At 43.7% G+C, this 144,179-nt stretch overlaps 1 protein-coding gene and 1 long non-coding RNA gene across 2 annotated transcripts; both read right to left on the reverse strand.

Annotated features, from left to right (window-relative positions):
• Nucleotides 1–12,549: 12,549 nt before the first annotated feature.
• On the reverse strand, nt 12,550–21,828 carry LOC131279041 (uncharacterized). Its single transcript, XR_009186386.1, has 2 exons — nt 21,790–21,828; nt 12,550–12,870 (listed from the first exon to the last, which is right to left on the reverse strand). It is a non-coding gene; the product is annotated as an uncharacterized lncRNA (long non-coding RNA).
• Nucleotides 21,829–22,075: 247 nt separating this feature from the next.
• LOC131278959 (anthrax toxin receptor 2-like) lies at nt 22,076–85,183 on the reverse strand. The gene is made up of 17 exons (XM_058299590.1): nt 84,891–85,183; nt 67,150–67,221; nt 66,401–66,472; nt 64,438–64,522; nt 64,300–64,333; nt 63,204–63,283; nt 63,058–63,126; nt 62,646–62,723; nt 62,467–62,527; nt 54,441–54,536; nt 32,200–32,269; nt 31,212–31,290; nt 30,301–30,771; nt 24,549–24,575; nt 23,171–23,254; nt 22,246–22,338; nt 22,076–22,129 (listed from the first exon to the last, which is right to left on the reverse strand). Exons 1-17 carry the CDS (start codon nt 85,079–85,081, stop codon nt 22,076–22,078), a joined length of 1,716 nt encoding a protein of 571 aa, XP_058155573.1. The 5' UTR covers nt 85,082–85,183.
• Between the last annotated feature and the right edge of the window lie 58,996 nt (nt 85,184–144,179).

The following is a 144,179-nucleotide window of genomic DNA, read 5'->3' on the forward strand; positions in this document are numbered from 1 at the left end:
TCAACTTCCTTAAAACAAGTTGCTAAGTCCTTTGAGTAAGTATCTACATTGCAAAGGGCCACCTTTATGTGTATGTGTGCATGTGTGTATGTTAGATCTGCACTTGAGTCTTTAACATTTCCAAAGCAAAAATAAAAACCAAAATATATATATATTTCCAAAGGAATTCCAAGTGTTAATGATGAGGACAAGGAACCCGACACCAATGGTTGGCCTCAGGCAATGGGAGGAGAAAATAGAGACCCTACTGCTTTGACTTTGGGTCCCACACCAGAGTCAGAGGGAAAAAGGCAGAATTGGTATGTTTGAGGAGCAGATATTTCTTTGCATCCAGGGTAAAAGTTTTGCCATTTTCAATCTCCATTCCAGCCCTGAAGTAGGAAGGCTTGGTGGCCTCAGATTTTCACAAGATCCATGATGTTAGCCTGGTCAGTGGCTTGCACTCCTCTCCCCTTCACCCAGAGTTTTGCAGTTACCAGGAGGGGGAGCCCTCCCAGCTGGCTTCTCTAGCCCCATCTGTGTGTCTTTTGGCCCTGCTGCCCTGCCAGAATAGCAGGAATAGCTCCTAAGGCTGGAGGAAAGGACCTTTCCCCTGGGGAGTGGGTGGCTGGCTCTGAGTAAATAACTCTTTATTTATATCTTGAAATAGACACATGAACCTAAAACAGTGATATTGGGTACCTAGAGTGCTGCTGTCCCCATATGATTATTATCTTTAGGAGGTACTGGGGATTGAATGGAGGACCTTCTATGTGGGAAGCAGGCTCTCACCTATGAGCTACACCCACTCCCTGCAAACTCTTTTAGGAGATCCTATGTATATGATCTTTCACATATTGAATGCTTCCAAGATAAGACTGAGTAGACACTGTAGCACTTATCACAATTTTTTAAAGTGCCAAACTGACTGTAATTGTGGTGAAGAAATGCATTAACATCAGATTTTTTGTTGAGTCTCAAGGAAGAATTCAAAATCACTTCCAGGCTTGATTATCGATGTAGAGATGCCCAGAAGGGAATAGTAAGCCCTTTTTTAGTTTTATTTTCACTTTTTAAAGATCTGATTATATAATTTTCTCAAATTACTTCAGTTTAGCAAAGTCATTTAATTCAAATAACTTCTCCTTAGAAATTATTTTTGGTTCTTTACACCTATTTTGAGCTTATATTAACTTTTACACTGTGGTTCTTAATTTGGATATAGGAATCATGCTTGGTGATCTGATTGGATGGGTTTCTTAATATCACTTTCATAGGAGTCTGTGACCCAAAACCATTGTTTTTTGATGGAGCCCTAAATTGTATGTTACAGTCATAGGAGAGAGTAAATTGTGCTTATATTGACACTCCTCAGTCATCAAAGTCAGGTCTTAGCAAATATAATCTAAAAATCAAAGTATTAAATTAACACCCTAAGGAGGTTTATTGTTTTTAAATGTTTTGTTGCACTTCTAGGGGACAGCATCTAAACTAAGCTAAAGCACAATTTCTCTTATGTGCAAATTTTCTGCATGTAATACCTATCTCCTCTGAACTGGGGTGATTCAATACCAAAGTAATATTAACAGTTATTTGGCAACAAAATACAGAGTTTAATTTTTAAAAATCAGGACTGGATAATATGGACATCAAGAAATAATTGAAAATGATGATTCAGAAATTGCTTTGTCTTCTTTTGAGGAAGCAACTCTTAGAGGGAAGCTGCAGGCAATACAACATAGAGCTAAACACACAAGTTTCAGATAAAGTGTTGGAAATAGTTTATATAAATGAATTTTTAAATGATTATATATATATGTATAATGGAACAGAACATAAGCGAACTGATAAATGTTGAATAGAAAGTTGACTTTGTAATTGAATATCTAGCAATGATAAAGATGGTAGAAGTGAGATAGAAAGAAGATAGAAGGGTTAAAGGGCAGGTTAGACACAAAAGAACAGAAATAAGTAACTGCAAAATCCATTCAAAGAAATTCACAGAATTCAGTGCACAGTCATGGAGAGATGGAAGGTATGAATACAGATTATCGAAGTGTAAAACTAAACTAGCAGATTTGCTATAGGTTGAGTAGAAGTTCAAAAAGGTGGAGATAGCAGGAAGGGGGTCAATACTTAAAGAGAGAATTGTTGAAAACCTGACTTCTTAGATTCAGGAATAATAGAACCTAAGCAAGAACAATTAAAATAAATCAATACCTAGACACATAGTGAAACATCAAAATATCCGAGACAAGAGATTTTAAAATCAGAAGAGGAAATTATTTTATTGCTAAACAATAAAAATTCCATTCAACAATAGAAAGCATAAGACATTGAAATAATATCCTCATTATGCTAACAAGTAACTCTCACCCTAAAATTTGATACCCAGTTAAACTATCATTCAAAGGTGAGAGTGAAATAAAACAAGATTTAGATAATTATACATATTGTATATGTGCATCAGACCTTCACTGAAATATAACTATCTTAAAGTATATATTTAGGGAAAAGGAGAGTGAACAAATAAAGAAGGAATGAGATTCAAGAAGCAATGCTATCAAACATATTTGGGAGTTTAAAACACTGACCTTATAAATGTCAAATTTTGGGAGTATGTAAGAACTAGGTAGATATAAAATATTGGACATAAATACCATTTGCATGGGAAAATAGGGATCAGGGCTAAAGAATCTAGAGATCCTCAGTTGCTAGGTAGAATGGTTAAATTAAAGTTTAAATGATTAACTTTAGACTTGCTAAGTTGACTATGTAAATTAAAATATATGGGAAACCATGAAGTGAAATAAAACTTGACTTCCATCTCAATAGAGTGGGAGGAGGGATAAATGAAATAGAAAGAAAGGCAGAAATATTGATCAATCTAGTAGAAGACAGGAAAGGATTAAGCAAAACACAGAAAAAACATAAATGTAAAGAACAAAATAATATGGCCCACATAAAATAAACCTGATAATTTAAACATTAACCTTGCCCCTTAAGTCAGATTGCAGTTTGGAGAAAAATCATTAAGTTATTTGTTCTTTGGAAGAAACACTCCTAGTAAATCTTAAAAGTATGATAAAATTTGGGGAAAAAAGGGGATGGAAAAACACACCAGAATATTAACTCAAAATGCTGGCCTTGGATATATTGATCAAAAGAAATAAACAAAACTAACAGTTCACCAGAATTTTAACTCAAAATGCTGGCCTTGGATATATTGATCAAAAGAAGTAAACAAAACTAACAGTTCACCAGAAAGAGACCAATTCTGAATTCGCAGCTGCTCAACCTAAGCTCCAATCTGGCTATATACTTTAGAGAACGACTTGCATTTTGGGCCTAAGAAAGCACCCGTTAGACTCTTCCTCATGTCTTTAGACTGGAAAAAAAAATTAGGAGGAAACTAACAACAAGAGAATGGATAATGAATTTTGAAGCCTGTATATGATGGGGAATTACTCAACAGGCAACTGAATGGACTAGGAACATTTTATTATGTAATTCTGGATAATAAGTTCTATCCAACAATATGGGTAAATCTTTAAACTAGAGTAAATAAAAGTTCTTTTGACATATACAACCTACAACATATATATACACACACACACACAATATAAATATATATACATTTTTGAAATGTATGTTGTTTAGAGATAATATGTAGGTAATAGCAAATGTGCTAATTTTATTTTTCTCTCTAGACATCCGTGTGTACCTTATTTGTCTAAAGCACCTGACAGTACCATCCCAATGATTTAAATGTCCTTTATGGAGTTGTGTCATTATATCATTGTTTACCTGTTCGACAGACTGCTTCATTTAAGAAAACACTTTCTGCTTGGGGAACGCATTTCTGTTGAGTAACAGACTAAATGTTTTCAGAGCCTCCACTCACTACGTGCTTTTCTTCTGCAATGAGCTGATTCTCATGTGTCCTATAATTCCAGGTATGGTTTCTTCATTGTGAGTCAGCCTGTGAAACACGGGACTATTACTCCCACACATTATGTCATCTACGACACCGTTTGCTTGACCCCAGACACAGTGCGGCATTTGACTTACAAGCTGTGCCGCATGTATTATAACTTGCCAGTAAGGATCTTCTGATCCCAGTTTTCCTCCAGATCTGTAAAATGAATGGATCAAACTTGCATGCCTATGTTTTGAATCTGTGATGTGACATATGTGAAAATGTAAATCTAAAGAAAATAGATGTAAATTAAATTCAGAAACAGAAACTTCCTCTTAGTTTTTTTCCTCCTACAGGATGTGATTTGCATTCCTGCACCTCTCCACTTCGCTCACAAACTGGCTTACCTCGTGGGTCAGAGCATTGACCAACAACGACACAATTCACTGTCAGAATGTCTCTATTACGTTGATCTGCCGAAGATTGAGCTTTGTACGTATCAATTTGTAAATTGAAGCTGGACGTTTGTATTATTCTTCTAGATTCATGTTTCAAATTTGACTCATTCTTGAGTGGACATGGGAGAGGCTCACAGGGATGTATTCTATTTTCAGTAGTATCACTCACTTAAACAAGACTTTGTGCACCATTTTCCAGGAAGGAAAACCGACAGTGAGAGTTTTGTCTTACAGGTTAGCTTTCCAATATGTTGCAAAGAGCATATAATTTAAACAGAGATGAATGCTGCCCTCCAAGCAAAGGGTCAAATAGAAAATGGTTGACCATTATTCACATGCAAATGGCAATAATGCACATCTATAAACAAATATATGGGAACACTAGCATACACACAGTTTCCCAAGTACAATGTATATGTGCATTGCATGAAACACTCATTGCTTTGTGAAATATTTATTTTGCTTTGGAAGGACAGGAAATATGAGATGGTGATGGATTTGTGTTAATTAATATGTTCTATTTTTAAATAAGTGAACGATTACTGATATATTATACATGAAATGTTCATGATATTCTCTGCACTGGGGTGGGAGTTGAATATATTTTTGGTATAAAAAGATACCAGTGATTTGAAAGTTGGCAGCTTAGGAACATGGATGCATTTCATCATATTTTTTTTGCAGAGAAGGAAAACTAAGACCTTGACTGGTATCTCTGACTTCATTCTATTGCACATGTGCCAAGTGTGATGATGTTTATTTTGATAGCTGCACCATCATCAGGAGGAAATTTTGGATAATTTGTTTGAATGAAGCCATTTTTCCTCCTGAAAGCAGACATGTTTTTTCCCTCACAGTATAAACCAATCTTAAATAGACTCAGAATTTAATATGCCTGGTATTTGAGAGTGCCCTATTTTCTTATATTCATAGAGTGGTATATTTTGGGGAATGATTTGTTTCAAACATGCCAGAAAGTGTTATGTCTGAAATTGATAGAAATGCTTCAATCATAAGTTAAGTAAATTTGATTTGATATTTGAGTGAGTCTTAGAAGAAATACAATTAAGCAAGAGTTACTTAAACTTTGCCATCCAGTTAAAATTCTAATGATCAGTACTGCCAATGGTGATAAATCTATTAGAGGAGATTGGCTCATAATGCAAGACAAGCAAAGGCAAAATGCTCTTTTCTGAAGCCATGAATTAGACTTAAGGTAACACATTTCTAGGTATCTACAGAAAAAGAAACAAACTTAAGGTAGTATTTCTGTATGTTTCCTATTATGCAGTATGTGCAAATATAATTTATCCATAACAGTATTCAAATTTGTAAATTTAAGAGATATGGTTGAATAAAATGTTTAAGTTGGATCTCCTTATTTAAAAATTCATGTTGGCCTTCGTATTCTAAATCTACTGTTTGGAGAAAAAAAATGTTGCTTTTTCAAACTAAATGGATATATTTTCTGGACTAGTGGGGCATCCAAACCTTTAACCTATATGCTTTAAAAAAATTATATGAAGGGAGACAGATATTCAATATTTCTAAGAGAAAATCTATGGTCCCAAAGGCCTAGGTAAAGCTTCTATAATGTATCACCATATATAAGTATCCAATTGCTGGGAGGTATCTAATTAAAGGACTATCAGGAATGCATTTGGCCTAAGTGGAAATATTATATATAATTGAATACATCTCCTGATTCTGCCAAGATTTTATAAATTATCCATTGAAGTGATAGCAAGGCTAAGAAGAAAACAGCTTTTTTTTTTTAATTTTTTAAAAATATTTATTTATTATTATTATTTTTTTAATTACATTTAAAAAATATATGAGGTTCCATTCAACCCCACCGCCCCCGCCCCCCACTCCTCCCACAGCAACACTCTCTCCCATCATCGTGATACATCCATTGCACCTGGTAAGTTCATCTCTGAGCATCACTGCACCCCATAGTCAATGGTCCACATCATAGCCCAGACTCTCTCACGTTCCATCCAGTGAAACAGCTTTAATATCTGGCAGGTAGCCCTGATATTTGAGACGAATTTTATATTTCCTTTGAGATGTCTTCTTTGACACATGGGTTTTTTTAGAAATGTGTTGTTTAATCCTCAAATATTTTGGGATTTTCTAGTGGTCTTTCTGTTACTGATTTTTACTTTAATTGCACTGTGATCTGAGAGCATACTTTGTCTTACTTCTATTCTTTTAAATTTGTTCATGTGTTTTATGGATCAGGGTTTGGGCTATCTTTGTGAGTGTTCACTGGGTGCTTGAGAAGAATGTGTATCCTGTTGTTTTTGGAGGAAGAATTCCATCAGTGTCAACTAAATCTAGTTGATTGTTGCTGTTCATGTCAAATGTATTCTTCTGGATTTTCTGCCTACTGGATCTGTCTGTAACTGATACAGGGGCACTGAAGTCTCCAGAGAGATTTGTCTTTTCTCCTTGCAGTTCTACCCTTTTTGCTTCACGTATTTGTTGCTTTATTGTTAGGCACAAATACATTCAGGATTGTTGTGTCTTGAAAAATCTGCCCACCTTTTCATTATGTAATGCCACTCTTTATCCCTGATATTTTCCTTACTGTGAAATCTGCTTTGTCTGAAGTTAACAGAATTATTAAAGCTTTCTATTTGATTAGTGTTTGTGTGGTGCATCTTTTCCCATCCTTTTTACTTTTAATTCATGTTTGTCTTTATATTTAAAATGGGTTTCTTCAGACAACAAAGAGTTGGGTCATCTTTTTATTTTTTTAATCCACGCTGATAGTCTGTTTTTAAATTGCTGTATTTACACCATTCACATTTAAAGCAATTGACATGCTTGGATTAATAGATATCATTTTGTAACTATTTTCTATCTGTTGTCCTTGTTCTTTCTTTTACTTCTTTTTTTAAAATTTCTTTTAAAGAAGCTCTAGACTACATTGAAAATATAGATTCCCATATACCCTACCTCCTCCCCCACCACTTTTCCCCATTAACATCTTTTTCTTTCTTTTTATGCCTTCTGTGGTTTTGAGTAAGCATTTTATGATTCCATTTTCTCTCCTCTCCTAGCATAAGAAATATATTTCTTTTAAAATTATTTTACTAGTTTCTTTAAAGCTTGAAATAGGAATTTTCAAATCCACCTTCAAATAACACTATGTCCTCACAGGTAGTTAAGGTACCTTATAATGTAGTATTAGCAATCCCTCCCACCTGTCACTTAAAATATTGGCTGGAATATGTGTTCTCCCCCACATGGAAGGCTGGGAGGAGCCCAGCCCAGGAGAGGCTCCTGCCAGGCCCTGCTGGAACCGCCAGCTCCCTAATGTGCCCCCAAGACTGTGATGCAGCAAGTTCTCAGCTCAGGGATCCCTGCTCTGTTCTCTGTCCCCTCTTGGAGAGCATGGCCTTCCTGACCACGCAGGGCTCCTGCCCGAGGCCAGGGCTGTTATGACTGCTCCTCCCACAGGGAGCTGAGACTCAAACCTCCCCCTGGCCCTGCCTGGCCCTCATCTGCCCGAGAAGGGCATTAGCCCAGGGACCACGGCTCAGAGCCCAGCCTTGTAGTGGGTGAGTGACCTCATCCCATCCTGGTTTGATGCTCCCAGGACTGGCTGGGTCACGTCCCTGTAATCATTAAGCCGAGGCGTTGGTGCAGGGCTGGCTCCTTTCCACGCCCTCAGAGCCGGTGCTCAGGCACCGAGTGCCCTGCGAGAAGTGGCAGAGGGAGGCTGATGCCAGCCCTGCCCAGGTCAGGGGACAGGAACTCGCGGGGACCACACGAGGGCGGGGCAAGACCTCGGCCTGCAGGCTGTGCATCCTTTAGGCACCTCGGGGGTGGCCCCCAGGGCCTCTAGATCCCAGCAGAGCGACCCATGCGGAAACAGGGCGCGGGGATACACGCGCTTGCTGGTACGCGTTCACCCACACACGTAAAATGTGCATAAAATGGACCCAGTTTCCACACAGAACCTGCAACAGAGCCTGGCAAAGACGCACACAGAATTAAGAGGGTGCATAAACCCTATGAGAAGACCTTGATAACACCCAATTTGGAAATCACACCTGCACATAGCGACTTCGGAATTGTCCCGGCACGCCCAAGACTGCTGTGAGGATCCGGTGGGAGGTGCCGGTCAAGGCCCCTTCGGCCCCCCGCTGGCTCTGTGAGGAGGGGCGCACGCCGCCAGCCTCCCCGCTCCTGTCGCCTTCCCTTCCCGGTCGGCCTCTGGGAGGCCCTCGGTCTGCTCCCCTGACTCCCCTGTCACCGGGGCTCACCCGGTGAGGGACAGGCTCCTCTCTCCTTGTTTCTGGGGTCCGAACGTCTCCACATCCAGAAGGTTCTGAAGGCTTTTCCCACACAAGAGGGCCTTTCTCAGGGCTCGCTTCTCTCACCCAGAACCCTCCCCACTTGCTCACAGCCCCCTCAGCTGTCCACCTGGAAGCCAGGGCATGCCATTGGGCAAGGAGATGAATGTAAGCTACGAGCGCCATTTGGGAGCCGTCTGCACCTCACACGGGCCTCCCGACCCCCAGCCCCACCTGGGCGCCTGGTGCTGAGGCAGGAAGGCCCTGCACCCCTGGCTCAGCCGCATCTGAGACAGCCTCCAGCACGGCCCACCCGGGGCAGGGCCCTGCACCCCAGCCTCTCCAGCCTCGTCCCTTCTCGGTTTCCTGATGCCAAGGCCTCCCGTGAGGACAGAGGCAGAGGCTCCCCAACATGTGGAGACAACTCTGGGTGTGCTGACAGCCCCGGGGCTGCCTCCTAACTGCCCCTCCCCCTGCCTGGGCCCTGACAGCAGCTCTGTTGGAGTCACGTGACAAGTGGGTGGCCAGGAGGGACCCTGACCAGTAAGGGCACTGGGCAGCTCCCTGGGAGCCCCTCAGTCCTCCATGCAGGGGCTGTGGGGGGTGCGGGCAGCACCCAGAGGGCAGGAGCCTGCAGGAGGAAACTCTGCTGGTTCCCAAGGCTTTCCAGCTGCTGGAGCCCTGGGCCTGGCTGCCCACCATGGCCCCCCCCTGCGGCTCCACCCCCCGTGGCTCCAACCCAGCCCCAGGCCCCACCCCCTCAGCCCTGTCCTCTGCTCTGGGGTCTCTGCCTCTGCACAGCCTGAGGCGGGTCAGGCCTGTGCTGTCCGCAGCGCAGCTTTGATGTTTCCATGAAAACAGCCCCTTGGGCAGAGGCACTGAGGGACACCGCAGGCTGGGGGCTTCTGGAAGTGGCCTGTGGAGAGTTGTGCAGGTTTCTTGGGTCCCTGGAAGCTTCCATGTTAGGCAATAGTGATGCGGGCCATTTTCGGGACTTGGAGTTGTCCTGAACAACATTGCAGGGGTGGATGCCAGACATTATATATCCTGCCGTAACCCACTGAATGGGTGGGGGAGAGTGTGACTACAACGTAAACCATTACCCATGCGGGGCAGCAGTGCTCCAAAATGTATTCACAAAGTGCGATGAATGTGCCACGATGATTAAAGAGGTTGTTGATGTGGGAGGAGTGGGGTGGGGGAGCATATGGGAAACTCTTACATTTTTTAATGTAACATTTAAAAAAAATAATAAAAAACTATATTAATTTTGAAAAAAAAGATTGCAGCCTTGCGAGCTCCTGAAGCCCCCCTCTCACCATGGGGACTCCCCCTCCCCAGGCTGGTGTCAAAGTCCAGAGGGTCCTGCCACGCCCTCCCCTGCAGTGGTCAGGGCTGCCTGGATCACCTGGCACGTGGCCTGCTGGGGCCTCCAGCCAGCGGGTCACCACACTCAGGGGTGTAGCTCCCTCCTACCCATATGACGTCAGGACCCTGTGGCCCCTCCTGCCCCTGGGGTGGAGGACGTGCTAGCCAGGTCCTCGGAATGAGTGTCCCCAACAGCCGGCAGTGCAATGTCCTGTTCCTCCTCATTAGCATTCTCTTATTTATACAACCAGAAGCTCTTAGTCTTTGTGAAACAAATAAAAAGAAAACAGAAAAAAGAGTTGACTGAGTCAGGCTTCACGTCCTGCAGAGAAAGCCAGGAAGCGCGGTGTGGGGAAGCCGCTTGCACAGTTGATCTGGGATCGAGTCTCCAAATGGGGCCTAAACTGACTGCTGAGCCCCTCCCCAGGGCTTTAAGCCCCTCTCCCTCGCTCCTGGCTCTGAGTTGGCCCATTGCTCGGTCTCGCCTTATGCGGCATTTTGTCACAGGAACAACCTTCTTACCACCAGCCTGGGAGAGGATTTGCTGGCACAGAGACGGCCTGGGAGGTGAGTGGGAAATGCTCTCCCCAAGCCCGTCCTGGGAGCTGGCTGGACAGACGGGGGACTCGGCTGCACAGGAGGGCGAGGGGCAGGAGGGGGAGAGGGGGCTCCCTCAAGCAGCAGCAACGCCAGACAGGAAGGCTTTGAAGGTCAGTGGTTATTTGTCCCAGGGTAAGCCTGCACACGCAACCCGCATACACAGAAACGGGCCCCTCCAGGAATTTTTTTTAAACATGGGTGATATTATGGTTATTACTTTCAATCAGTATTGATTAAACACCAGAACCTGTTCTTGCCTTACTCTCAATTGAAAGTTTCAAGAAGACAGGACTGAGGTGGAGAGTTTAGTTTCCTAACTAGTAAGATCAATAAAGATTGGCTGGGAAACGGACTTGGCCCAGTGGTTAGGGCAACTGTCTACCACATGGGAGGTCTGCGGTTCAAACCCCAGGCCTCCTTGACCCATGTGGAGCTGGCCCATGCACAGTGCTGATACACGCAAGGAGTGCCCTGCCACGCAGGGGTGTCCCCCGCATAGGGAAGCCCCATGCACAAGGAGTGCACCCCGTAAGGAGAGCCACCCAGGGTTAAAGAAAGTGCAGTCTGCTCAGGAATGGTGCCACAAACACGGAGAGCAGACACAGCAAGATGAAGCAATGAAAAGAAACAGGTTCTTGTGCTGCTGACAACAGAAGCAGACAAAGAAGACACAGCAAATAGAGAACAGACAACCAGGGTGGGGGGGGGGCGCCAGGGGAACAAATAAATAAATAAATCTTAAAAAAAAAAAATAAAGAATGGCTAACTAGGACATGTCACCAAAGAAGAAAGTGTAGTTAGGGAATGGAAAGCTGGGTTTAATCTGAGCAGAAATGGCAAAAAGTAGTTTGTAAATGTTTGGAAATGAATAGAAATGGTGAGAGCACATAAGAGAATTTGTCATCAGAATTGCTAATATATAGGTATGACAGTGGTTTGCTTTTTTTTTAAATAATGAAAATGCTCTAAAATTGATAGAAATGATGAATACCCAATTCTTGATTATACCAATGGATTTTACACTTTAGATAAATTGTAAGGTTTATGAATAAAAAACATAATAGGGTGGGTTGGGGAAAAATACACCAAATGTAAGATATGGACTGTAGTTAGGAGTAATACTTTGATGATGCTCTGTTATAGTTTGCTATGCTTCACAACAATGCAAGGATTAGTGGTGGGGTGATGTGTGGGAGCCCAGTATGATGTGTTGTAAGTGCACAACTTTTACTACATACCTATTATTTATGTATGTTCATGTATGAATGATATATTTCAATAAAATTTTTAAATGAAAAAATAATATAATAGAGGATGCCTGGGCACCCTCAGTCACAGCTGCCCTTGCAGACCCTCCTGAGGGGCTCAGGGACGCCACGCTGGGTTCTGGGGGCCCGGGGGCCTGGCAATTTCACAGACACGGAGAGACCGTGGGCTGCGCCTGGTGGGAGGACGCTGCTCACTAAAACTCATCCTTCTTGGGTGTGGATTCTCCAACAGGGGCAGATGGACCCAGATGGGGACTCAATTTTCTTCTCTAGTGGAGAGGACACAGTTCAGTGGAATCCTTCTGGGCTTGGGCACAGTTCGGGGCACCTGGACGGAGAAGTCGTGCTTCCAGCTAGTGACCCTGGGGGCTCCTCCCCACCTTCTATGACACGTTCAGAATGCGGGACTCCAAAGTGGGAGACCAGGGACATGGAGAAAGGAGAGGAGAAATTCAAAGGCTTCTCTTTGCATGAAGTTAGGACTGGATTCACATGAAAGAGGCTCTTTGGGCTTTTTCATGGAGCAGAGTTTGGCGGATGGATGAAGACGAGGTGCTGTGAGAGGCACAATCAATGTCATCCCCCACGGGGCCCCAGGATGCGTTATTCTAGCAGGTGGAGCAAAAATGCGTTTCGGAGAGGACAGAAACTCACCATCTAATAAACTCTTTTAATCATCAGCAACAAATGCCAACATCTTTTAATTGTAAAACCAAAACTATATGTCCACCTCATCAAGTCAACAATCCTGGCCCTTTGATGCTTTAGTGATGAGGCTTTGCAGGCAGGGCTCGTGGAGGGCAGGCGGCCAGAGCCCGGGAGCAGGGATGGGGGTATGCAGTGGGGGGATGGCAGTACTGCGGGCACACCGCAACAGGGGCCCCCTCGCGGCAGGGTGGGGCGCACAGGGCTGGGTTGCAGACCACCGGCATGCATGGGGCTCTCACTGGGGCAAAGGTGAGGCACCTCCCCTGTAGGTCAGAGAAGAGAGAGAAGGTCACAGGAAGGTCATCCGACCTGGGAGCGGAGGCTGCAGTTTCCTTGGCGCGGTGGGCTGGGCTCAGGACACCTGCACCCATCGGTGGACCTTTCCCTGAGTGCTGGCCTCCAGCCTCCACTCCACTTGGCGACAAGGTTCGGCTGTCACCTCCTCTGTAGGGGTCCCCCCACCCTCCCCAGGCCTGACCTCTGACCTTGGCCTCTCCCTGTGGCCCGACTCCCTTGGGCCACAGCATTGACTCCCCCTGGGGCCACAGCGTTGCCTGGTTTGGGCCCTGGCGAGTGTCTGCTGAAGGAGGACCCCTCCCCAGGGCCCTGGGCCACTGCGGGACTTGAGGCTGGGGGCTGCAGGGGCCCCTGAAGGCAGAGGGTCTGCCCCACCCCCTGTGCGAGGAAGCCCGTGCAGACCCTGCGTCTGTCTGCGGCACTCGCCGCCCCGGCGCTGCTGTCCTCCCTGCCCCTCCCTCCCGGGCTTGCCGAGGACCCCCACCCTCCACTCAAGGTCCCCGCAAGTGACCAGAGCACATTGGCCCCTCCCTCATTCCAGTGAGGAAGGGTCTCCCCGCACCTTCGGGCAGCCCCCTGGGAGAAGGGAGACCCCCGGCCTTCTGGGACCCCTGCTCGCCTCCAGCGGGCAGCACCCCAAGACCCTGGTGTCTGCCTTTAGAGCCCAGCACCCCCAGTGCCCCAGAGGCCAGCCTCAGCAGGACAGGCCCAGCAGGGCCCCGGCGGGTGCTCGCCCACCCCCCTCGGCTCAGGCCCGGGGCCGCAGTCCTCCAGCTCGCTGGCACACCCGTGTCTGCCTGGCCTTCCACGAGGGCCTGCCCGTGCCCCACTCCGAGCCAGGCGCCTGATGTCAAGACAGCCTGCTCTTGGCCATGTGGCCCCCCCCGGCTGCTGGAAAGCGAGCCCAGGGCGCCCAGGTCCTCGAGGGGCCTGCAGAGCTGTGCACATCACCAGGTGAGGCCAAGGGGCCTGGAGAGCCCCTCCAGCCTGTGGATGGAGGATGGGCCAGTGTGCGTGCCCGAAGCCATGGAGCTCAGGAAACTTCCACGACAGCTGGAGGAAGCTAAGACACCACCCAGGACAGCCAAGCAGTGGCCCCAGGAAACGGTCATGTCACAGCCTCCAAGCCACCCAGGAAAGGCCACTGGAACCACGTGAGGTCCCCAGGCCCTGCTGACTTCATGCGTCCCTCCCCACACCCCGAGCACACACCAGGGCCTGTCCTGTGTGGTGGGGTCACCTCAGAACCTCACGCACGAGGGACGGTGGAGGACACAGAAGGCAGGTGGAAGCCAGCCCCGTGCATCTGGGGTCGAGGAGGGGCCTGGCACCTCAGGAAGCTCAAAGCTTTCCTCCGCAAGACACGGGGCCTGACCCCCAACCTGGGACACAGTGGGTATTGGATTCAGGGGCCACGATCTGCCCAGGAGCACTCGGAGAACCTTCCAGCACGCGGACATGCTGCTGCTGGGTGGACGCCTCCTGGGTCAGAGACCTGCTGTCCCCTGGCTGGGGTCACTCATTGGCCCCGTGGTGCCTGTGCTGACCTGCAGCAACCCCGCTGTGGCAGGGACCGGGGCAGCCTGCTCAGGGGACTCAGGATGTGGCCAAATCTTACATTCACTAAGCTCTCCCCATCTCTAAGCTTTTATATACACTCTTCTTCTCTTTGGAAAGCCCTTTTTTTTCTCATCTACTCATCTTTTAAAAGATAACCCAAACTTTACCTCCTCCACAAAGTCTCATTTCCATCAAAAATGACTGCGCCAGGTAAACCAGCAAGATGACAGCAGAGTAAGGAGCTCCTAGAGTCGGCTCCTGCTACAGGACAGTTAGCAAACACCCAGAGCTCTCTGGAGCTAGCTGAAGATCCTGTTTGGGGGCTCCAGGAGACCAGAAGGGTATCCTGCCACATCCTTGAAGGAGTGGAAGGAGGAGACTGCCCGTCTGCAGAGAAGACTCATAAGTACAGGCTCCATGCCCCGGAGGCCAGTGCCCATCCTCCACTGGAGGCACAAGCCACCTCGGGAGCTGTTCCGCGGCTGGAATTGAAAGCTCCACTTCCCCAAAAAGGGGAGGAAGAGATGGGTGGGCACCAACTTCAGCTACTGATGGGTAAACTCAGTGGGCTACAGTATAATGCTGAGAACAGCTAAGGTTTGAGCCTGTCCAGGTCAGAAAGAGGCCAGTAGCTGCCATCTTAACTCCACGCCTGGCACGAGGGGAAGTGGGGCAGACTGAGGATCCCAGTGCTGGTGGGGACCGGCTTCTTTCACTCCAGGTAAGATGGCAGCTCCAGCCTTGGCCCCAGAGCCACCTCCAGCAGGGAGGAAGCTGCAGGGACCTGTGCCAGCCTCTCTGGGAAATTACCGGCCAAACCACGGACACTGGTGATGATCCTACTCTGGTGGTGCAAGCCACCCCAGGAGCTGTTCTGTGACGGGAATTGGAGGCTTCATTTCTGAGACAGGGGAGGAGGAGACAGTTGGCTGCTGATTTCAGCTACTGATTGGGAGACTTGGCTGGCTAAGAGATAACCCTGGGAACAGCTGGGGTGAGAACCAGCCCAAGTCAGAAAGAGGCCAGCAGCCACCATTCTGACTCCACCCCCAGCCTGAGGGGAAGCTGGGCTGACAGTTTCTTTCACATAGATCAGCCTGCAGCCTGCCTAGGCTTCAGCCCCACCTCTGGCAGGGAGGAGGCTGAGGAGCCCTGCACCAGCCTAGACAGGCAACAGCAGGGAACTCTGGCTGGCATAGACTGAAAATCAGACTACCAGGGCAACTGCAGTCATCTTAGACCTGCACTGCAGAGATTGCTGACCACACCTGCAGCTCCATCCCTGCCCCAGGTAGGGGAGAAAGGGATGTGAAGCTCCATCAGTCTCTCTGGGCAACTACTGTCTAGACCTGCATGTGGATTACTCCACACAGCTGTGACTCTGTCCCTGTCCCTGGCAAAGGAGAAAGTTGGAAGAAGCTTCATTGGTCCCTGGTGCAATGAGGCAGCTTGAGCCTCCACAGCTTACAGGACCAACTACATGTTTGGCTCCTACTGCATAACCAGCAAGGGAGAAAGGGCAGGAAGCCCTAAACTAGAGAGAAAAACTGCACCCAGAAAAAATACCCTAGTAAGCTAGATGCAAAGACACCGACAAAAAAATTACAATCCACACCAAGAAACAGGAAGCTATGTCCCAGGTAAAGGAACAAGATAAGCCTCCAGATGACATAAAGGAGTTGAGACAACTAATCGTAGATGTTCAAACAAATCTTAATAAATTCAATGAGATGGCTAAAGAGATTAAGGATATTAAGATGAGTACAAAGAAGAATTTGAAAGCATACATAGAAAATTAGCAGACCTTATGGGAATGAAAGGCGCCATCAATAAAATTTAAAAAAGATTGGAATCATATAATAGCAGATTTGAGGAGGCAAAAGAAAGGATTGGTGAGCTTGAAGAAATGGCCTCTGAAAGTGAACATGCAAAAGAGGAGATGAAGAAAAGAATGGAAAAAATTGAACAAGGTCTCAGGGAACTAAATGACAGCAAAAGGCATGCAAACATACGTGTCCTGGATGTCCCAGCAGGAGAAGAGAAGGGAAAAGGGGCAGAAGGAATTTTTTTTAACTTTTTTTGGTCTTTATTTGTTTTTTTAATGTTACAGTAAAAAAATATGAGGCCCCCATATACCCCTCACCCCCCTCACCCCACTCCTCCCCCCCATAACCACAACCCCCTCCATCATTTATTGCATTTGGTGAATACATCTCTGAGCACCACTGCACCTCATGGTCAATGGTCCACACCATAGCCCACACTCTCCCACAGTCCACCCAGTGGGCCATGGGAGGACATACAATGTCTGGTAACTGTCCCTGCAGCACCACCCAGGACAACTCCAAGTCACAAAAACACCCCCACATCACATCTCTTCCTTCCACTCCCTACCCCTAGCAGCCACCATGGCCAATTTCTCCACACCAATGCCACATTTTCTTCGATTACTACTAATCACAATAGTTCATGAATAGAATATCAGTAAGTCCACTCTAATTCATACTCTATTCCTCCATCCTCTGGACCTTAGAATGGTTGTGTCCACTCCACATCTATATCAAGAGGGGGCTTAGATTCCACATGGATGTGGATGCAATCCTTACTTTCAGTTATAGGCACTCTTGGCTCCCTGGTGTGGTGGCTGACCTTTTTCACCTCCATGTTCGCTGAGTGGGGTAAGTCCAATAAACCAGACTATAGGACTTGCAAGTCTGTTGGGCCTGGCTATCACATGGTCAGTCCAGAGATTCAGAAGGAATATTTAAAGAAATAATGGTAGAAAATTTCCCAACCCTATTGAAGGACATAGATATCCCTGTCCAAGAAGCACAACAAACTACCATCTGAAAAAATCCAAATAGACCAACTCCAAGACACATACTCAAAATGGATCAAAAAACTAAAACTAAAAGCAAGAACCATGAAACTTCTGGAAGAAATTATTGGAAAATATCTTCAAGACTGTTGTGGAAAACTGGCTTACCTGTTTGTTACTGTAAATGTTACACCTGTTAAATGTAGCTGTTGTTAGATGTTGCAGTTGTTTCCTGTTTTTGTAAATGTTGTTGTAGTTCAGATAGCAAACAACTGCTTGGTAGTTTCCCAGTAAATGCAATGGGAAAACCAGGGTTGAGGCTCTCAGTTCTAGAAGCTGTGAGTCCCCTGGTCTCAGGTTTCTCTCCCCTCTTGTGTCTCTACCTTTATTTCTGTGTTGCCTTCCCTTCAAGCCAACCTATTGTGAGCTGAATGTAGTACAAGACCTGGTGGTAGGTGGTGGATTCTTAAAGAAGATAAGAGAAGAACTGAGTGGACTACTGATGTTTAATGTATGTAGAAGTTTTAATTAGCTTTACTGTAAAATCGTGGAAATGTATAGAGTGGATGGTAACACACAGTGAGTAACAGCTAGTTTATAAATGGGGATGTGACTGAAAATGGTAGTCTAGTTATGTAAATGCCACTGACAGAATGCTTGAGAATAATCTAGGAACTGGGTAGCACAGTAAACCAAGAGGTGGATGAGAACTGCTGTTGATGGTACAGATTCAAGAGTGTCCTTTGTTAGCTAGAACAAATGTCTATCAGTACTGCAGGGCGATGGGAATGTGGAGAAGCATGGGAAAGGTATGGCTGTAGTGACCTATGGACTGTGGTTAGTAGTAACAACACGATATTCTTGCATCTATGCAAAAGACGTACTGTGTTGGTTCTGAGGCAGTGTGGGAAATGTGAGCCAAATGAACAGTATGGACATGGCAGTAATCAGATGATATTATTTTATCTGTTGCAAATGACACACCACATTGTGGTGTATTGATGGAGGGGTGCTTTGTTTGGGAATTCTGCACATGTGCATGATTGTGTTATAGGTTTACAACTTCTGTCACAAAAAAATACATTTAAAAAAATAATAATAGGGTGGGTTGGGAGAAAAACACACCAAGTGTAAGATAGTAACTATAATTGGTAGTGAGATTTTGACAGTGTTCTTTCATAGTTTGTAACAAACATCTCATAAAATGCAAGGTGTTGGTGGAGGGTTGATGTATGGGACCCCTGTATGATGTCATGCACGTTTGCTTTGTAAGTTCACAACTTTTACTATACACTTAATTGTTTATGTATGTTCATATATAAATAATATAAAGATAATAATCAGATTGGTTAGGGGAAAAATACTTCGCTTAATAGTAATATTTTGACAATGCTCTTTAATCATTAGTTGAAAAGGTTTAAAAACAATGCAAGTTATTGGTGGTAGGGCGAGATGTTATATATGTTTGTTTGATGTCATATATGCTTGTTTTGTAAGTTCACAACTATTATACATTTATTGTTTATGTATGTTTATGTATGAGTGATGTATTTCAATCAATGAAAAAATAAAATAAAATGCCTGTGCCTCCTGGGACTTCCCAATCCTACCTGCAATCACAGCACTTCTCCCCCAGCACTGACCCTGAGCCACGAGACCCTCTACTCATCTGGCCTGGGGACTGCGACTCTTGGGCTGGGGAGGGGCTCCCGCCCGGGCCTGGTTGGTGTGTGGCCTTTGTATTTTGCAGCAGAAGGGAGTTTTATTATTTTTCCCTGTTTTTCAGATGAGAAAAGTGAGGCTTTGAGAGGTTAAGAAACTAGGCCAAGTTTACACAAGTAGTAACTGGTTAAACAAAGTTCTTCCTATGGTCACCCCTGGAAATGTTACAGGGACCCCTTCCATCCTTCCACAATTGTCCCCCAAAGAGGCTTTCTGTGCCTTCATACATGCTGGATCCAAACATGCCTCTTGGTGTCAGAGAAATGACCAAAAGTATCATTGCAGGCCCTTGTCCAACCATAAATGCTCATTCATCCATCCATCACACCTCCATCTACCCACCCATCCATCCATTATCCATTCTCCCATCCATCCATCCACCCACTCTTCCACCTTCCCATCCACCCATCAACCCATCCATCCATCCTCCCATTCATCCATCTATCCCTCCATCCACAGAGAGTGCTGCATCTACAGGCCCAGGCATAGGATGATAAGTGCTTCAGAAAGCCGATCCTGTCCACACTGACGCCTGCAGGGCAGGCAGGTGTCCGTCCCCCACCCTCTCTCTGCGCCAACACTAAGTATCATCACGAGCACCTTGACCACTGGGCTGATGAAGATCATGTTGATTTCCCACTCTCTCTAGACTCGCTGCCTCTCCCTTCACCCAGAGCATGCCACCCTGGGATAACATCCATCGAGTTCTACTTAATTACAGGAACTTTGGGTTTTGTCGCTGTTGGGCATAGAATGGAATATTTATCTTTGTTTCTCGCTCCTTTATTTCTGCTCATTTATTCTAGAACATGAGCAACTGATTCTGGGGCTGGTGCTCCCCAAGGGCTGCAGGTCCCTCTGCTTTCCTTCAGGGCATGGTCTACGGGACACTTGCAGTCTCTTGCCCCAATCATGCCCATCCTGGGGCTGCAGGGGCACCCTGGAATGATCTGAACAGGTGCTGATAGAGGGGCAGATGTAAGCGACTGGACACCTCCACCCAGGAGAGGAGCCCTCTGGGGGCTGCACGGATCCTGAGTCCGTGGCATGGGCATGAGGGGGTGAAGGGATGTGAGGTTGGGAGGGGCAGCTCTCCTTCCTCTCTAGCCATCAGCGATTGCCACGTGAAGCCAACTACCATTACGTCTCCTCAGCTCACTACTGCGCAGCTCAGGACCTTTCCTGAAGGGACCGGTAGAGCTGATAGGGAGCCTCAGCGTCCAGGGCTCTGGGGCTTGGACCCTGTTTCTGGATCTCCTGGGAAAGTGGGAGGGAGGGGAGCCAGGTGCCATCACAGTCCAGAGGCACGAGCAGAGACGTTTCTAAAGATTGCTGGTGGGAGGACACTGTCACGTTAGGATTTCCCCAGCCCTACGTCTGTGCCCCCTTTGCTCCAGCTCCATCACGGGCATGATGAGAAGAACAAGACTCAGCTGCCCCTTGGGCACCCGTGCAGTCTGAGACCCACCCCAACATGCTCCAACCAAGGCCCACAAACACAGGCAGATTCCCGTGGAGAAGGAGTCTGCTGGGACATGGTGTGGAAATCAAGACACCAGTGCCCACGAGAGCCTTGCACGTACAGCCCAGTCCACTACAGAAACATGCTTTCCAGGTGTTCCCAGGGTCCACCTGATGGCCAGATGCAGGCCCGCCAGGGGCTCTGCGGGGAGAGGAACTGCCCCCTGCAGCACCCCGCCCTTCGCTGAGGCGGAGCCTCTGTCTCCACACCTGGGAGGTGCAGAGGAGGCAGCCAGGCCAGGGGTGAGGGCCAGCCAGGGGTGGGCAGCTGCCTCCCTGTGCCCAGGTGAGGACGCCAGGTGAGTGACCTTCAGGGCCTTGGCCTGTGCCCAGAGTGAGCCTGTGCCCCAGCCCAGAGCAGTCCTGGAGCACCACCGGAGCCACAGACATGGCGATCAAGGGCTGGGCACCTCCAGGGCCCCTGCCCCACCTGCACAAAGCATGACGGGGGAGGCCGCACAGGGTGGACAGCAGGCTGGGTTAGGGGGCCCGCAGCCACGTGGGCACAGCTGCCAGGTGATGTAGGATGACCACACGAGATCCCAAGTGCTGACCTGAGCACAGGCAGTGCAGGGCAAGGAGGGCACTGGGCTCCAGAGCCAGGCTGCTGGGTCCCTGTCCATCCCCACCCCGCAGTGGCTGTGTGAGGTGGGGCAAGGCACGAGCCTGTCTGTGCTCGTGCTTCCCGGTCTTTACAACTGCACATAACCACAGCGCCAAGGCTTGAGCTGGAGGAGGGGCTGGAGGGGAGGACTGTAGGGCCCCCTGAGGGCAGCTGCCCAGGAGGTCCACCACGGGCACAGCACCGCCCTGGTTCCAGGTGCACACGCAGTGCTACCGTTTACCCCCTGTGCCGGGGAGCCCACTCCAGGGGACCGTGGCTACCTGGAAGAGCCCGTGGGGGCTGCACCCAGAGGCCCCCACATGGGAAGCCACTTCCTGGGAGGCATAAAGCCAGCCAGCTGACCCCCAGGGCTGCAGGCCCAGGTGGCTCATGGGCCAGGAGTGCTGGAGCTGGCGGTCGGCCCTGCTCTGCAGCCCCTTGCCCTTGACTCTGGCCGTGGCCCTTCAGCCTCCAGCCTGGACAGTCCCCCGCCCATCCAAGACCACAGGGAAGGAGCATGTGGGTAGCCACGGCCGGCCCCTGGGGCCTGCGTGCTCCTGAGGCCGTTTCCCAGGGCTGGGCCCCTGTCTGTGGGCAGGCGTTATGAGGAAAAGCACTGGGGCGTGGGCCCGCCGCGGGTGCAGCACCGTGCCTGCTCACCATGCACTGGAACGGGGGCCGCACCAGGCGCACTGGGGTGCAGCGCTGACTCAACAGGGCACACAGGAGGTTCAGCTTGCCCTGCAAAGGAGACATGGCATGAGGATGCGGCACAGCTGAGCGACGCGTCCAGAGAGGGTCAGGCACCCCCGCTGAGCCCCAAGAATCAGCATGAGCTCGGGAGTGGAGCCTGGTGGCCTGCGTGCCTGCTGGGGTGGTGGTCACTGTGCTAAGTGTCAGAATCTGGAACAAGACACCCTTTTGGCATGGGGGGTCAGTGGCTCGTTTAGGGGACAAGTTCCCAGGTCGGGTAGGCTACACCAGGAGCCAGGAGAGGTCCCTGAGGGGGCAGTTGGGGGGTGCGGGGAGCTGGGCAGGAGCCCACAGTCTGCAGGGAGGCCTGAGCTGGGGTGGAGGAGGAGGGGGCAAGCAGGGGCCAGGTGGGAGGTCCCGTACCCAGCTCGGGGGCAGGTTCTGATATGGGGGTGGGAAGGGCAGAGAACAGTCCAGAAGGAGCCCTGGGCCAGTGGAGGGCAGCACCTGGCTGGCCTGAGCCACAGGGCGGGGCGGGTCTGGGCCAAGCAGGCCGAACAAGTCACTGTGTCAGGACAAGGGCAGGGCTGGCTGTTCCAGTGCTTTCCAGGGCTGCAGAGGAGCATGGAGCAGACGCAAGTGCAGGACGGAGGGGCCCAGCCAGCAGGAGGTTGGGGCTCTTGTCCTCCAGGTGGCCCTTTCACCCCAGGACCCTCGGCCTGGCAGGGCTCTCCCGACCAGGTGGGCAGCAGCGTGTCCAGGGAGGGGTGAAGGGCTGAGACTTGGGCTCCCAGGACTCAAGGCCCAGCCCTGGTCACTCAAGGATGGGGTCTTGGGGCTCCTCCTCCCTGCAGCCCTGCACCCTGTGTCACCAGCCACGCAGCCTGCAGCTCTTGTCCTCATTCTGTCAAAAAGGCTGCTGCTGGGCTGGGCACAGCTGCGGTGTCTCCAGAGAATTGAGAAGGTGCTAACAGCGGCTGCTCAGCACGTCTCTATTTCTCTGACTCATTCACCCCTCTTTGTGGCTCAGGCTGTTTTTCACCCTCCACTGCTGGCTGGGGTTTGAAACTTGAGCCACACCTGAGCTGAGGAAACCTGGGTGGCAACCGGTTACCTGCCTGATGTGGGCTGCCTGCCAGCACCCAGCAACCAGGTGGGGCAGGGGCAGCTGGGCTCGGTCGACTTGGAGTGCCTGGGACACTGACCCCCAGCTTCGTGCCCTCCCCTGGCCCCTGGCACCCAGGGAGGAAGCAAAGTGCCCTGGACCCTGGACTCCCCCAGGTGGAGCCTTCCAGCAGGGCCTCTGCACCTGAACCATCACCCTCTCCCCTGCCCCAGCCCTCCTCACCTCCATTTGCCTCGCATGCCCAGTGTCCGGGCAGTCACAGCAGCGGGTAATCATCATGGGGCACGGCGGGCTGCAGCACACTGTCTGTAGGAAGAGAAAGCGCCTGCTCCAGGGTGGCACAACAGGGGTGGGGGGGGCTGGTGCTGCCACTCAGCCGATGTTTGTGGGGTGAATAAGGAACAATCGAGTGAGGGACCCCGGATTCCATCCACAGCCCGCGCCTCCAGGGAGCATCCTCTGGGGCAAACAAGACGGCATCTGGCTCGTCCCCAAAGTGCTGCAAAGCTCCCCTGTCCCCTCGCTCGTCTGATGCCCCCATTGGCAGAGCCTCGCCTTGAGGCTGTGCCCTGTGTGAGGCTTGGATTGAGGGCCCCAGAAGAGAGGGGTTCACGCCTGCAGCCGTGCTCTCTGGGGGGAGCCGTCTGTAACAGGACTTGCCCAGGACGTCACTATTGGAGGGGTGGTCAAAGAGAAGCGGGGGCTCTGTACACTCCAGGAGCCTCATGAAGGAGGAAACGTGACTCGGGAGGAGCCTGAAAGCAGAGGATGGAGGGGACCAAGGATGGCGCCATGTGGCCGAGGCACGAGGCCAGCCAAGGACCCCAAGCCCTGCAGTGGCTGGCACTGGAACCCTGCGGATCCGGGAGAAAGCTGGACTTCTGGCCTCCAGACCAGAGACAGTGACCTCCGGGTTCAAGCCACCTGGTGCATGGCATTTGTCAGAGCTGCCCTGGCAAATGAAGACACCACGTGCTGGGCCAGCCAGGGGTCCGCGCATGGGCAGGGGATGCCCCTCAGCCACCGGGCTCCAGCTTTGAAAGCACGACCACCCCAGGCCCACCTGGCCCCACGGCTGCTGCCCTGAACCCGGCCCTGGGCTCCCCCGGGTGGGTGCCCCTTGCAGCTCCATGCCAGGTAAGCTCCCTCACCCACCCTCAGCCCTGCAGGCCCCAAGGGCTGACCTGGCCAGGCCCCTCTGCCCACCAGGAGACCGTGATTAAGAAAAGGGCATGGCAGATCCCAGAGCTGGGTCCTTGCAACATGAGGCTCCTTTTCCAGAAGCTTCCCTGAGTCCTGGGCAAGTACCATCCTGCCAGCCAGCAGGGGCTCAAGTGCCCCACCTGTCTCAGGAGGGTCCATGGCAGACCCCCCACAGGCTGCCCACACTGCCCCTTTGGTGGGAGCCTGGAAGGGGGACACCTGGCTTCCCTAGCAGCCTCCAACCCCCCCCACCCCTGCGCCCCCCTCCTCCTGCTCTGCAGGCTCTTGGCACAGGCAGTGGAGCTCCTGGGGTGGGAGCGGACCCCTCCATGGGCCTCAGGAGGCTCGGTGCATGGCAGATGAGCTCACAGGAAGTCAGGACGCACTTAGGACTTACCCTACATGGGTCCGGCTCCCTTTTACACTAGAAAGTTAAAAAGACATAGCCAAATAAGATTAATAAGAAAATGAAATAATACTAGTATTTAAAATAACAAGTGGTTTTTAATTGTTGCCACTATGAGTATATCCAAACATTACCTTGCACCCTGGACATATGTTCTGTACAGCTCCCTGTCAGTCATATATCATCTGTCATTGGTATCCCATACCAGTATCCCTCCATTGCCATTGTTGAAACACTCTGTGATCCAGAACTCCCCGAAATTTGAAGCCCAATATAATGTCATGGTCCCTTACTAGGGAATGGCATATAGCGATGAGTTTAAAGGATAGATAAAGAACTTGGATAAAGTTAGATAAAGAACTTAGATAAAGAATGTTGACTTGAAAAAATTTCCACATCCTATTTTTTTCTTTTTTTCCCCCCCCCCCCCTAATTATTCAGCTTTTCTTCACAGGAGTCCTAGACCACAGCAATGTATATATATAATATACAGCACTCCCACACATCCACCAGAAAACCTTTTCCCTTCCACAGTGATACTCTTACGCCCTATTCATATCATATTTACTTAAAGTGATGTACAGAGTCTGAGACATTAGCTTTCTAACAAGGTGACATCTGTGTTTACATTATGGTGCATACTTTAGGATACACAGTTCTTTACATTTTTAGTTATCCTATGTTTTACATTATGGTTTACATTATCAGTCTGTCATCTCCTATATGTTATGGTGTAATATTACATGTTTTATATTTATCCTTGTGTACTCTCAAGAAAACCACAGTAGGGGGGGTACTGGGTTCCAGGCCAGTGGTGCTCTGTCGTGGTCCCTAGGGGAGCAGCGACAGTCTCCCAGGTACAGTGGTGGGGACCGGGAGGGAGTGAGGGTTCAACAGTGAGCCTCTGATACTAATGACTATGCTTGTGAGCTGATAAACCCAAAATAATAACAAGGCCTAGAGCAACTTTGTGCCTGGGAATTTCCTTCTGTCAGCCTTCATGTTACTCAAATGTGGCCAGTCTCGAAGCCAAACTCAGCATGTAAATGCAATGCCTTCCCCCCAGCGTGGGACATGACACCCGGGGATGAGCCTCCCTGGCAACGAGGGACCACTATCAACTACCAACTGATGATGCAACTGGAAAATGACCTTATACGGAAGGTTCAATGCGGATCAGCAGAATATCCATGTCTACATAAAATACCATGACTTTAAAATGCTGTTTGACCTAAAGTAAGGGGGAAATGGAAAGGAGAAATGAGTTTATATGGCTACGAGTTTCTAAAAAAGAGTCTGGAGGCTGGCAGAAGGTTTGCCCTCATGCACAACTGAGCAGAGTCAGAGAGACAGATAAAGCAGATACAACCCCCAGATATTGGTTCCTTTGAGGGCTAAAGAGACCCATGGGAGTTATGGTCATGGCCGATGGGGTTAACTACCAGGGCAGATGGCCCCTCTTTGGAAATGGTGTTTATGTGTGATGAATCTGGACTCAGATGGGATCTCCCTTCATAAGACTTTCATGCTAATGTGCTGGAGGTGCAGTTAATGTTGGGGTTTAAGATATATTTAGGGGATTTGAATCTCTGGACTGACAATGTGATAGCCAGATCCTGAGCCTCAACAGACTCCAGCACCTACAATCGGATTTATTGGACTTACCACACTCAGCTAAGATGGAGGTGAAGAAGGACAACCACCACACCATGGAGCCTAGAGTGATTACAACTGAAAATGGGAGGATTGCATCCAGCATCCAGGTGGAATCTGAGCCTCCTCTTGACATAAAGGTGCAATGGACACAACCAATCCAGTGTCCACATAGAAGAGGTGGCATTGGATTGGGAAAAGTGGACATAATGGACAAAGGGTATGGGGAAAGGCAGGAAGAGATGAGAGGTGGAGGCGTCTTCGGGACATGGAGCTGCCCTGGATGGTACTTCAGAGGTAATCACCGGACATTGTAAATCCTCACAGGGCCTACATGATGGAATAGAGGAGAGTATAGGCCATGATGTGAACCAATGTATATGAGGTGCAGAGGTGCCCAAAGATGTACTTACCAAATCCAATGGATGTGTCATGATGATGGGAACGAGTGTTGTTGGGGGGGGGGAGAGGGGGGGTGGGGGGGTGGGGTTGAATGGGACCTCACATATATATTTTTAATGTAATATTATTACAAAGTCAATAAAAAATAAAAAAATTAAAAAAAAAAAAAAAAAAAAAAAAAAAAAAATAAAATAACAAGTAACATACAAAAAAAAACTTTAAAAATTGACATAATATAAAAAGTTTTTAGACAGTGTCTTTCATCGCTGTAAGGTCTGTTGTCTTGTATGTACAGTAATAATTTCTCCTGTATATTCCCCCAGGACCTTATTTTTTCCACTTTATTTTCAAAGAAGCTGTAGGTTACAGAAATGTGGGAGGGGTCCACCTGGGGCATGCCTTGAAGGCATATGAATATGTTCAAGCGTTCACTGTCTGGATGGTTGAAGACCCACACAGTAACCACAAGAATATTGAATTCCCATCCTGGGGAGTGCTGCTGCATTCTCTAAAAGCATGGCAAGAATCTCCCAAGTACAAGGGCAGTGCCTAGTGAAGGAGGAGAGACTGTGATGCCAGGCCCTCGATATTGACGACCGTACTTACAGACCTGTCCTTGTGAATTTGAAACTTAGCCTAACATTATATATTGCCTAAGAGTTACCTCCTGAATGCTTCCATGTTGCCGAAATGTGGCCTCTCTGAAAGCCAAACTCAGCATATAAACACACTATCCTTTTCCCAGCATGGGACATGATGTCTGTGGATGAGCCCCCCTGGCACCAAGGGATTATTACCAACACCAACCAACAATGCCTGCAGACAAAGACCTTGACCAAAAGGGGGAAATATTCAATACAAATGAGTTTTTATGGCTTAGAGATTTCAAGGTGAATCAGAAGATCATTCCAGAGGTTACACTTCTGCGCATCTCAGCAGGCTCAGCAGGATCCCATTGACTGCCACGGTAAACAATGCCTCAAACAGCAGGGCTCCTAAGAGCTAGAGACACCCAAACACCAAAAGCAGCACAGAGCAGCTCAGGAGTTAGGCACCCTATCAGCTGGCCTTACTCTGGAATCTATGCTCCTCAGTTTAACAGACTTAGACTCTTGAATAGTTTCCCTAAACAAGGCTCCTCTGTCCCTTTTATTTGAAATATCATTAGCACTCTACTTATTAATTGTATGTTCCAGAGACTTAAAATCTTTGGTCCATCCATGTGCCAGTTGGGTCCTGAATCTCAGCAGAGTTGCAGCACCTACTCTCCAGCTCATTGGACTCATCCAGCACAACTGACAAGGAGATGATGATGGACAACGCCCATCCCAAGGAGCAGAGAGTGTCTGCAACTGCAAGCAAGAGAGTAACATCCACCTACCACCTGGGAAACAGGGCCCCTCTCAATCAGAAACTGCATCACCATCGTCAAATCCTCAAGACTGGGGAATGAACACTGGACTAAAGTAGACTTATTACTATTCTATTATAGACATTATTCTAGCAATGGAATGGAATGGAAGAACTTCTATCATTGCTATAAAGGCAGTGGCCACCAGAGGGTCTGAGGGGAGGGGGAGGGAAGAAGAGGTGTCACATGAGGGGAATTTCAGGACATTGGAGTTGTCCTCCAGGACAGGGCAATGATGGGTACAGGGCATTATGGATTTTGCCATAACCTACGAAACTGTGCAGGACAGAGTGTCAACTGTAATGTAAACTAGAGTTCATGGTTAATAGCAATGCCTCAATATGTGTTCATCAATTTTAGCAAATGTGCCACACTAAGGAAGGTTGTCATTGATGTGGGAAAGTGTGGGAGGGGGAGATGGTGAGGTTTATGGGAATCCCTTAGTTATATATTTTTTATGTAGCATTTATGTAATATAAAGCTTCTTTAAAATTAAATATTTTTAAAAAAGACATAACCTGTGCTAGAAGGTGCGGTTTGGGCTCAGCCTGAGCCCCTGGGAGAAGTGGGGACCCTGCTCAGAGCCGCGTGGCACAGACCGATGCCTGCGGGGCTGTGGCCAGCACAGCTGCCTCTGAGCCTCAGTTTCCTCCTTTGTCACAGGGACACCACCCCTCCCTGGAGGGCTGGGGCAGGCCAGGCAGGCTGAGGCCACCCCAAGCCGAGAGCCCTTTGTGGGATGGTCCCCACAGGCTTTCCCTCGAGTGCTCCATGGGCAGGGACCCACCTGCTCCTTCTCTGCCCCCCCCTTTCTCCTCCTCCTTCCTGCAGCCCTCGGGATGGGCCTCCAGCCCCTCGAAGTCCCCTCCTTCCTAGCCCAGGAGCACTCCTCTCTGTCCTCCTGCTGCCCTGCTGCACACTTGATTCTGGTCACCTCTAGAAAGGCCATGGGCACTGGAGCAGCCTGGCCCAGCATGCACAGCCTCCCCGTGAGCACCCCATGGCAGGTGGGGCAGGAGGCCAGGGCACCTCTAGGCTCCAGGGGGTGATGGAGCCTGAGCCTTGGTCAGTCTTGGGAGATGCAACCATAGCAGGGGCGCTCACCTGCCTGTTCACGTAGCAGGGCACTCACCTGCCTGCTCAGGCAGCAGGGGCACTCAGGTGCTTGCTCAGGCAGCAGGGGCACTCACCTGCCTGCTCAGGCAGCAGGGCACTCACCTGCCTGCTCACGTAGCAGGGCACTCACCTGCCTGCTCAGGCAGCAGCGGCACTCAGGTGCTTGCTCAGGCAGCAGGGGCACTCACCTGCCTGCTCAGGCAGCAGGGCACTCACCTGCCTGCTCACATAGCAGGGCACTCACCTGCCTGCTCACATAGCAGGGCACTCACCTGCCTGCTCAGGCAGCAGGGGCACTCACCTGCCTGCTCACATAGCAGGGGCACTCACCTGCCTGCTCAGGCAGCAGGGGCACTCACCTGCCTGCTCACATAGCAGGGCACTCACCTGCCTGCTCACATAGCAGGGCACTCACCTGCCTGCTCAGGTAGCAGGGCACTCTCCTCCCTGCTCACATAGCAGGGCACTCACCTGCCTGCTCAGGTAGCAGGGCACTCACCTGCCTGCTCATGAAGCAGGGGCACTCACCTGCCTGCTCAGGCAGCAGGGGCACTCACCTGCCTGCTCACATAGCAGGGGCACTCACCTGCCTGCTCATGAAGCAGGGGCACTCACCTGCCTGCTCAGGTAGCAGGGGCACTCACCTGCCTGCTCACGTAGCAGGGGCACTCACCTGCCTGCTCACATATCAGGGGCACTCACCTGCCTGCTCACGTAGCAGGGGCACTCACCTGCCTGCTCACATAGCAGGGGCACTCACCTGCCTGCTCATGAAGCAGGGGCACTCACCTGCCTGCTCACATAGCAGGGGCACTCACCTGCCTGCTCACGTAGCAGGGGCACTCACCTGCCTGCTCACGTAGCAGGGGCACTCACCTGCCTGCTCAGGCAGCAGGGACACTCACCTGCCTGCTCACATATCAGGGGCACTCACCTGCCTGCTCAGGTAGCAGGGCACTCACCTACCTGCTCACATAGCAGGGCACTCACCTGCCTGCTCACAAAGCAGGGGCACTCACCTGCCTGCTCAGGTAGCAGGGCACTCACCTGCCTGCTCACATAGCAGGGCACTCACCTGCCTGCTCACATAGCAGGGGCACTCACCTGCCTGCTCACATAGCAGGGCACTCACCTGCCTGCTCACATAGCAGGGGCACTCACCCGACAGCACAGGTAGAAGAAGCAGCACAGCAACAGGAGGAAGAGCAGGGCAGCTGCGCCAGCCACCACGGGGATCCAGGGGAAGTCGCTGCTGCCGGTGCTGATGAAGCTTTCAACAAGTGGTGGTAAGGGTATCTCCAAGCCACGGGGCTCTGCCTCCTCACCACTGCCCTCGCCCTTGGGGGTCCCCTCCTGGTCAGTGCGCTCATCGCTGCTGTCCGCATCACCACTGCGGTACTTCGAAAGCCACTCGAGGGCTCTGGCTGCAAGATGCCTGAAGAGCTTTGTGGGGGGCTTCTCAGGAGGCTTTCCAGGGGCCTGCTCGGGGATCTTTCCAAGGAGGTTTTTTGGGGAGGCCTCCTGGGGCATCTCAGGGGCTTTCTCAGGGGTTTGCTCAATGAGGTGCTGGCTGTTGACCTTGCTTGGGTTCCCAGCCTTGCCCTCGGTGGGTTTGGCAGCAGGATTCTCCCCCTGTGGAAGGGCCACCATCACCATCCAGCCTTGGCTGCCAGAGAACAGGTGTGGCCGAGGGCTGGGCTGGGGCTGGGTGGCCCCCTCCCGGCTCCCGTCCCCTGGCATTCCACTCCCAGCTCCTCCTTTCCTCAGGTGCTCCACCTCGGGGGACTCCAGGGGGGCCAGGAGTCCATGGCCAGATGCCCAGACCACATCGGCAGCACCCAGGGCCACGGACGCCACGTGTGGCGGAGGCTGCCCCATCCCCCTACCTGAACCCCGACCTGGAGGGGTGGGCCCTGGGGCCCACACAGCCAGGGGTGCTGCAGGCCTGGACTCTGGTCTTGGTGGACCCCTGCCCTACCCACTCGCCCTGACTAGCAGCTGCCCCCCAGTGTGTCTGCATCAGAGCTGGGCCAATGGGCCCCATGACAGGGATGTCCCCACCCAGTACTCACGCAGTCCTTTCCTCTGAATTTGAGGTTGTTGGCGATGAAGGTTATGCCTTTGTTGAGGCTGATTTCAACGAAGATGGGCCTAAAGCACAGAGGGGGTGGGCCGGTGACAACCAGGTCTCCCCTGTGGCTGAACTTTGGCCCCCAGCTCTCCTGGGTGCAGTGACTTTGCCAGCAAGGCACTGGGGTAGTGGAGAGAATGGGGTGAGCTCTCCTTCCCCAGAGCACGAGGTCAGCCTGGTGCAGAGGCCCCGAGGGACACGGCCGGCCCCAGGAGCCCAGCATCATCTGTGCACCATGTGGCCATGTGCCACGTGAGTGGCAGCAATGGGGGGGTTCCCTGGGCTCCTCCGTGTGGGCAGGGCACATGGGCTCAGCTCCGGCGAGTGGCAGGAGCCCTTTGGAACCGGATGGGCTGAAGCACGTGCCCCAGAAGAAACCATGTTCACCACCTGCACCCAGTCCTGGGGTGTAACCCAGCGTCAGTGGAACTTCTGAGGACATCGTTATGCTGCGGTCAGGGGAATGAGACTGCCCTTAGTGCTGTGACTGAGGGCTTTCAAGGGAAAGCCACTTGGAGGAGAAGACGCTGGAAGTCCTTGGGAACCGGCAGAGAGAGGAGAGCACGTGGCCATGTGGTGGGGGAGCCACGGGACCCCAGGATTGCCGGCTGCCAGCACCAGAGCGCTGCCCATCCTGGAGGGAGCCAGCTTCCAGCCCCAACACTGGCAGCCAAGAAATCCCTCTTGTCAAGACAACCCATGGCTGCTAGATGTCCCAGCAGTGGGGAAACTAAGGCAGGCACCCTCCACCTCCTGCCATCCTCAGCAGAGCTGGGCCACACGGATCCCTGCTCACCCCCAGGACCACCCATCAGGGTAGGTACAGAAGGCTCCCCGGGTGCCCCGGCCGAGGGTGTCCTCACCCAGGACCCCTAAACCACTGCCCATCTGGTCTCCTGCCACAAGGGTCCCCAGGTTGGGGCACTTACTTTCCAAGTATCTGAGGTTCTACTCCAGGACAAGTTATGACATTGTCTCCAGAAGAGCTTGCTGCTTTATCTAAAAGAGAAAACCCATAGCAGAAGGTCAGTGCATGTCCATCCATCCACCACCTCCTGCTGCCCTCGGCCAGACAAGTGGACCCTGGCAGGGGGCCAGCCTCTCCTTTGGCCATCGTCTACTCTGAGAAATTGTGGGATCCCTGGCACTGGGCCGCCGATGGTATTTAACAGAAACAAGGCAGGCAGAGAGACGTTCTCAAGGCAGGAATGTTCTTGGGACTGGATGGGGAGGCAATCCCATAAAACAGAACCATGAACAAAATAAATGTCAGGGAGTGTGAAGTGCATGACAACAAAAACGGGGAAGGCACAGAGCACGGAAGTGAAGGGGCATCCTCTCAGAACGGGTGGCCTGGATCATCTTTTACAGGTACAATTTCTCATTTGGAGACATTACGATATTTGCAGATGAACTGACATGATGTCCGGGATTTGCTTCAAATAAGCAGCAGCGGGGATACTGACGTCACCAGCTTGGCATGGGTGGGCCATTACTGACAGCAGGTGATGAGTATTTCAAGTTCATTCTACGATTCTCACAACGATTGTATGCTGTTGAACCTTCACTAAAAATCAGGCCTCTCCAAGGAGGCAGTGCTTGCTTTGAGCCCCAACAGGTGAGGAAGCCATCAGGGAGAGGTCTGAGGGAGGAATCTTCCAGGCTGTGGAGGGGCCTGTGCCAAGGTCCTGAGGTCAGAACTACTCGTGCTTGTGCAGGGAGGAAGGGAGTGAGCAGGACGGGCAGCATGGGCTTTATCCAAGGACAGCGAGTGTGCCAGGGCCTGACAGATCCCAGGGTGGTGTGGACTTGAAGGCAGCAGGACTTTTGGTGGCTGGATGCGGGGAAAGCAAAGAGGCACGAGGGGGCCGTGAGCTTTGGAGGAGAGGACTGAGTGGCTATGGGTGCCATTTCCTGTAATGGGGAAGCCTGACATGGGAGGGGATTTTGGATGCTTTGGCTTTCCTTTAGCCTTTAGCCTTCGGTTACTGTGGGGTTTGGGACTGGGGCACAGGAGGCTGAGTGCAGGTCCACAGCTGTAGGGGCACCTCTCAGTCTGCAGCCTGCATGCTCACTGGCCCCTGGACTGGGGTGAAGAGCACTGCAAAGCCGCCCTCTGAGTGGGGCTTGGCCTCACAGTCATCCCCTAGGCTGGAGGAGCAGGACCTTTGCTTTCCAAGGCCCGGGCCCAGCTGCGCCCGGGGAGGAGGGTGAGCAGCAGCATCCACTGTCTCTCTGCAGGATGGAGGCTGGCTTTGCCACCACCTGCAGCCCATGAGGGCTGTGCTCAGAGCTGCTGGGAGTGCTGCCCTCTCCAGCAGAAGGACCCTGGAGGTGGCAGGCCAGCCCCCTCACAGGGGTGGCTCTTGTGGAATGTTTTCATTTCAACTAGGCTAGTTGAGTTCCAGGGAGATGGCATTGGAGTAGGCAGGCAGGGCTCAACTCTCTCACAAAAACAATGGAGAAAGGGCCAAAAGCTGTCCTAGGGACCTGCTTTGGGAGTCAACAGACCAGGACAGTGCTATGCAACTCCCAGGAGGGCAGGGGACAGAGAGATGAAGAACCCAAAACAACAAACCTGAGCTATCAAATGCCCACCATGGCTGGGAAGAGCTCCCCTCCCCCATCCCAAGATATTAAGCTGGGGTAAAAGCCTGGCTCACTGCAGCCCAGTGCGGGGGGAACAGATGTCCTCCTCCCTGCCAGCTGTTTCAAGGGAAAAGGGAAGGGGAGTCAGAAGGCTTCTCTTCCATGAATTCAGCCAGCAAAGCCTGCTGTGAATTTCAGCTCTGACTGCACCACACAGGAAAGTAGAGATTGAAAGAAACACTTCCACAGAAAGGTTTTCCAAGAAACACCATGTGCTGGATGGTCTGGAAATTGCATGGACAAAAACTGCTTTAAGGACTCTCTTAACCCCAATTCCTGGGAGAAAATCTGCACACCATTAGTGAATCCCTGGCCCGGTTTTGATAACTTAAGCTGGGTAATTTTAAAGACTCAGAATAAGGTGAACCAAGTATCAAAGAAGAGCTGGGGTGGGGCGGGGGGGGGAGGCAGCAAATAGGCAACAGAAGAAATTGGCTATCAGAGCAAATTGATTGACATATTCAGATGCCTAGACATGAGCAAAAAATTACAAGCCATATTAGGAAGCAGGAAGAGATGGCCCAGCCAAAGGAACCGACCAAATATCCTGAAGATATACAGGATTTAAGAAAATTAATGAATGATAATCATGCAACACTCCCAAATCACTTCAAAGAATTGAAAGAAAATATGACTAAAGGGATAAAGAGTATTAAGAAGACACTGAGTAAGCATAAAGACCAATTTGAGACTGCAAAGAAAAGTAACAGAGCTTATGGGAATTAAAGACACAATGGATGAAATTAAAAATAGAAAGATGAAGAGGAAGACCCCACATTTGAGGAAGAAAATGAAGAAATTGGAGGAGGTGCAGAAGGTGGACAGGGTAATAGAGACTTTTTTCTAAGGAACTACAGTGTATGATGTATGGATTTGGGGATGACAAGAATCCTTATACTGAGTCAGTGGATATTCTTGAAGACCTTGTCATAGAGGTCATCACTGAGATGACTCACAAGGCAATGTCAGTTGGAAGACAAGGTCAAGTACAAGTTGAAGATATCATCTTCTTGATTCGAAAGGACCCAAGGAAGTTTGCTAGGGCTAAAGACTTACTATGAATGAAGAATTGAAACAAGCTAGAAAAGCATTTGATCACACAAACTATGGATCTTGATCCTTTTTGTACTTCTTAAAGCTTCCTTATCTTCTGGGTCAAATATATATAGTAACTGCATATTTCCTATAGTAAGGTCCGGATATCTAACCATGAAAATGAAAGCTGGAGAAACATACAGGTTTCAGCCTTTATTTTCCTGTCTTCAATTTGAGTCTTTAATTGCCTGTCTTTATATTGTCATTGGGTTTTAATGATCATATATAAGTCAAAGTACCTTGCAATTCATGTAATTCCTTCTGACTTTTGACTAGATGATGAAGTAGTACTTATGTGTTAGGTGTCCTTTTTTGTCATTGTAGGCTATATTGTAGCTGTTTTATATGTGACAAGTAAATGGCACCTTTGATCCTGTGATAGCTGAGAAATGTTTTTTATATTTTCTTAAGTTTCTAGACAAAACTCTGATATTACTAATGAAGTGAACTGGTTTGTGTTTCTCTTAAGTAGATGATGATATAGGAAAATACGGTATTTTTAGAGAATGCTTAAGTGTCTTAAGTGGTCATTTGTTTTAATTTTCTTCACATAGCAAGAGTGTTTTGTTTTTTGAGAAACTAAGTTTCATGTAAATGCCTCAGTGTTGGTAGGCTTTTTTTAATTTAAAATCTTTGGGGTTTATACATTCTGTTTGTCAAGCTTTACAACTGAGTTTCCCAAGTCAGTTTAAATCTTCTAAAAAGAAATGCTTTCAGTAGCATGAATGGCATTGCTTAAAAAGCTGATGGCAGGATAAGCATTTGGGGTAGTGTTTTATTAATATATTTGTTAGTACTTGTTCATTGTGGAAATGTGTACTTGCCTAAAAGCATATGTGGCCACAGAAACCACTTGTAGTTCAGGATATACAGGTTGTGTGTGTATTTAACTATCTTGTATTAAATTATTATTGCACTTAGCTTAAAATGAGAGTTGAAATTGCATTTAAAGTGATCATTGAATGTAACTATCTGTGAAACTGACTGTTTTGTTTTGTGTGCTGCTTTTTCACATAATCTATAAATCAGTGCTTGGGGAAATTCTACTTTCTTAACCTATTCATACAAGGAATAAAGTATGAAAAATTAGAAAAAAATACATTAGAGGGAGGAGGTGCAAGATGGCAGCAGAGTAGGGTGCTCTGAGAGTTAGCTCATCCTACAAGGCAGTTGGTGATCTCCCAGAACTATGTAAAGCACCTGCTTGGGGGCCCTAGGAGACCAGATGAGCATCCTGCAACATCCTTGAAAGAATGGAAGGAGGAGACCTACCATCTGCAGAGAAGATTCATGAGAAGAGCACTCTACACTATGGAGGCCAGTGTCCATTCTCCACTGGTGGAGAAGCTGCCTCAAGGGCTATTCCATGGCTGAAGTTGGAAGCTCCATTTCCCAAAAATGGGGGAGGAAGAGATAGTTGGTCCCTGAATTCACGTAGTGATTAGTAAACACGGCTGGCTAAAATATAACCCTAAAAACAGTTAAAGTTTGAACCTGTTCAAGTTGGAAAGCACCCAGTAGCTGCCATTTTAACTCTGCAAAAGCAGATCTCAATACATTCAACAAGATAGAAATTATACCATGCACCTTCTCTGATCTTAATGGAATAAAGCTGAAAATCAGCAAGAGGTGGAAAAAGGGTACATTCACAAATATATGGAAATTAAACAACACACTCTTATATAATCAGTGGGCCAAAGAAGAAATTTCAATAGAAATCAATAAATATCTCAAAACAAAAGAAAACAAGAGCACAATATATCAGAACATATGAGAAGCAGTGAAGGCAGTGTTGAAAGGGAAATTGATGGCACTCAATGCTTATACTAAAAAAGGAGGAAGAGCTAAAATCAAGAAGAATAAAACAACAGCAAACTAATCCCAAAGGAAGTAGAAGTAATGAAATAACAAATATCAGAAGAGAAATAAATGAAATGGAGAACAAAAAGCAATACAGAAAATTAACAAAACTCATAATTGGTTCTTTGAGAAGATTAACAAAATCAACAAACCCTTAGCTAGACTGACAAGGAAAAAAAGAGTGAAGATGCAAATAAATGAAATAAAAAATGAAAATGGGGACATTACTACTGATCCCACAGAAATAAAAGATATCGTAAGAGGATACTATGAACAACTGTACACCAAAAAACTAGACAATGTAGATGAAATGGAAAAATTCCCAGGAATGTATGAACAACCTACACTGACCCTAGAAGATATAGAAGATCTTGACAAACCAATCACAGGTGAAGAGATTGAAACAGTCATCAAACAACTCCCAAAATGACAAGCCCAGGACCAGATGGTTTCACAGGTGAGTTCTACCAAGCACTCAAAGATGATTAATACAAATCTTACTCAAGCTCTTTCCAAAAAATGGAATAAGAAGGAACGCTACCAAACTCATTCTATGAAGCCAATATCACCCTAATACCAAAGCCAGATGTAGATATTACAAAATTTTTTAAATTGCAGACCCATTTCCCTAATGAATACAGGTACAGAAATCCTCAACAAAATACTTGCTAATTGATTCCAACAACATATTTAAAAACTTATTCATCATGATAAAGTGGGTTTTATACCAGGGATGCAAGGGTAGTTCAGCACAAGAAAATCAATCAGCATGCTATACCAATAAGCAACCCGCAATGCACAAAAACATCAGTGATGTTTCTATACGCTAATAATGTGCAGTCTGAGGAGGAAGTCAGGAAAAAAATTTCATTTACATTAGTGATTAAAAGAATCAGATATATAAAAATAATTTTAACCAAGGATGTAGAGCTCTTGCATTCAAAATCTACAATGCATTGTCAAAAGATATTTTTAAAAAGACCTAAATAAATGGTAGAATATTCCAAGCTCATATACTGGAAGACTAAATATCATTAAGACATCAATTCTACACAATTTAATATACAGTCAATGCAATCCCAATACAAATTTCACCAGCATTTTTTAAACATATGGAAAACACAATTATTGAATTTATTTGGTAGGGTAATGGGGTTCTGATTAGGCAGAAACATCTTGAAAAGGAAAAGCAAAGCTGGAGGACCCTCTCTTCCAGATTTTAAATCACATTACATAGCTACAATTGTAAAAAATATATATATATAGCATGGTACTGGCATAAGGACAGACACATATACCAGTGAATCCAAACTGATGGTTTGGAAGTAGACCCTCATATCTATGGTCAAGTAATTTTTGGCAAGCCTATCCAACCCACCCAGCTGTGGCAGAGCAGTCTATTTAACAAATGGTGCTGGGAGAATTAGATATCCATAGTCAAAAGAAAGAAAAGGAACCCTTATCTCATGCCTTATACAAAAATTAACTCAAAATGGATTAAAGACCTAAATATAAATGCAAGAACCATATGGCTCCTAAAAGAATATGTAGGAAAACATCTTCAAGACCTGGTGGTAGGTGGTAGATTCTTAAACCTTATACCAAAAGCATGAGCCACAAAAGAAAACATGGATATATGGGACCTCCTCAAACTCAAACATGTCTGTGATGCAAATGACTTCATCCCACTAAATGGGAGAAAATATTTGGAAACCACATATCTGATAAGGGCTTGATTTCCATTCTAAATAAAAGAGAGCATACAACAACAATAAAAAAAACATGCAATCCAACTTAACAATGGGCAAAAGATTTAGATGGACTTTTCTCCAAAGAGGAAATACAAATGGCCAAAAAGCACATGAAAAAGTGTTCCATATCACTAGCTACTAGAGAGATGTAAATCAAAACGACAATGAGATCTCATCTTACACCACATAAAATCGCCATAATTTAAAAAACAAAACAAAACAAGTGCTGCAGAAGATGTGGAGAAATAGGAACACTCCTTCACTGTTGGTGGGGTTGTAAATGGTGCAGCCTCTGTGGAAGACAGTTTGGCTCTTCCTCAGGAAGTTACATATAGAACCTCCATATGATCCAGTAATTCCTTTACTAGGAATATATCCAGAAGAACTGAAGTCTGTGGCACAAACAGAAGAACACGTGGCACACCGATGTTCATAGCAGCATTATTCACAATTGCCAAAAGATGGAAATAACCCAAGTTTCCAACAGCCAATGAATGGCAAACAAAATGTGGTATATACATATGATGGAATACTACACTGCATTAAGAAGAAATGAAATTGGGACACCAATGATAATATGGATGAATCTTGAAGACATTATGCTAAGTGAAGTAAGCCAGACACAAATGGACAAATCTTGCATGGTCTCACTAATATGAATGAAATATGAAGAATAAATTCATGGAGTTAAACCCTAGAGGACAGGTTATCAGGAGTTATGAGGAGGTCTGAGAAGGAGTACTGATGCTTAACGTATGTAGAATTTTTAATTAACTTGACCGTTAAAGCATGGAAATGGACAGAGTTGATGGTAACATATTATAGTGAATAACAGCTGGTTTATAAATGGGAATGTGGCTGGAAAGGGTGATCCAGGGATGTAAATGCCAACTGAAAGAAAGCTAGAGCTTAATCTAGGGACTAAATAACACAGTGAACCCATAGGTGGAAGAGAATTGTGGTTGATGGTACAGATGAAAGTGTCCTTCTGTGAGCAAGAACAGATGTACATCACTATTACAGGGTGGTGGAAATGTGGAGAAGCATGGAATAAATACAACTGCTGTGACCTATGGACTGTGGTTAGCAGGAATAATGTAATATTCTTGCATTTATGCCAAAGATTACTATGTTGATCATGAAGGAATATGGAAAAAATGTGCCAAATGTACACTATGGACCATAGTTGGTGGTAATGGTCTAATGATATTTTCTCATAATCTGTAACAAATGTTTCATTATGGTGTGGTGTGTTGGTGAAGGGTGAAGGGCTGTTGTACAGCAATTTTACACATATGCATGATTGTTTTATAGGTGCACAACTCCTGTAATAAATATATATTAAAAAATAATCATAGGGGGAAGTGGCTGTGGCGCAATAGTTGGGCTCCCATCTACCATATGGGAGGCCCTGGGTTTGCATCCTGGGGCCTCCTTGTGAAGGCAGTCTCGCCTGCATGCTGTGGAGCACCACCCAGCCCGCAAGCAGTGTGGAGAGCTGACTCAGGAAGATGACACAACAAAAAAATAAAGGAAGACAAAAACACAGAAGAACATGCAGCAAATGGACACAGAGAGCAGACAGCAAGCAATCCACAAGGGGGGAGGGGAAATAAAATAAATACATACAAACACAGAAGAATGTGCAGCATACGGACACAGAGAGCAGACAGTATGCAAAAGCCATAAGGGGGGGGATAAAAATAAAATAAAATAACAGACAAAAGCAGTTTATCAAATAATAATAGTAATAATAATAATAAGGTGGGTTTGGGGGGAAATACACCAAATATAAGATACAGACTATGGTTAGTAGTAATATTTTGATGATACTCTCATAATTTGTAACAAATATTTCAGAAAAATGCAAGATGTGGGGTGGGGTGATATATGGGGTGGGGTGATATATGGGGCTCTGTATAATGTCATACATGTTTGTTTTGTAAGTTCACAACTTTTACTACACACTGTTTATGTGTGTTCATGTATGAATGATATACACCAATACAACTGATAAATAAATAATTATAACAATAATAATAAATAATATTTTTAAAAATACATTAGAACTTCCAGAAAGATGGCAGACTAAAAACACACTGGACTCTCTTCTTTCCTTAAAAAATATCTAGACGGCAGACATAAACAGCTTGGGAAAATAATCTTCTAGGGTTTAGGACACCAGGGGATGACTGGACACTTCCCAGAAGAGAAAGGGGCAAGGGAAAATAATTGTGTCTACAAAACTATGCATTAAAAGCCATAGCTGCTAATGCCAGCACCTTCCCCCACAATATAAAAACTTTTGAATTCTCAGGCCTCTGGATTGATGGCTACAAATGGGGCCCTAGGGATCTACCTCCCCAGAAAAAGTGAGAGAGAAGGACACAGCCTAAGGCTGACCCAGCTTTTGACCCACAAATTTGGTCTGCTGTGTCCCATGGGCCCTTCCAAACCAGATGGGGCCACACCATTGTTTGTCTTAAGAGCTAGCAAGAGATTAAAGAGATCCAACTCTCTCAATCTCCCTCTCTACTCACCAGGACTGGTTTTTGAGGTCACAAAGGGGAGAGAAATTACTTCCCACCTGGGAAATGAGAGGGGGCAGCCAGCAAAGTTTGGAGAACTGCCCCTGAGAAAGTGTCAATTACAAAGCTATTAGCCTCCAGACAGGAAACTTTGTCACAATGATCCAGTCAATGTTGCAGCAACACACTTCAACTGGACATTGAAAGAGGGTTACCAAAGATCACCATCTGCTGGGTGACCAAGGATTTGCATGTGAGAAAATTAAAATTAAATAAGAAAGAGAGGCTTTTTTGGCCTTTACAATCTCCCTCCACAAAGCCCTAGGAAGCAGGTCTGCTCCCCATTACTGGGTTCATAGCCCAATTTGATCAACTAACCAGGACAATCCCAGAGACTCAGAACAGATTGAACCAAAAATCAAAGAATAGCAGTAACACATAGCCTCTTGCCACTAAAGCCCTATGAAAGAGGAAAAAAATTTAGCATCTGAGTAAACTCACTACCCTAATCAGATGCCTGGATATCAAAAATTACAAGCCATAGTAAGAAAATGTTAGAAATGGCCCAAGAAAAGGAATATATCAAAACTTCAGAAGAGATAGAAGATTTGAGACAATTAATCAATGTGATGAACACAAATTTCCAAAATCAAATTAATGACTTGAAAGACAAGGCATCCAAAGACATAAAGAATATTGAGAAAACACTAATCAGTGGCCGCCAGAGTTTCTGAAGGGACAGAGAGGGAAAATAGGTGCAATACCGGGTATTTTCAGGACATTGTAATTGTTCTGCATGACACTGCAGTGATTGGTATAGGCCATTATATATTTTGTCATAACCTATAAGATTGTGCAGGACAGAGGTTAAAAACTATAATGTAAATATAATCCACGGGTAGTAGCAATGCTTCAGTATGTGTTCTTCAATTGTAATGAATGTACCACACTAATGAAAGATGTTGTTAAGGTGGGAAAATGTGGACGGGGGAGAGGATGGGACATATGGGAATTCCCTATAATTTTTATGTGACATTTATGTAATCCAAAGCTTCTTTAAAAATAAAAATAATATTACAATAGAAGATACTGAGCTAACACAAAGAAGAATTTAAAAACCTGAACAGAAATGTAACAGAGCTCATGGGAATGAAAGACACAATAGGTAAGATCAAAACCACATTAGAGGCATACAACAGTAGATTCAAAATGACTGGAGAAAGAATAAGTCATATAGAAGACAGAATGCTGAAACTGAAGAGAAAAAAGAAGAAAGAAAGAAAAGAATGGAAAAAATAGAGCAGGGGTTTGGAGTTGAATGATAACATGAAATGCAACAACATACGTGTCAAGGGAATTCCAGAAGGAGAAAAGAAGGGAAAAGGGGCTGAAAGAATATTTGAGGATATAATAGCTGAAAATTTCCCAACTCACACAAAAGAAATGAACTTACATGTCCAAGAAGCTCAGTGTATCTCAATCAGAATAAATCTGAATAGACCCACTGCAAGAGTCATACTACTCAGAATGTCAAATGTCAAAGATACAGAGAAAATTCTGAGAGCAGCAAGGGAGAAGCAAATCATCACATACAAGGAACACCCAGTAAGACTTAGTGCAGACTTCTCATCAGAAACCATGGAGGCAAGAAGACAGCAGTATGATATGATACAAATAGGATATTGAAAGAGAAAAACTGCCAGCTGAGAATCCTTTATGCAGCAAAATTGTCCCTCAAATATGAAAGCCAGTGTAAAACATTCACAAACAAATAGAAACTAAGATAACTTATTAAAAAAACAAAAAGGATCTACCTTTGCAGAAAATATTAAAGGAAGAGTTACAGCCTGAAAGGAAAAGATAGGAGAGAGAGGTTTGGAAAACAGGATAGAAGAAGGAATAGCAGAAAGGATAACCAAAAGAGTAAAAAGACAGATGAAAACAAATCTTTGATACATGAAAACCAAAGAATAAAATGCTATAAGTAAATAATGTACGTACAGTAGCATTATTGAATGTGAATGGATTAAACTCCCCAGTCAAAAGATATAGGCTGACAGAATGGATTTTTAAAAAAGAACCATCCATATATTGCTTACTAGAGTTTCACCTTAGACCCAGGGATACAAACCAGCTGAAAGTGAAAGGTTGGAAAAAGATGATTCACACAAACAGTAACCAAAAAAAGAGCAGAGGTAGCTATATTGGACAAAACTGACTTGAATTGCGAAAAAAAAGTTATAAGAGATAGAGAAGACCATTATATATTAATATAAGGAACAATCCACCAGGAAGAAATAACAGTCATAAATGTCTATGCACCTAGCCAGGGTGCCCCAAAATACATGAGGCAAACTCTGACAAAACTAAAGGGAGAAATAGACACCTCTACTATAAGAGTTGGAGACTTTGGCACACTAGTCATATCATTAGATAGAACAGTTAGAAGATCAACAAGGAAACAGAGAACTTGAACAATACGTGTTAGGCCTAACAGACATATGCAGAATGTTGCACCCAAACTCAGTGGGTTATAATTCTTCCCAAGTGCATGTGGATCTTTCTCCAGGATAGACCACATGGTAGATCACAATACATTTCTCAAAAAATACAAAGAGACTGAAATTATACAAAGCACCTTCTCAGATCATAATGGAATGAAACTTCAAATCAATAATAGACAGGAACTAGGTAAATTCACAAATGTGTGGAAGCTAAGCAACACACTCCTAAATATTCAATGAGACAAAGAAGAAATTGCGGGAAGCAGACATGGCTCAACCAATAAAGTGTCTGGCTACCATATGGGAGTGTCCAGGGTTCGATACCCAGGGCCTCCTGACACATGCGGTGAGCTGGCCCATGCACAGAGCTGCTGCACACAAGGAGTGCCACGCCACGCAGGGCGGCCCTGCATGGGGGTGCCCCATGCACAAGGAGAGCCACCCTGCATGAAAAAAGCACAGCCCACCCAGGAGTGGCACCGCACACAAGGAGAGTTGATGCAGTAAAATGACATAACAAAAAAGAGATGCAGTTTCCAGGTGCCACCGAGGGTGCCAGTGGACACAGAGAGCAGAAGGGGGTGAAGAAGGGGAGAGACATAAATAAAATAAATCTTAAAAAGAAAAGAGTCCTTTAAAAAAGAAGAAATTGCAAGTGAAGTCAGTAAACATATTGAGACAAAGGAAAATGAGAACACAACTTATCAAAAGTTATGCGATACATTGAAGACAGTCTGGAGAGGGGAAATTTATAGCCCTAAACACCCATATTAAAAAGAAGAAAGAGCAAAAGTCAGAACAGGCTGAACTGGAGAAACTAGAAAAAGAACATCAAACCACTCCCAAAGCAAACAGAAGGAAGGGAATAATAAAGATTAGAGCAGAAATAAATGAAATTGAGAATTAAAAAATAGAGAAAATCAACAAAATGAAAAGCTGGTTCTTTGAGATCAATAAAACTGATAAACACCTAGCTAGACTAACAAAGAAGAGAGAAGATGCAAATAAACAAAACCAGAAAGGAAAGAGATGCAGCTATGACCCTGCAGAAATAAAAAAGATTATAAGAGAATATAGTTTGCAAACAAACTAGACAACCTCGATGAAATGGACAAATTCCTAGAAATGTATAAACAACCTACACTGAAGCTACGAGAAATACAAGAACTTAAAGCACATTTGAAGATATTGAATCAGTCATCAAAAAACTCCTAACGAAGAAAAGTCCAGGACTAGATAACTTCACAGGTGAATTCTACCAAGCATTTTGAGAAGAATGAACACCAATCCTGTTTAAATTCTTCCAAAAAATTGAAGAGAAGGGAAAATTACTCAACATATTTTATGAAGCCAGCATCATCCCAATAACAAAACCAGATAAAGACACTGCAAGAAAGGAAAATTACCGACCAATCTCTAATCAATATAGATGCAAAAAGTTCTCAACAAAATACTTGCCAATAGAATCTAATATATCAAAAGACTTAAAGATCATAACCAAGTGGGATTTATTACCAGTATGCAAGGGCGGTTCAACATAAGAAATCAATCAATGTAATACACATTAAGAAATTGAAAGGAAAAAACACAAATGATCATCTCAATTAATGCAGAAAGGGCATTCGACAAAATCCAGTATCCTTTCTGGATTAAAAAAAACACTTTGAAAGTTAAGAGTAAAAGGAGGTTTCTCAAAAAACTAGCCATAGATTTGCCATATGACCCAGCAATACCACTGCTGGGTATATACCCAGCAGAACTGAAAACAAGGACACAAACCGATATATGTACACCAATGTTCATAGCAGCATTGTTCACTATTGCCAAAAGTTGGAATCAACCCAAATGCCCATCAACAGATGAGTGGATCAATAAAATGTGGTATATACACACAATGGAATACTACTCGGCTGTAAGAACAAACACACTACAAACACATGTGATAACATGGATGAATCTTGAGAACCTTATGTTGAGTGAAGCAACCCAGACATTGAAGGACAAATACTACATGACCTCAATGATATGAAATAAACAAGCTGCCCTAGATAGCAAGAGAATGAATGATAGGCTTACAGGAAATCGGAGGGTGGAGGAAGGATATGAGCCAATGTCTGCAGGGGTGGAATTTAAGACGAGATGGTGGTAAGTATGAACACAAAGAAGAGATAAAATGGGGGCAAGGGGTTGCCTTTGGTTGGGGCTTTACAGGTTTGAGGGTGGCTGGGGAGGGACGGTTGGGTAACGTTGCCCAAAAGTGGGGGGAGGGAGGGGTAGCATACGAACACAGGAGAGGGTCAGGAGGTGGTGGAGAGTAAAATGCCGAGAAAATCATATCAAAATATAATTAAGAGGGTTACCTGTTTAGAATGCTCGCAGGGGAGGGTCTGATGCAGGACGGGCTCCTGGGGAATGTCTAAATGCTCATTCTGCCAGAGTGGGTGACACCATGGGGTAGAATCCCAAGTAGTGAGAGTGGGGGTGGACCCACATCCTGGGGAGGACTAATGCCACCAAATAGAGGGAACTCTACCCCTCGAGAGAAAGGGTGGCTCCCAGGGCATTGGGGCAGTTGAGCAAGTTAGGCCCTGAACACTATTCCATCTATCTCTGGAAGTGGCTCCTCAGGAAATGGAGGTTGGCTGTCACTGTGGGCACCAAGGTGGAAGGGAAAATGGACGTTAAATGTGTGGAACCAAAGTAAATGGGGGGCAAGAGAGGAGTTTCTTGAGAGTACACAAGGATGGATATAAAACATGTAATATTACACTATAACATATAGGAGATGACAGACTGATAATGTAAACCATAATGTAAAACATAGGATAACTAAAAATGTAAAGAACTGTGTATCCTAAAGTATGCACCATAATGTAAGCACAGATATTACCTTGTTAGAAAACTAATATCTCAGACTCTGTACATCACCTTAAGTAAATATGATGTGAATAGGGTGTAAGAGTATCGCTGTGGAAGGAAAAAGGTGTTGTGGTGGATGTATGGGAGTGCTGTATATTATATATATGCATTGCTGTGGTCTAGGACTCCTATGAAGAAATGCTGAATAATCAGGGGGGAAAAAAAAAGGATAGAATGTGGAATTTTGTCAAGTCAACATTCTTTATCTAAGTTCTTTATCTAACTTTATCCAAGTTCTTTATCTATCCTTTAAACCCATCGCTATATGCCATTCCCTAGTAAGGGACCATGACATTATATTGGGCTTCAAATTTTGGGGAGTTCTGGATCACAGAGTGTTTCAACAATGGCAATGGAGGGATACTGGTATGGGATACCAATGACAGGTGATATATGGCTGACAGGGAGCTGTACAGAACATATGTCCAGGGTGCATGGTAATGATTGGATATACTCATAGTGGCAACAATTAAAAACCCAGCAGGGGGGGTACTGGGTTCCTGGCCAGTGGTGCTCTGTCGTGGTCCCTAGGGGAGCAGCGACAGTCTCCCAGGTACAGCGGCGGGGACCGGGAGGGAGTGAGGGTTCAACAGTGAGCACCTGATGCTAATGACTATGCTTGTGAGCTGATAAACCTAAAATAAGAACAAGGCCTAGAGCAACATTGTGCCTGGGAATTTCCTCCTGTCAGCCTTCATGTTACTCAAATGTGGCCAGTCTCGAAGCCAAACTCAGCATGTAAATGCAATGCCTTCCCTCCAGCATGGGACATGACACCTGGGGATGAGCCTCCCTGGCAACGAGGGACCACTATCAAATACCAACTGATGATGCAACTGGAAAAGGACCTTATATGGAAGTTCAATGCGGATCAGCAGAATATCCATGTCTACATAAAATAACATGACTTTAAAATGCTGTTTGACCTAAAGTAAGGGGGAAATGGAAAGGAGAAATGAGTTTATATGGCTACGAGTTTCTAAAAAAGAGTCTGGAGGCTGGCAGAAGGATTGCCCTCATGCACAACTGAGCAGAGTCAGAGAGACAGATAAAGCAGATACAACCCCCAAATATTGGTTCCTATGAAGGCTAAAGAGACCCATGTGAGTTATGATCATGGCCAATGGGGTTTACTACCAGGGCAGATGGCCCCTCTTTGGAAATGGTGTTTATGTGTGATGAATCTGGACTCAGATGGGATCTCCCTTCATAAGACTTTCATGCTAATCTCCTGGAGGTGCAGTTAACGTTGGGGTTTAAGATATATTTAGGGGATTTGAATCTCTGGACTGACAATGTGATAGCCAGGTCCTGAGCCTCAACAGACTCCAGCTCCTACAATCTGATTTATTGGACTTACCACACTCAGCTAAGATGGAGTTGAAGAAGGACAACCACCACACCATGGAGCCTAGAGTGCTTACAACTGAAAGTGGGAGGATTGCATCCAGCATCCATGTGGAATCTGAGCCTCCTCTTGACATAGAGGTGCAATGGACACAACCAATCCAATGTCCACATAGAAGAGGTGGCATTGGATTGGGAAAAGTGGACATGGTGGACGATGGGTATGGGGAAAGGCAGGAAGAGATGAGAGGTGGAGGCGTATTTGGGACATGGAGCTGCCCTGGATGGTGCCTCAGAGGTAATCACCGGACATCGTAAATCCTCACAGGGCCCACTGGATGGAATGGAGGAGAGTATGGGCCATGATGTGGACCATTGTCTATGAGGTGCAGAGGTGCCCAAAGATGTACTTACCAAATCCAATGGATGTGTCATGATGATGGGAACGAGTGTTGTTGGGGGGGGAGAGGGGGGGTGGGGGGGTGGGGTTGAATGGGACCTCACATATATATTTTTAATGTAATATTATTACAAAGTCAATAAAAAAATAAAAAATAAAAAAAATAAAAAAAAAAGAGTAAAAGGAAAATCCCTCAAAAGGCATATATGAAAAACTCACAGTCAACACTGTACTTAACTGGGAAAGTTTGAAAGCTTTCCCTCCAAGATCAAGACTAAGACAAGGATGCCCACTGTCACCATTGTTATTCAACATTGTGCCAGAGTTCTAGCCAAAGCCATTAGACAAGAGAAGTAAAAAAAAAAAAAAAAAAAAAAAGACATCCAAAAGGGAAAGAGGAAGTAAAACCCTCACTATTTGTGATGACATGATACTATATTTAGAAAATTCTGAAATGTCTATCACAAAGTTACTTGAAACAATAAATGAGTTCAGCAAAGTAGCAGGATATAAGATCAACATGCAAAAATCAATAATGTCTCTGTACACTAATATTAAATAATCTGAAGAGGAAATCAGGGGGAAATTACATTTACAATAGCAAGAAAAAGATTCTAATACCTAGGAATCAATTTAACCAAAGAAGTACAGGAATTACATGCAGAGAACTACAAAATAATGTTAAAAGAAATCAATGAGGAACTAAACAAATTGGGTTTGATTTCCAGTGCTTCCTAAGGAAGACACCACAGAGAGCTGATGCTGCAACAAGCAGGCACCGCAAGAGCAGATGCAACCACTGTAACAAGCAGATACTGCAACCGCTGCAACAAGCAGACTGCCACAATCAGCAGACACCGTAATCAGCAGAAGTCTCAACCACCACAATGAGCAGACACCACAGCCAGCAGGGAGTGGATGTGTTTCAGGGCTTTGCTTCCCACATGGGAGGTCCTGGGTTCAGTTCCTGGTGCCTCCTAGAGAAGATGAGCAGACACAGCAAGCACAATGAGCAGACAGACAAGGGAGCCATCTGGGAGCAAGTTAAAAACAAACAAACAAACAAATAAATAAATCTTTATTTTAAAAAATAAGATTATATGCCATGATCAAGTGGGTTTTATCCCAGGTGTGCAAGGGTGAGTCAACACAAGAAAATTAGTGTAATAAACCACATTGATAAATTGAAGAAGAAAAATTACACGATCCCTTTGAATGATGCAGAAAAGGCATTTGAAAAAATATAGCACATTTTCTTGATAGAAAATACTCCAAACGATAGGAATAGAAGAAAGCTTTCTCAAAATGGTAAAACACATAAGTGAAAAAACTAGTTAGCATTGTATTCAACGATGAAAGATTGAAAGCTTTCCTGCCGAGATCACTGACAAGACAAGGATGTGCACTGCCATCACTGTTATTCAACATTGTGCTAGAAGTTCTATCTAGAACAATTAGGCTAGATAAAGAAATAAAAGGCACCCAAATAGGAAAGGAAGAAGTAAAACTTTCACTATTTGCTGATGATATGATCCTATTTCCAGAAATTCCTGGAAATTCCACAACACAGCTATTAGAACTAAAACACAAGTTCAGCAAAGTGGCAGGACACAAGATTAATACCCAAAAGTCAATAGCGTTTCTATACACTACTGATGTGGAATCTGAGGAGGAAATGAGAAAACAAATTCCATATTTGCAACTGAAAGAATCAAATATTTGGGAATAAACTTAGCCAAGGACATAAAGGACCTATATTCAAAAGACTAGAATATTGCTAAAAGAAACCAAAGAAGACTTCAATAAATGTAAGGACATTCTGTGTTCCTGGATTGGAAGACTAAATATCGTTAGGATGTCAATTCTACCCAAACTGATTTACAGATTCAACACTACATTAAAAATCCTGGCACCCTTTTTATCTTCTCAGAAATGGAAAAGCCAATTATCAAATTTATTTGGAGGAGTAAGGGGCCCTCAGTAACCAAAACTGTCTTTAAAAAGAAGAGCAAAATTGGAGGACTCTCACTTCCTGACTTGAAGCATACACTTAGCTACATCACTAAAAACATGGTACTGGCATAAAGACAGACAGATTGACCAATGAATCAAGAACTCAGAAATAGATCCTCACATCTACAGGCAAGGGCCTTTTGACAAGCACTCAAGTCCTCCCAGCTGAGCCAGAACAGTCTATTTAATAAATGGTGCTGGAAGAACTGGATATCCATATCCAAAAGAAAGAAAGAGGGTCTCTATCTCACACCTTATTTTAAAAAATTAAATCAAAATGGATCAAGGACAAAAATATAAAAGTGAGAACCATAAAACTCCCAAAATAAAATGTTCTGGAATTTGATAGTGGTGATGGATGCACAACTCTGTGAATGTACTAAAAATCGCTGAATTGTACCTTTTTTAACATTTAACTTTATGGAATGTGAATTATGTCTCAATGAAGCTGTAAGAAAATCTTTGTCAGTAAAGTTAATGATGTCCCATTGTTAAATTAATAAATAAAGAAATAAAGACAGAAAAAAGAAAATGTAGGAACGCATCTACAAGATATTGTGATAGGCTGTATTTTCATAAACTTTACACCAAAAGCATGACCAACAAAAGAAAATAAAGATAAATGGGACCTCCTCAAAATTAAACACTTTTGTACCTCAAAGGATTTTGTCCAAAGGGTAAAAAGGCAGCTGACTCAATGGTAGAAAATAGTTGGCAATCACATATCTGATAAAGATTTAATATACATGCTATATAAAGAGATCATATAACTCAGCAATAGAAAGGCAAACTACCCAATGAAAAAATGGACAAAAGACTTGAAAAGACAATTGTCCAAAGAAGAAATAAACATGGCAAAGAAACATGAAAAAATGTTATACAGCACTAGTGATTAAGGTAATGTAAATCAAAACTACAATGAAATATCATTTCATACCTGTTACACTGGCTGTTATTAAAAAGTCTGAAAATTGGAAGAGTTGGAGAGGATGCGGAGAGATAGGAATGCTTATTCACTGTTGGTGGAGATGTAGAATGGTATAGCCACTGTGGAGGACTGTTTGGCAGTTTCTAAAGAAGTCAAATATAGATTTGTCATGTGACCTGGCAATACCACTACTGGGTGTATACACAGAAGAACTGAGAGCAGTGACAAGAATAGATGGATGTTCATAGCATTATTCATGATGGCCAAAAGCTGGAAACAACCCCGGTGTCCATCAACTGATGAATGGATTAACAAATTGTGGTGTGTACACATGATGAAATATTAAGCAGCTTTAAGAAATGAAGTCATGAAGCATGTGACAACATGGAAGAACCTGGAGGACATTATGATGAGTGAAGTAAACCAGACACAAAAGGACAAATACTGTATGGCTGCACTATTATGAACAAAATGTATTATGTAAACTCATGGAGTTAATAATTAAAATATAGGTCACCAGAAAATAGAATGAGGTTAGAGAATAGAGAGCTGAGGGTTAATTTGTACAGAATTGGTAAAAAGGTTGTTTGTAAATCTTTGGAAATAAATGTCTTTAGCACGTACTATTGTGAAAATAGTACATGCTAAAGACAGAAAATGTGGAACAGGTGAGAACACATCATGGTATTTGTAACTAGCAGAGCTATTATATGGCTATGACAGTGGTTGAAGGGGTATGTTTAAGGTAATGTTTATTACTAGAAAGAAAGCTAAAAAATGTAACATGGGATTGTATAACAGTGAAACCTCATGTAAAATATGAATATGTGTGATACTGCATGCACACTGTAAATGCAAACATACTAGACAAAGAGCAGAACAGCTCTGTGTATGGCAGGAGAAGCATAGATTGAGAGGTGTTGAGTTTGGTTTCTTTGTTGTTTGTTTATTATTATTGTTATTGCTGTTATTGGAATGATGAAAATGCTCCAAAAATGATTGAAGTGATGAATGGAACAACTATGTGATTATAATGAATACCAATGATTATATCCTTTGGAAGGATTTATGCTTTATTAATATGATTCAATAAAATAGAATTGTTTAAAAAAAAACGAAGTGTGTTATCAGTTTAGAAATGCTCACTAATTTTGATGGGACTGGCATCCAGGTGTTATTTCCTGAGTAACTTAATTTTTAAAACACATGGATCAAAAATGAAACAGAACCCTCAGTTATGGCCCTAACCACTTCATTAATTTTAGAAACTCATAGGTCTCATGAAGAAATATCTGTAGGGGATTACAGTTTCTTTGATTCCAGTTCAGTCTGTTTTTCTTCTATAAATTTAGGAAATTAAATTTCACTATGCTGCATTTGAGACTGGAAACAATAGTTACTTGGGTTTGGGATCAGGGTAATGTTTTATTCTCTATTCTTTCCTCTACTTCCCTGTGGCCACATCAATCTTATAATTAAGAATCTTTAACAATTGTGATTGTTTTTCTCTTTTCCACCACGGATCAGGGCTCTTCTCAACAAAACGGTTCATTTCCATGGGGACGGGCGTGTTGGCCCATCTCAATTGTCAGAGGAGCCAAGAAACTGGTGATCTGGACAGATCTGGAAACTCATCTTCAAAGTAGGTGCTGAGGCAATGTGGGAAGGTTGGGATTCACTGGAAAACAGAGCCCCAGGGAGTGGATGACCACAGCATGTCCAAGGTCAGGGGCAGGAAGTGCAGGGCACTGCAGGTGCTGCCAAGTCACAGCCAAGATTGCTCATGGCCAAGACGGCTGTGTGAGGGGCAAGGTGGGCAGATCAGGAGGGAGGGGCTGCCTAGAATGAGCTCATCACCCGAATTCACAGGCCTTTCCCCTGTCGTGAAAACAACATGTGAAAGTCAAATCTTGTGGAACAGGGGGCCACACTGGCTATTAAATTTTTCTTCTCATTTCTCAGTTTTCCAAAAGTTTTCCCAGGTGTTTTAATAAGAGGAAAACATGATTGGAAGGAACAAGACAAATTCTCAGCACATCAGAGCTGCTCACGATGTGCCACATGCCGTGGCTCTGCCCATGTGGTGTGACTGGGTGCCCGGTGCCCAGCACTGACTCAGAGGGGACACCAGGGACCCCTGAGGGGGCACAGGAACCCCCAGCCCTCTTGGGAAGGACCCAGAAGCATTTCCAGGGCCGTCAGGTAGGCTCCGCCTGCACCAGAAACTCTCTTCTAGGTGAACTAGAAGGCACCCTCCATGGTTTTGGCTATCAGCACTGGGGGGCTCGGGTCCACCCACGCTGGGGAAGGGCAGGTAAAGGGGAACAGCACTCTCCTGGGTGGAGAGCCAGTGCCAAGATCCTCCCTGTGCTCTGCCCCTAGAGGAGCAGATGCCCACCAGTGCTGGAGAAGGGAGCAGTTCTGGGTCTACCAGGTGGCTGGGCAAGGCACTGGCCCAGGAAAATGCAACCGTAACAACCGGAGGCAGCGAGGAGGTGGCAGGCAGAGGGTGCTGAGGGATGCCCAGCAGCCCAGGCTCTGGGGAAGGCCCACCCAGCCCCAGCTCCCCGGGGGCCACCTGCCAGGCCCTCTGCTTCCTAAGGCTGCTCACCCTCGGCCACGTGCCTGGCACCTCAGTCCTGCCAAGTAATAGGCTGCTTCTTACATTTTCACACAATTATTACGCCCTCAAGGGCACCTCCCCCTCTACTACGAGATCTTGCCACGACCATGGCCCGTGTTATAGGAAAGAAAACAGGCTCAGGAGCCAAGGCCCTGGGGCCTGGGCCTCAGACTCTGGAGCGCAGGCCTGGCTGGGGCTCCTTGTCTCAGCTCAGGATGAGCCACCTTCCCTGCAGGGGCCAGTGGCCCAGGCAGGGCACAGGGCCCGGGCTGGCTGCCCATGCCCCCAGAGCCACCTGTGGCCTCCATCTTGGCCCTGGGGAGGACTCCCTGTGAGGCGGAGCTCAGCCCTGCTCCAGGTGCCTGGGGTCTGTTTCTGGTCAGGGTGGGAGGGGGCCAGGCCCCTCACCCATCTGACCCTGTGTGGCATGCTACCTCTGACCCTACTGTGTCTACTGAAAGAGGCCAGCAAGGACAGGCAAGGCTAGGCGTCTCAGAAGCAACCCGTGCTGTGGGGTCACTCGGGACTCAGAGGCATCTGGGCAGGTACTTACCTTTGAACTTGGTTCTGCTGAACTTGAATCTGCAAATAATGTCCTTATTCAGGGCATTCGCAAAGCCTCTTCCATGCACCTTGATATCAGGGCTTTCTGCAAGGACAACGTGGAACAGGCTTGTGAGGATGCACTCAGGGCTGTGTTCCCTTGGCTCTTCCTTTCAGGACAGGCTGCCCCAGAACAAACATCCAAGGGGACTCAGGCAAGGAAGCAGCTGTGGGGACACCACCTCTGGGGGACACCACCTCCAAGCAGCCTCTTCTCACCACTGATTCTTAGAAACCCTGACTGTGCCCTGCCAGGCCTCTCCTTAGGGTGAGCTCCGCCCCTGAAATCCCAAGGGGCTTCCTAAAGCCATGGGATGCTGGCAGTGGGCAGTCACCCCTTGCTTTACAGGTGAGAGCAGAGCTCAGCCCAGGTGCGGAGGGCCTCCCACACTCGCAGACCCGGCACCAAAAGTCACAGTCGAGCAGGTCCCTGCTGGCCGCGCTCAGCAGGGCCCCACGGCTGTGGCCGGGGAGAGGGCTCCTGCCCAGTTCCCGAGTGGGCGCGGGACTCAGGATTCCACCTCGGGGAGGAGGCAGCTGCCGGCCAATGAGCAGGCGCCCCTGCCACGCTGGGAGGCCCTTCTCCCCCTGCGCTGAGCTGGAGCATGCTGGACGTCGGGCTGGGCCATGTCTTTCCTCCACGCCTGAGCCGCGCTTGTCGGGCTCCCCGTCCTCTGATGCTGTGACTTGCAGGTTTCAAATGGCCACTCAGTTTTGTGCAGCGGGGATGATGGCTAATTTTTCCTGTGTGACGTCCGTCTCGTGTGTTCCTGTGCTCCACTGGCTGGTGCTGTGTCGAGGCGGCTCTAAATATGCTTTTCCTTTCTTCTTGTTCGTAAACATTTTTTTTTGAGAGGGGAAAAATGTACTTGCACACAGATACCCACAAGCACCCTCACAGAGCCACTCACAAATGAGCAACTTCCTGCACACTTCAAACACACTCACACACCACACACATTCACACACACACAAACACATGCACACACATATAGACACCCAAATACAAACAAAGGCACATACACATGCATATGTGCACACACCACACATCCAAAAACACATATTCATGCTCACACATACACATGCACACATTGCAAATACACATACACACTGCATGTACATAGACAGATACATACACAAACATGATTCTCACACATGCCCATGAACACACAAACACACATGGATATGCATGCATGCACACACACAACCCAAATACACACATACACATGCATGTACACACACGATGATATCCACATGCACACACATATGAAGTCTGAAATACATACACACAAACATGCATGCATATACACATACAGGTTCATGTTCCTCTTATACTCGTATCTGTGCACAAAAGCATGCCTGCACACACACACAATTGTTCTGGTCCACTAGGATGCCGAAAGCAATATACCAGAAATGGGTTGGCTTTTACAGTGGGGATTTATTACCGTACAAGTTCATGGTTCTGAGCCTTGGAAAGCTCCAAATCAAGGCACCATCAAGATGGTACCTTCCTCCTGAAGACCGGCTGCCAGTGACCCTAGCCTCCTCTGTCACACTGCAAGGTCCTTGGTGGCATCTGCTGGTCTCCCTCCTCCTCCAGGCTGTGTTGCTTCCAGCTTCTTCCTTCCATGGCTTTCTCTCTTTGTGTGGATTTCATTATCTTATAAGGGACTCCAATAAGAGGATTAAGACCCACCCTGGGCCAGGCCTTAACTGAAGGAACCTCATCAAAAGGCCCTACTTACTACAGGTCCACACCCACAGGAATGGATCAGCTTTAAGAACGTACTTTTCTGGGGTCTACACAGGTTCAGACCATCACATTCCACCCCGTAAACTCCAAAAAGACATGTTCTTGCCATATTGAAATACATTCATTCCATCACAACATCCCAGAAGCCTTAATTCATTTCAGTAACAATATTAAGTAAACTTCTCATCAAAATCAGTTACAGCTGTCATCTGTCCTGGGGCACAGTTCCTCTGGCTGTGGACCTGGGGAATCAGAGAACAAGTTACCTGCTTTCAAGAGACACAGAAGGAATAGTCATAGGGCCAACATTCCCACTGCTATAGGGAGAAATTGGAAGGAAAACAGGGGTCATGGGTCCCAAACAATTCCGAAACCCTTCAGGGCAGACCCATGAGATTTCCAGGTCTGAGAGTCATTATGGAACAACGGTGTGACCTCAGGCCCTAGTACATCAGAAGCTCCACCCTTTCCAGGTGTTTGACAGGGTCCCTGCCTGCCCCAAACACTAGGGTGAAGACTCCAGCATCATCAAATGTTGAGGTGACAGCCAGCTCTCAACCCCACATTGTCAAGCATCTGGGTGGCAAACAGCCTCTCCATCATCCCCAAGGCATCTGAGAAATCTGGGGTGGTGCCACTCTTACAACAACAAGGCAAAAGGTTGCTGCCTCCAAGCTCCTGGGTGTACTCATACCTTCACATAGCAGGGCTGACCTCCAAGCTCCCAGGTGTACTCACACCTTCCACATAGCAGGGCTGACCTCCAAGCTCCTGGGCATACTCACACCTTCCACATGGCAGGGCTGACCTCCAAGCTCCCAGGTGTACTCATACCTTCCACATGGCAGGGCTGACCTCCAGGCTCCTGGGTGTACTCGCACCTTCCACATGGCAGGGCTGATCTCCAAGCTCTCGGTGTACTCACACCTTCCACATGGCAGGGCTGAGCTCCAAGCTCCTGTGTGTACTCTCACCTCCACATGGCAGGGCTGACCTCCAAGCTCCCAGGCATTCTCACACCTCCACATGGCAGGGATGACCTCCAGGCTCCAGGGTGTACTCAACCTTCTACATGGCAGGGCTGGTCTGCTCTCTTGGCTGAATACTGTCTACGGTCCAGACCTCAGCTGCCATGGTTGTGCCTTTGAAGTCATTTTTCCATCAATCTACCCCATTTCTGTTCCTTATAGACCAAACCGGTAATGGCTCCATTCGTACAGATTTTGCAAAAAACTTGTTGGTTTCACAGGTAGAACACTGGGGTCCAGGCCATAAGACAAAGGACCTTCTGCAGATCCTCCCTGGATGGTTGCATTCCCAGTCCTGATGCACACTGATGACCGGCTCCCTGTTCAGAGATGTTTTCACATGGGGCACTATTCTCTGGAGACTCACTTTCCAGAAGCTCAGAATTTACCAAGTCATCAATATCTGCTCTCTTTGTGCCCATCAGTTCACTCCTCACTTATCCCTTTCCTCTCACATTTTACTATGAGCTTCAAGGAGAAGCCAGGCTGCATTTTCTACATTTAGTCTCAAATCTCTTCAGCTACATTACCAAGCTTGCCATTTCCAAATTCTATCATCTTCCATATGATATCAGGACTCAACTTTGCCAAATTCTCTGCCACTTTAAAACAAGTATCGCCTTTCTTCCAGTTTGCAACGACACACTCATCATCTCTGACTAAGGCCTCATCAGAAGTTCCTTTAGCATCTGTGTTTCTACCAACAATCTCTTCAAAGTACTCTGGGCCATTCCTATCAAGCCCTACCCAATTCTTCCCACCTCTACTTTTTATCCCATTTAACAGCTTTTTTTTTTTTTTGTATTTTTTAACATTATTGAATTATATCACTCATGCATAAACATAGATAAAGAAATAGTGTAAGAAACATATAAACCTCATACAGGGCTCTCATACCTCATCCTATCACCAATACCTTACATTGTTGTGGAGCATTTTTTACTCATGATTAAAGAGCATCCTTAAAATACTACTAATAACCAAAGAATCTTACATTTGGTTTATTTTTCCCTAACCCACCCTATTATTATTATTTTTTATGTTTATATCATTTATACATGAACACACATAAATAATATGTGTATAGAAAAGTTGTGAACTTACAAAGCAAACATGCATAACATCATACAGGGGTCTCATACATCAACTCACCACCAACATTTTTGCATTGTTATGAGACATCTGTTACAAATTGTGAAAGAATATCTTCAAAATCTTACTCCTAACCATAGTCCTTATCTTTTATTTGGTATATTTTCCCCCCAAACCACCGTGCTATTATGTTTTTAATGTATTTTTATGATAGAAGTTACAAACTTACAAAACAATCATGTACATGTACAGAATGCTTATACAACATCCCTCTGTCAACACATCACATCATGGTGGAACATTTGTTACAGATTATGAGATAATATCATTGATCATTACTAGGTCCATAGCATATATTTGGCACACTTTTTCCATACTCCCACAGTATCAACACAGTACATCTTTAACATAGATGCATGAATATTACATCACTGCTGTTAATTACAGCACATAGGTCACTCCAATTGTTTTCCCATGCTTCATTACATTCCCACCAACCTGCAATAGTGATGTACTTCTGCTCTAGCTCACAAAGAACTCTTGCATCTGTACCATCAACCACAATTCCCACCGACCTCTGGTTTTACTGTGTGATTTAGTCCCTAAGTAATTCTCTAGCTTTCTGTCAATTGGCATTTACATTCCTAGACTACCCTTTTCAGCCACATTCCCATTTATAAACCAGCTGTTACTCACTATAATGTGGTACCTTCAATTCTATACAGTTCCACACTTTTACAGTAAGGTTAATTAAAACTTTTACATACATTAAACATCAGAGGTATACCTCAGTCCTCCTCTTATCTCCTTTAAGACTCCACCACCTACCACCAGGTCTTAAAAATATTTTCCTACATTTTCTTCTAGAAACTTTATGGCTCCTGCTTTTATATTTAGATTTTTGATCCATTTTGAGTTAATTTTTGTAGAAAGTGTGAGATATAGGGGGGTCCTCTTTCCTTCTTTTGACTATGAATATCTAGTTCTCTCAGCACCATTTGTTGAATGGACTGTTCTGCTCGAGTTGGAGGTGTTTGACAGGCTTGTCAAAAATCACTAAACCATAGATGTGAGGGTCTTATTTTTGAACCATCAGTCTGGATCCATCGGTCTATGTTTCTGTCTTTATGCCAGGACCATGCTATTTTACCACTGTAGCTAGATAATATGAATCAAAGAGTGGAAGTGAGAGTCCACCAACTTCACTTTTCCTTTTAAGATGTTTCTGGTTAGTAAAGACCCCTTACCCTTCCAAATAAATTGGATAAGTGTGTTTTCCATTTATTTTTTAAATGCTGGTAGAATTTTTATCAGGTTTACATTGAATCTGTTTATCAGTTTGAGTAGAATTGATATCTTTAATGATATTTAGTTTTCCAATCTGTGAGCATGGAATGTTCTTCCCATTATTTAGGTCTTTTTTTTTTTCTTTTAACAATGAGTTGCAGGTTTCTGAATAAAAATGCTTTACATTGTTGGTTTAGTTTATTTCTAAATATTTGGGTTTTATCTTTTGTATTTTGGTTTCACTATTCTTTTTACACTTTTACTTACTTTTACTGATATGTTCTTCATTTGTAGAATCTCTCTTAAGCCTCTCTCTCCTGTCTTTTCAGGCTCCTGCACTCCCTTTAGTATTTCCTGCAAAGCTGATCTCTTGGTTACAAACTCTCTCAGTCTCTGTTTATCTGTGAATGTTCTAAACTTTCCCTCATTTCTGAAAGACAATTTTGCTGGATATAAGATTCTTGGCTGGAAACTTTTCCTCTTGCAGTATCTTAAATATATCATACCACTGTCTTCCAGCCTCTGTGGTTTCTAATATGAAATTGGCACTTAGTCTTATTGGGTGTCCTTTACATGTTATGCATTGTTTTTCTCTTGCTATTCTCAGAATTCTCCCTTCGACTTTGGCATTTGACATTCTGATTACTATGTGCCTCACAGTTGGTCTATTTGGATTTATTCAGTTGGGAGTACATTGTGCTCCTTGGACATGGATATCTATATTCTTCAATAGGGTTGGGAAATTTCCTACCAGTATTTCTTCAAATATTCCTTATGCCCCCTTTCCTTCTCTTCTCCTTCTGGGACACCCATGACATGAATGTTTGCACTTCTCTAGCTGTTATTTAGTTCCCCAAGACCATGTTCAATTTTTTCCATTCTTTTCTTCATCTGTTCTTTTGTGTATTTGCTTTCAGAGTTCATTTCTTCAAGCTCACCAATCCTTTCTTCTGCATCTTCAAATCTGCTATTATAAAATTCCAGTGTATTTTTAATTTCATTTATTGCACCTTTCATTCCCATAAGATCTGCTATTGTTCTATGTATGCTTTCAAATTCTTCTTTGTGCTCATCCAATGTTTTTTTTAATATCCTTAATCCCCTTAGCCATCTCATTGAATTTATTGAGGTTTGTTTGAACATCTATGATTAGATGTTTTAACTCCTTTATGTAATGTGGAGGCTTGTCTTGTTCCTTTAACGGGGCCATATCTTCCTGTTTCTTGGTGTGGATTGTAATTTTTTGTTGCTGCTTGGCATGTGGCTACTAAATGTATTTATTCTGGGTGCAGTTTCTCTCTTTAGGGCTCTTGCCTTTTCTCCCTTGCTCGTTATTTAGTACGAGCCAAGGATGTCATTGGTGCTGTAAGCTGTGGAGGTTCAAGTTACCCTCATTGCCCCAGGGACTGATGATGCTTCTCCCAGTTTTCTCCTTTGCCAGGGGTAGGGACAGAGCCACGGCCTTGTATAATAATCCAAGTCATACAGGCCTAGACTCCAGTTGCCCAGAGAGACTAATGAAGCTCCACACCCCTTTTTTCCCTGCCTGGGGAGGAGATGAAGCTGCAGGTGTGGGCAGCAATCTATGCCATGCAGGCCCAAAATGATGACAGATGACCTGGTAGACTTCTGACTATTTGGTCCGTGCCAAACAAATGAACCCACAGTTACCTGGAGAGGCTGGTGCAGGGCCTGCCAGCTTCCTCTCTGCTAGAGGTGGGGCTGAAGCATAGGCTAGGACTACAGGATGATCTTGGTGAAAGAAGCTGGTCCCTACCTTCACTGTAATTTTCAGTCAACCTGCCTTACCCTCATCCAGGGGGATGGAGTCAAAATGGTGGCTACTGGCCTCTTTCAAACTTGGACTGGCTCAAACTTTAGCAGTTCTTAGGATTATATTTGAACCTGCTGAATTTTCTAATTAGTAGTTGAATTTGGTGCCCAAACATCTCTTCCTGGTTTTTGGAAGTGGAACTTCCATTTATAGACACAGAATAGGTCCTGATGTTGCAGGATATTTGTCTGGTCTCCTGGAAGCCCCAAACAGGTGTTTTAGACAGCTCTGGGGGATTACTAACTGCCCTGTAGCACAAACTGTCTCCAGGAGCTCCTTATTCTGTTGCCATTTTGCTGGTTGTCCCATCTAACAGATTTTAAACATTTTTGGTATTTGCAATAGCAGCTACCCACTTTCTTATTACCAAAAATCTGTTCCAGTTTGCTAGGCTGCCAAAAGCAACATACCAGAAATGGGTTGGCTTTTAGAGTGGGGATTTATTTGCTTTCAGATTACAGTTCTGAGGTCTTCTTCCTGAAGACCACCTGCTGATGATCCTGGACTCCAATGTATGTTGCATGGTACATGGTGCATCTGCTGATTTCTCTCTTCTCTTCTGGGTGTCCTTATTTCCAGCATCTTGCTTCTGTTGCTGTCTCTCTCTTCTTCTGAATTTCATTCACTTTAAACAACTCCAGTAATAGGACAGAGAACAACCCTGGGCTATGCCTTAAATGAAGTAACCTTATCAAAAGGGAAAGACCCTACGTACATTAGGTTCACACCCACAAGAATGGAATAGCTTTAAGAACATGCTTTTCTGGGGTCTATACAGCCTCAACCACCACAACAACACATGTACATACACACACACACAAACACATGCCAACACCCACATGCACATATATACACTCATGAAAGGAACACACATACACACATTCACACCCATATATATTCACACACATACACACATGCATATCCACATACACATGCACACACATACCTCTGTCTACACCAGGAACACCTCAGCCCTTACCTCCCATGCAGACACTGGTAGGCTCCAGATATTTAATTTCGATACAGCTCTTCTCAATTACCTAGAATCCACAGTGGGCAGAAGGGCAGGGCATGAGCGGTGGGGAGATTCTCAACAAGCCCCTCCTCAATTTCAGCTTCTCACGCCCATCAGGCTTCTCACGTCCAGTTCCCACTCACCTGGGAAATGATGCTTGACAGGGAGTTCAGATCAGGGACCCCAAATACATGGTCCTTGGAATGTGCAATTCCTTCCAGCTACAAGGGAGAGGAGGTAGTTGGGATGCACAGCCAGGGCATGGAAGGGGCAGCTGGTTCCACAAATGGGACAGTGCCTGGCCAACACATCAGGGTCTGGGCAGTGTTTCCCTGGAACTAGATCCTTCATCTGCAGCAGAACTCATGGGGGACAGCCTCCACCCTCAGCTGGGGTGCAACCGAGCCCGCCAACTCCATCCTTTAAAGTGGACGGGGTAGACCCAAGTAATTGCGGGGGGTTAGGATGGCATCCCTTGGCTACCCGGGGCTACCTCTGACTCCTGCCCCCCAAAAAGGCTCAAGGGCGGCCCCCACATTACCTGTTCTCACTTACCTGTTTTTGCTCAAACTCGTTTGCACCAATGGCGAAAACGATCGCTCCCATCTTCCGAGCCTTTCGAGCCTAAGAGAAAGAAGGCGCTGAGTAGAATTCCCCAGAATCAGCACAGCATAATGTCTGTAATGATGGATTGGACTCACTTCCTCCGCAGCCAGCCAGTCTGCCCCTTCAGGTATTTTTGCAGCTGTCAGAGCATAGACCACTCTGGTGACCTTCCTACCTGGAGGACAAGCAAAGAGGGGCCAGGTGGGAACGGCACCTGGGGTGCACCAGGGAGCCACGGCAGCAGAACTTCAGGGCTGCCCATGCTGGGACATGGCCCAGTGCCCCACACCAAGTCCTCGCAGGCAAGGCGTGGCATCTCACCGGGACGCATGTGCCGGCCACCCTACTCTGCAGGCTTTCAGCAGAGAAGGGCCTGAGCCCAGGACCCACCTGGCAGACAGGAGACCGAGCCCACCTCAGGGCCCCTCCTGCCTGGCTGCCCCACCCTCCCCCACCAGATGGTACCACCTGTGCCAGGAAGGGAAACCCAGCTCGTGCACCTGACAGGTGCAAGACTCCAGAATAGCAGGGAGACCACAGGCTGACCTGCCGTAATGGGTGGGCTGCAGGTTCAGGGTAAGGGATCCCTGAGCTGGGCTGGCCTGGGGGTTCCTGCCAGTGTCCTGGTCCCCAGGGACCCTGGCCAAGGCCCTGGATGGGGGACCATGCACCCAGCCAAGGGCTCTGCAAACCCCAGTGCAGCCCCCTGAGAAGCCTGGAAGGACGTCAGTCCTGGTCTGAGGACAGCACCGAACACCATCTGGGAGGGAGACACAGGGTGGAAGGAAGAAGAGCCGAAAGCCACAGTGCAGCTCAGAGGGCGCAGCAGGCAACAAAGGGCAGCAATCGAGAAGACGTTCCGTAAATCAAACCCTATGTCTGCGTGGGGCCCTCGTCTGCTTCCTTTTCTTTTCACAACTGCATGTCAGAGAGGGAAATGACCTTACCCGGACGCACCTGCAGACTCTCAAAACCAAAGGTGCAGGCAGATACCTTAGTTCTCATAAAGGCAAGGTGGGTATTATCTTAGCCTCCTTGTACAGAGGAGGAATCTGTAACTGGGAGACCGTAAGGAACTTCCTCCAGCTCAGAGCTAGAACATGGGGGAGGGATGGGAACCTGAACGCGCTGATGCCCAAGCCCGGCTTTGCCCTTGACCCCTGAGAACATGGAGGGCAGGAGGGGGCTTACCTTGAGAGCTGGATTTTCTCATCATCATATTTGCCTGCAACAAAAGAAGGAAATGTTGGACAAGGGGGTTAGATGAACAAGGAGCCCTCCAAGAACGTGATACAGAGGGATGAACTCCCCAGGCTCCAGCAGCTGTACCTTCTCTAGTCCTTCATTCACGTAGGAAGATGACACCAGATTACGCTCACGCATGAGTCTCCGAAGACCTTGTTGAAGATATTCTCTGAAACGCAACATGGAGAAGGCAGTGAGGTGGGCGTGGCCCTCCCACAGTGGCTCTGCATGGACATGCAAGGACGCGGGTGCATCTCACATGCAGACAGGACTCCGCTGTCCCCATGGGCTCGGCCTGGCTTGCTGGGTGCATCCCTGACCCACAGCACCCAGCCCCCAGCCCCAGGGACCCTGCCTCTGACCGTCCACTCCACAGTGGGGGCATCCCTGCATGTGCAGCTGCGAGGCAGCACTCACGAGGGACCAGTGTTTCTGTGGAACTCCTGGGGGACCCCCAGCAGGCAGCCCACTGGAGGCTGTTTGGGAAAGCTCATCCTGCTTCTCCACTGCCCACCCCCTCCCCTGTTCAGCAGCCCCCTTGGGGGGAGCTCAGTGCCACTAGATGCTTGTGTCAGCGCTAGAGGAAGCAGCAAATAGGCCTAAGAGGGTTCCTGGGCTGCTGGGGGAGAAAGGCCGAAAGCTGGAAGGAGGGTGGCCTGTGGGCAGAGGGGGGCAGTGGGGGCAGACTTACAGGCCCGCCCAGCCCAGGAGGTGGGGTGGGACCACTGGAGGCTGGTGTGCAGGCTCCGCCTCCCTGGGCAAGCCCCTCCTCCTGCAGGTGCCTCTTGCCCTAGGACCCCCCTCCCTGGTCTCACTCTCCTGACAGCCCAGCTGGGGCCACCCAATCCCTGTGCTCTGGCCTCTGCCCCCACAGCAGATCCACCAGGACCCTGCACCTGCCGCCCACAGCCACACGCTCTCCACACCCCCCAGGGGGTCGGGCTCCCTCTGGTCCCAAGTCCAGGGACCCTTCAGGCCCTACCCCACCCCTCTGCCCCACCCCTCCTCATCTCCGACAGGGAGCACATGTGGGAGCACCAGTCCCAGGCCGCCCCAGCTCTGCTGCAGGCCACGCGCCCCCAGGGCTGCTGCTTGAGGACTTGGGGCTCCCTGCACATGTCCCTCCTGCACAGCTCCCATAGCCTCCTGCCTGGGGGGGCCTTCCTGCCCCAGGCAAGCTCCCCCTGGACACCACGGCCCCACCCAGGGGCCTTCCAAGACTTGCTTCCTCCCACCTCCAAACCCACATGACACCCACTCCCCCTCCACCCTCTCACCCCTGCCCAGAGCATCAGCCCTTGCAGCTCCTCCTAGAGCACCATGGGGAGGACTGGCCCCCCTGGCACCCCCCCTCAGGTGCTGCCTCCTCCTTCCCCTGCTGCCCTGGCTTCCCTCCAAGGTGCGGGCAGCGTGCTCTGCTCCAACCCAGGTGCCACCCCCAGGCTGACATGTACCCAAGGCTCCTTTGGGCTCCCCACTCGGGATGGGGCCCCAGCACTGGCGTCCCCAAGTGCCTGGACCCTGCGGCCACCAGGCACTTTGCCAGCCCCATCCCCAGGCTTTGTGACCTCATTCAGGCCACCGCATGCCCCCAGCTGTGCCCGCCCCATGCCTGTGGGACCCTGCCCTTGGGCTCCTCTTTTTTACCCACTCTGGCTTCCCCAGACCCTTTGCTCCAGCACCCTGACTGCCCCATCGTCCCGCCTGGTTTGGACCCTGCCCCCCCAAATCTAGAGGGGGACGAGCAGGCACAGAGCTGGGCTCACAGCATAGGCAGGGCTGGCACAGGACATGCACGAGTCTCCACCAGCCCCCCTGGGTCCCCAGACTCTCCAGAGACTCTGATGAAGGGACATGCTGCCAGGGGCTGCTTGCGACAGAAGGGAGACAGGGGAAGGGGTGAGGAGAGAACACTGGGGGAGACAGTGCCAGGTGCCAGGCGTCCCCAAGGAACCCAGGTCCTGGGTGAGGGCCAGCCTGATGCTGGGGCTTGCTCCTCACTGCCTGCAGGGCCACCGGGTCCGCCGAGGGTAGCAGGGGGTCTTACTCGTCTGACGTGAGGTCCATGGACACGTAGCCCTGAGAGTCGAACGTGATGAAGGCAATCCGCATTTTCGGGCTGCGAGGAAGCACCCACTTGTGAGAGGCCACTCACAGCTGGAAGCCGCATGCCCAGGCAGCCAGGCTGGGCCCCCGCCCAGCCACCCCCTCCCCACCACATCTCATGTCTGGGCCCACTCCCCACCAGGCAGTGCCGACAACTTGGGTGAAGGACTTGGAGGCTTCATGCAAGAGCGGGTGCCAGGATGGCATTCTGCCCACCCCTAGAGCCCAACACCCCAGAAGACACACACACACACCTGCACACACATGTGCACACCTGCACACACCTACACACACCTGCAGTGACATCAAGACCTGCACTCGCATCTCTGAGGCATCTCCCTTCTACTGTGATATTCTTGCAGCTCTGTCCCTCCTTCTCCTCCCCCATTTCCCCTCCCCCATCACCCCTCCTCCAACAACTAGCCCTCTCTGGGGAGCTGGTCCCCACCTCCCTGTCCTGGCCATGGATGGACTTTACTGAGCTCCCCCCCTTGGCACCATCCCTCAGCCACCACAGGGGGCGTCCACTGGCATCTGTCCATCTGTCCTCTGCCCTGGTTCAGAGCCCTGGGCTCGGGGCTCCCACCCGATGGACATGCAGGCCCCTGGAGGCTCCAAGGGATGTGTGCTCTGCCTGGCCGGGGCCGAGCTCCCACAGCCCAAGGGGCCCGCAGCTCGGAGAAGCCGTACTTCTTTAATTTAGTCGTGATGTCGGCAACAACATTGTAAATGCTCCTCCAGCTTTTTCCCACAAACGTCGACCTGAGGACAAGAGGGCATGGGTCAGGGGGACGAGGTGCCCCGTTGGGCAAGCAGAGTTTCTACCTGTCCCCCAATTCCAGCAGTCTCTCTAACAGGTGCCTCCCTCCCGGACACAGCCTTGGAGAGCAGCAGCCCTCAGGCCGCATAGCACATCTGGTGAGCAGGGCAGGGGGGCGCCCCCAGCCTGTTTGCCCAGGTCAGAGGAGCTTCCTGGACCAGGACCTTCCAGTGCTGAAGCCAAGTCAGCCCCAGGCAGAAGGAGGTGTGGACCCTGGAGGGACTGAGAGGGCCAGGAATGGGGGCGATGGATTGGCTGGCTGAGCCCATCAGGTGCTGACCAGCAGGGAAAGCCACAGGCCCTCCCACCCACACTTTCAGGCTCTTTCTCCCTCTCAGTAAATGGATAAGCTTCTCCAGGTTGTGTTCAGTGCCTGGAAGAAGTGAGGTGTTTGGAGGAGGCTCAGGCTCAGAGCCCCTTTTGGCCAGGTGGGAAGCTGCTCATATCTACGTATCTCCCCTGGGTTCAAGGTCTTTGCACATCCACAGATCTGCTGTGTACAGCTTTGTGGAGCTGGGCATGACTCAGGTTATGGAAGGAAGTGGTAGGTCCCTGGGTTCCTTTCAGAACTGCAGTCTGAGGGCCTGCAGAGGTAAGTCATGGGGGCAAGCCTGACCCCAGGCCTCCTTATTCCCTGCTGGCTCTCTCCCTGGATCTGTGACCACTCAAATCCCCCCTATTACATGCATCAGAGGGACCAACCCACAGGGAGGCCCTTCCTTTCCCTTCCAGCAATTAATGTACCTTTGGGCAGTTTGGAGCTTTGTATCCCATAAAAAACATGTTCTGAAACTAAATCCATTACTCTGGGTATGAACCCTTGAGGATAAGGACTTTGATGAGGTTGCCTCAGATAGTATGTGGTCCAGAATGGGTCCTAATCCTGTTACTGAAGACCTTATAGGTAAGGTCACAGAGAAAAAGCCACAAAGAGAGCAGCTAGAAGGTAAAAGTCAACAGAGCCTAGAAGAGAAGGTGGAGACCAGGAGAGGCTGCCATGTGCATTGCATCATGACGTAGGGGCTCAGGACCAAAGACCTAAACAGCCTGCCCTGGGAGGCCAGTCTTCGGGAAGAAAGCATCATCTTGGCTTGGACCTCTCTCAGCGTCAAAACCATGAGCCAGTAAATTTTTGTCTTTATTTTTCAATGTTACATTAAAAAATATGAGGTCCCCATATACCCCCCACCCCCTTACCCCACTCCTCCTACAACAACAACCTCCTCCAATATCATGGGACACTCACTGCACTCAGTGAACACATCTCTGAGCACTGCTGCACCACATGGTCAATGGTCCACATTTAAGTTCATACGCACCCCCAGTCCACCCAGTGGGCCATGGGAGGACATACAATGTCCAGTAACTGTCCCCACAGTATCACCCAGGACAGTTCCAAGTCCTGAAAATGCCCCCACATCACATCTCTTCTTCCCACTCCCCACCCCCAGCAGCCACCATGGCCACTTTCTCCACCTCAATGCCACATTTACTTCCATCACTAATCACAATTCCAGAATAGAGCATCAGCAAGTCCGCTCTAATCCATACTCCACTCCTCCATCCTGTGGACTCTGGGATGGTTATGTCCACTCCACCTCTGTATCAAGAGGGGGCTTAGCTTCCACTTGGATGATGGATACAGTTCTCCTGTTTGCAGTTGTAGGCACTCTTGTCTCCCTGGTGTGGTGGTTGACCTTCTTCACCTCCATGTTAGCTGGCTTTTTGTTTAATCCAACCCACTCTATGGTATTTGCTTTAGCAATGAGGAAACTAAAACAATTCTCGATGTCCTGTTTACAGACATTGCTATACACCCAAGAGCAACCTTCTCCTCCCCTCCTTCTTTACTGCCTCCTCTAGGCTGTGTCTAAAACGGTCAGCAGGGCAGTGCTCCAGGTTGTATTCACCAAATGGAATGAATGTGCCTTACTGATAAAAGAGGATGTTGATGTGGGAGGAGCGGTGGTGGGGGGTGGGGAGTGTGGTATATGGGAACTTGCATTTTTTAATGTAAGAGTTGTGTGATCTATTTATCTTTTTTAAAAAAATGTAAATAAATAAAACTGCCAGCAGACAATGAGGAAACTAAGGACAGATGGTTCTAAAGATATCAGGACTATCATTTATGGGGTATTTATATCCCAGGCACTTTTTATGCATGACTTCCAATTCCAGGACAACCTGATGACCCAGTGTTACTATCATTTCACAGATGGGATAACTGAGGGTCAGGCAGGTCAAGTCGTTGGCCACACTTTCTGGGGCTAGCATGGATAAGAACCCATCTCCAATCACAAAGCACCTGCTCTGCCCTTTGCAGGAGGTGCAGGCACTCTGGGTCTTCTCTAGCATTGGACAACTTCTGGACTGCAAAGCTCTAGCTTCTGAAAAGGCACCCACAGTACAGACTTTACCCTTGGCAGCCCACAGGAAAAAGTACAAGGCCTCTCCTTTTCCTAGCTAATGCTAACACTTCTCTCTACTCTTCTCTTCTTGCCCTGACTGAAAAGGGCCTTCCAAAGAATTACAATTACAAGAATATTTTTAGGAAGCAAGAGTCATCAACTCACACACACCATCTAGGAAAGTTCCCAGTTTGAGATGATTTTGAAGGAGGGTCTAGGATACAGAAAGAAAGCAAGGGCTTATGGCCAGTAGAATGAGTCACAGGATACCCAAAGACTGGAGAAGGACACAGTGTGGAATAGCAAAAAGCTTCTGGCACAATGAGCTGCAATAGTGTTTTTGTGCTCCCCTTTTAAATGAGAATGGACAAAGATGGTCAGACACTCGAGGAACACCTCAGCTCTTAAAATTTGTGACCAAAATATCAGTACCTACAGCAACAACCAGAAAAAATCAGAAGAATTAGTGAGCGGGATAAAATGTAAAAATTCTGCAATTCATAGTCTCAGAGAATTAAGAGAATATCTATGAAAAAATTGGGAAGCTAGTTATATAAGAGGGAAGCTTCTACATAATCAGAAAGCATGGGAAACTAAAAGATCCCTGAAGTAACAAGATAAAAAATAAACATAACAAATCATTAAAAACTAAACACCATAATAAATAGCTCAGCTATAAACAATATTTATATTGCAATGGCAAAGTAAGCAATAAATACTTAGTCTGAAATTATTTAACTCTTTTAGGAAAATGGAAGAGGTCAAGAGATAATATGTAAAATTTAATAAGAAACTGCAGCCAGTACAACCATGTTATCAGAATAATGTGCAACATGCTCACAAATGAAGAGGTTTTGCAAGTGGCTGCTTCTGGAGGGTAGGACTGGAGGTCAGGAGATGGGAGGTTAATTTTCAGTTTCGATGGGGCCATTCCTGCAGGGTATGAAAATGTTGGTCCATGCAAGGAAACGTGACCTAAAATTCAGAGTTATCTTCACAGTGTCTCCGTAAAGAATGTGTCCCTGGGCACTGGGCATGTGTGAGTGGAGGTAGATTACCAGTGCAGTTCTATCCCCAGGTGGAGATTGAGCCTGATGACCTGTGAGGTCACTAACCACTCTGTGAGCTGTGAATCCTGAAACCAAGCAGCAAACAAGACAGGGTGGAAAAAATATGTTTCAGCATCAAGCTTGTACCTTCCTCCTGATCTTCCCACTGCCTGAATATACTGAGGTCAGACCACAAAAGCCACATGGGGCCATTGGCCTGCTAGGGCATCCAGTGAGCTGCTAGGTCTCAAGCATCTTGGGGAGAGGCCCCAACATTTGGCTACTAGGAGTGTCTGGAGCAGGCTGATGCTTCTTGGGCAGTGAGATGACAACTCCCAGCAGGAAGTGGTGGATGGCAGGAGTGCCAGAGGAAAGGACAGGAGGCTGCAGGTGGGACCAGGCATCCCATCCAGCCTTTACCCTGGAATGCCCTTTATTCCACACCTGCACATCAGCCACAGGTGCCTCCTTGTGGCCTTGTGAGGGGTCCTGAGAAGGTGAAAACAAGAGAACCTGGATGGCCCTCTGAAAGGGAGAGCACAGATTAACTGCTGCCTTGCCTGTCTCTGTTCATCCTTGTGCATCTGCTGCCTTCCTAAGGTCAGTTCCTGGAAACTGACTTAATCCAGCAGTACACCAGGATCTCAAGGATGCTGAGGAAGAGGGTACAAGTCACAGCCAAGGCTGTAGGGAAGCTGTGCAGCAGCCTATTTCATGGGTTGAAAGAATTTTGTTGGAAGACTCCAGGCTCACTGCCTCAGGACGTTGGCTAGATCTCTGCTGTGACAGTGGCTCAGGCCTGGTGTGAACTGGAGGGTCCAGGCTGCAGCCCCCTGAGGCAAGCTGTGTGAAGTCTCAAAGAAAAGATGGACCAAGTGCATGTCACAGGCCAAAGGGAGATGAATGGACACTCGGAGATGCCCAGGAGAGGAGCAGGACAGGCAGGACCTCTCCCCTTTTGGAAGAGAATTTAGGACAGGTTCTAGATCTGTCATCAGCCTATCAGAAGCCACTCCTCAACCATCTACTCCAGGTCCAAGAAAGAATTAACCAGCTGAAATCCTTTGGCTTTCCTTCAGTTAAATCCCCCCCAAATTTGGCTGCAAACCCCAGAGATGAAGAAGCGACAGGACAGTCCAAATCCAAAGCACTCGTGGGGAGGCTGCACAGAGAGCTGGTTAAGAAAGAACCGAGGGATTTTACATCCTGACCTCGAGATCCCCAAGCATGGAGAGGGGTGGGCCTGGCTCACGTCCCACAGAGCCTGGCCTGGAACCCAGGTCAGGACGCCTGGCATGTGCTCTGAGGCCTGGGTGCTGCCAGAAATGAGCCACATCGTGAGCAGACAAAGGGTGTGAGTGGGTACTGTGGGTGCTACAGAGAGTGGAGGGGGGTGGGGGCAGCCCTGGACATCTCTTCCCACCTCCCTTGCCTGTGGGGCTATCCCCCCACCAGGGGGCTTCGGCGTGGGCCCTGGAACGGCAGAGGCTATCCCAGCAGCAGGGATCTTGGCCGACGGCTAAGGACAGGAACAGCCAACCCAGCAGAGACACAGGCGAGGGCTTCCTCACTCAACCTGAGCCTTTCCTTTTCTGTGAAAAGAATCAAGAGTGGGCCTGCCTCGTTCTGGTCAAAACCTGGAAGGATAAAGCTGCAACTGAGAAGGAACATTCCTTCCTTCTTCACAGGGTCGAGGCACCGGGCTCGTTCCTCCAGGTGTTGCCATCCAGCATGATGGAGGTGGGGCTGGAGACTGAGGAGGAATGGCAGTGTGGGGCCCTGACTCACAGCCTCCAGAGCAGAAAGTCAGTCAGGGACCCTCAGGGACTGCAGCACGCCATCAGCAAATACTGGACACTGTGGGAAGCGCATGTCCTTGATCAGGCCTTAGTGTGGGACTTCGAAACCTGTGAGCCAATAAAAGGCTGTTCTAAGCTAACTCATTGTGTGCCTCAACAGCGTTGGCAAACCAAGACAGATTTTGGTACTGGGAGTGGGGTGCTGCTTTTAAAATTATCTAAACATATGGAAGTGGCTTTAGAATTGGATAATGGGTGAGGGTTGGAAGAATGTGAAGCACTTGATTTAAAAAAAAAAAAAAGCCTAGATTACTCTGAGGAGAAGAGTGGTAGAAATGTGTATATTAAAAGTAAATTGTAAACGATTTCTATTTGGTTTGATCCTAAAGTTTTGGTAAGGAATGGTGGCGATGGTTGCACTGCATTGTGAATGTAATTAGCAACACTGATTCATAGCCCTGAATTACATTATGAATGTGGTTAAAGGGGAAATGTCAGGTTGTAAATATGTTACTAGATTAAATTTTTTAAAGAAAACTTAGGACTGTACAACTCAGGCAGAGAACCAAATTGTAAACTATGGACTACATTTAATAATACAATTATAAAATGTCCTTTCATGAATTGTAACCAATATAAAACACTAATGTAAGGTATTAATAATAGGGTGGTATATTTGAATTCTTTTTCTTGCATGAATTTTCTGTAAGCCTACAACTGTTCTAATAAAAAAAAGAGAAATTGGTAAACGAATGTTTCTGGTGAGGGTTCAGAAATAACAGAAAGGTGTAGAGAAAGCTTCTTATCAACTTAGAGAATACTTGTATTGCAATGAACATAATGTTTGTAGAAATAGGGACATCAAAAGTGCCTCTGGTGAGGCCTAAGGAGGAAATGATGAATGTGTTCTTGGAAACTGGAAGAAAGGCAAATCCTTATTAGGTAGCAATGAACTTGGTGAAATTGTGTAGCTAAGCTGGATGGAAGACAAATCTTGTAAGTGAGCTCTTGGATGTTTAGCTCGGAAATTTCCAAGGTAAGTGTGGAAAATGCTGCCTGGTATCTCCTTGCTATTTTTAGCAAATTGAGGGAGGGAAAACAAGTCTAAATGGAACCAGCTATTGATGCTTTGGAAAGTTCTAAGCCAATCAAGACAACATATTCTGATTAGGCACGGAAACAGCTCTATTAGGAACCTCCCCAAGATTGGAGGAAGGCAGCTCCCAAGAACACGGTCCCACAGGAGGCTTTGGTTGAACTGAAATTTGCAAAGATGAGGTGTATGACTCATGGATCCAACCAGCCACTTCAGAGGAAGTCAGGCTTGGAAATGCGTTTATCCAGGAAGGATCTGTGGGAAATCCTTTTGTCTGGTAGCATGGGCACTCTTGAACTGCATGCAAAACTGACAAGAATTTTGAGAATTTTTTGAGTACAGGCACTGCCAGCCTTGGCACAAAGGGTCAGAGATGGGGCAAAATCAAGAAAAAAATGACTGCAGGGGCAGAGCCATGGGAGCAGAAATCTGGGCTAACTTCTCCTTTGCACTTCAGTCCTTGCTTCCATCCTTCCTCCTTCATATCCATTCTCTCCACGGATGCCAAAGGCTCTTTTGAAAACACAAGTCTGACCCATCACACCTCTGATGAAGGCCTCCTTTCAATGACCCCCAAATGCCCTTGAGATGAAGAGCAAACCTTATTCATGGCCCCAGGTCGCTGCCATCTGGCCTGTCCTCTCCTCTTCCTCTTCCTTTCTCCCCTTCCTTCCTTAAGCTCCTAGACCACCTGACATCTGCTTTCTCTGGATCTCTGCACAGGCTTTGCCCTCAGCATGGAGTCCCTTCCCTAGAACTCAGAGGTGCCCCGGTCAAGGAAGTGCGCACACAGTAGGGGCTCACCCACATTTTCCGAGTCCATCCAGTGTAAACACCTGGTCCCCAAATCCTGGGTGTCCCTGAACGGGAGTGATAACCAGAGACCCTCCACACAGCTAACAGATTTTTTTTAATTCCCCCCACCCCTTGCAGCTTGTTTGTTGTCTGCTTTCTGTGTCCATACACTGTGCTTTCTTCTGTATGTCTGTATATTTATTTTTATTTATTGCCCCCCCCCCCTTTGTGGCTTGCTTTTTGTCTGCTCTCTGTGTCCATTTGCTGCACACTCCTCTATGATTTTACTTGTCTCCCTTTTACTTGCATCACCTTGCTGGGTTGGCTCTCCACGGTGTGCAGGCGAGCCTGCCTTCACAAGCCTACCACCATATGGTAGACGGGAGCCCAACTGTTTGAGCCACAGCTACTTCCCTAACAGATTATTTTTGCCTCCAAGACCACATCAGCAGCTCCCAGGGACCCCAGCCATTGGTTTAGGACTGGGTCCTGGAGTTGCATACTCCAGAGTTTCTATTCTGTCTCCATGTCTTCCTTCTAGAAGTGTCAACAGATCACTTTCAGTCTGTGAGCCTCCTCCTCTCATTCTCTACAAAGTAAGGGTAATGCCATTTACCCACAGTGTTGTGAGACATTCAGTCAGGGGCATTAACTTCCTCCTTACACTTACCCCAGTCCAGGCCACAACTCACCTTCCCACTCAAACTGTCAAAAATTTCATGGCCTCTGCTTTCAATATGGGTTTGGAATATGGCCAATTACCATATTCTCCACCAACCTATATCCTCCCCATCATCTTCTCCAACCCCCATGTGAATGCATGCCGGGCTCAGGAAATAGGGCACATTAGTTCCCTGGGGTTAAGAAGTCCACTGTGGTCCTCATAAGACTTCTGCACCCACCTCTGGCCACATGCCAGCTTGAGGATATGCAATGTGTATACAAGAGTGATTTCTTTGGCAAGCTCAGCATACACTCCATTTTCATAATCCAGTAGCATCGTGGACTGGCAAATGTATAGACTAAGTTTGAGGAAGGGACCGTGTAGAGCATCATCAATCCTAGGGTCTGATCTGGACCATAGGCAACTTGAGTTCCTCACCCTGTCCCCTGCCCTCCAAGGATACCTAGAGGTACCTGTGCTTCCTCCCCTCTTTTAAGAAGCCAAATGAGAGCTATTAGGAGCAAAATGGTAAAATAGGAAGTATTAAAGAATCTTCCCTCCAACTCAAAAAAAATGAGCTAGAAAAAGAGAGTGTAATTAACTAGGGGGTAACCCCAAAACCAGATCAGACATTCAGAACAACGATGGGAGTTCAGGATGTAAGGAAAGACTGCCAAGAATTCAGTTTTTGTAATGAAGACTAGAAACCATGAGACCTGCAGTGCTGGCAGTGGAGGTGGCACAGCTATGGAAACATGTCATAGATTCTAGGAGTAGTTGGCTGTAGTTACGGTGGGCAGAGGAAACATCAGTTTCCAAAAGTCTGGCTGGAGGTCAAGGTCAGTTTGGGAAATCCTGAGACACCAGCACACATGCTAAGTTCAGTCTGGGCCCACTCAGCAGAAGGGGGTTCTGGTAAAGATCAAAGCATCTTTATATTTGGTCGGTATCTGTGATGGTTAGACTAATGTGTCAACTCAGCCAGGTAATCGTACCCAGTTGTTTGGTCAAGCAAGCACTGGGCTAACTGTAGTAAAAGGGCATTTATGGACTTTAGTCACCACTGACTTTACTGCATAGATAGCTGATTACATCTACATCAGTCAGGGAGATTTCTGTCAGCAATGAGTGACACTTTATCCAATCAGTTGAATGCCTTAAAAGGGGAAGTGATTCAGCACTCAGAGAGAATTTCCCATCTCATCTTTGGACAGCCAACATCTCCCAGAAACTCATCAAGGACCTTCATTGGACGTTCATCAGAGCCATGCTTTGCAGCCTGCCTGTGGAACCTGGACGTGTGCAACCCCATCGTTATGTAAGAGACTCATAAAATCGCATACTATTGACAGATATCTACTATTGATTTTGTTTCTCTAGAGAACCCTGACTAACACAGTTTCATTTCTCTTTTTGTGTGTATTTCCTGGTGGATGGGTCATGAAGGACCTGCAGAGACACAAGCCTTGATTTTTGCTTTCCTGGCAACAATAGCTTCCAGGTTTCCACTGGCATCTACTTAGAGAATTAAGGAGTGGCAGACATTTTTGGAAGGGGTGAGGGTATGTTTTCTTTCCTTATTATTATACCCCCTCACTTTTTTTTCTTTTATTTGATCTGGCAGACTGAGGAAGGCAATAGCTAGCCTGCAGAGTGACCAGAATACTCGAAACTCAAAATGTCTAATTCTCAACCAAAAATTACAAAAATGCAAGGAGAGAGGAAAGTATGACTCATTTGCAGGAAAAATGACTTCAAAAGAATCTTTTAACAGAGGAATCCCAGTCACTTGGATTACTAATCAAAGATCATAGATCAATTCTCTTAACAGGACAAATGAACTAAAGGAAACCAGGAAAACAATATATTAACAAAATTATTATTTAAATCATGAGACAGAAATTATAAAAAGGAATCAAATAGAAATTCTTGAACTAAAATTATTCTAACATGAGGAAAATTCAATAGCATGAACAGAATGAAACAAGAAGAAAGGATCAGCAAACCAGAAGATAAGACCATTGAAATTATGCAAGTTGAGAAGCAGAAAGAAAAAAGAATGAAAAAGTGAAGAGAGTATAAGGAAATGGTAGGACAATATCAAGTGTACCAATTCATATGTCATAGGAATTCCAGAGGTAGAAGAGAAAAAGGGGAAGAAAGAATTCTAAAAGAGATAATTGCCAAAAATGTCACAAATATGATGAAAGATAGAAATAAACTAATCCAAAAAGCTCAATCAACTTCATGATAGATAAATTCAAAGAGATCTACATTAAGACACATTTTAGTGGAAATGGCAAAGCCCAGAGATAAAAAGAGAATCTTGAAAACAGCAGGAACAAAGTGATACATCTTGTAAAAGGATGCTTAGTAAGATTAACATTTGGTTGTTAATTCAAATATATGGAAGACAGAAGGCAATGGCATGAAAGATTTGAAGAGTTGAAAGAAAAAAATGACTGTCAAAGGAAAATAATATATCTATAAAAGTTCTCCTCAAATATGAGGGAGAAACTGTGATATTTCCAAATAAACACAAACTGAGGAAGTTCATTACAAAAGACATGCCTTATAAAAATGTTAAAGGAACTCCTTCACATTGAAAGGAAAGAACACTAGACATCAACTCCAAGCTGTCTGAAAAATAAAGACCTGTGGTTTAGGTACATATATGGCTAAATGTAAATGTCAATATTACTGCATGTGTCATTTGTAAAACCATCTTTTATTTTTTATATGGCTTAAAGTTCAAATGCATAAAGGCAACCATAATGATACATTATAGAGCACACATGTAAGAAGTACCTTTCAATAAATGTAACATAGGGAAGGAGAGAAATAGGAAAAGATTATGTGTAAACTATTGAAAATAAACTATAATAGATCTATTATGTCAAATATGTTAATCACAAAAATGTCCAAATTATCTACACAAATGGAAATGAGAAGTGATTCAAAATGGGTCATGATAAAGGATCACCTTAGCAGAAAAGGTAGATAATAATGGAGCAAAGGATGGATAAAAAATGTATGAGACATACAAAAAGCAAGTAGCAAAATGCCAGAAGTCTTGCCTTTTAAATAAATACCTTAGTGTAAATGAATTAAACACTCAAATATAAAGGTAGAGATTGGCCAAAAGAATAAAGAAGCATGATCCAACTATATGCACTTACAAGAGACTCATTTTTATTCCAAAGACACAAATAGGTTGAAAGTGAAAAAATGAAAAAGAATGCCCCAAGCAAATTATAACCCAAAGAGAGCTAAGATGGATATCTGATATCTTTCATATCAGAAAAAATATATGGTAAGCAAACACTCTTACAAGAAACAAAGATGGTTATTATATATTGATAAAAGTGTCAACTAAAAAAGAAGATATAACAATTATAAAACATATATGCATGTAACAACAGGGCCCCAAATACATGAAGAAAAAGTAGAAAGAGCTGAAAGGAGAAATAGTTCTATAATAATAGTTTCAACACACCATTTTCCATAGTAGATAAAACATTGAGACAGAAAATCAGCATAGAAATAGAAAATTGAAATAGCACCATAAACCACCTATAACTAAGAGACATCTATAGGGAAATTTACCCAACTACACAGAACACATACATCCTTCAAGTGCACATGGATCATTCCATAGGAAGACCATATGTTAGGGCATAAAACTTGTAAATTTTAAAAAATGAAAATCATACAAAGTAACTTCTTGGAGCACAATGGAATGAAGCTAGAAATCAATAACAGAAGGATCACTGGAAAAATTATAAATATGTGGAAATTAAACTACAAACTCTTCAAAACCAGTGGGTTGAAGAAGAAATCACAGAGGAAATTAAGAAGAGATCTGATGCGGGGACATTTTCAGGACTTGGAGTTGTCCTGGGTGGAACTGCAGGGACAGATGCTGGACATTGCATGTCCTGCCATGGCCCACGGGGTGGAGTGGGGGAGAGTGTAAACTAGAGTGTAAACCATTATCCATGTGGTGCAGCAGTGCTGCAAAATGTATTCACCAAATGCAATGAATGTGCCACGATGATGAAAGAAGTTGTTGATGTGGGAGGAGTAGGGTGAGGGGGGTAGGGGATATATGGAGACCTCATATTTCTTTAATGTAACTTTTTTTTTTTAATTAAAAAGGAAGAAAAAAAAGATAAAATACTTAGAAAATTTTTTAAAGCCAACATACCAAAATTCATGGGATAGAATGAATGCAGTGCTGAAAAGGAAATTTATAGCAATGAATTCCTATATGAAAAAGAAGAGAAAAATCTCAAATCAATAACTTAACTTCACATCCTGATGAACCAGTGAGAGCAAAATAAATTCAGTGTTACCAGAAGGAAGGAAATAATTTCTATATTAGACCACAGATTAATGAAATGGAGAATGGAAAACCATTTGAGACAGTCAATGGAAATAAACTTGGGTTTATGATAATTGGACAAAAAGGACTGTATTTTACCTACAGTGTCAAAGAAAAAATATACAAATAACTAAAATCAAAATAAAATAATGATGTCGTTACTGACTTTATAGAAATAAAAAGAGTTATAAAAGAGTACTCTAAACAATTTTATACCAACAAATCAGAGGGCCAAGGTCAATTAGAAAAAGTCTTAAAAATACATCAACTACCTAAACTGACTCAAGAAGAAAGAGAAAATCTCTACAAATCTATAACAAATAAAGACACTGAATAAACAGAACCATCCACCAAAAGTCCAGGAATAGATGGTTTCAATAGTTAATTCTACCAATACTTCAAGTACAAAATAACACCAATCCTTCTCTGATCCTTCCAAAGCATTCAAAAAGAAGGAACACTTTATAATTCGTTCTATAAGGCCAGCATTACCTGGATACCAAAGGCTGATAAGGAAAGAAAATTACAGAGCAAGTTCCCTTGTGAATACTGATGCCAAAAACCTTAACAAAATGCTAGCAAACTGAATCCAAAAGCATGTGACAAAAGATTGTACCCATGACCAAGTGGTATATATCCCAAAATTCAAGACTGCTCAATATATGAAAATCAATCCACGAATAGAATGAAGGAAACAAAAACACATGATCATCTAAGTGGATGCAGAAAACACACTTGGAAAAAAAACCAGCATCCTTTCTTGATAAAAACACTTAGAATTCTAGGATTAGAAGGGAACTTTTTCTTTATGATAAAGGTCAATTACTAGAAAATGACCTTAAATAAAAGGGTCAACTCGGACCAGCAGAATATCTCAGTCTACCTATAATACCAGGAGTTAAAAATGCTTTTTGACCTGAATAAAAGGGAGAAATGGAAAGGACAAATGAGTTTATATGGCTATGAGTCTCCAAAAAGAGCCAGGAGGTTATCAGAGGGGTTGCCCTTACGCACACCTCAGCAGAGTCCCAGAGACAGATAAAGTAGATACAATCCCAGGTACTGGTTCTTCTGAGGGCTACAGACACCCACAGGTTCTATGGTCATGGCAGATGGAGTTCAGTGCCATGTTAGTTGGCCCTACTTTGGAGTTTGTGTTTCCGTGTGATGGAGCTGGACTCAGATGTGATCTTTGTCCACAAGTGTCTCCTGTTACTTTTACTGGAACTGTAGTTGGTGCTGGGGTTTAATGTATACCCAGGGGACCTGAATCTCTGGACTGACCATGTGATAGCCAGGCCGTGAGCCTCAACAGACTTGCAACTCCTACACTCTGGTTTATTGGACTTACCCCACTCAGCCAACAAGGAGGTGAGAAGGTCAACCACCACAACAGGGAGACAAGAGTGTCTACAACTGAAAGCAGGAGAATTGCATCCAGCATGCCTGTGGAATCTAAGCCCCCTCTTGATATAGATGTGGAGTGGAAACAACCATTCTAAGGTCCACAGGATGGAGGGATAGTGTATCGATTAGAGTGGAATTACTGATATTCTATTCATGAACTATTGTGATTAGTAATCGAAGAAAATGTGGCATTGGTGTGCAGAAAGTGGCCATGGTGGCTGCTGGGGGTAGGGAATGGGAGGAAGAGATGTGATGTGGGGGTGTTTTCCGTACTTGGAGTTGTCCTGGGTGGTGCTGCAAGGACAGTTACCGGACATTGTTTGTCCTCCCATGGCCCACTGGGTGGACTGTGGGAGAGTGTGGGCTATGGTGTGGATCATTGACCATGAGGTGCAGTGGTGCTCAGAGATGTATTCAACAAATGCAATGAATGTCTCATGATGATGGAGGAGGTTGTTGTTATGGGGGGAGGAGTGGGGTGAGGGGGTGGGGGTTATATGGGGCCTCATATTTTTTTAATGTAACATTAAAAAAAAATAAAGACAAAAAAGAAAAAAGAAAAACTCACATCTAACATCTTGCTCAATGATGAAAACTGAAATCTTTCCCCTTAAAATCAGAAACAAGATAAGGATGCCTATTTTAATCATGCTATTCAATATTCAATATTGTACTAGAAATTCTAGCCAGAACAATTAAGAAGGAAGAAGAAATAAACTGTATCCAAATTGGAATCAAGAAATAGAACTATTTTGCAAATGATGTTGTCTTTTAAATAGAAAAGCCAAGGGAATCCATAAGAAAACTACTAGAATTAACAAATTCAGCAAAGCAACTGGGTACACAACCAATCCAATGTCCACAGAGAAAATGTGGAATGGGTGTGGGAACAGTAGCCATGGGGGCTGCTGGGTGTGGGGAACGGGAGGAAGAGATGAGATGTGGAGGCATTTTTGGGACATGGAGTTGTCCTGGATAGTGCTTCACGGACAATTACAGGACACTCTAGACCCCCCAGGGCCCACTGGATGGAACGTGAGAGAGTATGGGCTATGATGTGGACCATTGACTATGGGGTGCAGTGATGCTCAGAGATGAACTTACCAGGTGCAATGGATGTGTCATGATGATGGGAGAGAGTGTTGCTGTGGGGGGAGTGGGGGGCGGGGGCAGTGGGGTTGAATGGGACCTCATATTTTTTTTAATGTAATTAAAAAAAAATAATAAATAATTTAAAAAAATCAATTATGTTTCTATATACTAACAATGCACAATCTAAACACAAAAATAGGAAAACAATTCCAGTTATGGCAGCATATAAATGAATAATATATCTAGGAATAAATTTAAGCAAGGATGTAAAATCTTTTATAGTGAAAATTACAAAAGAGAATTGAAAGATATTAAAGAAGGCATAAATGTGTGGCATGACAAAGCCCATATCCATGGATTGAAAGAGTTAATATTGCCAAAATGTCAATTCTGCCCAATGTGATCTATGGATCCAACACAATCACTGTCAAATTACAGCAGCCATTTTTGCAGAAAGGGAAAAGCTGATCCTCAAATTCACATAGAACTGCAAGGAGCCTCAGATAACAAAATAATTTTGAAAGAGAAGAATTAGGTTGAAAGCATATCGTTTTCCAATTTCAAAATACACTACAAAGTTACAGTAATCAAAACAGTGTGGAACTGGCCTAAAGGTAATGCATAGTTCGACCATTGGAATAGAATTGAAAGTACAGAAATAAGCCCAAATGTGTACGGACAATTGATTTTGTACAAAATTGTCAGTAACACACATATGTGAAAGATTAGATTCTAACAAATGACATCATTAAAACCTAGATATCCCCTTGCAAAGGAATGAGGCTAGACTCCTACCTCATATCATATACAAAAATTGACTCAAATTGGATGAAGGTCCTAATTATAATGGCTAAAAATGCAAAGCTCTTTGAAAAAAACAATCTTTATGATATACTATTTGGCTATGGAGTCATAGATATGATGCCAAAGTATGAACAACAAAAGAAACAATATGTAAGTTCCATTTCATGACAATTAAAGCTAATTCATTAAGGCAGTATTAAAAAAACTGAAAATATTTTACAAGATGGGAGAATAGTGGCAAATCATAGACTAATAAGGGTTTAATGTCTAAAATATACAGAAATTTTTACAATGCAACAACAGAAGCATAAAAAACTCAGTCAAACAAAAGGCAAAAGCTTGAACATACCAAAGAAGATGCACAAATGAAAAATAAGCATATGAAAAGAGCCCCTACATCATTAGCCAGTAGGGAAATAGAAATGGAAACTAGGTTTATGTGGCCTTGGCCAACCCACTTAGCCCCTCCAAGCCTCAGTTTCGTTATCCTAAAAGAGGGGAATCAAACACACTCCCTTAGTTGTCAGGGACTAAAGTGTCCAGTACATTGCTTAGCGTGTAGTAAGTGCTCAGTTAATGTGATTTCACACACCCCTGGTGCCAGAGCTCCTCCTCCAACCCTGGCTGGGCTGTGCCCCCACTGGGCCAAACAGCAGAGCCTGGGAGAGCAGTAGGATGGCTGCCCAGCAGCAGGGGGCCCTCTGGCCTCACTGCCCTTTCCAGAAAGACTAAACTAGAGAGGCTGTCATCCCCTCCAAATCCAGCCGTCCTCCAACCCTGATCCATTCTTCAAGGGGACGTCAACCAGGCAAGACCTGTCCAGGGTGTGTCAGAAGTCCCCCCACTGGGCAGAGGAAGGGATTCTCTTCCAAGATCTGCCTCCATCACTTGACCCTGGGTCCCTCACTCACCCCTAGGGCCTCACCCCTCCCACCCAGAATTGGATGGACACCCCCCTTTGCTCCTGTCCATTCCAGGGCTGTTTGGAGGATGAAAGAAGACAACCACGGTGAAACCGTAAAGTGCTCCAGCAGAATTACCATTGGTTGCACTTCCATTACTCTTCAATGAATGCAAAGTTCACTGTCAACCCAACAGGAGGAGCTGAAGGTAGAAGCAAGACAATCTCTCCAAGGCTGACCCTGCACCTCCCTTTCCTTCTTCGGAAGGACAACCTCACAGGGGCCAGGAGGCACCTGAGCCACTGCCCAGGGGCCAAGGCCACAAGCAGACCCGCCAGCTGCTCCTGAAAGTGACTGTGAAGAAGGAAGCAAAGCCACCAGAAGAAGCAAAGCAAAGGATTTTCCAAGCACCAACGACACTTAAAATACCCAAAGAAAGCCACGAACCTGCTTCTTTGGGACCCTGTAGAGACGGAAGTCTTATAGACTAAAGATGAGCCCACTTGGAGGCCACTTAAAAGAAGTGACAGAAGCTTCAGAAACATTGTGGTGGCTTATGTTCTGTTCCTTATAAAGAACTAAAAGAAAACAGAGTTTGACAGCCAAGAGATTTCAAATGGAGTCAGGAGGCCACACAGAGGTGACTCTTAGGCAGGTCTCAGGTGTCACAAACCACCAGAGTCTGCAAAGCCTCAGGCACAGGCTCCTCAAAACCTCAGGGGCATCCCAACACCAAAAGGCAAAGCGCAGTGAAAGGACTCAGCTAACGCCTAACATAACCCCAACCATCCTCCAACCAGAGTCAACTTTTGTGCTCGTCTTTTTCTTTGAAATCTCTTGCTTGGAAATGCCACAACACAACACTACTTGGGGTGCTCCCTGAATCTCTGCTCCCCGAATTGCCATTCAGGCCAAATGAACGTCTTGGTTGCCTTGCAGCTTAGTCTATTTCTCAGTAGAAACCTCCAAAGGAAAAGTATCTGGACACAAAAGCCTGGAGCATCCTTCTGCCTCGGGAAACGAGGCGTTCCCAGAGCCACCTCTCTTGCGACTGACCCCTGGGCCTCCCGCAGTGTCCACAAGACAGGGGCTCCCTAGGCCCTGGACCCAGGCAGAACCTCCCTGTGGAGCCTGGACCTGCTCCAACGACCCTCCCCTCCGCCCCCGCCCCTCCCCCCCCCCCAGTGCACCAGGCGCCCCCAGCAACTTACTTGTCCAGGACGAAATAGAGATCCAAGGAGGGCTGGCAGGTTCCCAAATCCCCTGTATTCTGGAGCCACGCGCCCCTCCCGCTCCGAACGTGATGGGGTCTGCCCCCCACGCTCAACACCTGCAGCTGCAGGAGCAGCAGCAGCAGCCATAAGGGCGCTGGCCCGGGCGCCCGGGGAGCGCGGCTCCCCATCTTTCTGGTCTCTCTGGAAGCCTGGAGTCAGGCCCAGCAAGTCCACCAAAGTCTCTTCCAAGCGCTACCTCCGCCTCTGCGCGTGCTCAGCGGCCGCCGGCCCGCGCCTCTAGCTTAGACCCGCAGGACCTCGCCACGCACCCACGGAGCGCGCCAAGCAAGACAGCGGCTGGCTCTGGGCACCAGCCGCAACTGCCTGCTCGCCCCCTTCCGCCGCCCCAGGGCCGGGGCCCGGTTATTACGACGGCCATGAGGCTGACGTGGACACTTTGTGACCTGCAGCACTGCGGGGCTGCTCACAACAGCAAGGGGGAGTCACAGGATCTGTGCGGGGTGGGAGGGGGCTAAACGAGGCGCCCCTTTCCCCCAGACCCTCACAGGGGGCCTCTAGGACCCTCAAAATCGCTGCGTTTTTCCTTAATAGCATGTTACCAGAAGGGTCTGGGTGCTGGCGGATGAGGACCCACACTCCCTCGCCCCCCACCCGCTCTCCCCACCCCGGCCTGGGAGCAGAGCCTGGAGGCAGAGGCTGGGCTCAGGCTTCTCTCTGGTCCTCAGTTACTGTCAATCCTGCGGGGGCCGCAAGTGGCACCCAGAGGGTGCTCGCAGGCTGAGGACGCCTCCCTCTCCTCACCCAGCAGGAGGCGGTCCTCCCCTGACCAGCTCCAGGGGGAAACCGAGGCCCTGCAGGAGGGGTCAGCGCCGAGGACCTACAGCAGGCAGTGGGGGAGGCAGGGTCAGCCACAGGCTCCGAGGGTCTCCGGACTCTCCCTTGGGGCTGCCTCTGGAGGGGTGGGGAGGGAAAGCTGGCTGGGGGAGCAGGAGGGGCCCTGGGAGCCCCCGTCTGTCCTGAGGGGCCCTTTCTCCTGGAGAGAAAGCCCCGCCCGGTCTGGCGCAACCTGCGCCCCAGGGTCCAGCCGCGACTCTCCTGGCTCGGAGGAGGAGCTGTGGGGACCCGCCTGCTCAGCTCCCCTGGGTCAGGGCCACGCTGAGGTTCAAGCCGGCAGGGAGGGGGGCCGGGGTCCCTCTGAGTCCACCGGCCTGGAGCTGGCTCTGGGCTGGGGGTGCAGTGACGGGGCACGGGCTTTTCTTTCACATCCGCGCGCTCAGCACTGCGACCACCGCCTGCTCTGGCTGTGGGCGGCGGGGAAGTGCCCTGTGCGCGGAGGAGGGGAGCCCCGCGCTCAGCCCTTATCAGACCAGGAGCCTCAGGCCCCGGGACCAGCCGTGCCCACACCGTGGAGTCGGATGCCAGCGGCGCTGGGCCTCGTGAAGTCGGCGGTGGGGCCGCCCCGCGGGGCCGGCTGGTCCTTTGGGGCCTTTCTCGTCCACGCAGCTTCCCGGGGGACGTGGGGTTCGTCCAGGGCTGAAGTGTTTGCTGAGGGAGGGAGCGCAAAGCCGGCGTGCAGGGCCTCTGGGTGCAAGCACGTGTTGTTGAAGGGAGGGCCTAGGATCCCAGCTGCTGGGGGAGAAGGGGCAGGCAGAGGGTGCCTGGAGCCCCTGGGAGAAGGCGTCACTCCATAATTTTACATTATATATTCAGTTCATAATAGCACAATCAAACAGTATTTGTTCTTTTGTATCTGGCTTGCTTCACTCACCATAATGTCCTCCAGGTTCATCCATGTTGTCATGTTTCCACATTTCTTCTTATGGTTGCATACTATTCCATTGGTAGAATACACAATTGGTTTACCCATTCATCAGTTGATGGATACCTGGGTTGTTTCCAACTTTTAACAATCGTGAATAATGATGCTATAAACATGGGTGTGCAGAAGTCTGTTCGTTACACTGCTCTCAGTTCTTCTGGGTATATACCTAGTAATGGTATATCCAGGTCACATGGTAAGTCTATATTCGACATCCTTAGAAACTGCCCAACTGTCCTCCACAGTGGCTGTACCATTCTACATTCTAACCAACAGTGAATAAGTGTTCCTATCTACACTTACAGTTTTCCAACTTTTACTAGTGGCCAGTCTAACAGGTGTGAAATAATATCTCGTAGTTTTGATTTGCATTTCCCTAATTGCTAGTGATGTTGAACATTTTTCATGTGTTTCTTCACCATTTGTATTTCTTCTTTGGACAATTGTCTTTTGAATTCTTTTGCCCATTTTTTAATCAGGCAGTTTGACATTTTATTGTTGAGTTGTATGATCTCTATATATCATGGATATTAAACCCTTATCAGATATGTGATTGCCAAATATTTACCCCCATTGATTCAGCTGCCTTTTCACCCTTTTGACAAAGTCCTATAAAGACAAAGTGTTTAATTTTGAGGAGGTCCCATTTATCAATTTTCTCTTTCATTGTTCGTGCTATCGGTATAAGATGAAGAAAATATTACCTACCACAAGATCTTAAAGATGTTTCTCAACATTTTCTTCTAGGAGCTTTATAGTTGTCTCTTTTATATTTAGGTCCTTGATCCATTTTGTTTTATTTATTTTTACACTTTTTAAATTAAAGTTAATAGATTACAAAGAACACTACATTAAAAAATATTTTAAAAAACATGAGGTTCCCATATACCCCACTCCCCACCCCCACCCCATCATTTTTGTAAATTATATATTTTTGAAGATATATACATCACACAAAATAAAGTTACATTAAAAAATATAAGAGGTTCCCGTATACCCCCAACTCCTGCACCCCACTCCTCCCACACCAACAACCTCTTCCATCATTGTGGCACACTCATCGCACTTTGTTGAACACATTTTGGAGCACTGCTACACCACATACATAATAGTTTTACGTGTAGTTCACACTCTCCTCCCATACATTCAGAATGTTATGGCAGGATATATAAAGTCCAGCATCTGATCCTGCAGTATCATTTAGGACAACTCAAAGTCCCCAAAATGCCCCCACATCACATCCCTTCTTCCCTCTCCCTGCCCTCAGCAACTACCATGGTCTCATTCTCCACCTCAATGCTACAATTTCTTCTATTAGTAGTCACAATAGTTTTATAGTAAAATGTCAGTAAGCCCACTCTAATCCATATTTTATTCCTCCATCCTGTGGACCCTGGGATAGTGATGTCCATTCCACCTCTAGATCAAAAGGGGGCTTAGGTTCCATGAATGATGAATGCAATTCCTCTGCTTGCAGTTGTTGGCACTTTTGATTCACTGGTGTGGTGTTTACCATCTTCACCTCTCTGTTAGCTGGCCTGGGTAAGTCCAAAGAAACAAAGAGTAGGAGTCCCAACTCTACTGAGGCTCAAGGCCCAGCTGGCACATGGGCAGTCCAGACCCCTAAGCATGCACCATCCCAAGCACCAACCACAGTTTCAGTAAAAGTGACAGAAGAGGCATGTGTAGGAAGGTCACATCTGAGTCCAGCTCTATCACACTCAGGAGCACAAAGTCCAAAGTAGGGCCCTCTGACATGGCACAGAACTCCAAATCAATCTGCCATGACCATATACCCTGTGGATCTCCATAGCCTTCAGGAGAACCAGCACCTAGGGTTGCATCTACTTTGGCTCTCTCTGGGGTCCTGCTGAGGTGTGCATAAGTGTGACCCCTCTGATGACCTCCCAACTCATTTTTGAAGACTCTTAGCCATATAAACTCATTTGTGTTTGCCAATTCCTCCTTTTATTCAAGGTCAAAAAGTCATTTTTAACACTGGATCATACATATAGGCTGAGATATTCTGCTGGTCTGAGTTGACCCTTTTATTCAAGGTCTCTTTCTAGTTGCATCAGCAGTTAGTGATTGGTTGTAATCCCTCGGGGCCAGGGAGGCTCATCCCCAGGAGTCATGTCCCATGCTGGGGGGAAGGTAATGCATTTACATGCTGAGTTTGGCTTAGAGAGTGGCCACATTTACGCAGCATCGAGGCTTTCATGAGGTAACTCTTAGGTACCCTGCAGCTCTAAGCCAGTTCATATTTCAGGCACACAGGTTCATAAGCATAGTCATCAGTATAATGGGCTCATTATTGGACCATCCTTCCTTGTTGGTCTTTGCTGTTGCACTTGGGGGATTGTTGCTGTTCCATTGGGGAATGTGACAGAGCTCCCCTGGGTAGGAACTCAGTACTCCCTCTGTTTATGTTTGTAACTGTAACTTCTATAAAAATATCCAACATGTATCAGAACATTTTTATGTCCCCTATATACATGCCCTGGAGAACTCCCCCTCACTCATGTGCCCCCCATCAGTAACATCCCACACCAGTGTTCCTCCACTGCGATAGTTGAACCTCTCTGTGGTCCAAATTTTCTTCAGCAATGAAACCTAATATATTGCCAAATTCAATTAATAGGAAATTGAAATACAGTGATGGGTTTAAAGCTTAGAAATAGAATACATAATAATTGAGAAATACTAAAGTAAAAATGAATTGGTGTATTAATAAAATGTAAAATATTATAAAACTTTGTTTCAAACATTTTGCCTTTTATCATTGTAATAGGTGTTGCTCTGTATGTACAGTGGCAAGGCACTTTCTTTCATTTCTTCCTCAGTGTCTATATCCTTTCTTTATTTTTCTAATTTTTAGAAAAGGTTTTAGATCACAGTAACTGACATACACAAGATAGGGAACTCCCATATACCCAACATCAAACCCTTTTCCCCTTTCCCCAGCAATGATCTTTTTACATGTTCATGTTATATTTGCTGCAGCTGATGTACAGATATTGAAATATAGCTTTCAAATATGGTTTACATTATGGTTTACATTTTGGTTTATATTCTTAGACTGTACAAATTTCTAAATTTTTAGCTTCCTTATGTTTTACATTATGGCTTACATTTTAGTTTATAAACTTTTATACACTTTTGGTGTAAGTTAACATGTCCTATCTCCATCATTGTATGATCTTGTGGAGCACTTCCATTGCCCCCTAGTTGCCCTGCTTCCGTCTATTCTATACCTCTCTCCCCCTCCCCTCAGGGCCCACAGTGACAATTAATCTTCACTACTTGAGGGACCAGATTTATAGATACTGCAACAATGCTGAGGGCTTGGCATAGTAGACTGCCCTAACTAACTGGGAGCCACCAATTCTCTCAAGAGACACAATTCCCTCTATTTGGGAACATCAGGTCTCCCCAGGATGTGGGTACACTTTTACACTCATTGTATGGGTCTCCACCCAATGATATAGCACACTGTTCTTTTGTATGTTCACTTTCAGAGGCCATTTCTTCAAACTCACCAGTGCTTTATTCTGCCTCTTCAAATATGCTGTTATATGATTCCAGTGTTTTTAAAATTTCATTTATTGTGCCTTTCATTCCCATAAGATCTGCTATTTTTCTATGTATGCTTTCAAATTCTTCTTTGTGCTCATCCAATGTCTTCTTAATATCCTTAATCTCTTTTGCCATCTCATTGAAATTATTAAGGAGATTTGTTTGAACATCTATGATTAGTTGTCTCAACTCCTTTATGTCATCTGGAGGCTTAACTTATTCCTTTAACTGTGCCATAGCTTCCTTTTTCTTGGTGTGGATGTAATTTTTTTGTTGATGTCTTTGCACCTGGCTTACTAGAGTAATTATTCTCAATGCAGGTTTTCTCTTTAGTTTAGGGCTTCTTGCCCTTTCTCCCTTCCTGATTGTGCAGTAGAAACCAAGGATGTAGTTGGTGTTATAAGCTGTGGAGGCTCAAGCTGCCCTCATTACCCCAGGGACTGATGAAGCTTCTCCCAATTTTCTCCTTTTCCAGGGGTAGGGATGGAGTCAGAGCTGTGTGGAATAATTCAAGTTGTTTAGGCCTATACTCTAGTTGCCCAGAGAGACTGAAGTCCCTTCATGTCCTTTTCTCCCCTACCTGGGGCTGTGATGGAGCTGCAGCTGTGGGCAGCAATGTAAGCAGTGGGGGTCCAAGATGACTGCAGTTGCCCTGATAGATTTCTGATTATTCAGTCTGTGCCAATCAAATGTACCTGCAGTTTCCTGCATAGGCTGGTGCAGGGCCTGCCAGCCTTCTCCCTGCTAGGGGTGGGGCTGATGCCTAGGCTAGGGCTGTAGGCTGATCTGGGTGAAAGAAACTGGTTCCTACCCTCACTGTGATTTTCTGTCAGCCCAGCTTTCCCTCATGCTGGGGTCGGAGTCAAAATGGCAAGTACCAGCCTCTTTTTGACCTGGACAAGTTCAAACTTTATCTATTCTTAGGGTTATACTTTAGCCAGTCAAATCTGCCAATCAGTAGCTGAAATCAGTGTCCAACCATCTCCTCCTCCCCTGTTTTAGGGAAATGGAGCTTCAAATTCCAGCCACAGAATAGCTCCTGGGACAGTTTGTGCTGCCAAAGTAGGATGATCACTGGCCTCTGTGGCTTGACCAGTAATTTCCTGGAGAGTCTGGCACATGTCCCCCTGGATTCCAGGTGGGGTTTGGTCTTATGCTAGAGCTGCAAACTGATCTAGATGGAAAGAAGCCAGTCCCTACCAGCACTGTGATTTTCATTCTGCCCCACTTCTCCTAATGCCAGGCATGGAGTTAAGATGGTGGCTACTGGCCTCTTTCTGACTTGGACAGATTCAAACTTTAGCTTTCTCAGGATTATACTTTAGCCTGCTGAATTTACTCATAAGTAGCTGAAGTTGTTGAAAAACTGTCTCTTGTTCCCCTGTTTTTGGGAAATGGAGCTTTCAATTCCAGTCCCAGAACAGATCCCAAGGTGGCTTGAGCCTCCAGTAGAGGATGGGCACTGCCCTCCTTGACATTGAGGTCTTTACTTATGAGTCTTCTCTGCAGATGGGTAGTCTCCTCTTTCCATTCTTTCCAGGATGTTGCAGAATGCTCTTCTGGTCTCCTGGAAGCCCCAGATAGGTGTTTCAGCTAGCTCCAGATAGCTCTGGGTGTTTACTAACTCTCCTGTAGCAGAAGCTGACTCTAGGAGTGCCTTACTCTGCCATCATCTTGCCTATTGATGGGTGGGACTCTCTTGGTTACAACTGTAGACTCTCTCATTTCCTTGGCATGGTGGTTATTCATCCTCACCTTCTCGTTAGTTGTCCTGGTTGAGTGCAATAAACTGGAGAGTAAGCATTGAAACTTCGCTGAGGCTCAGGTCCTACCTGGTACATGGGCAGCCCAAAGATTCAAATCTCTTGGACATATACCTAAGAACTCTAGCACCAAATATAGATTCAAATAAAAAGGGATTGTGGAGGCATGTGTAGAGAAGTCACACCTGAATCAAACTCTGTCACACTGGGGAGCACAAACTCCAAAATAGGGCCCACTGGCAAGGGACCAAACTCTGGAGCTATCTGCTGTGACAGTAGGCCCTGGGTGTCTCCGTAGCACTCAGGAGCCCCACTATTTGGGGCAGTATCTACTTTGGCAATCTATGAGCTTCTACTGAGACTTATATAAGCATTACCTCTGGAATGACTTCCCGACTCACATTGAAGTCTCCTAGCCATATAAACTCATTTGTCTTTACTCCCCCCCCCTTTTTTTTAAAGGAAACATTTATTTATGGTTTTTATTCAAACACACACAGAACAGGTTTTCATATTTTGAACCTTGAGTGCATAGACAGGGATGTCATGCATGGAATAAATGCTTTTCCAGCAGAGCTATTCCCTGATGCGTTTAAGTATTAGGATGATTAGGCAGAAAAGTAAAAGACTTACTTGATAGAAATCTGCTCATAAATCTGCTTGAAAAAGGACATGATTTTAACCTTATTCCTCCTTTTATTCAAGGTCTTTTTCCAGTTCCATTGCTTTTGGGTGCTTGGTAGTAATCCCTTGGTGCCAGGGATGCTCATCCTTGGGATCATATCTCATGCTTGGAGGAAAATAAAGCATTTTTATGCTGAGTTTGGCTTAGAGAGGCCACATTGTAGCAACAAGGTGGCTCACAGGAGGGAACTCTTAGGCACCCTGTAGCACTAGGCTAAGTTGCAATTTAAGAGCAAAGTCTCATAAGCATAATTGTCAGTATCAAGGGTCCATCAATGGACCATCCTTCTTTACTAGTCATTGCCCTGCACTTCAGGGATCAGTGATGTTCCATTAGAGAATGTGGCAGAGCTCCCAGGATGGGAATTCAATATTCTTTGGGTTATTGTGTGAATCTCCACCAACTGTGACAATGCCCCATGAACATTTGAACATATTTATGTACCTTATAGGTTTGCCCAGGTGAACTTCCTCCCATGTGTCCCCTATCACTGAAGCCCATACCAATGATCCTCCCCTGCCACAGTTGTGACCCTTTTGTGGTCCAAAACTTCTTCAAAAATGAAGCCAAGACCATGAAATACAATTAATAGTGAAATGAAATAATAATGATAGGTTTAAACATAAGAAATAAAATATGTAATAATTTAGAAAAAGTAAAACTAAAATAAAAAATTGGAATATTAAAAAAATAAAGAATATTAAAAATTTTTGATGTTTTTTCATTCATCACTGTAAGATCTGTTGTCCTGTGTGTATAGTGGCATTTTATTCCATTTATTCCCCCAGTGTCTTACTTTTTTTCATTTTGTCTTAAAAGCAGTTTTATTATTATTACTTTTTTCATTAACAAAATTGGAATTTTAATTAGAATTGTCTTCAAAGCAAACTGTGGGAGTCTATCAAAATTAGATCATAATGTCAAATTTACCATACTAGAAAAGCCAGACGGGATAGAAAAAGAAAATTATAGGTCAATATTACTGAGGAATAAAGACTTGGCATCTTTAAAATATATATTATTATATAGAATCCAGCATTATATGTAAAGAAAAATACACATTATCCAAATTGGGTTTAGTCTGAGGATGCAAGGTTGATTCAATTCTTTTTATCTTTATTATGCTTTTGTGTGTGTATGTGTGTGAGATGATATCTCATTACGGTTTTTTTTTTAATTTTTAAAATTAAATTGTCTTTTTAAAAAAAGATACATAGATTTCAAAAAATGTTACATTAAAAAATATAACATGTTACCACATACCACACACCCCACCGCCCCACTCCTCCCACATCAAAACCTCTTTTATCATTGTGGCACATTCATTGCATTTGGTGAATACATTTTGGAACACTGTTGCACCACATGGATTATAGTTTACATTGTAGCTTACACTCTCTCCCAGTCTATTCAGTGGGTTATGGCAGGATATATAATGTCCAGCATCTGTCCCTGCAATATCATTCAGGACAACTCCAAGTCCCGAAAATGCCCCCACATCTCATCTCTTCTTCCCTCTCCCTGCCCTCAGCAGGGCCACTTTCTCCAGATCAGTGCTACAGTTTCTTCCATTACTAGTCACAATAGTTCTATAGTAGAATACAGTAAGTTAAATCTAATCCATATTTTATTCCTCCATCCTGTGGATGCTGAGTTGTTGATGTCCACTCCACCTCTATATCGAGAGGGGGCTTAGATCCCACATGGCTGATGGACACAATTCTCCTGCTTGGAGTTACAGGCACTCTTGGTTCCCTGGTGTGGTAGTTGACCATCTTCACCTCCCTATTAGCTGACCTGTGCAAGTCCAACAAACTGGAGAATAGGAGCTGCAACTCTGCTGAGGCTCAGGGCCCAGGCGGCACATGGCAGGTCCAGAGATTGAAGTCTCCTGTGTATACACCAAACCCAGCACCAACCACAGGTCCAGTAAAAGTGATAGAAGAGGCATGTGTAGAGAGGTTCCATCTGAATCTGGGTCCAACTCCATCACACTCAGGAACACAAATTCCAAAGTAGGGCCCACTGACAAAGCGCTGAACTCCAGAGCCAACTGCCATGATTGTAGAGCCTGTGTGTCTCCATAGCCCTCAGGAGCACCAGTGCCTGGGGTTGTATCTACTTTGGCTGTCTCTGGGATCCTGATGAGGCATGAGTAATTTCAACCTCTATGATGACCTCATGACTCTTTTTTGAAGTCTCTTAGCCATATAAATTCATTTGTCTTTACCATTTCCCCCTTTTAATCAAGGTCTTTTCCTAGTTGCATCACCAGTTAGTGATTGGTAGTAATCCCTTAGCACCAGGGAGGCTCATCTCTGGGAGTCATGTCCCATGCTGGGGGGATGGTAATGCATTTACATGCTCAGTTTGACTTAGAGAGTGGCCACATTTGAGCAACATGGGGGCTCTCAGGAGATAACTTCTAGGCACCCTGCAGCTCTAGGCCTCATAGAACTTTCAGGCACACAGGCTCATAAGCATAGTCATCAGTATCAAGGGCTCATCATTGGAGGATCCTTCTTTACTGGTCTTTGCCCTTGCTCTTGAAGAATTGTTGCTATTCCATTGGGGAATGTGACAGAGCTCCTCTGGCTGGGAACTCAGCACTCCCTCAGTTGTCGTTTGTAACTCTAACTACTATGAAAATACCCAAGACATATCCAAACATTTTTACGTACCCTATATACATGCCCTCTAGAACTTCCTCCCAACCATGTGTCCCCCATCAATAATACCCCACACCAGCATGACTCCCCTGCCATAGTTGAACCCCTCTGAGGTCCAAAACTTCTTCAACAATAAATTCTAATATATTGCCAAATTCAATTAATAGGAAAATGTAATAGTAGTGATAGGTTTAAAGATTAGAAATAGAATACATAATTTAGAAAAACTAAAATAAAGTAAAAATAAATTGGTGTATTAAAAAATGAAAAATACTATAATACTTTGTTTTTGAAGTTTTGCCTTTCATCACTGTAGTGGATATTGCCCTGTATGTATAGTGACAAGGCAATTTTTTTCATTTCTTCCTCAATGTCTACAACCTTTTTTTTTTAATTTTTAATTTGTCTTAAAGTTTCAGACCACAGTAAAATCACATATACTACGTAGGGGACTCCCATATATCCATATATCTACCATCAAAACCTTTTCTGCCTTCCCCAGCAATGATCTTTTTACATGTTCATGTTATATTTGCTGCAGCTGATGTACAGATATTGAAACATAGCTACCAAACATGGTTCCATTTTGGTTTACATTATGGTTTATATTTTAGACTGTAAAATTTTCAAAATTTTTAGCTACCTTATATTTTACATTGTGGTTTACATTTTAGCCTATAGACTTTTATACATTTTTGTTATAATTTAACATGACCTTTATCCATCATTGCACAATCTTTCAGAACACTTCCGTTGCCCTCCCCAGTTGCCCTGCTTCTATCTATTTTATTCCTCTCTCCCTCTCCCCTCAGAACCCACAGAGACAACTGGTCTTCACTGCTTGAAGGACCAGATTCACAGATAATTGCAACAATGCTGTGGGCTTGACTTTGGGAGCCACTAATGCTCTCAAGAGACACAATTCCCTCTATTTCAGAACATCAGGCCTCCCCAGGATGTGGGTACACCTTCCCACTCATTGTATGACATAATGGTATAACACACTATGGTATAACACACTATGACAAGATGAGCACTCGCACCCTCCCTAGAAGCCTGACCCTGTGCACATCCCGCCCCCCTTAAGAACCTTTAAGCAGGTAATCCTTCCTTATATTATCTTCTAAAGAGTTTTTTCAACATTATAGTGTCAACCACACACACAACAATCTCCCATGTTCAACTGTTCCCCCAGTCCTCCCCCTAATTCCTTGGGCCATCTGACCCACCCTTCCAAACCTAGCCCCCCTCAAGCCTTCACTGCCCCAACCAAAGGTATCCTTAATTCTCCATCTTATCCCTTCCTGTATAAATACTTACCTCTACTTTATCATAGATTTCACCCATGTAGGCATCAGCTCACAACCTTCCTCTCTCCCTCAATTTCCTGTAAGCCTATCATCCAGTCTCTGGCTCTCTGAGACAGTTTGATTTACTTATTTCATATCAGAGAGGTCACGTAATATTTTTCCTTCAATGCCCGACTTGCTTCACTCAACATAAGGTCCTCAAGATTCATCCATGTTATCCCATGTATTTGTACTGTATTTCTTCTTATAGCTGAGTAGTATTCCATTGTATGTATATACCACATTTTATTTATCCATTCATCTGTTGATGGGCATTTGGGTTGATTCTAACTTTTGACAATAGTGAATAATGCTGCTATGAACTTTGGTATGCATATATCTGTTTGTGTCCCTGTTTTCAGTTCTTCTGGATATATACCCGGCAATGGGATTGCTGGGTCATATGGCATATCTATAGCTAGTTTTTTTAGAAATCACCTGTTGGAGAAAATACGGCTCTTACTGAGACATGGAGACTGATTGACCATAAGCAAAGAATTTATTTACTGAGAAACTCTCCCAATGGAGGGAATCTGAATAACAGATTTCAATCTCCCCACCAGCATGGTGGGGGTCTGAAGAGAGACTTCAGCCCACTCCTGGAAAGGGGGAACTTGAGTTTATACAGAACTTTCCTAGGCAGAGAAATGATAGTTAGTGGGAGGGGGGTTGAGGCTGTCTATGGCTTCTTGGAAAGCTGCCAAAGCAAATGTTTCTTTTGATCTGTAGGGTTTTAAAAGGGTCTGTAAATAGTGAAGGTTTCTGTCTCCATCTCCCTCTGATATGCAGTTAGAGGTAGTAAAGATCTCCATCTCCCTCTGATATGCAGATGGTGAAGATCTCTATCTCCCTTTACTCCTGTCCTTACTGGGTTCCTTTGTTTAACCTGTGGGAAAGTGCCACAGGGGGGAGGGGGTTTACCTTTTTCCCAGTGCATATCAGGGGAAACAGGTACAGCTTGTTAATTATTGCAAACTAACATCGCCAAACTATCCTCCAGAATGGCAGGATCCTTCTGCATTCCCGCCAACAGTGAATGAGTGTTGCCATTCCTCCACATCCTCTCCAGCACTTGTAGTCTTCTTTTTTTTTATAGCTGTCACTCTTATGGGAGTAAGATGGTATCTCATAGTTTTGATTTGCATTTCCGTAATAGCTAGTGATTTTAAGCATTTTTTTCATGTGCATTTTAGCTGTTTGTGTTTCTTCTTTGGCGAAGCATCTGTTCAAATCTCTTGCCCATTTTTTAAATGGGTCTTTTGTCTTTTTATTTTCGAGATACAGGAGTTCCTTTTATATGCAGAATATTAGTCTCCTATCAGATACATAGTTACCAAATATTTTCTCCCATTGGGTAGGCTGTCTTTTCACTTTCTTGACAAACCCCTTTGAGGTGCAGAAGGCTTTAATTTTGATGACGTCCCATTTATCTTTTTGTTCTTTTGCTGTTCATGCTTTGGGTGTGAATTTCATGAAGACATTTCCTATTACAAGGTCCTGTAGATGCTTCCCTACATTGCTTTCCAAGGTCTTTATGGTCTTGGCTCTTATATTTAGGTCTTTGATCCATCTTGAGTTTATTTTTGTATAAGGTGTGAGAAGGTAATCCTCTTCCGTTCTTTTACTTATGGATATCCAATTCTCCAGGCACCATTTGTTGAAGAGGCCATTCTCTCCCAGTTGAGTAGGCTTGGTGGCCTTTTGAGTATCAGGTGACTGTACATATGAGGATCTGTATCAGAACTCTAAATTCAGTTCCATTGGTCAGTGTGTCTATCCTTGTGTGAATATCATGCCATTTTTTTATGTTTTATTTTTTTATTTCTCTTCCTTCTCTCCCCTCCCCCTCCTCCCCCATTGTCTGCTCTCTGTGTCCATTCACTATGTGTTCTTCTGTGTCTGCTTACACCCGTGGCAGCACTGAGAAACTGCGTCTCTTTTGTTGTTGTTGTGTTATCTTGCTGCATCAGCTCTCCATGTGTGCAGTGCCACTCCTGGGCAGGTTGCACTTTTTTCAACATGGGGCAGCTCTCCTTGCAGGGTGCACCACTTGAGTGGCATGGCACTCCTTGCATGTGGCAGCTCTGCATGGGGGCCAGCTCACCACACAGGTCAGGAGGCCCTGGGTATTGAACCCTAGACCTTCCCATATGGTAGGTGAATGCTCTATCAGTTGAGCCACGTCCGCTTCCCTACCATGCCATTTTCACTATTGTAGCTTTGTAGTATGTTTTGAAGTCAGGTAATGTGAGTCCTCCAATTTCATTTTTCTTTTTTAATATATCTTTGGTTATTTGGGGCCTCTTTCCTTTCCAAATAAATTTCATAGGTAGGTTTTCTAGTTCATTAAAAATTGTTGTGTTGATTTTTATTGGGATTGCATTGAATCTGTAGTTCAATTTTGGTAGGATAGATATCTTAATGATAGTCTTCTTATCCATGAACAGGGCATAGTCTTCCATTTTTTTAAATCTTCTTTGATTTCCTAGAACAGTGTTGGTTTTCTGTGTATAAATCTTTTACATTTTTAGTTAAATTTAATCCTGGGTATTTGATTTTTTTTATTCACTATTGTAAATGGTATTTGTTTCTTGGTTTCCTCCTCAGATTGCTCTTTATTGGTGTACAGAAATGCTACTGGTTTTTGCACATTGTTCTTATAACCTGCAACTTTACTGAACTCGTTTATAAGTTCTAGAAGCTTTGTTGTAGATTTCTCAAGGCTTTCTATGTATAGGATCATGTCATCTGCAAATAGTGAAATTTTGACTTCTTCCTTTCCAATTTGGATGCCTTTTATATCTGGCTCTTGACTCAGTGCTCGAGCAAGTACTTCTAACACAATAGTAAATAGAAGGGGTGATAGTGGGCATCTTTGTCTTGTCCCTGATCTTAGAAAGAAAGATTTTAGGATTTCACCATTGTAAATGATGTTACAAAAGTCATTTTAGGTCACAGTAAAGTCACATACAGTACACAGGGGACTCCCATAGGCCCAACATCTTCCCCCTTTTCCCCCTTCCTGTATCAATAACCTTTTTATATATGGATGGTACATTTGTTACAACTGATGCATAAATATTTATACATAGCCACTAACCATGGTCAATGATTTACATTATGGTCTACACTCTAGACCACACATGTTTATAAATTTTTTAATGAAATTCAACATAGCATGTATCCATCATTGCAAGATCAAGCAGAATACTTCCATTGCCCCCTAAATACCCCCTCTTCCATATACTCTATTCCTCCCTCCTCCTCCTGTCAAGACCCACAGTGACTGCCAGGCTTCACTCCTTGAAGGACAAGATCCATAGTTACTTGCAACAACACCAAGGGTTTGACACACTGGCCCACATAGGAACCACCCATGCTCTCTGAGACACCCACCCCTCTATTTGAGAATATATATTGGTCCTCCCCAGGATGTGAGTCCAACTCCTTCCCTCTCATTATGTGGGTCTCCACCCACTAATACAACACACTATAACAAAATGATCACTTGCACATTCTTTAGAAGACTGCCCCAGGTGCACCCTGTCCCAAATGCCCCCTCATCCAAAACCGTAAGACAATAAACCTTCCTTGTCATATTGCCAAAAAAACTTTCTCAACATTGTAGTTTCAACCACATACCAGCCAATCTCCAGAGTTCACCTGCTCCCTCCCCAACCTTCTCCCAGTTCTATAGAATGTCCAACCCACCCTTCCCCCTCACTCTCCTGTCAAACTTACATCACCCAACCCAATAGTATCACTACACCCCTGTCATATTCCTTCATTGCACAACTACTCATTTCCACCTTATCATAGATTTCGCCCATATGGGCATTGGCTCACAACTTCCTTCTCCATTTCTATTTCCTGTAAACCTATTGTCCAGACTCTAGCTCTCTGATTCTGTTTGATTTGCGTAATTCCTATCAGTGACATCATGTAATATTTGTCCTTCAATGCCTGGGTTGCTTCACTCAGCATAAGGTTGTCCAAATTCATCCTTGTTATCCTGTGTGTTGCTATTGTATTCCTTCTTAAAGCTGAGTAATATTCCATTGTATGTATGTACCACATTTTATTTATCCAGTCATCTGTTGTTGGGCATTTGGGTTGATTCTAACTTTTGGCAGTAATTAATAATGCCACTATGAACATTGTTGTGCATATATCTGTTCATGTCCTTGCTTTAAATTTTTCTGGGTATATACCCAGTATTGGAATTGCTGGATCACATGGCAGATCCATAGTTAGTTTTTTGAGGAACCACCAAACTGGCCTCCACAATGGCTGGACCCATTCTACATTCCCACCAGCAGTGGATGAAGGTTCTCAGTTCTCCCCATTCTCTCCAATACTTGTAGTCCTTTGTTTTTTCAATGGCTGCCTGTCTAATGGGTTTAAGATGAAGTCTCATTATAGTTTTGATTTGCATTTCCCCAATAGCTAGTGATGTTGAGCATCTTTTCTTGTGGTTTTTATCCATTGTATTTCTTCTTTGGAAAAGTATCTGTTCAAATCACGTGCCCATTTTTTTTAATGGGCTGTTTTTCTTTTTCTTTTTGAGATATAGGATTTCTTTATATATGCTGGATATTGGGCTCCTATCAAATAGATGGTTACCAAATACTTTCTTCCATTGAGTAGGCTGTCTTTTCACTATCTTGATAAACTCCTTTGAGGTGCAAAAGTTTTTAATTTTGAGGAGGTCCCATTTATCTATGTTTTCTTTTGCTGCTCATGGTTTGGGTGTGAAGTTTGTGAAACCATTTCCTATTACAAGGTCTTGTAGATGCTTCCCTATGTTATCTTCCAAGGTCTTTATTGTCTTGGCTCTTATATTTAGATCTTTGATCCATCTTGAGTTGAGTTTTTATAGGGTGTGAGATGGTGTTCCTCTTTCATTCTTTTGGATATGGATATCTAGTTCTTCAAGCGCTATTTGTTGAAGAGGGCATGCACTCCCAGTTGAGTGGGCATGGTGGACTTGTTATATATCAGATGACTGTATATGCAAGGATCTGTATCAGAACTCTCAATTTATTTCCATTGGTCGGTATATCTATCCTTGTGCCATTACCGTGCAGCTTTGAGCACTGTAGCTTTGTAGTATTTTTTAAAGTCAGCTAGTGTGATTCCTCCAATTTCATTTTTCTTTTTCAATATTTCTTTGGCTTTTTGGGACTTCTTGCCCTTCCAAATAAATTTCATAGGTTTTCCAATTTGGTAAAAAATGCTGTGTTAATTTTTATTGGGATTGCATTAAATCTGTAGATCAGTTTGGGTAGGATAGACATCTTAATGATGTTTAGTCTTCCCATCCATGAACAGGGAATATTCTTCCATTTACTTAAGTCTTCTGTGATTTCCTTTAACAGTATTGTATAATGTTCTGTGTATAAGTCATTTACATCTTTAGTTAAATTTACTCCTAGGTATTTGATTCTTTTACTTGCTATTGTAAATGGGATTTATTTCTTGACTTCCTCAGATTGCTCATAATTGGAGTTCAGAAAAGCTACTGATTTTTTGCATTGATCTTATGATCTGTGAATTTACTGAACTCATTTATAAGCTCCAGAAGCTTTGTCATAGATTTATCAGGGCTTTCTATGTATAGGTTCATGTCATCTGCAAAGAGTGAAATTTTGACTTCTTCCTTTCCAATTTGGATGCCTTTTATATCTTTTTCTTGCCTAAGTGCTCAAGCAAGTACTTCTAATGTTAAATAGGAATGGTGAGAGTGGGCATCCTTGTCTTGTTCCTGCTCTTAGAGGGAAACATTTTAGGATTTTGCCATTGTAAATGATGTTAGCTGTGGGTTTTTCATATATATACCCTTTATCTTGTTCAGAAAGTTTCCTTGTATTCCTGTCTTTTGCATTGTTTTTATCAGGAAAGGGTGCTGTATTTTGTCAAATGCTGTTTCTGAATCTATAGATATGATCATGTGATTTTTTTCTTTTGATCTGTTTATGTGGTGTATTACATTGATTGATTTTCTTATGCTGAACCATCCTTGCATACCAGGAATGAAACTCACTTAGTGATAGTGCATAATTTGTTGGATGTATTGTTGAATATGATTAGCAAGTATTTTGTTGAGTATTTTTGCATCTACATTCATTAGAGCGATTGGCGTATAATTTTCCTTTCTTGTGGTGTCTTTGTTTGGCTTTGGTATTAGGGTAATGTTGGCATCATAGAATAAGTTAGGCAATGTTTCTTCTACTTCTATTTTTTGGAAGATTTTAAGCAGGATTAGTGTTCTTTCCAGAATGTTTGGTAGAATTCACCTGTGAAGTCATCTAGTTTTGGACTCTTCTTAGTTCAATCTTGTTACTTCTGATTGGTCTGTTGAGTTCACCAATTTCTTCCTTTGTTAATGTAGGCTGCTTTTGTGTTTTTAGGAGTTTGCCCATTACCTCCAAATTATCCTTCTTGTTGGCATATAATTTTTTAAAGTAACTTCTTATGATATTCTTTATTTATGTGGGGTTGATGTAGTATCTCTTTCCTCTTTCTCATTTTGTGTATTTGCATCTTTTCTCTTTTTTTTCTTTGTTAGTCTAGCTAAGGCTTTGTCAATTTTATTGATCTTCTTAAAGAATCAGGTTTTTGGTTTTGTTTGTCTAGTGCTTTATTTTCAACTTCATTTAGTTCTGCTCTAATCTTTGTTATTTCCTCCTTTCTACTTCCTTTAGGTTTACTTTCTTGTTCTTTTTCTGATTCCTCTATGTGTCCAGTTAGGTCTTCGATTTTAGCTCTTTCTTTTGATGTATGCATTTATGGCTATGAATTGCCCTCTCAGTACAGCTTTTGCTGCATCACATAGGTTTTGATATGTTGTGTTGTCATTTTCATTTGTTTCAAGGTAGTTACTGATTTCTTTTGAAATTTCCTCCTTGACCCATTGTCTATTAGTGTGTAGTTTAACTTCCTTATCTTTGTGCCTAATCTGGTTCCTCGCCCTTACTGATTTCCAGCTTCATTCCTTTGTGGTCAGAGAAGTTACTTTTTATGATTTCAGTCTTTCTGAGTTCATTGAGAATTTTTCTGTGGCCTAGCTTGTGGTATATGTTGGAGAATGATCCATGTGCACTCAAGAAGAATGTATATCCCACTGTATTTGACTGTAGTGTTCTGTATATGTTTATTTGGTCCAGATTCTCTAATGTGTTATTCAGAGTCTTTGCTTCTTTATTGATTCTGTTAAGAAATTCTGTCTAGTGGTGTTAATGGTGTATTAAAGTCTCCCACTATAATTTTAGAGGTATCTATTTCTCCAGTTAGTTTTTCCAGTGTTTGCCACATGTATTTTGAGTCACCCTGGTTAGGTGCAGAAATGCTTATGATTTTTCTTTCTTCTTGAAAGATTACCCCTTTTACTAATATATAGTGCCTGTCTTCGTCTCTTTCAATAGTTTTGCATTTAAAGTCTACTTTGTCTGATATTAGTATAGCTACTCCTGCCCTTTTTTAATTGTTGTTTGCTTGTAAAATTGTTTTGCAGCCAACCTCTTTCAGACTCCTTGAATTCCTGGGTCTAAGATGGGTTTCTAGTAGACAGCATATAGATGGGTCATATTTCCTTATCTGTTCTGCCATTCTTTGTCACTTGATGGGTGAGTTTAATCCATTAACATTCAGTGTTATTACTTTCAAGGAATTACTTATATAAGCTATATTTTCTTTGGATTTATGTACGTCATGTGTTTTTATTTCTCTGTCTTTTTTAAATTTATTTTTTCTTACACTGTCATCAAACTCTCTCTCTCCTGTTTTTTCCTTTCAATCTGCAGTACTCCCTTTATTATTTCTTGAAGGATAGGTTTTTTATTGGCATACTTCCTTGTTTTCTGTTTTTCTGTGAATATTTTGAATTCTCCATCATTTTTGAATGCCAGCTTTGTTGGATAAACTTGGCTATAGGTTTTTTCTTTTAGCAGCTTAACTATGTCATACTACTGCCTTCTTGCCTCCATAGTTTCAGATGACAGACCAGCACTTAATTCTACTGAGCTTCCCTTGTATGTGATGGTTCTCTTTTAAACTCTTGCTGCTTTCAGTATTCTCTCTTTGTCTTTTGTCTTGGACAATTTGACAAGTACATGTCTTACAGTAGGTCTGTTGGGAATTATACTGTTTGTGGTGCACTCCACTTACTGGACATGTACATCCATCTCTCTCAATAAGGTTGGTAAGTTTTCAGCTCTTATATCATCCTATACTCCTTCTGTTCCCTTTCCCTTCTCTTCTCCCTCTGAGATGCCTATAATGCATATATTTGAATGTTTTGTGTTGTTCAGATTCTTAAGTCCCCGCTAGATTTTTGCTCTCTTTTTATCTATCATTTCTACGCTCTGTTTGATTTCAGCTGTACTGTCTTCCACATCATTAATTCTTTCCTCCGCCTGTCTGTTCAAATCTGCGGGTATATGCTTCCAGTGTATATTTGATTTTTTGGATTGTGCCTTTCATCACCATCATATCCATTATCTTTTTTTTTAGACTCTTTTTTTTTAATTGATTTTGTAAAAATATTACATTAAAAAATATGAGGTCCCATTCAACCCCACCACCCCCACCGCACCCCTCCCCCCCCAGCAACACTCACTCCCATCATCATGACACATCCATTGCATTTGGTAAGTACATCTCTGGGTATCTCTGCACCTCATGGTCATTGGTCCACATCATGGCCCACACTCTCTCCCATTCCATCCAGTGAGCCCTGGGAGGATTTACAATGTCCGGTGATTGCCCCTGAAGCACCATCCAGGGCAACTCCAAGTCCCAAAGGTGCCTCCACATCTCGTCTCTTCCTGCCATTCCCCATAACCATCACCCACCATGTCCACTTTTCCCACTCCAATGCCACCTTTTCTCTGTGGTCCTTGGATTGGTTGTGTCCGTTGCACCTCTATGTCAAGAGGAGGCTCAAATTCCACATGGTTACTGGATGCAATCCTCCTGCTTTCAGTTGTAGGCACTCTAGGCTCCATGGTGTGGTGGTTGTCCTTCTTCAACTCCATCTTAGCTGAGTGAGGTGAGGCCAATAAATCAGATTGTAGGAGCTGGAGTCTGTTGAGGCTCAGGGCCTGGCTATCATATTGTCAGTAAAAAGATTCAATCCTCTAAATATATCTTAAACCCCAATACCAACTACAATTCCAGTAAAGTAGCATGATAGTCTTATGAAAAGAGAAACCCTTTGGGTCCAGTTTCATCACGCAGAAACACCAGCTCCAAAGAAGGGCCATCTGACATGGCAGTGAACCCTATCTGCCATGACAATAGACTTTAGCCCTCAAAGGAACCAATACCTGGGATTGTATCTACTTTATCTGTCTCTTAGACTCTGCTCAGTTGTGCATAAGGGCAATCCTTCTGACAGCCTCCAGACTCTTTTTTTTTTTAGAGACTCATAGCCATATAAACTCATTTCTCCTTTCTATTTCCCCCTTACATTAGATCAAACAGCATTTTAAAGTCATATTATTCTAGGTAGACAGGGATATTCTGCTGATCCGCATCGAACCTTCAATTCAAGGTCATTTTCCAGTTGCATTATCAGTTGTTAGTTGATAGTGATCCCTCGGTGCCAGGAGGCTCATCCCCGGGTGTCATGTACCACGCTGGGGGGGAAGGCATTGCATTTAGATGCTGAGTTAGGCTTCGAGACTGGCCATATTTGAGTAACATGAAGGCTGTCAGGAGGAAATTCACAGGCACAGTGCTGCTCTAGGCCTTGTTCTTATTTCAGGCATATAGGCTCACAAGCATAGTCATTAGTATCAGGGGCTCACTGTTGGACCCTCATTCCTTCTCGGTCCTTGCTGCTGCACTTGGGGGACTGCCGCTGCTCCCCTAGGGACCACGGCACAGCACCCCTGGCCAGAGACCCAGTACCCCCCCAGCTTTAGTTTTTAATTGTTGCCACTATGAGTATATCCAAACACTACCATGCACCCTGTACATATGCCCTGTATAGCTCCCTGTCAGCCATATATCCCCTGTCAATAGTATCCTATACCAGTATTCCTCTGCTGCCATTGTTGGACCACTCTGGGATCCAGAACTTCCTGAATATTGAAGCCCCAATATAATGTCAGGATCTCTTACTAGCAAAATGGGATATAGCGATGGGTTTAAAGGTTAGATATAGAATACGTGTTGACTTCGAAAAATTCTACATCCTATCTTTATCTTTTCCTTTTTTTCCCCTAATTATTGAACTTCTCTTCACAAGAGCCCTAGACCACAGCAATTCATGTATGCAATATACAGCACTCCCACACATCCACCACAAAACCTTTTCCCTTCCACAGCGATACTCTTACAACCTATTCACAACATATTTACTTAAAGTGATGTACAGAGTCTGAGACAATAGCTTTCAAACCAGGTGACATCTGTGCTTACATTGTGGTGCATACTTTAGGGCACGCAGTTTTCTAACATTTTTAGTTATCCTATGTTTTACATTATGGTTTACATTATCATTCTGTCATCCCCTATATGTTTATGATGTAATATTACATATTTTATATCCATCCATGTGTACTCTCACGAAATTCCTCTCTTACCCCACATTTACCTTGGTTTCACACATTTAACATCCATTTTCCCATCCCCTTGGTGCCCACAGTGACAGCCAACCTCCGTTTCCCGAGGAGCCACGTCCATAGATACTTGCAACAGTGTTCAGGTCCTAAATTGCTCAGCTGCCCCAATGCCCTGGGAGCCACCCTTTCTCTCGAGAGATACAGTTCCCTCTATTTGATGGCATTAGTCCTCCCCAGGATGTGGGTCCACCCCCACTCTCACTACTTGGGTCTCTACCCAATGGTATCACCCACTCTGGCAAAATGAGCATTCAGACATTCCCCAGGAGCCCATCCCGCATCGGACCATCCCTTCCGAGCATCCTAAACAGGTAACCCTCTTAATTATATTTTGATACGATTTTCTCAGCATTTTACTCTCAACCAACACCTGACACTCTCCTGTGTTCATATGCTACCCCTCCCTCCCCCCACTTTTTGGGCAATATTACCCATCCGCCCATCCCCAGCCCCCCTCAAACCCACAAAGCCCCACCCAAAGGCAACCCCTTGCCCCCATTTTATCTCTTCTTTGTGTTCATACTTACCACCAGCTCATCATAAATTCCACTCCTGCAGACGTCGGCTCACATCTTTCCTCCACCCCCCGATTTCCTGTAAGCCTATTGTTCAGTCTCTAGCTCTCTGAGGCAGCTTGTTTATTTCATATCATTGAGGTCATGTAGTATTTGTCCTTCAATGCCTGGGTTGCTTCACTCAACATAAGGTTCTCAAGATTCATCCATGTTATCACGTGTGTTTGTAGTGTATTTGTTCTTACAGCCGAGTAGTATTCCATTGTGTGTATATACCACATTTTATTGATCCACTCATCTGTTGATGGGCATTTGGGTTGATTCCAACTTTTGGTGATAGTGAACAATGCTGCTATGAACATTGGTGTACATATTTCGGTTTGTGTCCTTGTTTTCAGTTCTGCTGGGTATATACCCAGCAGTGGTATTGCTGGATCATATGGCAAATCTATGGTTAGCTTTTTGAGAAACCGCCAAACTGTCCTCCAGAATGGTTGGATCATTCTGCATTCCCACCAGCAGTGGATGAGTGTTCCCCTTTCTTCACATCCTCTCCAGCATTTGTAGTCTTCTGTTTTTTTTATAGCTGCCAATCTTATGGGAGTAAGGTGGTATCTCCTTGTAGTTTTGATTTGCATTTCCCTGATAGCTAGAGAGTTGGAGCATTTTTTCATGTGCTTTTTAGCCATTTGTATTTCTTCTTTGGAGAAGTGTCTGTTTTAAATCTTTTTCCCATTTTTTAAATGGGTTGTTTATCTTTTTATTTTCAAGATATATGAGTTCTTTATATATGCAAGTTATAAGTTTCTTATCAGATATATGGTTGCCAAATATTTTCTCCCACTGTGTGGGCTCCCTTTTTACTTTCTTAACAAACTCCTTTGAGGTGTAAAAGGCTTTAATTTTGAGGAAGTCCCATTTATCTATTAGTTCTTTTGCTGCTCATGCTTTTGGTGTGATATTCATGAAGCCATTTCCTATTACAAGGTCCTGTAGATGTTTCCCTACACTGCTTTCCAAGGTTTTTATGGTCTTGGCTCTTATATTTAGGTCTTTGATCCATCTTGAGTTGATCTTTGTATAAGGTGTGAGATGGTAATCCTCTTTCATTCTTCTACATATGGCTATCCAGTTCTCCAGGCACCATTTGTTGAATAGGCCATTCTCTCCCAGTTGAGAGGGTTTGGTGGCTTTATCAAATATTATATGGCTATATATGTGAGGTTCTATATCAGAGCTTTCAATTCGATTCCCTTGGTGTGTGTGTCTCTCCTTATGCCAATACCATGCTGTTTTCACTACTGTAGCTTTGTAGTATGTTTTGAAGTCAGGTAGTGTGATTCCTCCAATTTCGTTTTTCTTTTTCAGTATGTCTTTGGCTATTCGGGGTCTCTTTCCTTTCCAAATAAATTTCATAGTTAGTTTTTCTAGTTCCTTAAAGAAGGCTGTGTTGATTTTTATTGGGATTGCATTGAATGTGTAGATCAGTTTTGGTAAGATAGACATCTTGATAATATGCAGTCTTCCTATCCATGAACAAGGAATATTCTTCCATTTATTTAGGTCTTCTTTAGTTTCCTTGAACAGTCTTGTATAGTTCTCGGTGTATAAGTTTTTTACCTCTTTAGTTAAATTTATTCCTAAGTATTTGATTTTTTAAATTTTCTGTTGTGAATGGTATTTGATTCTTGATTTCCTCCTGATCTTGCTCATTATTGGTGTACAGAAATACTACTGATTTTTGCACATTGATCTTATAACCTGCAAGTTTACTAAACTCATTTATGAGTTCTAGAATCTTCATTGTAGATCTCTCAGGGTTTTCTATGTATAGGATCATGTCATCTGCAAATAATGAAATTTTGACGTCTTCCTTTCCAGTATGAATGCCTTTTATATCTGGTTCTTGCCTCAGTGCTCGAGCAAGTACTTCTAAGGCAATGTTAAATAGGAGCGGAGACAATGGGCATCCTTGTCTTGTTCCTGAGTTTAGAGGGAAGGATTTTAGGATTTCTCCATTGTAAACAATGTTGGCTGTAGGTTTTTTGTATATACTCTTTATCATGTTCAAAAAATTTCCTTGTATACCAATCTTTTGGAGTGTTTATATCAAGAAAGGGTGCTGTATTTTGTCAAATGCTTTTTCTGCATCTATAGATATAATCATGTGATTTTTTTCCTTCAATCTGTTTATATGGTGTATTACATTGATTGATTTTCTTATGTTGAACCATCCTTGCATACCTGGAATAAATGCCACTTGGTCATGGTGCTTATTTTGTTTAATGTGTTGTTGAATACGATTAGCAAGTATTTTGTTAAGTATTTTTGCATCTAGGTTCATTAGAGAAATTGGTCTGTAATTTTCCTTTTTTGTGGTGTCTTTGTTTGGCTTTGGTACTAGGGTAATGTTGGCGTCATAGAAGGAGTTCGGCAATGTTCCATCTCTTTCGATTTTTTGGAATAGTTTCAGCAGGATTGGTGTTAGTTCTTTCTGGAATGTTTTGTAGAATTTGGCTGTGAAGCTGTCTGGCCCTGGGCTCTTCTTACTTGGGAGATTTTTAATGACTGATTCTATCTCTCTGCTTGTGATTGGTTTGTTAAGATCATCAATTTCTTCTTTCATCAATATGGGTTGCTGATGTGTTTCTAGGAATTTGTCCATTTCCTCTAAATTGTCATTTTTGTTGGAATATAGTTTTTCAAAGTATCCTCTTATGATAGTCTTTATATCTGTGGGGTCAGTGGTGATATCACCTTTCTCATTTATTATTTTGTGTATTTGAATCTTCTTTCTTTTTTTCTTTGTTAGTCTCGCTAAAGGTTTGTCAATTTTGTTGATCTTCTCAAAAAACCAGCTCTTGGTCTTGTTTATCTTTTCAAGTGCTTTCTTATTTTCTATTTTATTTAGTTCTGCTCTTATCTTTGTTATTTCCTTCCTTTTTCTTCCTGTTGGGTCACTTTGTTGTTGTTTTTCTAATTCCTTCAAATGTGCAGTTAATTCTTCAACTTTTGGTCTTTCTTCTTTTTTGATATATGAATTTATGGCTATACATTTCCCTCTCAGTAGTGCTTTTGCTGTATCCCATAAATTTTGGTATATTGTGTTATCATTATCATTTGTTTCAAGGTAGTCATTGATTTCTTTTGAGACTTCCTCTTTGACCCACTGTTTTTCTAAGAGTGTGCTGTTTAATTTCCAAATTGTGGTGTGAAACCTGGGCCTCTGTCCCTTGCAAATTTCCAGTTTGACTCCACTGTGGTCAGAGATATTGTTTTGTATGATTTCGATCTTTCTGAATTCATTCAGCCTTTCTTTGTGGCCTAGCATATGGTCTATCTTGGAGAATGATCCATGTGCGCTTGAGAAGAATGTATATCCTGCTGTGTTTGGGTGTAATGATCTATATATGTCTATTAGTTCCAGTTCCTCTAATATACTGTTCAAATGTTTTGTTTCTTTAGTGATTCTCTTTTGAGATGTTCTGTCCAAGGTAGATAGTGGTGTATTAAAATCCCCCACTATGATTGTAGATGCATCTATTGCTTCACTTAGTTTTTCCAGCATTTGTCTCACGTACTTAGGGGCACCCTTGTTAGGAGCATAAATATTTATGGTTGTTCGATCTTCTTGACAGATTTTCCCTTTCACTAAAATGTAGTATCCTTCTTTGTCTCTCACAATTGTTTCCATTTAAAGTCTATTTTGTCTGATATTAATATAGCTACTCCTATCTTTTTTTGGTTATTATTTGCTTGTATGATTGTTTTCCAGCCATTCACTTTCAATCTCCATGCGTCTCTGGGTCTAAGATGTGTCTCTTGTAGACAGCATACAGATGGGTCATATTTCCTTATCCAATGTCCCAGTCTGAATCTTTTGATAGGTGAGTTTAATCCCTTGACATTCAGTGTTATTACTTTCAAGGAATTATTTGTGTTAGCCATATTTTTATTGGATTTGTGTTTGTCATATTTTGTTTGTATTTTTTTCCCCTTCTAGTTTGTCTTTTTTTGTTGCTCTTATACTCTCCTCCAACTCTGCCTGTCCTGTTTTTTCCTTTCTTCCTGCAGAACTCCCTTTAGAACTTCTTGAAGGGGAGGTTTCTTGTTGGCATACTCTTTGAGTTTCTGTTTATCTGTGAATATTTTGAACTCTCCATCATGTTTGAATGTTAGTTTAGCTGGATATAGTATTCTTGGTTGGAAATTTTTTTTCCTTTAGTACCTTGACTATATCATACCACTGCCTCCTTGCCTCCATGGTTTCAGATGAGAAATCAGCACTTAATCTTATGGAGCTTCCCTTGTATGTGATGGTTTTCTTTTCTCTTGCTGCTTTTACGATTTTCTCTTTGTGTTGAGCATTGGATAATTTGACAATTATATGTCTTGGGGTGGGCCTGTTGGGGTTTATGACCAGTGGAGTGCACTGTCCTTCTTGGATATGTACGTCTGTCTCTTTCAGTAGATTTGGGAAGTTTTCAGCCATTATTTCCTGCAACACTCCTTCTGACCCCTTTCCCTTCTCTTCTCCTTCTGGAATACCTATAATACTTATATTTGGGCATTTTGCATTGTCATTCAGGTCCCTAAATCCTAGCTGGATTTTTTCTATCTTTTTATCAACCCCTTCTACTATCTGTTTGATTTCTGATGTACTGTCTTCCACATCACTAATTTTCTGCTCTGCCTCTTCTAGTCTGTTGATATTTGCTGCAAGTGTATTTTTGATTTCTTGAACTGTGGTGTTCATTCCCATCATGTCTGTTATGTTTTTGCGTATGTCTGCAATTTCCCCTCCCAGTGTTGTCTTCATGTTGCTAACCTCTTTCATTACTTCATTAAATTTGTTGGTGATAAATGTTCTGAGATCTTTCATTGCTTGTGCGAAGTTCTGCTCCCCTTCCTGATTTTTAGTTTGTTCATTGGATTCAGCCATGTTTTCCTGATTACTGATTTGGTTTGTCGATTTTTGTTGCTAGAAAATCTTGATCGGTTTAATCAGTTCCTTAGCTTCTTTGTCTAGTCTTGGAGATTAATTAGCTGTTATTTTTGCATAAGTGTTATATCTTCTTTTTGTCACTTTGTTCTTCTTATTCTAATTTCTTGTTGCTGGTTAAGTTCACTTTAAAGGAAAGTATTAGTGCCGGGGAAAGGCAATTGTGTCAGCAAGGAAAAAGTGTAGAGTAGTATTGGTGATATATGTTAACAAAGCAAGAATATGAGATCTGGGAGGATGGAGGTTAGATTCATGTAGATTGTGTAGAGTTATAGCTGTAGGTAGAGTACCTATTATGGGGTAGATGACTGAATATGGGAGGAATATGGTATGAGCTACAAAGCTATTGTTTCCGTGAGAGAGGGAAAAAGAAAAGAAAGGTAATAGTTGCAAGAGTGGATACCAGACAGAAAACAAAACGAAGGTATTAGAAATTAAGAGTTAGACACTTTGTGGATCAAAGAACGGGAGGTGGGGCGTGGAATATAGGAGAGACAGTAGATGATAGCTGATATCAAGATGCAGGGGAAGGGGGATAGTGTAGGTAGCCTAAATCAGTTCACACAGAAATGAGGCAGTGGAGGATGGGAAAACCCAGCAAATGTGAGGTGTTCTCTGTAGCACCTATTGTATACTTGAAATAAAATAAAATAAGTGGAAAATGAGGGACAAGAGGGAGAGAGAAAACCGAAAAAGAAAAACTAATAATAATAAAGAAAAAAAGAAAGATGAGAAGAAAGGAAGAAAGAAAAAAAGAGGGTGGGCAAACGGTGGGGAACAGGTAGGGGGAACAGAGATACAGGTATGCAACACTATCTAAAACAACAATGAAAAAACCCCTAAATAAGTGTATAAAAAAAGGACTTTGGGGGACACGCTAGGAGAAAAGGGGATAATGCAATATTAGCAATCAGGGCACCAAAAAGAGTAAAAAATAAGAGAAAATGAAAATAAAAACAAAACAATATGAACCAATAAAGATAAAACGCAAACATTAAGGTCCAGGGCACTCAAGGACCCCAGGTAGACCCCAGGGCGTGATGGATTCAGGGGTGGAAAGTCTGAGACACTGAAGACTCAAGAGGTGTGAGTCTGGGGTGTGGACCACCAGAGTCCAGGGGACCCAGACCTGGCAACCTCAAATCTGGTCAACAGGAAGCTTAGGAGCCCTGCAGTGCAACACAGCCCTCAGGGATCCCTGTAGCTGGGTGTCAGCCCCATGGGGGAAGCCAGATCCGCAAACTCTATATTTAATGTCTGAACCCTGCAATTCACCTACTCCTCAGGGTTTCAGCCTTTGGACAGCTCCCACCCTGTGCTCCCACGCAATGACCACTTAAGAGCACCTCTACACCACAGCCAGTTCAATGTCCCATATCCCAAGCCCTGCTGGGTGGGCTGGGCTTCAGCTGGAAACGCCGAAAACAGACTCCAAAACCAGAAATCCCAAACTTCACAAAATATTCCCCAATCGGCTTCCAGACGTGTCCCCCTCCCTCACTGCACCCTGCAACAATCTCCCAATTGTGTCCCCTTATTGCCAAAAATCCAATTCCATTGCAGATCGGCAGCCGGACCTGTGGGTGTGGGGCTCCAGGCGGAAGTGCTACCACCCCTGTCCACAACCAAAATGATCCCCCGCTTCACAACAAAACACCGTCTGTCTCCCCAAATCAATCTGTAAAAGAGTCCTGTCCCATCAACCCCTCACCAGCCACCCAGGACCCGTGAATTCCTCAGCACCGCAGAGCCTCCAAAAAAAGGAAAAAAAAAAACCCTGGCCGCAGCGTCTCCCCGAGCTGCAGCAGCGCCCCATACCGCGGCTCCGCCCACCCAAGGAGGGAACTTTCCGGGCCCAGCTGGGACCTCCGTTTATATATTATAGACGTATCCTCTCTGTTACCTTCCCACCAAATCAATGTCCAGACACCTTCCAACCAGCAAAAATCCCCGAAACAGCGCGGTCCCAAAGAGCCTTCAACGCTGCCCAGCCGCCCCCTGCAGAGACATTACCAGGCAAGTTCACTCAGCCACCATCTTGCCCTCCATTATCTTTTTATATATGTTTACAATTTCTTCAGTATGTTCTCCCAGCATCTTCTTAATATCCTTAATCTCTTCCTTTGCTTAATTAAATTGGTTCCAGATATTTGTTTGGACAGCTCTGATTAGTTGTTCCATGTTCTGTATCTCTTCCTGGTTTTTAGTTTGTTCATTGGACTGGGCCATGCCTTCCTGTTTCTTAGCATGACTTATAATTTTTTTTTTTTTAAGATTTATTTTTTATTTATTTAATTCCCCTCCCCTCCCCCCGTTGTCTGTTTTCTGTGTCTTTTTGCTGCGTCTTGTTTCTTTGTCCACTTCTGTTGTTGTCAGCGGCACGGGAAGTGTGGCCGGCGCCATTCCTCGGCAGGCTGCTCCCTCCTTCGCACTGGGCAGCTCTCCTTATGGGTGCACTCCTTGCGCATGGGGCTCCCCTACGCGGGGGACACCCCTGCGTGGCACGGAACTCCTTGCACGCATCAGCACTGCGCATGGGCCAGCTCCACACGGGTCAAGGAGGCCCGCGGCTTGAACCAAGGGCCTCCCATGTGGTAGACGGACACCCTAACCACTGGGCCAAAGTCCGTTTCCCTTTTGTTGGTTTTTAGGCATCTCTTTATCTTGATGGGTTTATTCAGTTGACTAGTTTCTCTCTCTACTCGGGTTTTATTTAATTGCTGTTTTTGTGTGTGTGGTAAGTTTTCTCTTTGACACTTAGTTCTTCCTATTCTGTTTCCTTACTGTTGTCTGTGTTCCCTTGATAGAGAAAGATTAGGGCCAGAGAAAAGGAAAGAGATAAGAAGATAAAAAGGATAACAAAAATAATAATAGTAAAAGATAGAAGAGGAACCATATAAGGCCTAGGAAAATGAATAATTAACTCATGTAAGAAGTACAGAGGAATAAGAATAAAGAAGAGGGGTACAATGAAATGAAAAACTGAATAGAGAAAAATATCTAGAATGAATTAAAAAGCCTGAATGGTAAGAAGAGACAGAAAGAGAAAAAAATATAATAAGAAAAAAAAGTTAAAAATGAAAGAAAACAGAGAATAGAGGAGATAGAAATAAAAATAAGAAAAATTGAAGACTAAACATAGAAAGGCAGAATTTAAGAACCAAAACAGAAAGCAGAATATTGGAACATAAGGAAGGAAGAGAAATAGCATAAATAGACAAAATCTGTATACAAAAAAAAGGGGGGGAAACAAAGGATGGGGAAACATAGCAAACAAGAAACAAGACAGCAGTACCTAATTTTTAAAAAATGGTGAGGAAGGGGAGGAAAAGGGGAAAAAAAAAGAACAAAAAAATAAGCAATCAAACAAAAATTTAGGAGAAACAGCCTTCTCACTTAAGCCCCTGAAGAGCTTCTCAGGTTGCTAGTGTTTGTCAATCAGTTACCCTGCAGCTTGCCCTCTGCAAATTTTGACTCGGGTTTTAGCAAGTAAAATAAGTAAAATTTTAAAAAGGAACCTTTTTTGAAGAAAAATAAGAGACCCAAGAGAAGCTAATACAATACTGTTTATGTGTTTCCTGTTCTAAAGTATCAGCTGTGTGTTTGATCACCTGGTAGATCACTACTCTAAGGAGAGGTGGGAATCAAGCCAGGGACCTTGTATATTCAAATTGGGGACTCCTCCACTGAGCTAAACTTTCTACTTTGGTCTGTTAGCTAGAGAGCTATCCAGTCACTTTCCCCAGGATAGGCTTGACTCCCTGCAGTTGGGGTATTACTACTTATAGGAGCCTGTCTGTCTCCTGTCCCCCCTTTCTACTCTTACTGCTTTCTCTTCCAGGGCAGCAGGACATGACAGCCTGTGTGACTGGATCTCCCCTCACCTCTCCTGGTCAGGTTGAGTTCCCTCCTGAAATTCAAAAGGGACCCTGTTATGTGAACTCACCATGGAGAAATGACTCTCAACCTTCTCCCAGACCTCCCCCTCCACCCGGGGGACTCTAATAGGCTCTTGGAAGGTTATTAAATGCTTCCTACTGCCTGCCTCCCTTAGGGGAGTTGGAATTTTAATAGTTTTCAGCACCAGACCAGTCAGTTGCCTGACTCCACCATCTCTCAGCCCAAGTTCCTCTCTCCCAGGTCAGCTTGGTAAATCAGGCTGCTTCAGCAAATTTGCTCTCCCCTCTTCCTGGGGCCACCTAGGTATGCTCCCTAAAGTTCAAAGGGGGACCAGGTAACCAAGCCCACAGAAAGGAAACCCCTCTCCACCCTTTGCCAGAACCCTCTTAATCCTGGAGAAGGTTCCCTCCTGCTCAGTGACTATTGGGAGTCAGGGAGTTAGCTGTGGTTTTTTGCCTTGAGGGCCTAGCTGCCCACCGTTTCCAGTCACTGGGGTGAGAAACTGATGGTTTTCCTTTGGGTTTCTTATCTCTTTGCCCTGTTCCCTGCAGATCGATGCCCTGATGCCTCCTGCTCTGTGTGTTCCCAAAACAGCTCTCTCGGCCAGGATCTTGTTCCTTCCTAGCCTTTTATGTGAGAGAGGTGGTGAGTGCGCACTTAAACCAACGCCATCTTGCCTCAGTCTCCAGAACACTGTCTTCATTGCAGAAAGAGCTTAACAATGCATGTCCACTTTCATGTTTGACACTGGATCTGATATTTTACTCTTTCTTCAATCAGCATTTTTTGGAGTCCTCCAGTCTCTACCATCCTCCACAGTTTTGGAAAATGCATTGAATAACTCAGGCACAATACATAGTTTTAAACTTGTGAGTTAAAGAAGAAATCAAGAGGAATACCAAATATTTAGAATTGAATACATATAAAAATATTTTACATGAAAACTTGTGGTTTGCTGATTGTACAGTGCTTTGTAAATCTAATTTAAAAGTATTATATTTACAATGGTATCAATTATATAGTATTAGAATAAATTAAAAAGATGTGATTTGCCTTTGAGAATGTTAGAAATGTTTTTGATGGATAGCAAGGCATACTATAATGAAGATATCAGATATCCCCAACTTAATATTCATAATGAATTTAATTTCAATGAATATCTGTTTTTGCAGGGTATGTAGATTTGACCAACTGATTCAAAAATTTACTTGGGAAAGCAGAAGGTCAAGAATAGCCAAGAGAGATTTGGAAAAGAAGGAGGGAGCAGGTGTAGCTCAGTTTTGAGTGCCTGCCTTCACATATATTAATACAAGGTCCCGGGTTGAATCCCTAGTACCTCCTGAAAAAAAAAGAAAAAAAAAAGGAAAAGAAGCAAAAAGCATGTGTACACTATATATGATGGAGGGGTGACTTGCACTGCAAATTAGTAAGATCGTAAGCTATTATAAGGTTGTACATTAAGAAAATGTGGTAATGGTGTAGAAATTGGCACTTAAGACCAGTGCATAGGTGTGGAGAGTCTTGGCAAAGACCCATGGGCACTTTATATATGACAAGTGACATTGCAAATCATTGGAGATGGAATGGTCGGCTCGATGAATTGTGCTGGAGCAATTTATCCAAATAGGAAAAATAAAACTTCAATACTACCTGTGAGTAAATGTCAACCAAGCCTGTCCTTCTCAATAAGAAAATGGTCTTTTGTTAGCCTGCTACCACCATGTTTCTCTGGAAACCTGATAAAAGTAGAATCTCCGCTGTGTCACCTGGCAGCACCACTGCACAGGGTAAATTCAGTGCTGACTGTGAACTGCATCTGGACTGGAGGGACTGTGACTTGTTGAAAGTACAGATGGAGACTGCTCTAAATGTGGACGTTTCTCACTGTGATCCCCAGAAGTTAGGTCTGTGGGCTCTATTACACTGGTTCCTGTGGACCTGGGGCTCTCGTGGACCTGCCCATGTGCTCTCACTGCCTCACACCTGCCTGACCCTAGACTGCTTTGAGGCCTCCTGCTTAGGCTGTCCTGCAAACACGCTGAGGTTCCTCTCCATTGTCCTTCCACGAAGCTAATGGAGTGAGTGAGCAGCTCACAGCCCACTTTTGGTGGTTGAGCAGAATGGGCGGGTTCACTGAGGTTCATTCCACAGAGACTAAATCATCAGAGGGAAAAGCAAAAATGTTTAAAAAGTAGTATATGTAGAATTGATATTTTTCTTATTCATTGTAGGGAATGGCTTTTTAAATCTGTTTTTTTTTAAATTATTTATTTATTTTTTAAAATTACATTATGAAAAATATGAGGTCCCATTCAACCCCACCGCCCCCGCCCCCCACTCCCCCCACAGCAACACTCTCTCCCATCATCATGACACATCCATTGCACCTGGTAAGTTCATCTCTGAGCATCACTGCACCCCATAGTCAATGGCCCACATCATAGCCCAGACTCTCTCACGTTCCATCCAGTGGGCCCTGGGGGGATCTATAATGTCCCGTAATTGTCCGTGAAGCACTATCCAGAACAACTCCACATCCCGAAAACGCCTCAACATCTCATCTCTTCCTCCCGTTCCCCACACCCAGCAGCCACCATGGCTACAGTTCCCACACCCATTCCACATTTTCTCTGTGGACATTGGATTGGTTGTGTCCATTGCACATCTATGTCAAGTGAGGGCTTAGATTCCATATGGGTACTGGATGCACTCCTCCCGCTTCCAGTTGTAGACACTCTAGGCTCCATGTTGTGGTGGTTGACCTTCTTCAACTCCATGTTAGCTGAGTGGAGTAAGTCCAATAAATCAAAGTGTAGGAGCTGAAGTCTGTTGAGGCTCTGGGCCTGGGTGTCATATTATCAGTCCAGAGATTCAAATCCCCTACATATATCTTAAACCCAGCACCAACTACAATTCCAATAAAGTAGCATGCAAGTCTTGTGAAAAGAGATCCCCTCTGAGTCCAATTCCATCACGCAGAAACACCAGCTCCAAAGAAGGGCTATCTGTCATGGCAGTGAACCCCTTCTGCCATGACCATAGAAGCCGTGGGTCTCTTTATCCCTCAAAAGAACCAATACCTGGGGTTGTATCTACCTTATCTGTCTCTTAGACTCTGTTCAGTTGTACATAAGGGTATTCCTTCTGACAACCTCCAGACTCTTTTTTATAGACTCACAGCCTTATAATCTCATTTCTCCTTTCCATTTCCCCCTTACATTAGGTCAAACAGCTTCCCGAAGTCATGTCATTATATGTAGACAGGTATATTCTGCTGTTCCACATTGAATCTTTAATTCAAGGTCATTTTCTAGTTGCTTCTTCAGCTGGTATGTGGTAGTGATCCCTCGGTGCCAGGGAGGCTCATCCCCGGGTGTCATGTCCCACGCTGGGGGGAATGCATTGCATCTACACGCCAAGTTGGGCTGTGAGAGTGGCCACATTTGAGTAACATGCAGGCTGTCAGGAGGAAACCCCCAGGCACAATGCTACTCTAGGCCTTGTTCTTATTGCAGGTGTATAGGCTCAAAAGTGTAACCATTAGTATCACGAGCCCACTGTTGGGCCCTCCTTCCTTCCTGGTTCTTGCCGTTGCACCTGGAGGATTGCCGCTGCTCTCCCAGGGCCCACAACAGTGACCCCCTGGCCAGGAGCCCAGTACCCCCCCAGCTGTTGTTTTTGTTTCCACTATGAGTATATATAGACATTACCATATACCCTGGGCATATGCCCTGTATAACTCCCTGTCAACCATATATATCCTGTCAATAACATCCCATATCAGTATTCCTCCGCTGCCATTGTTGAACCACTCTGTGATCCAAAACTTCCCGTAAAGTGAATCCCAACATAATGTCAGCTTCAGAAGAGTCTTAGATCACCGAAATTCATATATACAATATACAGTATTTCCCCAGATCCACCATAAAACCTTTTCCCTTGCACAGCAATAATCTTTTAACTTATTCATATCATATTTCCTGAAACTGATGTACAGATTCCAACACTATAGTTTTCAAACAAGGTGACATTTGTGCTTACTATGTGGTCCATGTTTTAGGCTGTACAGTTTTCTAAATTTTTTAGTTATCCTATGTTTTGTCTTATGGTTTTCATTATTAGTCTGTCGTCCCCTATATGTTTTTGGTGTAATATTAACTGTTTTATATTCATCCTCGTGTACTCTCACATAACTCCTCTTTTGCCCCCTTATTTACCTTTGTTCCATCCATTCCACATCCATTTTCCCCTCCCCTTAGGGCCCACAACGCCTGCCAATCTAATACCCTGGGAGCCGTCCTTTCTCACGAGAGATACAGTTCTCTCTATTCAGCGGCCATTAGTCTTCCCCAAGATATGGGTCCACCCCACCCAATGGTAGAACCCACCTTGGCAAAATGAGCCTTCAGCTATTCCCTCCAGAGTCCGTCATGCATCAGACCATACCCCCTGAGCATCCTAACCAGGTAACCCTCCTACTTATACTTTGATACGTTTTACTCAACATTTAGTTCTCAACGAACTTCTGACACTCTCCCATATTCATATGTTGCCCCTCCCTCCCACCTATTTCTTGGACAATATTACCCCTCTTCCCATCCCCAGCCCCCCTCAAACCCAGAAAACCCCACCCGAATGTAACCCCTTGCCCCCATTTTGTCCCTTCTTTGTGCTCATACTTACCCCCAGCTCATCACAGATTCCACCCCTGCAGACATTAACTCACATCCTTCCTCCACCCCCCGATTTCCTGTAAGCCACTTTTCCAGACTCTAGCTCTCTGAGGCAGTTAACTTATTTCATATCATTGAGGTCATATAGTATTTGTCCTTCAATGCCTGAGTTGCTTCACTCAACATAAGATTCTCAAGGTTCATCCATGTTATCACGTGCGATTGTAGTGTATTGGTTCTTAGAGCTGAGTAGTATTCCATTGTGTGTATATTCCACATTTTATTGATCCACTCATCTGTTGATGGACATTTGGATTGATTCCAACTTTTGGCGATAGTGAACAATGCTGCTATGAACATTGGTGTACATATATCGGTTTGTGTCCTTGTTTTCAGATCTGATGGGTATATACCCAGCAGTGGTATTGCTGGGTCATATGGCAAATCTATGGATAATTTTTTGAGAAACCGCCAAACTGTCCTCCAGAATGGTTGGATCCTTCTGCATTCCCACCAGCAATGGATGAGTGTTCCCCTTTCTTCACATCCTCTCCAGCATTTGTATTCTACTGTTTTTTTCATGGCTGCCAATCTTATGGGAGTAAGATGGTATCTCATTGTAGTTTTGATTTGCATTTCCCTGATTGCTAGAGATTTGGAGCATTTTTTCATGTGCTTTCTAGCCATTTGTATTTCTTCTTTGGAGAAGTGTCTGTTTAAGTCTTTTTCCCATTTTTTAAATGGGTTGTTTATCTTTTTGTTTTCAGGATATATGAGTTCTTTATATATGCAAGTTATAAGTCTCTTATCAGATATATGGTTGCCAAATATTTTCTCCCATTGTGTGGGTTCCCTTTTTACTTTCTTGACAAACTCCTTTGAGGTGCAGAAGGCTTTAATTTTGAAGTAGTCCCACTTATCTATTTGTTCTTTTGCTGCTCATGCTTTTGGTGTGATATTCATGAAGCCATTTCCTATTTCAAGGTCCTGTAGATGTTTCCCTACACTGCTTTCAAAGGTCTTTATGGTCTTGGCTCTTATATTTAGGTCTTTGATCCATCTTGAGTTGATCTTTGTATAAGGTATGAGATGGTAATCCTCTTTCATTCTTCTACATATGGCTATCCAGTTCTCCAGGCACCATTTGTTGAATAGGCCATTCTCTCCCAGTTGAGAGGGTTTGGTGGCTTTATCGAATATTATATGGCTATATACATGAGGTTCTATATCTGAACTTTCAATTCGATTCCATTGGTCTGTGTGTCTCTCCTTATGCCAGTACCATGCTGTTTTCACTACTGTAGCTTTGCAGTATGTTTTGAAGTCAGGAAGTGTGATTCCTCCTATTTCGTTTTTCTTTTTCAATATGTCTTTGGCTATTCGGGGCCTCTTTCTATTCCAAATAAATTTCATAGTTAGTTTTTCTAGTTCCTTAAAGAAGGCTGTGTTGATTTTTATTGGGATTGCATTGAATGTGTAGATCAGTTTTGGTAGGATAGACATCTTAATAATATTCAGTCTTCCTATCCATGAACAGGGAATATTCTTCCATTTATTTAGGTCTTCTTTGATTTCCTTGAACATCTTGTATAGTTCTCGATGTATAAGTTTTTTACCTGTTTAGTTAAATTTATTCCTAAGTATTTGATTTTTTTATTTACTATTGTGAATGGTATTTGTTTCTTGATTTCCTCCTGATCTTGCTCATTATTGGTGTATAGAAATGCTACTGATTTTTGCGCATTGATCTTATAACGTGCGACTTTACTAAACTCATTTATGAGTTCTAGGAGCTTTGTTGTAGATCTCTCAGGGTTTTCTATATATAGGATCATGTCATCTGCAAATAATGAAATTTTGACTTCTTCCCTTCCAATTTGAATGCCTTTTATATCTGGTTCTTGTCTCAGTGCTCGAGCAAGTACTTCCAAGACAATGTTAAATAGATGCGGAGACAATGGGCATCCTTGTCTTGTTCCTGAGTTTAGAGGGAAGGATTTCAGGATTTTGCCATTATAAACAATGTTGGCTTTAGGTTTTTCATATATACTCTTTATCATGTTCAAAAAGTTTCCTTGTATTCTGATCTTTTGGAGTGTTTTTATCAGGAAGGGGTGCTGTATTTTGTCAAATGCCTTTTCTGCATCTATAGATATAATCATGTGGTTTTTTTCTCTCAATCTGTTTATATGGTGTATTACATTGATTGATTTTCTTATGTTGAACCATCCTTGCATACCTGGAATAAATCCCACTTGGTCATGGTGTATAATTCGTTTAATGTGTTGTTGAATATGATTAGCAAGTATTTTGTTAAGTATTTTTGTGTCTAGGTTCATTAGAGAAATTGGTCTGTAATTTTCCTTTCTTGTGGTGTCTTTGTTTGGCTTTGATACTAGGGTAATGTTGGCATCATAGAAGGAATTAGGCAGTGTTCCTTCTGTTTCGATTTTTTGGAATAGTTTCAACAGGATTGGTGTTAGTTCTTTCCGGAATGTTTTGTAGAATTCACCTGTGAAGCCCTCTGGCCCTGGGCTCTTCTTAGTTGGGAGATTTTTAATGACTGATTCTATCTCTTTGCTTGTGATTGGTTTGTTAAGATCATCAATTTCTTCTTTCGTCAGTATGGGCTGCTTATGTGTTTCTAGTAATTTGTCCATTTCCTCTAAATTGTCATTTTTGTTGGAATATAGTTTTTCAAAGTATCCTCTTATGATAGTCTTTATTTCTGTGGGGTCAGTGTTAATATCACCTTTCTCATTTCTTATTTTGTGTATTTGCATCTTTTCTCTTTTTTTCTTTGTTAGTCTCGCTAAAGGTTTGTCAATTTTGTTGATCTTCTCAAAAAACCAGCTCTTGGTCTTGTTTATTTTTTCAAGTGCTTTCTTATTTTCTATTTTATTTAGTTCTGCTCTTATCTTTGTTATTTCCTTCCTTCTTCCTGTTGGGTTACTTTGTTGTTGTTTTTCTAATTCTGTCAAAAGTGCAGTTAGTTCTCCAATTTTTGCTCTTCTTTTTTGATATATGAATTTATGGCTATAAATTTCCCTCTCAGTACCGCTTTTGCTGCATCCCATAAATTTTGGTATGTTGTGTTATCATTATCATTTGTTTCAAGGTAGTCATTGATCTCTTTTGAGATTTCCTCTTTGACCCACTGTTTTTCTAAGAGTATGCTGTTTAATTTCCAAATTGTCATGTGGAGTCTGGGTCTCTGTCCCTTGCAAATTTCCAGCTTCACTCCACTGTGGTCAGAGATATTGTTTTGTATGATTTCGATCTTTCTGAATTCATTAAGCCTTTCTTTGTGGCCTAGCATATGGTCAATCTTGGAGAATGTTCCATGTGCGCTTGAGAAAAATGTATATCCTGCTGTGTTTGGGTGTAATGATCTATATATGTCTATTAGATCCAGCTCTTCTAATATACTGTTCAAATGTTTTGTTTCTTTAGTGATTCTCTTTTGAGATGTTCTGTCCAGAGTTGATAGTGGTGTATTAAAATCCCCCACTATAATTGTAGATGCATCTATTCTTTCACTTAGTTTTTCCAGCGTTTGCCTCACATATTTAGAGGCGCCCTTGTTAGGAGCATAAATATTTATGATTGTTCGATCTTCTTGACAGATTGTCCCTTTCACTAAAATATAGTATCCTTCTTTGTCTCTCACAATTGTTTTGCATTTAAAGTCTATTTTGTCTGATATTAATATAGCTACTCCTGCCTTTTTTTGGTTGTTGTTTGCTTGTATGATTGTTTTCCAGCCATTCACTTTCAACCTCCATGAGTCTCTGCATCTAAGATGTGTCTCTTGTAGACAGCATAAGATGGGTTGTATTTCCTTATCCAGTGTCCCAGTCGGAATCTTTTGATAGGTGAGTTTAGTCCGTTGACATTCAGTGTTATTACGTTTAGAGAGTTATTTATGGTAGCCATATTTTGGTTGGATTTGTGTTTGTTATATTTTGTTTGTATTATTTTATTTTCCCCTTCTATTTTTGTCTTTCTTGTTGCTTTTACACTCTCCTCCATCTCTGACTGTCCTGTTTTTTCCTTTCTTCCTGCAGAACTCCCTTAAGAATTTCTTGAAGGGGAGGTTTCTTGTTGATATACTCTTTCAGTTTCTGTTTATCTGTGAATATTTTGAACTCTCCATCATTTTTGAATGCTAGTTTAGCTGGATAGAGTATTCTTGGTTGGAAATTTTTTTCCTTTAGTACCTTGACTATATCATTCCACTGCCTTCTTGCCTCCATCGTTTCAGATGAGAAATCAGCACTTAATCTTATGGAGTTTCCCTTGTATGTGATGGTTTTCTTTTCTCTTGCTGCTTTTAGAATTTTTTCTTTGTCTTGAGCATTGGATAATTTGACAAGTATATGTCTTGGGGTGGGCCTGTTGGGGTTTATGACCAGTGGAGTGTGCTGTGCTTCTTGGATATGTACATCTGTCTCTTTCAGTAGATTTGGGAAGTTTTCATTCATTATTTCCTGCAACAGTCCTTCTGACCCCTTTCCCTTCTCTTCTCCTTCTGGAATGCGTATAATACGTATGTTTGAGCGTTTTGCGTTATCATTCAGGTCCCTAAGTCCTATCTGGATTTTTTCTACCTTTTTATTGACCACTTCTACTATCTGATTGATTTCCAATGCACTGTCTTCCACATCACTAATTCTCTGCTCTGCCTCTTCTAGTCTGCTGATATTTGCTGCAAGTGTATTTTTGATTTCTTGAATTGTGGTGTTCATTTCCATCATATCTGTTATTTTTTTGCGCATGTCTGCAATTTCCCCTCCAAATGTTGTCTTCATGCTGTTAACCTCTTTCATTACTTCATCAAATCTGTCGGTGATAAATGATCTGAGATCTTTCATTGCTTGTGCGAAGTCCTGCCCCCCTTCCTGATTGGATTCAGCCATGTTTTCCTGATTACTGGTTTGGCTTGTAGATTTTTGTTGCTGTCTTGTCAACATTTTTTCTTGACGGGTTTAATCAGTTCCTTAGCTTCTTTGTCTAGTCTTGGAGATTAATTAGCTGTTGTTTTTGTGTAAGTGTTATATCTTCTCTTTGTCACTTTGTTCTTCTTATTCCAATTTCTTATTGCTAGTTAAGCTCACTTTAAAGGAAAGTATTAGTGCTGGGGAAAGGCAATTGTGTAAGGGAGGAAAAAGTGTGAAGTAGTATTGGTGATATATGTTAACAAAGCAACAATATGAGTTCTGGGAGGATGGAGGTTAGATCATGTAAATTGTGTAGAGTTATAGTATTAGGAAAGTACCTATAATGAGGTAGACGACTGAATATGGGAGGAATGTGGTACGTACTAAGAGGCTATTGTTTCCATGAGAGAGGGAAAGAGAAAAGAAAGGTAATAGTTTCAGGGACGAATACCAGATGGAAAACTAAACAAAGGTATTAGAAATTAAGAGTTAGACACTTTGCGGATCAAAGAAAGGGAGATGGAATATAGGAGAGATAGCAGATGGTGGAGGATATCAAGTTGTAGGGGAAAGGGGATAGTGTAGATAGGCTAAATCTATTCACAGAAAAATGAGGCAGTGGAGGGTGAGGAAACCCAGCAAATGTGAGGTATTTCCTGTAGGACCTATTGTATTGTTAAGATAAAATAGTATAAGAAGAATATTGGGGACAGAAAAGAGAGGATTAAAAAACAACAGCAACAACAACAAAAATAAAATAAAATAATAAAAAAAAAAAAACCCAAAAAACAAAGAACAGAAACCCCGCCGCCAGGCTCGGCTGGGCTCGGCTGGGCCCAGCTGGGCTCTGGTCCCCTGCCCTCCGCGGCTCGGCTGGGCTTGCCTGGGCTTGGCTCGGCTCGGCTGGGCTCGGGTCCCCCGCCCGTCGCTGCTCGGCTGGGCTCGGCTGGGCTCGGCTTTCCCGCCCGCCGCCCGCCGTGGCGCAGCGCGGCTCGGCTCTCCCGCCCGGCGCGGCGCGGCTGGGCTTGGCTGAGCTTGTCTGGGCTCAGCTCCCTCGCCTGCCGCGGCTTGGCTGGGCTCAGCTGGGCCCGGCCGGGCTCGGCTTCCCTGCCCGCCACCCTCCGCGGCGCAGCGCGACTCGGCTCTCCCGCTCGCCGCCCTCCGCGGCGCGGCTGGGCTCAACTGAGCTCGGCTGGGCTTGGCCCCCTCGCCCTCCGCGGCTCAGCTGGGCTCGGCCCGGCTCGGTTTCCCCGCCTGCCGCCCGCCGAGGCACATCGCGGCTCTGCTCTCCCGCCCGCCGCCCACCGTGTCCCAGCTAGGCTGGGCTCGGCTCCCTTGCCCGCCGCCCGCTGCAGCGCAGCACGGCTTGACTCTCCCGCCCGCCGCCCACCGCAGCGTGGCTCGAATCCCCCGCCCACTGCCCACCGCGGCCCAGCTAGGCTACCCTGGCCGCCGCCTGCTGGGGCTCGGCACGGTGCTAGCTGCCTCGGCTCTGCCTACCCAAGGAGGGAATCCTCCACACGTAGCTGGGATCTCCGTGTATATTTCACGGATGGATCCTCTCTGTTACCTTCCCTCCAAATCGATGTCCAAACACCTTGGGACCAGGAAAAATCCCGAAACAGCCCGGTCCCAAGGAGTCTCCGACGCCTCCCAGCTGATTCCCCCCAGGAGCCAGCAACCGGGAAGTTCACTCAGCCACCATCTTGCCTCCTCCTAAATCTGTTTTATATATAATTCAAAATGGCACTGTATTTTAGAAATCCACTAGAACTTAATATATTCCAAAACGATCAAGTTATTGCTAAAACATAAGTTGACTGATATTTATTGTAAGGAGATTCATAGTCATGTTAGCATAAAAACATATGTTTTGGCTCATTCAGCCAAACTAATTGCTTAATAGGAATACATGGTAGTTGTTTACATGTGTACATATATATGCTTATTGGTAAAAATGATTGTGCTCAGGCCTCTATTCTGGAATCACATATCTAATTGTGTCTGTAAGAGTCATTCCAAGGCTAGAGCATCTCATGGAATAGAATTAAGCACCACACCCACACCCACACTAAATAGCACTAAAAAGCAAGAAAGGAAAAAAGAAATGCATTCAAAATTATAAACAAACACCACGAAGAAGATGAAAAGAAAGGGCATAGATTATGGCTGGAGCAGGAATGGGAGCAATAGAGTGACATGAGCTGAGGATGGAGAATTAGGCAGGGCCAGCTAATTTAAGGCCAGGGGCCTTTGAACCTGTCATTCCTTTTGCTCCTTGCTGAGCTTCTTTTCATATATTAGGCACATGGCAGTTATGTATCAGTAGGCTCTATTTGTTAATAGTTATAGCCAGTGGCAATGATTTATTTGTTTGCCAGTTTATTATCTGTCTCCTCATGAGAATATATACAATCGTAAGGGCAGAGCACATCTGTCATGTTCACTGGGTATCCCAAACACTTAGAATAATATCTGCACATAGGAGGTCCTCAGAAAATATTTTTTGAATGAATGAGTAGATGATGCAGAATCGAGGGCTAAAATACTGACTACTGAATCTTTATTTTAATGTGATTTTTTTCTGCCATCTAATGTAATTCAGTTTCATTCCCCATTGGACCAAGTACTGTAGAGGATGCTATAAATGCATCGAAGTGGACTAAAAGTCTTCCTCAGGCAGAGCAAAATCTCATGGGGGAGAACTACATAATATTATTGGATTAGATGGAATAAATACTAAAATAAAGATAAATATAGTGCTGGAAGTTTTATATTCACAGTAAACTACAATAATAAGCACTTGTTATAAGAATCTCAACCAGGCTACAGTGGAGCAAAGACAAGGAGTTGTGAAAAGATCTTAGTGGTGAGAAATTTTATGTAATAGGAGTTGTAGGGAATGGGTGAGGTGGAATGCTAGGAAACCTGAAGAGAGATAGAGCCAAAAATAGAAACTAGGCCAGAGTGGAAATGAATTCTATATGTGATGCCAAGGAGTATGCATTTGATTCAGTCCCATAGAATGAAAATGAAACAGAGATGGAGACTTCCTGTTTTACTTTCTCGTCTACCTACCTACATCTATCTATCTATCTATCTATCTATCTATCTATCTATCTATCTATCTATCTATCTGTAATCTACCTACCTACCTACCTATCTGTCTACCTACCATCTATGTATCATCTCTTTGTCTAGAAGGTGGATTGCTGATAAGGTGGAAGATAGGTTGGAGTGGCAAGAAGTGAAAAACAATTACTAGACAGATGTTCACAATAAATTAGTACTTAGATGTTTACAGTAATCTAAAAGAAAAGATGAAAAGGAGAAAAGAGTTAGAAACTTGAATTTACCCATAGAAGCAAAAGAAAAAGCCATGTATTTTGCTATGGGTAAAACATAAAGTACATGTAGGGTATTAGTAGAGGTCACGGTGAGCAGGCAGGAAAAGGCCAAGTAGTCAATGGTCTACACTTATATGCCTAGCAAGAATCCATGGTTTATCTTGAAGTCAGTGGGTGGCTATAATTAGATTTTCATTGTAGGAAGAATTTTTTCCTAGACAGTGGAGACTAGACCCAAGAAGGCAATTTAGGAGACTTTTGCTAAGTGGAATTGCAAACCAAAGTTCAACCAGTGCCAAGTAGATAGCCTAAGTGAGTAAGTTGAGTAGTGAGACATTGGAAAGGAAACAGAGAAAGTGAGTATAGACTAGTATTTGAAATATCTGTTAGAGCTAAAGCAGTAGCTAGATGGAGATGGAAAGTTGAAAGGGATTTCTATTTTTAAGGTGAGAGAATTGAGAATTATGATATGTAAAAACTTGTAGATAGGTAGAGATTATATATATGTGTGTGCGTATATATATATAGATAGATGAAAAATAAATTATGGAAAAAAGTCTCAGAGAAAGCAGAAGGAAATAGGGTTGAGAATGTGGAAGAATTAATTCTGAACAGGGGAAAGTAAGGTGTTATGAAGAATGCTGATGCATCTAAGTATACAAAGAGAATGAGTTGCTGGCTTGCACTTCTAAGAAGAGGCTACACTTTCACAAGACAAAGAATTAAGGTAGGGGCTAGAAGAGGGTGGTAGTTGGGAATTAGCTGCAGTGAAGGAAGGGTAGAGGAAACTGGCTAGGGACAGTAGCAAATATCTTCCAAATGGTTCTGCTGGGTTTAGAAACCCCAGTGAGCCCAGGACTTCTCTCCCACAGCCTTGGTAAATTAAGGGAGAAGAAGAATATGTGGATGGACACAAGGGGGCTTGCTTGCAAGCCATGTGGAAGTGTAAAATAATGGAGCTTGTAATCAGACAGTGGGATTTGGAAATTAGCTCAGAAGTGGTCCATTTCTACCTGATGGTAAGGAGAGTGGCTGAACTAAAATGGAGATGAATGTCAACTGAATAATTAGATTATCAGAGATCCTTTTTAAAATTTATGTGTTATTTGACACCATGGATAACTATATAAATTTCTTTTCTAATGAGAGTAAGCCTACCATGTGGCAGGCCAGTGGATGCTTTGCAAGAGCAAGTTGGTGCAGTAAGGATGAAGAGGACACAGGGTCATCATGGAAAACATCCTTTGGGCTTGCAGGTACGATTTCATCATTTTTAGCAAATTTCTGAGGAGGATGTATTTCAGAGTGAGGGCACAAAGACATTTCTAATACAAATGAAGGAAAAAGTGAGAAGAAAGTTTTTAAAATGGGGGAGAACAGTTTTCTAGGATTTTCTTTCTAAATTGAAGAAAATGTCCTCACACCCCCATTTACTAGGGCAAATTTTTACTCCTTCAAGTATTTAATCATATCAAACATGCCAATTTAATACAATAAACTACTGATGTTTTCTTAAACTAGGGATTATAGATTTGCATAAATTTGAGTAATCTGACCTGTTTCCTCATTAACTTAGTTTTGATTTGTTGCATGGTTTTTACTGTTTATCTAAAATAGTAACTTTTTTGGATTACAAATAACCATATGTTAATGTGGGAAAAAAGAAAATTTGAACATGTTTAATAAAATAAATCATAACACTGAAGAATATTTCAAAAAAAATTATATGTATGTGTACACATTGGTATATAAGATAAACATAATAACTATAAATAGGAATATATATGTGTGTATCTATATATATATGTATCTATAATTTTTGTGTGTGAGGTTGGAGAATCACAAATGTACCTCAAAACTTTGGATCCTAGAGGATCTAAAAGATCATCCATGTAACTTCCCATCAAGTCCTGGTGTCATTTATGCTAATAAAAACTGTATTATATTATGCAATTATTAAAATACAGGTCTCATACAGAAATAGTTAGCCAGAAAATATATTTCAAAAGTCAAGGTATAATTTACATATGGTGAAATTCACCCTTTTAGCATACAGTTTAATAAGGTTTATCAAAGGTATACAGTCTTATATTTGCCACCACAGTCACCATCTAGTACATTTCCATCATCTCCAACACATCTCTTGTGTTCCTTTGTAGTCAGTCCCTAACCCCACCTCCAGCACGTGGCAGCCACTGATCTGTTTTCATTCCCTTTACTTTTGTCTTTCCCAAAGTTATTTCAGTCTTCAACCTGGCTAAACTCTTTTACTTCAAGTAGCTTTTCTGTAGCTTCTTTGGGATTTTAAATGTAAATGTTCATGCTGTCTATAAATTGAAAGTTTTATTTCTTCCTGTCCAATATGTATGCCTTTTATTCCTTTTTTTTTTCCCTGCCTTATTGCACTGCTTTGAACTCCCATTATGTTATTGAATAGGAGTGGAGAGAGAGGACATCCATGCCTTATTTTTGTCTTAGGGGAAAGCATTCAGCTTTTCATCACCTAAGTATTGTGTTTGCTGTAGTTTTTTCAGAGATGTCTTCTATCATGGTGAGGAAGCTCTATTCCTAGCTTGCTGAAAGTTTCATCATGCATTGAAAAATGAATTTTGCAAATGTTTCCTCTGTATCTATTGAAATGGTCATATGGTTTTTTTCTTTAGTGTGTTGATATCCTGAGTTATATTGATTTTTGAATGTTGAACTGACTTTTCATTCCCTGTTTACATTTCAGGATATGGTTTATTGATAATCTTTTGAGGGTTTCTATATCTCTATTCCTGTGGCTTATTGGTCTTCATTTTTTTTTTAAAGGTAATGTCTTTGTGTGGCTTTGGTAAGAGCAATGTTGCCTTCATAAAATGAATTATGATGTGCTTATTTCTCTACTATTTTCAGAAGAATTTGTGGAGAATTGGGTCTTTCTTAATATTTGGTTGAATTTATTAGGCAATCTGGGCTCAATGTTCTGTCTGTTGAAAAATTTATAAACTATAATGTTTCATTTAAACATAGATTTATTCATTCTGTATATATATATATATGCATACATACTTTTAAAAAAGTGAACTCTGGTAGTTAGTGTTTTTCTAGGAATTTGTCCATTTCATCTAAGTTGTAGAATTTTGGGGCATAAGATTGTTCATAATATTCCCCTATTGTCTTTTTTATGTCTGTAGAATGTGTAGTGATGCCTCTTCTTTAATTCTTGATATTAATATTGTTGTCTTCTCTTTTCTTTCTGAATCCATCTTGTTAGAAGTTCATCAAAATATTGATGCTTTTCAAGAATCAGGTTTTATATCCTTGATTTTGTTCCCTTTTTTATTTCAGTAACTTTTGTTACTATCTTTATTATTTCCTTTAATATGCTTTCTTTGTTATTTCCTACTTTTATTACTTTCTGCTTGCTTTTGCTCTTCCTTTTCTAGTTTTTCAAGATGAAATCTTAGATCATTGATTTAAGATCTTCTTTTCTAATGTAAATATTTAGTGCTATAATTTTCCTCTAAGCCCTCTAATAGAAGCTATAAATGCCCTCTGAACATTGCTTTAGCTGCACAGAGAAATTTTGATATTTGCATTCAATTTAAAATATTTTCTAAATTTCCTTGTGACTTCCTCTATGATACTTGTGTCATTTAGAAGTTTGTTCCTTAATTTTCAAATATCTGCATATTTTCCTCATATCTTTTCCTTATTCATGTCTAGTTTAATTCTGTTGTGGTTAGAACATACTTCACATGCTTTTAATTCTTCTTACTTTGTTGAAGTTTGTTTTATGGTCTGGAATATGGTCCGTCTTAGTGAATGCACCATTGGCACTTGAAACAAATGTGTCTTCTTCTGTAATTGGGTGCTATGTTCTCTGTCAGGCCAGGTGAATTCACAGAATTGTTCATGTCTTCTACATCCTTATGAGGTTCTATGTAATTCTTTCAATCAGCAAGAGAAGAGTGTTGAGGTTCCAGCTACAATTTTGGATTGGTCTATTTCTTCTTTGCATTCTGTCACTTTTTGTTTCATATATTTTGTTTGTTCATTCCTGGAGGGTCTGGGCCTTTAACAGTCCTCCCTAAATTGGGTTGTTTTTGTTTCCCATCTGTTCTACTTTAATCACCCAAGAAGCACCCTTGAGTGTCACTTGCATTCCAGTCACACTTGTCCTTCATACTCCCCATTGTGCAGCAGCACCCTAATTTCCCCTTGATAATTAGAATCAGTTACATCAGGCAGCACAGAAATCCCCTTCATTGCCTGTCAGTTTAGTAGCATGAGGAGCCCAAAATGGCCTGGTGATATTCTCAACTTCCAGTTCAGTGTTGTCTCCTCTGATGGAAGCATTCTTCATTCTTCTTAGTTCTGCTTTGATTTCTTTCAACAGTGCTTATTTGTTTTGTAGTTTGAAAATGTAGTTCTTCAGAATGAATGATATAAGATATGAATGGATATGAAAGAAGTAGAAGGTTTGTGAAAGCTTCTTTAAGGTAGTGTCTTTTGTCCTATGATAAGATGGCCAGTGTTCATAAAATCAGGATGGAAAAATGTAGGACAAGAATTAAATGCATATGGAAAGTTGTAGATCAGTTAGCAGAAGGGAATTTTGCTTATTGCTAACTGTAATTCAATAAGCTTGTTTAAAGGTGAAATTTGTCTTGAATTAATTAGTCTATGTGGTTATGGATGGTTATGGGAAGTTTGTAAAAGCATTTTCCAAACTAAAAGATTACAATGTAAAGGACTGATTTCAGGAAATCATTATTAAGTAGAAATCTAAGAGTTGATATTGATAGCAAAAATTAATTTTATAGCAAAAAACCTATCCTCAGTCTGTTCTAATATATGCTAAGATTTGTTTCCTAAGTGGTGTACTGATGCAAAACTAAAATTTGACTTTCTCTCTCTGTTAAAGTAACACAGTTTTCTTAAATGTCTGGTCTGTTTTGAGTGGATGGATATAAAACTCCTTTTGAGACAATCAGTGTATATATAACAAAGAATCGGTGCCTTATCAGAATGTCTTCATCATATCCTTATTGGTTTTAAAACAATAGAGAGCCACTACTATTTTAGAAGTGGTCTTTTCTTACTATTTGATTAACTTATTTGTTACTGTGATAAGTAGAGGCCTGTTCGAATATAATGTTCTAAAACCCTTAAGGACTTCTTTAATTGCAAATTGTTATAGAAGAATTTGTATTTTGCCTTGTAAAAAGTGAGGTGCTAAAATATACACACTTAATAATGTGTAAAAACCCATATTACATTTACCACTCTGAAGTTTAGGGAATCACCCACATTGTTAAAAGTAATATATTCTTTTTTTAAAAAAAATTTATTTTATTGAAGTATATCATTCATACATGAACACACATAAACAATAAGTATATAGTAAAGATTGTGAACTTAAAAATAAACATACATAACCTCACAAAGGGGTCTCACACATCACCCCTCCACCAACTCCTTGCATTGGTGTGAAACGTTTGTTACAAACTATGCAAGAGCATTGTCAAAATATTACTACCAACTATATTCCTTATCTTACATTTGATGTATTTTTCCCCCAACCCATACTATTTTTTAATGTACTTTTGTTACAGATATTGTGAACTTGCAAAACAATCATACAAATGTATAGATTTCCCATACAACTCCAAACCTTGGTGGAACATTTGTTACAGATTATGAGATAACATCAGACTATTACCACCAATCATGGTCCATAGCATACATTTGGCACACTTTTTCCATACACCTCTGTTATCAACACAGTATAGCTTGGCATTAATGCAAGAATATTATAGTATTGCTGTTAACCACAGTATGTAGGTCACACCAATTTTAGTTTTCCCATGTTTCTCCATATTCCCCTCACCCTGCAATGGTGATGTACATCTTCTCTTGCTCACAGAAAAAGTAATATATTCTTACGGTGGGGATATTAATGTCCCAAAAAATCGGTAATATATTAAGTTGGTGGTAGCGAGAATATGATCTTGATTCCATAGGGAATCTTAAGTTTTCATAAATTTACAAAAATAAATTTCTTCCAGCACTTCTGAAGTTTCTTTGTGGTAAACAGTATCTTTCTAAAAGAGAAAACATGAAGAAGGACTTAAATGTGTAATTTCCTTATATATTTGGGGAATATATAAAAAAATTCTTAAAGAATTTCAAAGTTCACGCTGTCTGTTCTATCCTAATACTGATCTGTATGACATGATTTTTGGTTATATTTTTAGTTATTCTTAGAAAAATGTGATGCTGTGAGAACAACCAAAATCTCTTATCAGCTACACTCTTTTGCTATGATGCTTCTCGAATAGATCATGCAGTCACCCCATCATAAACAAAAAGACCTTAATGGAAAAAGCAAGGCAGAAGTTTGTTATGTTTTTCCTATTGATTAACATAATCTTGGTAAAAGAGTAAAAGCAAGATGAAACAAAACATCTACTATAAGTTGTAGTTTATGATCTCTAGAAATAGCTTAATTTAAGGATATTGAGGCCTAGATTGTAAGCTTTTATAGCAGTCACATTTATTCTTGAGCTCTGGTCTATGATTGGTATTTCTAAATCCTGAGATGTTTTGTTTTTTATGTATAACCTAATAGCTCCCTAAATTTTTTTAGCACCCATATGACATCAGGAACTCAGAGTTAAAGTTCACCAGCTCTAGAAATGATAAAGAAGAGCCCCATGGGTACATATACAAAAAGCACACCATAGAGGAGCTGCCACAGGGTGGGCCTGGCTAAGGCATTAGGCTTCCCTATTAATATCATACAAGTTCATATCATACAAGATTGTGAGGCCTGTTCAATGTCAGCCACAAACAGTGCCTTACAGCAGGGGACATAGGGACATAGCCAGAAAGCCACACACTAAGAGGATGTTGTTGGGCTCTCTTGTACATTTAAACCAGGCCCCAGTGCCATGTATGGTGTCTCTCTGTTTGAGTTATTGGCTAGATTGGTCACTAAGACCCCCCAAACAATAAAGGTATCTGCCACATTTGGTCATGCTCTGAAGTAGGTGGAAATATGTTGCTGCCTCAGGCTTCTGTGGCTCTGCCAGCCAGTGATGGCTTGATATCGCTAGACTTACAATGGATACTTGTCTCCAGGTTGGCTCTGTTCATCATGCCACAGGGTGCTGTGTACCAGGCCAGTGGATCTGCAGACCAACAGTGCTGCACTGTGCTGACTGTGTAAAGGATACACCTAGTGGAGCAATAATTGCCAGAGTAAAGGAGTAGAACCTAAACAAATACAATTGGCATTATGGCCTGCTTCCATGGAGGGACAACATGTATAGTATTGCAAACCTGGAGCTTAGATCTATTAACTGCCACTCAGAGAAAAGCTTGTGCATTGATTAGTATTAAGTACTGTACCTGGTGAATATGATAATAATAATATCTCCTGTACTGGATCATATGCAAAATGATATTGAACATGTTAAAAATCTCAGAAAACTTGATTCATTTCCTGAGTGGTTGATGAACTTGCTTACGAGATGGAGAGTGGCTGTTTCAAGAACTGCCTTCGTTCTGCTTGCCATGTGCTTGTCTTGCTGCTGTCTATGTTGTCTTTGTGGGTTTATGTCAAGAGCATCCTCTAAAATAATATGGATATTTTCTTCACCCATGCTCAGCAGGGAGTAACTACCGAAGATGGACCTTTGCCCATTCCCCTCAAATGGGGAATGCTTACAAATATTTCTTCTTAAGAATAAGAAAAGTATAATCACAAGGCAGGACTTGATAGCTGGAAAATGTGCTTATTGAAAATTTCTTTACTTAAGCAGTTATGAAAAATTCCAAGACCCTCTCCAGATCTAGTTGAACTAGTTTTCTATTAACTTAATCAGAGTAGTTTACATTTTGGTCTTAGTTCTTAGAAGGACAATAACCAGAACTTCCCAGTTCTACTTCCAGGAATGTCAGTAGTAAGATAACATCTCCCCAAAACCACAGAATGATACCAGGAGCACCTTATTGCCCATAAAATCTGCAACTGATATGGGCTATGGCTGGGAGGCTCTTTGTCTCTTCTGAGATAACCTTAACCTGAGCTGTCTGTCCTGACTTGTGGCTGTGGGATGGTGAGAGGCTGCAGCCCTGCCCTTGGTAACCATGGCAATGACTCCAGTCCCAGGAAACAGTTTATCAATGCAAACTCTATAAACTTTAAATATTCAGGGAAAATGCAAACCAAATGTGCTAAAAGCTTATCTATAATGTATGAAGTCCATGCTAAAAGCTTACCTAGGATGTGGAAGATATATATGCTAATTCAAACCTATTGAGCACTGAAACAAAATGATTTAGCCCTTCCTCTGTATAAAAGGAACTCAAAATTCTTGTTTGGGGCTTGGGTTTGAAACAGAAAGCTCCTGAGTCTGGCCGGCCATCAATAAGTCATTTTTCCTTCTCAAAATCATTCCTGAGTCCTGGCCTTTCTATACACAAATAATTGAACCTCTCACAACTGCTACAATACAACTTCCCTGGGATAAAAGGCTGCAAACTAGGCATCAAACAGGAGCTTTGCGTATAGGAGATAACACAGGAGACCCTGCAAGCAAAATTCCAGAATCTTCACCCACATTACATATATCATGTAATCATCGCTTGATCCTCAACCCCTATTCCCTCTATAAAAGCCCTAGACACTTTCTCACTTTGAACTGGTTTTGGGCAGATCCCTTAATAACTTGCTTGTGCATTTGGAATAAATCATCTTCTCAATGAGAAAAATATATATATATATTGTTCTTATACATATTTTGTTAGATTTATAGCTAAGTATTTTGTGATTTTTATGCTGTTGCAAATGGTACTTTAAAAAATTCAACTTTCAATTGTTCATTGCTAGTGTATAGAAATACATGATTGATATTGATGTGGGCTATGGGTGGGAAGCTGTGTCTCTTCAGAGATCAGCTGTCTGTCCTGACTTGTGGGTGTGGGATGTAAGAGGCTGCAATCCTGCCCTTGGTAACCATGGCAATGACTCCAGTCCTGGGAGGCCATTTAGCAATGCTAACTCTATATACATACCAGTCAGTCCAGGGAAACTCTGATGGCAGTGATGCCAAAACTTGAGGGAACTTGGACTTGGCCTCGAATGGGAAATATAATATAGCCTGTGCATAAATTCAGAATCATCTAATTCTGTATCCAAGTGTGCCTAGTCTCTAGAAATCCAGTTAAGTGATATGGGCTTTGAATGTTCAGAAAGGATGTAAGACTGAATGTCTATTCAAGGTTGCATCTACACAGAATGTGGGCAAGATGCTAATTCAAGCTTACCTGAGGTGTGGGTGATATGTTAATTTGCCTGGTACTCAGGCAAAGACTTAACTAACAAAGAAAGTAGTTTTCTTTGATAAAAGCACCATTTGACTCCCCACCCTGTATAAAAGGAACTTGAAAATCTTGTTCAGGGCTCCGGTTTGAAAAAGAAATGTCCCGAGTCCTGCCGGCAGTCAATAAATCATTTTTCCTTCTTAAAATCATTCCTGAGTCCTGGCCTTTCTATATGCAAATAATTGAACATCTCTCAACTTCTACAAGAGTATTGCATATTGTTCTTGTAACTTCAACTTTGTAAACTCATTCATTAATTCTAGGAATATTTTTGTATAATTTTTAGGATTTTCTAAGTAGGCACTCATGTTGTCTGTGATTAGAAAAAATTTTATGTTTTTTCCTTTCCAGTATGTATGCCTTTTATTTCTTGTTCTTGACTTAGTATGCTGTTGAATAGGAGTGGTGAGAATAAGTATTCCTTATTCCTGATTTTATAGGGGAAGCATTCCATTTTCATCATTGTCTGTTAGCTGTAGGCATTTTGTGAATGCCTTTTTGCATTGCTGCAAGTTTTATAAAGTGTGGCTGTTGAATTTTGTCAAATGCTTTTTTCTGCATCTATTGACATGATCATATATATTGATATGGTGATTTACTTTGATTTCAAATGTTGATACCCCACTTGGTCTTCAAAGATTACTATCATTTTTACATATTGCATGGCTTGACTTGCTAGTATTTGTTGAGGATTTTTGCATTTTTGATCATAATGGCTGTTGATTTGCAGTCTTCTTGTTTTTGTTAATATCTTTGCATTTGGTGTCAGGGTAATATTGCCTCATAAAATTAGTTGGGCAGTGTTCCTCCTATCTTCTGGAAGAGTTTGTATTATATTGAAATTATTTTTCCCTTAAATGTTTGGTAGAATTCACCAGTGAAGACTTCTGGGTCTGGAGTTTGCTTATGAGAAGAATTTGAAATACATATTCAGATGTATGCCTGTGGGTGTATAGATGTACATACTTATATATGTAAGGGCATGTTTATATATACACTTGTATTAATAAAATCTCCTATGGGTTCTGTTTCTCTGGAGAACTGTGGCTATTCATTATGTGATTACATTCCTCTTCACAATATGCCAAGGTAATACATGATGTTAGAAGTTAGCACAGAGGTTAACCATGATGTGTGTAGCAACTCAAGGGAATTATGAGGGGAGGGGCTTTTAGGGTACAAGTTATATATTGTTTTTTGATCTGGGTGCAGAATTGGTGAAAATTCATCAATGTTACACTTATGTGTACTTTTCAAGTTTATTTATTTAGACAAATAAAATGTTTTTTAAAATAAAATTTGCAGATTCAGTGTCTTTAATTCATATAGGACTATTCAAGTTATCTCTTCTTTAATGAGCTTTGCCAGTATGCATCTTTACTTGAATTTTCTTATTAATGAAAGTTTTCAAATTTATGGGCATAGAACTGTTCATAATATTCCCTTGTTAATCTTTTAATTTCTGTAAGATCTGCATTCATGCTCTCTCTTTCATTCCTGACTTGGTAAAATATATCTTCTGTTTCTTGATTAATTTGGCTAGAGATTTATTACTTTTATTGAACTTTTCCAATTTTAGCTTCATTTATTTTTTTCTATTGTTTCAACTTTTTTGATTTCTGCACTTATTTTTATGATTTTCTTCCTTCTTACTTTGGGTTATATTTACTCTTTTCTTAATTTCTTAAGGTGAAAGCTTAGATCATTGATTCAAGTTCTTTCTTCTTTACTAACATAAGCATTTAATACAGTAAGTCTTCCTCTAAGCACTCTTACCTGCAGCATCCCACAGATGTTGATGTTTTATTTTCATTCAATTAAAAATCTTTTCACACTTGCAATGACCAAAGTCAGAACAGTGTGAGCAACAAATTAAAGTAGTAGTGGATATTTATATAATAAGTATCCATGAATCCATAGTAATTAAGTAAATGACAGAATAAATTGATAAATGAAAAGACATATCTCCCATGCAGAAGAATTCCAAATAAATGATGTAGATACTCCACCATGGGAGGACAGATAGCATAACCCCCTTCCCTTAAGGGTGGGCTGTGCATGAAGACTTCCTCTCAGAGCACGTGTGAATGGGGGAGTGATGGAAACAAGAAAATGGTACTTCAAGCCAGGTGTTCAAGGTCAGCTCAACTGTCATAAATCATGCTGATAGTACATGCCCTGGATGTGATGTCTTGAAATGGACTTTTTAACTCTGCAGTCTTCCTCTCCACAACCCATAATTCTAGTCTAATCATAAGAAAATCATCAGACAAATTCCATAGAGGGCCATCCTGCGATAAAACTGACCAGGACTCATCAGAACTGTCAAGGTCGTCAAAAACAAGGAAAGTCTGAGAAATTGTCAAAACCAAGTGGAGCCTATGGAGACACCAAAACTAAATGTAATGTTGGATCCTGGGTGGGATTCTGGGACAGATAAAAGGTAGTTGGTATAAAACTTAAGGAAATCTGAATAAAGAATGGACGTTAGTTAATAATATGTGTCAGTGTTGTTTGACTAATTGTAACAAATATACCATACTAATGTAAGGTGTTCATTATAGTAGAAACCATGTGCGTGTATGTGGTGGAACTCTCTGTACTGTCTGCTTAATTTTTCTGTATATGTAAAACTGTTCTAAAAAATAAAGTATGAATTTTAAAAATCTGTGTCTAATTTCTCTTGTGACTTTCTCTTTGATCCATGGGTTACTGAGAAGTATGTTTTTGCTTTCTGAATGCTTGAGGATTTTCTTTCAGTTATTGATTTTTATCTTAATTCCATATTGCCTGGGACCGTACTATGTGTTATTCTAGTACTTTCCAATTTGTTAAGGTTTGATTTTTGGCCAGAATACGGTCTATCTTGGTGATGGTTCTACATACACTTGTAAAAGAAATGTTATTCTACTGTTTTTGGAAGGAGTATTTTATAAAGATCATTTATTCAAGTTGTTTGATAGTGGTGCTTAGTTTTTATATATTCTTACTGATTTTCTTTGTACTTCTAATGGTTCCTGAAAGAAGAATATTGAAATCTTTAATTACAATTGTGTATTTTTTTGTTTCCTCTTTCAGATCTGTTTTTTGCTTCTGCGTTTTCAAATGCTGTTACATGCTTACTCATTTAGGTTTGTTACATCTTTTTGTGACTTGATCTCTTTATCAGTATATAATGACCCTTTTATCCTCTTAATGTTCTTGTTCTGAAGTCTGCTTTTTCAGATATTAATGTAGCCACTCTGCTTTGGATTAATGTTAGCATGCTATATATTTTTCCATCCTTTAACTGTTAACCTGCCTATGTTCATAGGCAAGTCAAAATGCATTTCTTGTGGACAGCATGTAGCCAATCCTTGCTTTTCCATCCAATATGAAAATCACTGTCCTTCAATTGGTATATTTATACTGTTTGCATTTATAGCTACCATCTTGGATTTAAGTCTAACATCTTGCTGATAGGTTTCTCTTCCTTCTTTTCTTTATTTTTTCCTATTTTACTTCCTTCCCTTGGATTATTTTTGTGATTCCATTTTTTATCTCCACAATTGGCTTATTATTTATGCCTCTTTAAAAATTTTTACCTTAGAATTTATAATTTATTTTTTACTCACAGTCTACTTTCAAATCATATTGTAGAATTTGAGAGAGGTTCAATTATTATTGTTGTAGAATTTGAGAGAGGTTCAATTATTAGAAAAGCCAGGACTCAGGAATGATTTTGAGAAGGAAAAATGATTTATTGATGGCAGGCCAGACCTGGGAACTTTCCCTTTCAAACCTGAGCCCTGAACAAGTTTTCAAGTTGCTTTTTATACAGGGTGGGGAGTCAAACGGTGCTTTTATCAAAGAAAACTACTGTCTTTGTTAGTTAAGTTTTTGCCTGAGTACCAGGTTGGTTTTGAATTAACATTATCACCCACATTTCAGGTGAGCTTGAATTGTTGTAGAGAAGTGGGGTGTGCGTGGTTTTGAAGGCCAGGACACGAGAACTCTGAGAAGGAAATTGGTTTATTTTGACTGGCCAGACTCGGCGGCTCTTTTCCTAATAAAAACTGAGCCCTGAATAACATTTTTCAGTCCCTTTTATACAGAGGTTTAAAATTAGGGAGACAAAGGGTGATGGTATGCAAACAGACCTTTGGTTAGTTTCTTCAGTGTTTGAGCTGAGCGTCACATAGGTTGTTTCCTCCAGGTGAGTTGCATATTCCCCACATTCCAAGCCAGCTTGGGTTTAGCATATCTTCCACATTCCATCTGGATGCAACCTTGAATACACCTTCAGCCTTACATGCTTTCTGAACATTCAAAGACTGTAGGGCCTATATTACTTATTTGGACTTTTAGGGACTAGGTTACACTTGGAAACAATTTGAATTTATGCACAGGCTATATCAGAATTAGCATCTTGCCCACATTCTGTCTGGATGCAACCTTGAATACACATTTAGTCTTGCATCCTTTCTGAACATTCAAAGTCCATGTCACTTAACTGAACTTCTAGAGACTAGGCATACTTGGATACAGAATTAGATGATTTTGAATTTATGCACAGACTATATTATATTGCCCATTCAAGGCCAAGTCCAAGTTCCCTTAAATTTTGGCATCACCATTATCAGAGTTTCCCTGGACTGACTGGTATGTATATAGACTTTGCATTGTAAATTGCCTCCCAGGACTGGAGTCATTGCCATGGTCACCAAGGGCAGGACTGCAGCCTCTTACTGTCCCACACCAACAAATCACAGACAGCTTAGGTTATCTCCGAAGAGACAAAGAACCTCCCACCTATAGCTCACATCAATATCACTTCACATCTGTGTAGGACCTAACAATAGTGTTTTCCTAATTTTTCCTTCCCATCCTTTGTACAATTGTTGTCGTAAATTTTAACTTTAATATACAATAAACACATAATACATGCCTATCATTTTTTTGCTTTAGATAGCCATTAATCCTCCAGAAAAATGATAACTAAGAAAAAATAGGGGAGAAGATAAAGCTCAAGTGGTTAAACA

The sequence above is a fragment of the Dasypus novemcinctus genome, chromosome 6 (assembly GCF_030445035.2).
Source record: "Dasypus novemcinctus isolate mDasNov1 chromosome 6, mDasNov1.1.hap2, whole genome shotgun sequence".
Lineage (NCBI taxonomy): Eukaryota > Metazoa > Chordata > Mammalia > Cingulata > Dasypodidae > Dasypus > Dasypus novemcinctus.

What these genes read in the sequence shown, in the direction of transcription:
- LOC131278959 (XM_058299590.1), bottom strand. Translation starts at nt 85,081, where the DNA reads ATGGGGAGCCGCGCTCCCCGGGCGCCCGGGCCAGCGCCCTTATGGCTG. An exon ending in ACTGGCTGGCTGCGGAGGAA is followed by an intron (nt 63,127 to 63,203) that starts GTGAGTCCAATC and finishes TCTTTCTCTTAG; the next exon opens with GCTCGAAAGGCTCGGAAGAT. An exon ending in GGGAGCCGGACCCATGTAGG is followed by an intron (nt 23,255 to 24,548) that starts GTAAGTCCTAAG and finishes CTCTTCCTACAG; the next exon opens with ACAGTGTGCTGCAGCCCGCC.